The sequence below is a fragment of the Heterodontus francisci genome, chromosome 2 (genome assembly GCF_036365525.1).
Source record: "Heterodontus francisci isolate sHetFra1 chromosome 2, sHetFra1.hap1, whole genome shotgun sequence".
In the NCBI taxonomy this organism is placed as follows: domain Eukaryota; kingdom Metazoa; phylum Chordata; class Chondrichthyes; order Heterodontiformes; family Heterodontidae; genus Heterodontus; species Heterodontus francisci.
The window spans coordinates 130,137,197-130,259,092 of record NC_090372.1 but is presented as its reverse complement, the minus strand read 5'-3'; the positions used below and the strand labels follow the sequence as shown (position 1 = coordinate 130,259,092).

The 121,896-nt window shown below is 42.8% G+C and overlaps 1 protein-coding gene across 1 annotated transcript; it reads left to right on the top strand.

The window, feature by feature from the left end:
- The first annotated feature begins 1,008 nt into the window (after positions 1-1,008).
- On the top strand, positions 1,009-113,192 carry znf830 (zinc finger protein 830). The gene is made up of 10 exons (XM_068010730.1): positions 1,009-1,157; positions 8,724-8,819; positions 15,665-15,788; positions 26,197-26,230; positions 27,458-27,687; positions 62,987-63,071; positions 63,732-63,795; positions 64,008-64,088; positions 95,568-95,644; positions 112,799-113,192. Exons 1-10 carry the CDS (start codon positions 1,035-1,037, stop codon positions 112,974-112,976), a joined length of 1,092 nt encoding a protein of 363 aa, XP_067866831.1. The 5' UTR covers positions 1,009-1,034; the 3' UTR covers positions 112,977-113,192.
- Positions 113,193-121,896: the final 8,704 nt, after the last annotated feature.

Genomic DNA, 121,896 nt, shown 5'->3' with positions numbered 1-121,896 from the left:
TTTTTCCAAAAATATACTTTATTCATAAAACTTATAAAAATGCATTACATAACAGTTAAAATTTGACATTAGATAAAATGCAATACAGATCAGTTTCATTCAATACAGTACATGAGGTCCCTCAGTATACTTGCCATTACAGGTTATATTTACAATGTACACTTACATTTCAGGTCAAACATTCTCTGATGCATAAAGCCTGAGGTATTTTACATGGGTACCAGCCCCTCGGTATACTATAGCAGGAGGGTTTTACACAGTGGCCTTCCCCCATTCAGCCTTTGTGGCGGCTGCCCCAAGCTTTATTGGGTCTCTTAGCACATAGTCCTGGATCTTGAAATATGACAGTCTGCAACACTCGGTCATTGACAGCTCTTTGGGAGGCTCAAAACTGAGCACAGTACTCCAGATGGGTCTGAATGAAACTCTGTACAACTGATGTATCACTTCCTACCCTTTGTATTCCAGCCCCCAGTAAGATAAAGGCTAACATTCCATGATTAGCCTTTTTAACTTCATTTTTGACCAGTACCACTAGTTTTTATTGTATGCAAGAAGACCTAAATCCCTTTGTTGCTCCACTGTTGAAGGCATTGTTCACAAATGAGGGTGAGTTCAAAGTTCTGTTAGGATGTTTCCTATTGTTGGTAGGTCTGGAGACAGGAAGCTGCACACACTTTGCGGGAAAGGCAGAGGCACAAAATTGGGGAACAAGTTAGAAAGTATAGAAGAAGTATGCTGCGAAACAGACTCAGCGTCTTCAGGAAATGGGAATGTACCTCATGACACTTAATTTCATTTCAGGAACTTAAGCACTATTTTCAGAAAGTAAAACTTTCATATTTTCTTAGCTAAATTAATTTCTAATCTTTCACATAAATATACAAGATTTGACAATACTATACGTGTAATGGGAGGGAGGTGAGTGACACAATTTACCAGAGACTAAAATGTGCTTCTTGACAGATCCCTGAAAGGGATGTCAGAGAAAGCACTTCCTGGTCCACACCGGAAGTAATTTTGATTCTGTGAAGATGGCGGCTCCCGGGAAGGATAAGAAGAAAGTTGTCAACCAGCAGGAACTGCGGCGATTGATGAGAGAGAAGCAGCGGGCGGCCTCAGGCAGCAAGAAGATCGAGTCTCCTCTCGCTAAATATCTTTTTGGAGCGGCCTGAGGGTATTTTTTTTTTCCTGCTCCTGAACCCCTTGAGCAAGTAAACAAACAACAGCAACGGGCGAAACTGCCGCAACCTGTGAGGGCGACAGACAGGGGAAAAGATGATCCTTTAAACCCGTAATGAGCGACAGTTGTCAGATATGGGTTGAAGGTTAAGACGCGAAGCCTTGTGCCATATTCCCTGACCTGACCCCTCGGAGGGCTGACAATTCTAATCAAAATGAGTGACGCTGACCACAAGTTCCAATAATTAGTTTGCATTTATGTAGCACCTCATGCTTTGAATGTGGGGGAATTACCAGGTTAAATTGAAGGGAGAGGCAAGGGGTCCGAGCATGAACTGGGATGTTTAGGGGAGGGGAAGAGGGTGTCTCTGAAAAGTTGGTACGGCAACATCAAGAACCTATATTTATATAACGCCTGTAACATAATAAAATGCCCCAAGGCTCTTCACAGAGGCATTATAAAACAAAAATGACAACGAACCACATAAGGAGATATTTGGTCAGATGACCAAAAGTTTTGTCAAACAGATAGGTATTAAGGAGTGTCTTAAAGAGGAAAGTGAGGTAGGGAGGGATTTCCAAAGCTTGGGGCCTTGGCAACAGAAATTTCAGGGATGTTCAAGAGGCCAGAATTTGAGGAGCGCAGATATTGAGAGTTGTAGGGCTGGAGGAGTTTAGAAATAGGAAGGGAGAAGGCCATGGAAAGATTCAAAAACAAGGATGAGAACTTTTAAAATCAAAATGTTGCTTGACCGGCAGCCATTGTAGGTCAGCGGGCCCAGGGGTGATAGGTGAACAGGATTTGGTGCGAGTTGAGACACAGGTAGCAGATTTTTGGATAATCTCAACTTTACGAAGGGTAGAATGTGGAAGACCAGCCAGGAATGCATTGGAATAGTGAAGTCCAGAGGTAACAAGAGCATAAATGAGGGTCTCCGCAGCAGATGAGCTGAGACAAGGGCAAAGTCAGGCGGTTATGCAGGTGGAAATAGGCGGTGTCTGTGTTGCTGCAGATATGAGGTTGGAAGCTTATCTTGGGGTCAAATGTGACACCAAGGTTGCGAACGGTCTGGCTTAATCTTAGACTGTTGTTGGGGAGAGGGATGGAATCAGTAGCTAGGGAATGGAGTTTGGAGCAGGGACTGAAAACAATGGCTTCTGCCTTCTCTATTTAATTGCAGAAAATTTCTGCTCATCCAGTAGTGGATATCTGAGAAGCATTCTGATAGTTCAGCAACAATGGAGTGATTGAGGGAGGTGGTGGTGAGGTAAAGCTGAGCACTGTCACTGTACAATTGAAAACTAATGCTGTGCTGTTTGATGATGTCACCGAGGGGCAGCATGTAGATGAGATATAGGAGGGGACCAATGATAGATCCTTGGAGGACATCAGAGGTTTCAGTGCGGGAGCAGGAAGAGAAAAGACATTGCAAGTGATTCTCTGGCTCCGATTAGATAGATAGGAATGGAACCAGGTGAGAGCAGTCCCACCCAGCTGACTGACAGTGGAGAGGTGTTGGAGTAAGTTGGTGTGTTCAACCCTGTTAAAGGCTGCAGACAGGTCGAGAAGGACGAAGAAGGAAAGTTGACCTTTGTCGCAATCACGTAGGATGTCATTTGCAAATTTATAACAACTGTTTTGGTAATGTGGCAATTGGATTGGACGGATTCAAACATGGAGTTCTGGGAACGATTGGAACGAATATGGGAGGCGACAACACATTCAGGGACTTTGGAGAGGAAAGTGAGTTTGAAGATGGAATGATAGTTTGTAAAGGTGGTTGGTTCAACAGTTGTTTTTTTGAGGAGAGTGGATGACGGCAGATTTGAAGGAGAGAGGGACAACATCTGAAGAAAGAACTATTAACAATATTGGCTAACATGGGAATCAGGAGGGGATGCTGGGTGATCAGTTTAGTCCGAGTAGGATCGAGGGAGCAGGAGGTGGGTCTTGTGGACAAGATGAGCTCAAAGAGGGTATGAGGGGAGATAGAGAAGCTAGAGAAATGTGAGTTCAGGGTTCAGGCAGGAGGCAGCCTTAGAGGAAGTTTGGCCAGGTGGGCTAGTGGAAAGAAGGGATGTGGCAGAGGCAGCTGATTGGAGAGTCTCAATCTTCGTGACAAGTCCATGAGCACTTTGCACTTTTGTTGGAGGTGAGGGTGGAGGGGACGGGAGTTTAAGAAGACCATTTGCAGTAGAGAGAAGAAGCCAGGTTTATCTTTGCATTCCAGGGTGATCCTGGAATAGTGAGCAATTTTGCAGATGAGAGGAGGGCCCGATAGTGTTTTAAGTCGTCCAGCTTGTTCTGGGCAGTGGATGACTAAACCAGTTGTCCATATCTGCATCCCATGGACTTGATGGAGCAGAGATAAGGGCTGTACTGGGGGAATAATTAGGGTCAGAGAGAATAATGGTTTTGTTGGGGACTAGGACATCAAAGGTGGAAGTGAGGGTGCAATTGAGCAAATCAATAGCTGCAGAAATGTTGTGGCAAACGGAGGGCCAGAGGCAAGATGGTTGGGAGTTCAAAAGTGCAGTTGTAAGTGAATTGGGGGATAGTTTTTTATCCAGGGACGGATACAGAAGGATGTTGGGTTGGGGTGTGGAAGGGGGATGTGGGTAGAGAGTGAGTCAAGGAAGTGATCAAAGATGGTCTTATCTGTAATTGATATGATATGACTAGCAAGACCACGTGTGATGGCAAAGCCTGGGGGTGGCTGTGAATATGGATTGGGGAGTTTACATGGAGAGATTTAGGGAAGATAAGAGGGCAGTGAACTCTGAGGTGAGAGAACATGATGAGTTGACATGGAGGTTCAAATCACCAAGGATGAGAAATCGTTCAGTGCAGAGGCTGAGGGAGGAAGGAGGAAAGCAGTGAAGATATCTTGGTGAGAAAATTTTTATTGTACTTGGGAGGGCAGTAAAGAACGATGATTTTGAAAGAGAGGGGAGAGGGGTGGAACAAAGTGAGATGCTCAAAGGAGGAGGAAGTACCAGAGGAGTAGGGGGTCAGGCCAAGGTGTGACCTGATGACAAATGCCACACCACCAACATGATGGTCTTGGCAGGGCAAGTGGTGGCAGATGTAGCCAGGTGGGGAGGCTTCATTAAGTGGCAAGTGTCATCACCCCTCAGCCAGGTTTCCATTAAGGCCATGATGTCAAAGCAATCATCCACAATAAGCTAATGGATAGCAAGGGCCATGTTCACAAGTGAACAGACATTTATTTATTTATTTTATTTAGAGATACGGCATTGAAACAGGCCCTTCGGCCCACCAAGTCTGTGCCGACCAAGAACCACCCATTTATACTAACCCTACAGTAATCCCATATTCCCTACCACTACCTACACTAGGGGCAATTTACAATGGCCAATTTACCTATCACTTGCAAGTCTTTGGCGGTGGGAGGAAACCGGAGCATCCGGCAAAAACCCACGCGGTCACAGGGAGAACTTGCAAACTCCGCACAGGTAGTACCCAGAATTGAACCTGGGTCCCAGGAGCTGTGAGGTTGCGGTGCTAACCACTGCGCCACTGTGCCGCCCTGTTTCTAGAGGGCGATACATAGGGGGTGGTGAGAGCTGATCCACTGGCAGAGTCCACAGGGTCAGCATTGGGAGGAGTGAGTTGGACAGGAAGAACATTGGCATGATTAGCCCCCTGTGGGCGCACTGTGTGGGAAGGATGATGAGAGTGTGGGATGGGGCAGTTGAGATTGCTGCTCATAATTATCCAGTGCCGCGTGCCTCGATGAGCCTGTCGGAGGATGCTAAGAGAGGCATAGAGGGAAGCTGTAGGCTTATCTAACTGGGAGTCAAGCCTGGGACAGCAGCAAGCGAGCAGGAAGGTTGAGGAGTCCTGAAGGGTTGGAGTAGGGAATTATGAGGGCAGAGTATCTGGGCGTGGAGAAGTGAAAGGAGGCATGACAATAGAAGACAGGGGTCTGGGGCAGCGCAGTGGTTAGCACCGCAGCCTCACAGCTCCAGTGACCCGGGTTCAATTCTGGATACTGCCTGTGTGGAGTTTGCAAGTTCTCCCTGTGTCTGCGTGGGTTTCCTCCGGGTGCTCCGGTTTTCTCCCACATGCCAAAGACTTGCAGTTTGATAGGTTAATTGGCCATTATAAATTGCCCCTAGTATAGGTAGGTGGTAGGGAAATATAGGGACAGGTGGGGATGTGGTAGGGATATGGAATTAGTGTCGGATTAGTATAAATGGGTGGTTGATGGTCGGCACAGACTCGGTGGGCCGAAGGGCCTGTTTCAGTGCTGTATCTCTAAACTAAAAACTAAACTAAAAGTTAAGAAGAAAGGGCAAAAGTGGAAATAGATTGACGGGCTCGGGTTCTGAGTGGAGCCAAAATGCACACGTAAATGGATGCGGAGAGTTCGAGTTACATAGGTCTGGTTATATAAAAATTAGCATATATAAAGACCTGATAGTAAACGGAAAATAGGTAGGAGATAATAGGAAGGGTTCAGAGTTAAGTCAGAGGTCCCGTGGTGGGATAATGAAAATTTAGGTAGGGTGGAGTCAGCAAGCAGCATCGACGAGCTGTTGTTCAAGTTTGGAGACAGGTGAAGCGAGTGAAGTCCAGAAGCTATTTGAGGGTAAAGTATTAGAGGATGCACTGATGAAGGTACTTTCATAGGAAGGAAGATCCAGGAGGTGCATAGTCAGTTGAAGGATAGAAAGATGATGGCGAAGTTAGAGGACACCATAAAATCCTTAAGCAGCAGAGGTTTGTTCTTCAGATCAGGTGAGTGATTTTTCTGAAATAAAACCGGAAAGTGCTGGAAATACTCAGCAGGTCTGGCAACATCTGTGGAGAGAGAAGCAGAGTTAACGTTTTGGGTCAGTGACCTTTCATCAGAACTGGCAAACATTAGAAATCTAATAGGTCTTAAGCAAATAAAACAGGGGTGGGGGAAAAGAGAACAAAAGGGAAGGTGTGTGATAGGACAGAGGGCTAGAGAGATTAATTGGCAAGGAGGTCATGGGGCATAGGCAAAGCGGGTGTGCTAATGGTGTGGTGAAAGACAAAGCATTAGTGCAGAGGGTATGTTAATGACAATAATGAACAGCCCTAGCCAAAAGCACAAACATGAAAAAAATAGTAAGCGGTACATAGTTAAAAAACAAAAAGTGGAATAAAATTAAAAAGGGGCCAGTCATGCTCTAAAATTATTGAACTCAATGTTCAGTCCTGTAGGAGTGATTTTTCTGGCCAGGAACAGACTGAAACTGAAAAACCACACCAAGTGGCCGGTCACAGGCTTAGCAGGCAGTTGATGTGTCTCAGTCACAGCAGTGGTGGGGGGAAATGCTGTAAACAGATCAAAGCTACTTAAATATTGCAAAAAAGCAGCAAATCAGACAGAAGATGGATCTTATGGTATAATCAAAGTAGTCCAGAGCAGAAGCATCTTGGTGTTGAGAGAAATCCAGGAATTTGAAGCCAAGTTTGAGAAGATCTAGATTTTTCAGATCTTTTCCACAGCTCACTGATCAAAAAAGGCCTGCAGATTATAGACAAAAGCAGAGTCTTACAGTTTGTTCCAAAATAGTCCAGTGCAGAAACATCCTCTTGATGTCCAGAGAACTCCAGGAATTTGAAGCCAGATTTGAGAGAAAATCCACATCTAGGTCTTTTCCAGATCTTTACCAGAGCTCTCAAGGTAAGGTTGGCGAATGGAGTTTGAACTAACAGACAGGCTGTTTAAACTAGCAGTTAACTTGAAGTTTGGGCTAAAATGCCCCCACTGTGACAATCAGAGGAACTTAAACAGCCGAGAGAGGATTTAGGGAGAGAAAGAGCAACGGATGGCAGCAGATGTCCATGGATAGACGTGCATAGTGAGGAGCTCTCGGAAGCCGACAGCCCAGGAGGCATCTTGAGCAGAAAGAGTGATGATAAATAGAAGAATCCATGTTCATTTGGCATCAGATAATCCCAGACAGTCACTTTTCTACTGCTTGATAAATGCAAGCCATTCAGTTTCTGCCCAGGTCTGTGAGAAGTTTTTAAAACTTAGTGTTGGTACTAGTTTAGGTTACTATTTATAGTGTTGTAAGAATTTCTGGTGAATTATTTATAAGGAAAAAGCAGTTGTTTAAATTTTCAAATGGTTACTTCAAATTTGTGACCTTTTAGGAATTACAGTGTAGATTTTTTATGAATCTATATCTATCTATATTTTAAATATTAAAACTTGTGTGTACCTGATTTCTAAGTCTTATTTGGGTCACAATTTTGAGTCATATTTTTAAGTCTTTGTATAGGATTTTTCATCATAAACTCATAAATTCATAATTAGAAAACCTTATCCAATCATGTAACTATTTCATATGCAGTTGGCTGACTAGTTGGCAACAGTGTTGGTTTTTGAACTCTTTTGCCCCAATATGATCTGCTATTTTTTTTCTCCTTGTGGGTAGGGTTTTAACTGTTTATTTTATAAATGAGATTGTCAGTACTTTAAAATGATTTTTCAGGCTGCAATTTTTTTTCTTGGACTCATTACTTGCCTCTCATCTCTGCACCTGATTCTGGCCCTATCTCTCAGCAGTTTATTTCAGAGCATTGAGTTTGCATCAATAACATGAAGTATAGAAATAACATTGGATTAAGAGAGAGAAAAAAAAAACGGAAAAGTAAGAAAATTAAAACTTCTACATTTTTAAAATGTTCTAAAATAATTCACAACCTGAGACCATGAGACCCAACACTTGTATAATTATCATGTTAAAAGGATGCTTACACTATTTATTACTAGACTTGACTTTCTGTGCAACTTTAATGGGCAATTCATGTAATTGCTGCATTTGCACATGAAAATCATAGGGAGGTAAAGGGCATGGTGCCATTTTCACGAAATTAACAGTGAAGTGGTACAAATGGTCCTGCAACTTGTGGTGTTTTGCAACTCACAGGATCTCTCTTCCTCACTACAAGTTGCTGGCTGATTTGTGCATTAATAATGGAAAAACCTGTCCCATTATCATCTGTTCAAAGCGAATTATCACCTCACTAATTGTGTGTCACATTTTTGCTGGCAAAGAGGCATTCCAACTTATACTTTCCAACTATTAAGCCAAATTGGTTAACTTGGTAATTTTAAAATTAAAAGCAGTTTCCTTGTGGTACAAATAGATTTTTAAGCTTTAGTTTGTGAATGTAACCACTGTTAAGGGCAAAGTAATAAACTAAACATATAATTTTGAAAATTTTAACTTGTTTAGAATGCTTCTAAACAGTGGAATTCTTTGTATATTTGGAATAGAAATTTTTATTAAGCTGTTGATATATCTCTGGGTAGCATTCATTGCTTGGATAAGGGCTGTGTATCAAGTTTTAATGTTTCTTTTCCTTTATCTCTCTCAAATCTTTGAAGTTTTCACTCAACCTATCAGTTTCATTGCATTCATAGTTTAAATGCCTTTATATTAAATTGTACTTCATGTTAAGTTCATTTACTTTCTGCAAACATTTCATTTCTTTTCTAACTTGTTCACCTTAACCCAGTTGAACATATAACAGTTTAGGTCATCTCAGCTGTGTGCTTTGCAGTACTCCAATAAAAAATGAACTACTATGGCAGACACACATACTAGGAAAACAACATAAAGAGGTAAGAATATAGTTATTCAGTCTCGATTGTAAAAATCCTACTTTATAAACTTATGATATGCTTCCATTGTCACTTATTTTGTTCCTCTTTTGGCATAGTGACTAGTTTTCATAATGCAGCCTCTTACTTGTCTGGGGTTACTGGCAGCTATGATAAGACTTAGGTGACGAGAAACTAGGTTAGGTTATTGTGCCTGGTAGAGGGACAGTGTCAGCATAAATGAGAGTCCAGAAATAGCTTTCTACAGGCTTATACAGTGCACCTTGCATTTCCAATCATTGGTGTATTACGTATTGTAGTCCTGAATAACTGTTGGTTGAAGATGAAAACTCTGGACAGAGTTGACACCTGTGTACCATGACCAATTAGGCCATTCCTACAGTCGTCATAATCACAGGTTGCATTTCATATGTTGCTCATTACAGATTTGTAATCTTGGCAAGACTGTTCCTTTTAATTTTATTTTAAAAAACTTTTTTAGAGGCTAAGTTCATAAGTGCTCAATTTTTTCTATCCTTTCAAAGCCATTTCTAACTGGATACACTCAATGAAGAATACAGGAGGACATGCCAGGAGCAGCACCTGACATATCTAAAAATGTGATAGTCTGTTGAATCGACAGCACAGGACTACTTGCATGCCAGACAGCAGAAGCAGCATGCAATAGACAGGGTTAAGCAATCCCACAACCAACGGATCAGATCTAAGTTCTGCAGTCCTGCCACCTCCAGACGTGAATGGTGGTGGACAATTAAACAAATGATTGGAGGAGGAGGAGGCTCCACAAACATCCCCATCCTCAACAATGGGAGAGGAGCCCAGCCCATCAGTGCAAAAGACAAGGTTGAAGCATTTGCATCCATCTTTAGCCAGAAGTGCCAAGTGGAGGATCCATTTTGGTCTCCTCCTGAGGTCCCCAGCATCACAGATTCCAGTCTTCAGCAAATCCGATTCACTCCACGTAATATCAAGAAACGGCTGAAGGCACTGGGTACTGCAAAGGCTATGAGCCCTGACAAGATTGTGGCAATAGTACTGAAGACTTGTGCTCCAGAACAGGCCGTGCCTCGAGCCAAGCTGTTCCAGTACAGCTGCGACATTGGCATTTTTGTTTTATTCGTTCATGGGATGTGGGCATTGCTGGCCAGGCCAGCATTTATTGCCCATCCCTAGTTGCCTTTGAGAAGGTGGTGGCGAGCTGCCTTCTTGAACCGCTGCAGTCCATTTGGGGTAGGTATACCCACAGTGCTGTTAGGAAGGGAGTTCCAGGATTTTGACCCAGCGACAGTGAAGGAACGGCAATATAGTTCCAAGTCAGGATGGTGTGTGACTTGAAGGGGAACTTGCAGATGGTGGTGTTCCCATGCATTTGCTGCCCTTGTCCTTCTAGTTGGGAGAGGTCGTGGGTTTGGAAGGTGCTGTCTAAGGAGCCTTGGTGCATTGCTGCAGTGCATCTTGTAGATGGTACACACTGCTGCCACTGTGCGTTGGTGATGGAGGGAGCGAATGTTTGTAGATGGGGTGCCAATCAAGCGGGCTGCTTTGTCCTGGATGGTGTCGAACTTCTTGAGTGTTGTTGGAGCTGCACCCATCCAGGCAAGTGGAGAGTATTCCATCACACACCTGACTTGTGCCTTATAGATGGTGGACAGGCTTTGAAAAGTCAGGAAGTGAGTTACTCTCCTCAGGATTCCTAACCTCTGACCTGCTCTTGTAGCCACGGTATTTATATGGCTACTCCAGTTCAGTTACTGGTCAATGGTAACCCCTGGGATGTTGATAGTGGGGGATTCAGCGATGGTAACGCCGTTGAATGTCATGGGGAGATGGTTAGATTTTCTCTTGTTGGAGATGGTCATTGCCTGGCACTTGTGTGGCGCGAATGTTACTTGCCACTTATCAGCCCAAGCCTGGATATTGTCCAGGTCTTGCTGCATTTCTACACAGACTGCTTCAGTATCTGAGGAGTCACGAATGATGCTGAACATTGTGCAATCATCAGCGAACATCCCCACTTCTGACCTTATGATTGAAAGAAGGTCATTGATGAAGCAGCTGAAGATGGTTGGGCCGAGGATACTACCCTGAGGAACTCCTGCAGTGATGTCCTGGAGCTCAGATGATTGACCTCCAACAACCACAACTATCTTCCTTTGCACTAGGTATGACTCCAGCCACTGGAGGGTTTTCCCCCTGATTCCCATTGACCTCAGCTTTGCTAGGGCTGCTTGATGCCATACTCAGTCAAATGCTACCTTGATGTCAAGGGCAGTCACTCTCACCTCACCTCTTGAGTTCAGCTCATTTGTCCATGTTTGAACCAAGGCTGTAATGAGGTCAGGAGCTGAGTGGCCCTGGCGGAACCCAAACTGAGCATCACTGAGCAGGTTATTGCTAAGCAAGTGCCGCTTGATGACACTGTTGTTGACACATTTCATCACTTTACTGATGATTGAGAGTAGGCTGATCGTGCGGTAATTGGCCGGGTTGGACTTGTGCTACTTTTTGTGCACAGGACATATCTGGGCAATTTTCCACATTGCAAGGTAGATGCCAGTGTTGTAGCTGTACTGGAACAGCTTGGCTAGGGGCGCAGCAAGTTCTGGAGCACAGGTCTTCAGTACTATTGCCGGAATATTATCTGGGCCCATAGTTTTTGCAGTATCCAGTGCCTTCAGTCATTTCTTGATATCACGTGGAGTGAATCGAATTGGCTGAGGTCTGGCATCTGTGATGCTGGGGACTTCAGGAGGAGGCCAAGATGGATCATCAACTCGACACTTCTGGCTGAAGATTGTTGCAAATGCTTCAGCCTTATCTTTCGCACTGATGTGCTAGGCTCCCCCATCATTGAGGATGGGGATATTTGTGGAACCACCTCCTCCAGTTAGTTGTTTAATTGTCCACCACCATTCACGGCTGGATGTGGCAGGACTGCAGAGCTTAGATCTGATCCGTTGGTTATGGGATCGCTTAGATCTATCTATCGCATGCTGCTTACGCAGTTTGGCACGCAGATAGTCCTGTGTTGTAGCTTCACCAGTTTGACACCTCATTTTGAGGTATGCCTGGTGCTGCTCCTGGCATGCCCTCCTGCACTCTTCATTGAACCAGGGTTGGTCTCCTGGCTTGATGGTAATGGTAGAGTGGGGGATATGCCGGGCCATGAGGTTACAGATTGTGGTTGAGTACAATTCTGCTGCTGCTGATGGCCCACAGCGCCTCATGGATGACCAGTTTTGCATTGCTAGATCTGTTCGAAATCTATCCCATTTAGCACGGTGGTAGTGCCACACAACACGATGGCGGGTACCCTCAATGTGAAGGCGGGACTTCATCTCCACAAGGACTGTGTGGTGGTCACTCCTACTAATACTGTCATGGACAGATGCATCTGCGGCAGGCAAATTGGTGAGGGCGAGGTCAAGTTTCTTTTCCCCTCTTGTTGGTTCCCTCACCACCTGCCGCATACCCAGTCCAGCAGATATGTCCTTTAGGACTCAGCCAGCTCGGTCAGTCATGGTGCTACTGAGCCACTCTTGGTGATGGACATTGAAGTCCCCCACCCAGAGTACATTTTGTGCCCTCGCCACCCTCAGTGCTTCCTCCAAGTGCTGTTTAACATGGAGGAGTACTGACTCATCAGCTGAGGGAGGGCGGTAGGTGGTAATCAGCAGGAGGTTTCCTTGTCCATGTTTGATCTGATGCCATGAGACTTCATGGGGTCCAGAGTCCATGTAGAGGACGTCCAGGGCAACTCCCTCCCTACTGTATACCACTGTGCCACCACCTCTGGTGGGTCTGTCCTGCCGGTGGGACAGGACATACACGGAGATGGTGATGGCAGTGTCTGGGACATTGTCTGTAAGGTATGATTCCGTGAGAATGACTATGTTAGGCTGTTGCTTGACTAGTCTGTGGGACAGCTCTCCCAACTTTGGCACCTTCGTAAGGACAATTTTGCAGGGTCGACAGTCTGGGTTTGCCATTGTTGTTTCCGGTGCCTAGGTCGATGCCGGGTGGTTTGTCTGCTTTCATTCCTTTTTATTGACTTCGTAGCGGTTAGATACAACTGAGATAAAAAGCAAAATACTGCGGATGCTGGAAATCTGAAATAAAAACAAGAAATGCTGGAATCACTCAGCAGGTCTGGCAGCATCTGTGGAAAGAGAAGCAGAGTTAACGTTTCGGGTCAGTGACCCTTCATCAGAACTGATGCAGCTGAGTGGCTTGCTAGGCCATTTCAGAGGGCATGTAAGAGTCAACCACATTGCTGTGGGTCTGGAGTCATATATCGGCCAGATTTCCTTCCCTGAAGGACATTCGTGAACCAGATGGGTTTTTACAACAAACGACAATGGTTTCATGGCCATCGTTAGACTAACTTTTAATTCCAGATTTATTAATTGAATTCAAATTCCACCTTCTGTTTTGGTGGGATTTGAATCCATGTCCCCAGAGCAATACCCTGGGTTTTTGGTTTACTAGTCCAGTGACAATACCACTACGCCACCGCATCCACCTGGCAATGTGAAAAATTGCCCAGGTATGTCCTGCACACAAAAAGCATAACAAATCCAAGCCAGCCAATTACCACCCTATCAGTCTAATCTCGGTCATCAGCAAAGTGATGGAAGGGGCAGTCGACAGTCCTTTCAAGTGGCACTTTCTCAGCAATAACCTGCTTGCTGATGCTCAGTTTGGGCTCCACCAGAGCCACTCAGCTCCTGACCTCATTATAGCCTTGGTCCAAACATGGACAAAAGAGCTGAACTTGAGAGGCGAGGTGAGAGTGACTGCCCTTGATCTCAAGGAAGCATATGATAGGGTATGGCATCAAGGAGCCCGAACAAAACTGGAGTCAATGGGAATCGGGGTGGGGGGGTTGTGGATGGATCTCTCCGCTAGTTGGAGTCCTACCCAGCAAAAAAGAAAATGGTTGTGGTTGTTGGAGGTCAATCATCTCAGTCTCAGGACATCACGGCAGGAGTTCTTAAGGGTACGGTCCCCGGCCCAACCATCTACAGCTGTTTCCCCCCATCATAAGGTCAGATGTGGAGATGTTGAGCACCATTTGCGACCCCTCAGATAATGCAGCAACCCATGTCCATATGCAGCAAGACCTGCACAACACCTGGCTTGGGCTGATAAGTGGTAAGTAACAGTTGTGCCACACAAGTGCCAGGAAATGACAATCTCAAACATGAGAGAATCTAACCATCTCCCCATGACATTCATTGGCATTACCATTGCTGAATCCCCGACCAGCAACAGAAACTGAACTGGACCAGCCACATAAATACTGTGGCTACAAGAACAGGTCAGAGGCTGGGAATTCTGCAGCGAGTAACTCACCTCCTGACTCCCCAGTGCCTGTCCACCATGAACAAGGCGCAAGTCAGGAGTGTGATGGAATGCTCTTTATTTGCCTGGACGAGTGCAGCTCCCACAATACTTAAGAAGCTCGACACTATCCAGAACAAAGCAGCCCGCTTGATTGGCACCCCATCCACATCCTTCAACATTCGCGCTCTCCACCACTGACACACAGTGGCATAAGTGTGTACCATCTACAAGTTGCACTTCAGCAACTCACCAAGGCTCCTTCGACAGCACCTTGCAAACCTGTGACGTCTACTACTTAGGACAAGGGCAGCAGATGCATGGGAACACCATTGCCTGCAAGTTCCCCTCCAAGCTACACACCATCCTGACTTGGAACTTAGGTTCCTTCACTGTCGCTGGGTCAAAATTCTGGAACTCCCTTCCTAACAGCACTGTTGGTGTACCTACCCCACATGGACTGCAGCGGTTCAAGAAGGCAGCTCGCCACCACCTTCTCAAGGGCAATTAGGGATGGTCAATAAATGCTGGCCAAGCCAGTGATGCCCACATCCCCCAAATGAATAAATAATAAAAAACCTTTTTAAGTAGTTTTTTTTTCACAAGGGCAGTCACTCTCCCCTCACGCCTGGAGTTCAGCTCTTTTATCCATGTTTGGACCAAGGCTGTAATGAGGTCAGGAGCTGAGTGGCCCTGGCAGAACCCAAACTGAGCGTTAGCGAGCAGACTATTGCTGAGTAAGTGCCGCTTGATAGCACTGTTAACGACACCTTCCATCATTTTGCTGATGGGTCGGTAATTGGCTGGATTGGATTTGTCCTGCATTTTGTGTACAGGACATACCAGGGCAAATTTCCGCATTGTATATGCCAGTGTTGTAGCTGTACCAGACTAGCTTAGCTAAGAGTGCACTTGTTCTTGAACACAGGTCTTCAGCAGCGCAGCCAAAATATTCTGGGGCCCTAGTCATTGCTGTGTCTAGTACGCTGTGCTATTGTTTGATGTCACTTGAATTAAATTGCTGAAAACTGGCAGTTGGCATGATTGGGACCTTGCAGGATGCCAAGAACAATTGTCCACTCAGATGAAAATAGTCGAAAATGCTTACAATTTTGCCATTGCACTCGTCTGCTGCGTTGCACCCTTGTTGAGGATGGGGATGTCATTTGATTCTCCTTCTGTTTTAAATTTCCACCACCATTCATGACTGGATGTTGCAAGACTGCCAAGCTTTGTCTTGACTAGTTAGTTTGTGGAATTGCTTAGCCCGGTCAATAGCAAGCTGCTTCTGTTGTCATTCTGTCATGTAGCTTCACTGGTTGGCAGCTCATTTTCACATACACCTGGTGCCATTCCTGACACTTAACAGGAAATATCTGAATCTGGCAGAATTGCTGTGTTAATTGGCCATTGCTGCCTTATTCCCTGCTGTGAACCGTGCATTCTGAAAGGCAGTTCATTTCTATTTAGGTCAAGTGCATTAATTATATGATTTCTTGCAGAACCTTGAGAAAGTAAAAACTACAAACCAAACAACAGGACCATCACTTGTTCACACATCAACAATTCCTGTAATAAAGAGAAAAGCTACAGATGCAGAATCTCAAGCGACAAATAGAGTCAAAGGTATGACCATTTAGATGTTCTAAGAAATGAAAAGCCATGCCTGGGAGACTGTTCATCCAGTTATATACAATGCTATCAAATACTTGTTAGCTTCTTAATATTGAGCCAATAATTTTTTCCCCTTCTTTGCGGCTTTGGATTGAGCCGGGCAGCCTTTATAGAACATAGAACAGCACAGTACAGGCCCTTCGGCCCACGATGTTGTGCCGAACCTTTAACCTACTCTAAGATCAAACTAACTACCTACCCTTCATTCTACTATCATCCATGTACCTATGCAACAGTCATTTAAATGTCCCGAATGTATCTGCTTCTACCACCACCGCTGGCAGCGCATTCCACGCACCCACCACTCTCTGTGTAAAGAACCTACCTCTGACATCTCCCCGAAACCTTCCTCCAATCACCTTAAAATTATGCCCCCTGGTGATAGCCCTTTCCACCCTGGGAAAAAGTCGCTGGCTATCCACTCTATCTGTGCCTCTCATCATCTTGTACCCCTCTATCAAGTCACCTCTCATCCTTCTTCGCTCCAATGAGAAAAGCCCTAGCTCTCTCAATCTTTCTTCGAAAGACATGCCCTCCAGTCCAGGCAGCATCCTGGTAAATCTCCTCTGCACCCTCTCTAAAACTTCCACATCCTTCCTATAATGAGGCGACCAGAACTGAACACAATATTCCAAGTGTGGTCGAACCAGGGCCTTATAGAGCTGCAGCATAACCTCGCGGCTCTTAAACTCAATCCCCCTGTTAATGAAAGCCAACACACCATACGCCTTCTTAACAACCCTATCAACTTAGGTGGCAACTTTGAGCGATCTATGGACATGGACCCCAAGATCCCTCTGTTCCTCCACATTATCAAGAATCCTGTCTTTAAGCCTGTATTCTGCATTCAAATTTGACCTTCCAAAATGAATCACTTCACACTTTTCCAGGTTGAACTCCATCTGCCACTTCTCAGCCCAGCTCTGCATCCTGTCAATGTCCCGTTGCAACCTACAACAGCCTTCCACACCATCCACAACTCCAGCAACCTTCGTGTCAGAGGCAAACTTGCTAACCCAGCCTTCCACTTCCTCATCCAAGTCATTTATAAAAATCACAAAGAGCAGAGGTCCCAGAACGGATCCCTGCGGAACACCACTGGTCACCGAGCTCCAGGCTGAATACTTTCCATCTACTACTACCCTCTGTCTTCTATGGGCTAGCCAATTTTGTATCCAGACAGCCAACTTCCCCTGTATCCCATGCCTCCTCACTTTCTGAATGAGCCCACCATGGGGAACCTTATCAAAAGCCTTGCTAAAATCCATATACACCACATCCACTGCTCTTCCTTCATCAATGTGTTTTGTCACATCTTCAAAGAATTCAATAAGGCTTGTGAGGCATGACCTGCCCCTCTCAAAGCCATGCTGACTGTCTCTAATCAAACCATGCTTTTCCAAATAGTCATAAATTCTGTCTCTCAGAATCCTCTCCAATAATTTGCCCACTACTGACGTAAGACTGACTGGTCTATAATTCCCTATTCCCTTTCTTGAACAAGGGAACAACATTTGCCACCCTCCAATCATCCGGTACTACTCCAGTGGACAGTGAAGACGCAAAGATCATCGCCAAAGGCGCAGCAATCTCTTCCCTCGCTTCCCGTAATATCCTTGGGTATATCCCGTCTGGCCCCGGGGACTTATCTGTCCTCATATCATTCAAAATTTCCAGCACATCCTCCCTCTTAACCTCAACCTGTTCGAGCATATCAACCTGTTACACGCTGTCCTCACAAACGACCAGGTCCCTCTCACCAGTGAATACTGAAGCAAAGTATTCATTTAGGACCTCCGCTACCTCCTCCGACTCCAGGCACAAGTTCCCTCCACTATCCCTAATCGGCCCTACCCTCACTCTGGCCATCCTCTTGTTCCTCACATAAGTGTAGAACGCCTTGGGATTTTCCTTAATCCTACCCGCCAAGACTTTTTCATGTCTCCTTCTAGCTCTCCTAAGTCCATTCTTCAGTTCCTTCCTGGCTACCTTGTAACCCTCCAGAGCCATGTCTGATCCTTGCTTCCTGAACCTTAAGTAAGCTTCCTTCTTCCTCTTGACCAGCTGTTCCACATCTCTTGTCATCCAAGGTTCCTTCACCCTACCATCCCTTCCTTGCCTCATCGGGACAAACCTAACCAGCAGTCGCAGCAAGTGCTCCCTCAACAACCTCCACATTTCTGTCGTGCATTTCCCTGAGAACATCTGTTCCCAACTTATGCTCCTCAGTTCCTGCCTAATAGCATTGTAATTCCCCCTCCCCCAATTAAATATTTTCCCATCCCGTCTGCTCCTGTCCCTCTCCATGACTATAGTAAAGGTCAGGGAGTTGTGATCACTATCACCGAAATGCTCTCCCACCGAGAGATCTGCCACCTGGCCTGGTTCGTTGCCAAGCACCAAGTCCAACATAGCCTCCCCTCTCGTCGGCCTATCTACATATTGAGTCAGGAAACCTTCCTGGACACACCTGACAAAAACTGCTCCATCCAAACTATTTGCACTAAGGAGGTTGCAATCAATATTAGGGAAGTTGAATTCACCCATGACAACAACCCTGTTACTTCTGCACCTTTCCAAAATCTGCCTCCCAATCTGTTCCTCCGTGTCTCTGTTGCTATTGGGGGGGTCTATAGAAAACTCCCAACAAAATGACTGCTCCTTTCCTGTTTCTGACTTCCACCCATAATGACTCAGTAGACAAACCCTCCTCGATGACCTCCCTTTCTGCAGCTGTAATACTATCCCTGATTAGCAATGCCACTCCCCCACCTCTTTTACCTCCCTCCCTATTCCTTTTGAAACATCTAAATCCCGGAACATCCAACATCCATTCCTGCCCCTATGATATTAACGTCTCCGTAATGGCCACAACATCGTAGCTCCAAGTACTGATCCATGCTCTAAGTTCATCACCCTTATTTCTTACACTTGCGTTAAAATAGACACACTTCAACCCATCATACTGGCTGCAACTTTGTCGTGTCAATTGTCTAACCTTCCTCACAGACTTTCTGCACTCGGTATCTGCCTGTTCAACAGCTACCCCATCCACTGATCCGTAGCTCTGGTTCCCATCCCCCTGCCAAACTAGTTTAAACCCTCCCAAAGAGCTCTAGCAAACCTCCCGCCCAGGATATTGATGCCCCTCCAGTTCAGATGCAACCCGTCCTTCTTGTACAGGTCCCACCTTCCCCAGAAGGTATCCCAATGATCCACATATCTGAATCTCTCCCTCCTACACCAGTTCTGTAGCCACGTGTTCAGCTGCACTCGCTCCCTGTTTCTAGCCTCACTAGCACGTGGCACCGGTATCAATCCTGAGATTACTATCCTGCTCGTCCTGCCTTTCAGCTTCCAACCTAACTCCCTATATTCGCTTTTCAGGTCCTCATCCCTGTTCCTAGTTATGTCATTGGTACCGATATGTACCACGACCTCTGGCTGCTGTCCCTCCCCCTTAGGAATCCTGTGGACTCGATCCGAGACATCCCTGACCCTGGCACCCGGGAGGCAACATACCATCCGGGAGTCTCGTTCGCTACCACAGAATCTCCTGTCTGTTCCTCTAACCATTGAATCTCCTATCACTATCGCTCTCCTATTCTTCCCCCTTCCCTTCTGAGCCACTGAGCCAGGCTCAGTGCCAGAGACCTGGCCACTGTGGCTTTCCTCTGGTAGGTCCCCCCACCCCCCCAACCGTATCCAAAACGGTATGCGTATTATTGAGGGGAACGGCCACAGGGGATCCCTGCACTGTGCGCCTATTCCCTTTCCCTCCCCTGACGGTCACCCAGCTACCTTTATGCTGTAACTTAGGTGTCACTACTTCCCTATAACTGCTCGCTATCACCCCCTCAGCATCCTGAATGATCCGAAGTTCATCCAGCTCCACAAACCACTGCATTCAATAATGGAGATTTCATGGAATGTTACGAACTAATGCTGCGGAACTCCAGAACCTTCACCCTAGTTTTGCCAAAATCTCAGGCCTTTCCCTGGTGCTATTAAATTTTAAAGCTACCCCTAGTACTGCTAAAGACCAGAAACCATCCTCAAAGCCGAGGACTGTCCTCAGTACTGCTATTTCAGATATAAAAGCAAAATACTGTGGATACTGGAAATCTGAAATAAAAACAGATAATGCTGGAAATGCTCAGCAGGTCTGGCAGCATCTGTGGAGATGGAAGCAGAATTCATGTTTCAGGTCGGTGACCTTTCATCAGAATTGAGGTTCTGAGTAAAGGTCATTGACCTCAAATGTTAACTTTGTTTCTCTCTCCACAGATGTTGCCAGACCTGCTGAGTATTTCTAGCACTTTCTGTTTTTATTTCTACTACCTCAGATATCTAAGTTTAGCTGGTATATCTTGTATACCATTTTGCTGTATATTTGCAACTTTGATAATGGTAAAGGATAAAAATAAAATACATAAGGAATGTATACAAAATCAAGAGCACTCAATCATGGGTTTGCAGATAAGTGGGCAATGCCACTGATATCGTGCCCAAAAGCACCAATAGAAAATCCCAGAATATCATGCATAAAACTGAATGTTTACTTGTTCAGTTACTGTAAATCAGTAATGTTACACAGCACAAATACCGCAATTGTTGTGAAACCATGTACAATCCAACACGTGAGCAGTTCCACAGGAGGTGTGCAAGTAGTATAATAAAACGGGTAAATCTGTCAAATTTCACACACCTCACTTATTTGTGTCTCATTTCAAAATAAGTCATCAAGAAAAAAAGCCAGACAATTTTGAAATGTATATAGAAACTCACCAAGTATAGAAAATAACTGAGTCGTTATGTCTGCAATCTCTTAATAATTTAATAAAAAGACAACAAAATTAGGCTTGTGATCGGCACCCTGAAAAGTAATCAAACTCTGAATTAACTCAACGTAGAGGGTGGTAATTCACTCTGAGCCTCCTAACTCTGGCTCTCTTCCTCTTGGACTTCTTTCTCCACTGTAACATAAAGCAGGGTTTAGAGCCAGCAAAAGAGCCATTTTTATTTCTAAAATCAAGTGTAAAAAGGTTTTCTACCGAAACAGAAAGTGAAAATGGCTTCAGTGCTTTCTGGATCAGATACTATGGTGTCTGTGTGCTTGAAAATCTGGTTGCAATTTGAAGAGACCCTCCAAACAAATGCAATAGGAAACTTGCATTTGAAACCTTGGGGTTGGGGAGTGGGTGCGGTGTCAATATGGAGATGCCTTCGAGCGGAGTGATCAGTAGATGTGGAACTCTGGAATTCATCTTCCGAGGGGGATCCCACAGGTTATTCCTGATACAACAGACTTTTACAACGTGAACTCTGAACACCTCTTACCCTGTACTTTTGTATCTATCCTCTCTTGAGCGTGCGTGTGAAAGCAAATGCGTATGTGAGTGGTGGTGTGATCATTTCTGGATTTGTTTAAAATAAATCATTATCTTGTTTCAACTATGAGAAAATCTGTCATTTGTTTATTTATTTGTCAAATAAAACTCAAGGGATTAAAACACTAGTAACAAAAACACTTGATGTGGTCAGTTGGGAGGTGAACACTGGGAATAAGCCACACCATCACCCACTTGGCTATAACACAGATCATAAAACTGGTATTCTCCATAAGCAACATTGAGCTGGAAATTCACTAAGAGGATAGTTGGCTAGAGTTTTCAGTCAGCGGCGAAGCAAGACTATTAACCGCTGAACTTGAAGTCTCGCCTATTTCTCTGGCAAGAATTTCACCTCTGATTGCAGCGTTCTTTATTGCATGGAACTGAAGTGATATCGTCAGGGTGTCTAAGCAGCCAATCTCGTTAAGGGGTTTTCACAGACTCCCGAAACGGGAAACTAAAAGCCTTAGAATAAAATCACTTTAAAAACATTTTTACGTACAGCAAATCAAAGATTGGGACATGTACATGGGGTGAAGGTAGAAGTTAAAATGTTCTTTATTTTTCAAAAAAATATTATTACAAAAAGAATTAGCTTAAAATCTACATGGGACTCCATGATAAAATTATTTTTTCAGGGCCAGTTCTGTTCACCAAATTTTATTAATCACATCATTGTTAAAAATCCAGTTATGTCTGATTGCACAAGATGTAACTTTATATGAAGTTTCGAACAGCGATGTGGGGGCAAGAAAGTTGATCTCACTGATTTCATGATCGCTGGCTCTGTGGGGTTGGGGCAGTGGAGAGGTCCACAGTGCAGCCCATGGCAGAGCACTGAATGACACATTGGAACTTCAGGATTTCCACGCTACTCTGTGCATGCCTGACATGCTGAAGCTGTGATTAGTTTCAGAGGGGCAATGTCGGCTAATGCTGACAGTTGGGCATCGATGACTCTCTTGCCCCCCTTGCAAAATCTGGACCAAAATTTTTAAAACCTTGCATATTGTGCTACTTCCTGTTCTGTTTTTTTTTTAAAATACCAGTGGGGGAAATGATGGAACTTAAGATCACCTGGACCTGATAGTTTCTACCCCAGAGTATTAAAATAAATTGCAGATCTTTTAGCAACACTGATGAATGCTCTCCCATCTCTTCAATTATTGCTACGTATCTTCTACTTGTATCCAATCTGAAACATAGGAAATAGGAACAGTAGTCAGCCATTTGACCCATCGAGCCTGCTTCACCATTCAAACAGATCATGACTGATCATCTACCTCTACTCCATTTTTCCCCACTGTCCCCATATCCCTTGATGTCATTAGTATCCAGAAATCTATAGATTTGTGTCTTGAACATGCTCAATGATTGAGCTTCAACAGCCCTCTGGGGTAGAGAATGCCAAAGATTCACCACCCTCTGAGTGAAGAAATTTCTCTTCATCTTGGTCTTAAATGGCCTGTCCCTTATTCTGAGACACTGTTCCCTGGTTCTAGACACGCTGGCCAGAGGAAACATCCTATCCGCTTCTACCTGTCGAGCCCTTTAAGAATTTTGTAAGTTTCAATAAGCTCACCCCTCATTCTTTGAAACTCTAGAGAATACAGGCCCAGTTTCTGCAATCTCTCTTCATAAGACAATCCCGCCATCTCAGGAATTAGTCTGGTGAACCTCTGCTGCATTCCCTCTATGGCAAATATATCCTTCCCTACCATTTTTCAGTATAAAGACTTTAAAGAAAAGGTAAAGTGTAAATTTAATGCAGAAAATATCAATGGTCACTGATTTACAATTTTCTGAAGTATGGATACAATCATAATTTGAATCAAGAATACTGCTAACTCTTTCATAGTACTGGTACTTCATAATAAACAAACTTTCACTTGTTCAATCATCGTAAATGGGTGACCATGATAATCTGTTGCTTGCCAAATCACCAGTAATATGCAAAATATGTTAATCTTTGTGATTATTTTTCTTGTTGCTCTAAGAAATTTCTGATCTCAGTTTTTTTTTAAAAGGTGTGAAACTTTTAAATGTTGATGTTGAGAAACATGAGTGTATTTTTTTTAAGGAACACAGAGTTAGCATGCAGGTTCAGCAAGCAATTAGGAAGGCAAATGGCATGTTGACCTTTACTGCCAGGGGACGATTACAAGAATAAGGAAGCCTTGCTACAATTGTATAGGTCTTTGAGACTGTTTTGGTCTCCCTATCTAAGGAAGAATATACCTAAATTGGAGGCAGTACAGTGCAGGTTTACTAGATTGGTTCCTGGTATAAAAGGGTTATCCTATGATGAGAGGCTGAGTAAATTGGCCCTATACACTCAAGTTCAGAAGAATGGGAGGTGATCTCCAAGAACAAAGAACCAAGAACAGCACAGGAACAGGCCATTCGGCCCTCCAAGCCTGCACCGATCTTGATGCCTGCCTAAACTAAAACCTTCTGCATTTCCGGGGACCGTATCCCTCTATTCCCATCCTATTCATGTATTTGTCAAGATGCCTCTTAAACGTCATTATCGTACCTGCTTCCACCACCTCCCCTGGCAGCAAGTTCCAGGCACTCACCACCCTCTGTGTAAAGAACTTGACTCGCACATCCCCTCTAAACTTTGCCCCTCTCACCTTAACCTATGTCCCCTAGTAACTGACTCTTCCACCCTGGGAAAAAGCTTCTGACTATCCACTCTGTCCATGCCACTCATAACTTTGTCACCCCTCCACCTCCGTCGTTCCAGTGAAAACAATCCGAGTTTATCCAACCTCTCCTCATAGCTAATGCCCTCCAGACCAGGCAACATCCTGGTAAACCTCTTCTGTACCCTCTCCAAAGCCTCCACGTCCTTCTGGTAGTGTGGCGACCAGAATTGCACGCAATATTCTAAGTGTGGCCTAACTAAAGTTCTGTGCAACTGCAGCATGACTTGCCAATTTTTATACTCTGTGCCCCGACCGATGAAGGCAAGCATGCCGTATGCCTCCTTGACTACCTTATCCACCTGCGTTACCACTTTCAGTGACCTGTGGACCTGTACGCCCAGTTTTCTCTGCCTGTCAATACTCCTAAGGGTTCTGCCATTTACTGTATACTTCCCACCTGCATTAGATCTTCCAAAATGCATCTCATTGAAACATACAAGATCTGAAGGGGTTTGACAATGTAGACACAGAGGCTGTTCCCTCTGGCTAGGGAATCTAGAACATGGGGGCAGAGCCTCCGGATTTGGAATTCTCTACCCAGAGGATTGTGAATGTTCCATGGTTGAGTATATTCAAGGCTGGGATAGATAGATTTTTGATCTGTCAGGAAATCAAGGGATAGGGGAGCAGGTGGGAAAGTGGAGTTGAGGCAGAAGATCATTCATGATAGTATTGAACGGTGGAGCAGGCTCAAGGGGCCATATGGTCTACCCCTGCTATTTTTTATGTTAATGAGCTCTTTTTAAAATATATTGTATTAAAACAGCAATTTTCTGAATAACACCACTAAACTTTGTACAATTCATTTTTGCATTCTCCAGTGGTGTCCTTAATAGTTTTTTTCCAAGACTTTGTCTTCCACTAGAAGGTACAATTATAGTTTGCCACTGATGGGGACATTTTGAGCTTCTTGCCTTATTGTCTGAGCTTCTAAGCCCAATTGGTTCTCCTTCAGTTTATATGTAGTCAGCCATCAACTCCACACACCTGGCTGTGGCCTCCTAGTTCCCCACACCACCCCTGACCTGATTACATCAGTTGCAGCCTTAGCCTTCCTGCTGAATTCCCACGCATAAGTTTGGAGTCATTGTTAAGTTGTACACTTACTATTTGTGGTTCAGTCTTATGTGCACATTCTCCAGAACACATCCTTATGTGATTCAACAATATCTCCAAACATTAACAAATATTTGAGGTGCATCATAAGAGCCACCGGTCTGTCCCACTGCTCCATTTCACTTTGATAGCCAAGAATCTGATCATTCCTGTTGAGTGACTATCTATCTCTCCCATTCTCCAGCCTGTTTGACACCATTTTGTCATCCTATATTCCAGTCTGTCATTTCTGAATTAAACTGCTCTTTTTCCTCCTTATGCTAAGGTCAGAACCTCTCCCTTCTCCTCCTTTAGTTTTTAATTCTTAATTCTTAAGGCCTGCTAAAAGTAAATAAAGTTGTTCCTCACTTCAGAGTATGTAATATACATATTAATAATTTTTGTGCAGTTAAACTCTATAAAATTATCTTAAAATATTCTACCTACTCTATAAAATGCTCAGTATAATATTTTTGTGTGTCAACTAATCTACTTCACACTCATTTATTTACTTTTTACTGTCATTAACTATTGCCGTAGTTTAACCAATAATATAACAGCAAAATAACATTTTCTTGATATCATCTTGTTTTCTTCGCACCTCTCTCCTCTCTCCTGTCTCCCCCTCCCCCTCCCTCTCGGGTCTGCAAAAACAAATCCGGCCCAAGTCCTTCCATTTTTTTCCCATACCCGAACATCAGTTAACTTACCTTCGTTTTTCACTTTGTTGCTGATCTGCACAAGCTTAAAATAACTGTAACAAAACCACCTTTCTAGTCCAAAAATTAAATTAACAGTGAGGCCACTTACCTGTGATAGAGACGAGTCCAACCCGAGCCCAAATGCTGGACCCGGAAGTGCGACCCGAACCTGACACGCCGTTGGGGCTCGTCGGGTTCAGGTCGGGTCGCAGGCCTTTGCCTCCCCCACCAACCCTGTCTTGTGCAGATGTAGCAATATGTAATAAGGTTTCAGGCAGAGATCGTGGTGGGGTTGCTGGGGAAGTTGAGTAGAAAAATACTCTACCAAGGCGGTACTTGCTGTTTAAGATATTGTGTAGCTAAAATAAACAACTGAAGTCTTTACCAAGACCGATTTATTATTTCCTCTCACTGAGGAAAACATTCCTGTGTTAGTAACTGGTTGATTTATCTTTTTCAGCATTCTGTGAATCCAGAACACCTCCAGCTTCTGAGTGAGTAGTTTTGTCAGCAAAGATTACTTATGTCACTGTTTGACCTTTGGCATTTCATTTGGACAAAAGCTTTTTTTGAAAAAAAGTTTGTTCCCACTTGTTTCACACAAGTGGGTTGTTGTCTTAGCAATTGAGAGTGTCGAACCTGGCCAGTTTGAGATCAGCTAGCTCTACATGGATCCGGGCCTGAACCTAGGACTTTGCTGGTCTTTTTGACTCAGCTACTCACTGCCGTCGGGGAACTATAAAACTATTTGTACACAGAGATTGCCAGGGTTCTTTTCTGAAGTTTCCAACTTCTGAATTGTGATACTAAAACAGTAACATATTGGAATAAATCTCCAAGATCAGGATTGGAGCAGAATCAGAATTCTGAAAATTTAGATCACTTTGTTTGGCTCTTTGATATCATTCACTAAATTTTCAACATGCATGTTTTATTTTCTCTGTCCTATTTCTGTAAATTTCCCCTAATTACCATACATCTAAACAATATAACCAGGCCACTAATAAAGCCATTCACTGCCCCACTCAACCATTGACTTTTATTATAAATTTTCAGCTATGCAACATGATGTTTCTGTTAATCACTTATATAATACAGCTGTACATGCACAAATATTGACACCAGTATCTGTAAACAACTAGGCAGCAGAACAAAAATAACCATAATTGTTCTCCGTAGTTTAATAGGATGTTATGCCAAATTTGTATTTAAGTCTGTAATTAAAATTATATTTTCAATCCAGCTATTACTTTTAAGGAATGCAAATGATAAATTAGGTAATAAAATATAGGGGAGAAAATGAGGGCCGAATCATTAACCAGATAAAATTGTTTGCAGAGGTCTTTTTACAATAAAGTACCTGTAATATTTTGAATATCATAATGAAAATGCTCAAAGAAAATGACAGGTGATTTCAGTGATTTTGTTCTTGGGCGTATCTTTAAAGTGATTTGCAAAAGAACTGAAGGCAACATGTGTTTATGATCTGGAATGCACTGCCTGAAGAAGTGGTGAAGGCAGATTCAGTCATGGCATTCAAAAGTGAATTGGCTAAGTATCTGTTGGGTAAAAAAGGACTACAGGGGAAGGGCCAGGGAGTGGGACGAGCGAAATTGCTGTTGCAGAGAGCCGACATTGGTTCAAGAGGCTAAATGTCCTCCTCCTATGCTTTAACCATCCTTCTGTGCTGTAACCATTCTATGATTCTATGCTTCTCACAGGTTACTGGCTGAATTTGTTGATCCAGTGAACACAGTGTCTCAACAGCCAATATCTTCGCAGTGTTCTGGACTCGGGTCAATTGGTGGTTACGAAGAAGATGGCGATGACATGGAGGAAGTGGTAAAGAAACGTGCCTCGGCTGACTCACCTCTGGGAGTAGCTCCCACACACAAAAATGCTGCGCTTCCAGCACCAGTACAGACAGAGGCTGGAAATGGTCTTCCTGCAGGTAAGTATTAGATGACAAATGGGCAATATTCCTTCTTTAAAGACTGATCATTGTTGATGTAGCTATGTTTGGAATACCTGCATCAACAATTCATTAAATTGGAGGATAATTATTTGCCTAATTGGAAAGCTATTGCTCGTTTAGAAAGTAACGGTTCCATTTCTGATCTGATTTTCTTCCTATCCAAAAATAAAGTCATTCAACCTCCAGTTAATGTAAGAATTCGTGCCAAGCTGCCTTTTAATTATAATAGGGAGTTCTTATTGTTCTGTAGATTTTAGCATAAATTTTTAATGAAAACATGTAAGGGCTGTACTGTCTGCTGCATGGAAATTCCAGAAATAAGTTGCAGCCAAAACACCATAAATCTGAGTACTAAGCTCATTATGACTGCAAGATCTTCAATCATTTAAGGGACTGCTTTCTCATCAAAAAGTTTGCTAATCCTTGTTACCATGAAAATTTTTTGCTAAAGATTCTAGCCCTTGAGAAGAAACCAATGAATCCTCAACCAGGGGTGATGTAAAATTTTATGCGCGGGATGATGTTAACATTTTGTGCTCATTAAGTTGGAGGTAGTTCAGGAATGGAACACTTTCAAGCCTGTTCTGATCAGATGAGGAGGGAGTCGAATGGTTCGCCTCTTTTCCTTCTCCTTGTTTGACCACAACAGCTTTACTTTTTTGATAAGGATATACTTGACAATTCAGTGAGTTTTTAAATGTTTACGCGCTGTGATCATAAAAGAATCAATCGGACAGGTTTTCCTGAGATTAGCAAAGAAAGAGGTTAACTTTATTATTCTTAAACCGATCTAAGTAAAATAATAAAATATGCTATGACTTACTTTCGCACATGCAACACATACACTCAAAGTTCACACACGCACACAAATAGATTACAAAGTGAGGGGGAGGGTAGTTTGGTCAAATTAGAGTCTAGAGAAATAAAAGGGGTATACAGTCTGTGGAGGTTGGTGACTCTGCTGGCTTCAAGCTGAACTCGGTCGTGCGACTTTCCCTCGGTGGTCCCGATGCTTCCAATTTAAAAACGTAGATGGCTGATTTGGCCGTTCTCCTGGAGACAGTAGTGCGGTGGTGATTTTCTTCAAGGAGTCTCTGTCTGCAGCAGGGGCGTCCCTGGGTGGTCACAGTCAAAGAAATTGTTCGAAGCTTGCAAGGTGGGTTGGAGAGAGAGGGAGGAAGGAGTTGACCCTACTCTGGTCTACTCTCGTCAGTGTCTCAGCTGCTTGTCTCTTTACTGCAGAGAAAACAGAAGCTTAGGCCCACCCTCCTTGTGTTTGTCACATGACTGTCACCCAGTGATTCAAACATGGTTGTTACTAGTGTATTCCCACTTGCAACTTAATTAGTTCATGTCTGGGAATCCTCCTCTCACAGCTAGGGTCCCATTGTTCAAGTGATTGGGTTTAAGGCATTCCCATTATAGCTTAATGAACTCATGTCTGGGGACCCCCTCTTGTCTAGGGTCCCATTGTCCACACAGTTAGATTTAGTGGTTTGTCTCCACTGGTTGAATACCTCAGGTGATTGCCTTGACACCTTGCTGATGGGGACAAGATATGTGGTTCACTCAGATTGTTCAGGTCAAGATCCTTGATGGGTCTTTGCAGACATGGTGTCTCCCATCTCAGTGGATTGGAATATGGAAGGTACAGTGATGCAAATTGGGGTTGCCATCTTTAGCTGTGAGCTCAAATCACCTTTAGTCTCTTTTTTTCACAATTCCATTCAGGTTTCCAACCAGTGGATTAAAAATCATAATTTGACATAAAGCACGTTTTCGTGACAAGCCTCTGTTGTGAGTCATAGAGTTATACAGCACAGAAACAGGCCCTTCGGCCCATTGTGTCTGTGCCGGCCATCAAGCACCTAACTATTCTAATCCCATTTTCCAGCACTTGACCCATAGCCTTGTATGCTGTTGCATTTCAAGTGCTCATCTAAATACTTCTTAAATGTTGTGAGGGTTCCTGTCTCTACCACCTCTTCAGGCAGTGCATTCCAGATTCCAACAATTGAGAATTCTCAATGAGAATTGACTACTTTTAGTTCGGATGCTATATTGTGGATAGGTATTAGGGAAGGCAGTGGCATAGTGGTAATGTCACTGGACTAGTAACCTAGAGACCCAGGCTACTGCTCTGGGGACATGGGTTCAAATTTGAATGGTGAAATTTGAATTCAATTAATAAATCTGGAAATTAAAAAGCTAGTCTAATAGTGACCACGAAACCATTATCGATTGTTGTAAAAACCCATCTGGTTCACTAATGTCCTTTAGGGAAGGAAATCTGCTGTCCTTACCTAGTCTGGCCTACCTGTGACTCCAGACCATCAACAGTGTGATTGACTCTAAAATGCCCTCTGAAATGGCCTACCAGGCCACTCCGTTTAAGGGCAATTAGGGATGGGCAGTAAATGCTGGCCTACCCAGCGACGTCCACATCCCACAAATGAATTTAAAAAAAGGATAGAGAGTAAAGGCATAGAATATAAGAGCAGGGAGGCTATGCTGGAACTATATAAAACACTAGTTAAGCCACAGCTGGAGTACTGCATGCAGTTCTGTTCACTGCACTCTCGGAAAGATGTAATTACACTAGAGAGGGTACAGAGGAGATTTGAGGATGTTGCCTGGACTGAATTTTAGATATGTGGAAAGATTGGATAGGCCAGGGTCGTTTTCTTTAGAACAGAGGAGGCTGAGGGGAGACCTAACTGAAGTGCATAAAATTATGTGGGGTCTAGATAGAGTGGATAGGAAGGCCCTGTTCCCCTTGGTTGATGGGTTCATAACCAGGGGCACAAATTTAGGGTACAAGGTGGGAGTTTAGAGAGGATACGAGGGAAATCTTTTCACCCAGAGGGTGGTGGGGGTCTGAATCTCACTGCTTGAAAGGGTAGTAGGGTCAGAAACCCTTAACATTTAAAAAGTACCTGGATATGCACTTGAACTGCAGTAACCTACAAGGCTATGGACCAAGAGCTGGAAAGTGGGATTAGGCTGGATGGCTTCTTGTTGCCTGGTGCAGACATGATGGGCCGAATGGCCTACTTTCATGCTACAAATTTCTTTGAAAGCTCCGCTACTCCACCCACAATGCGGTTGAGCCCCAACCTCTCAAGAGCATGCGCTGCTGACCCACTGTGACATTTTTCGATTTGCTACAGTGTGTCTCTCAGTGCGAGTATCAATTTTGTGCCAAGTTTTGAGCAGTGAGCACTTGCTAACTAAGAACTGGAATATACCTAGCAGTCAGAAGAAATTTCTATCACATCACTGTGCTAGATTTGAAACTAAGCCCTGAGTGAAACGTCAGTGTCTAATACGGTGATCAACTTAGCCCCTTCAGAACTGTGGGTTTTATATTTTTAAAAAAAAGTGCCAAGCAATGACCATTTCCAACAAGAGAGAATCTGACCATCTCCCCTTGACGTTCAATGGCATTTACCATCATTGAAGCCCCTACCGTTGACCAGAAACTTTACTGAACCAGTTATATAAATAATAAAAACAGAAAATCCTGGAAATACTCAGCAAGTCAATCAGCATCTGGGGACAGAGAACCAGTTAACATTTCAGGTCGATGACCTTTCATCCGAACTGAGAAAAGCTAGGAATATAATAGGTTTTAAGGAACAATAGGGAATCTCTGACAGGGTAGAAGACAGGAGAGATTAAATGATAAGAGTTGGTGGTGCAAGGACAAGTGAAGAAACAAAAGATGTGTCTAGAGGAGGTGTGGATGGCAGAATGATGAACAGCTTCCATCCAAAAGCAAAAACAGGAGAAAAATTAGTTAAAACAATTACCTGCAAAGAGAAAGTAAACAAAATGGGGGCAGAGATTATAGTCTGAAATTATTGACTTGAGTCCAGAAGGCTGTAAAGTGCCTAATTAAAAATGTGCTGAATTTCCTCGAGCTTGCATTGAGCTTCACTGCAAAAATGCAGCAGGCTAAGGACAGAAAGGTCAGAGTGGAAACAAGGTTAATTAAAATTACAGGTGATTGGAAATTCGGTGTCACACTTGCAGAATAAACTGAGGTGTTCCGTAATGCGGTCACCCAAACTGCATTTGAACTACCCTGTGTAGAGCAAGCATGAAACATAAACTGTTGCTATACACAGCAAATACTCAAATTTCTTTAATTGCATCAAATCGCCAATTGTATTTACTGTGGAGGGCAGTGATTACCAGAATTATACAACAGAATCCCCACAGTGTCGTTGTGCAATACAATTCATTGGCAGAGTGGATTTTTAAAAATTAATTAATTAATTCAAGACCAGCAATTATTACCCATCCCTAATTGCCCTTGAGAAGTTGGCAGAGAGCTAACGTCTTGAAACACTGCAGTCCATGTGGTGTAAATAAACCCACGGTGCTGTAAGGGAGGGAGTTCCAGGATTTTGACCCAGTGACGATGAAGGAATGATATAGTTCCAAGTCAGGATGGTGTGTGATTAGGTCTCCCCAGTGTAGAGCAAGCCATATTGTGAGCAACAAATACAGTATACCAAATTGAAAGAATTACACGTATTTTGCTTCTTCACCTGGAAGGAGTATTTGGGGCCTTGGACGGTGAGAAGAGAGGAGGTGAAAGGGCAGGTGTTGCATCTCTTGCACTTGCATAGAAGGGTGCTGTGGGAAGGGGAGGGGTGTGGACATGATAGAGGAGCGGACCAAACGGAGGGAACAGTTCCTTCGGAATGCTGAAAAGGGAAAAGAGGAGAAAATGTAAAAACAGAAAGTGCTGAAATACTCAGGTCAGGCAGCATCAGTGGAGAGAGAAGCAGAGTTAACATTTCAGGTCTGTGACCATTCATCAGAAGTGGCAAAGGTTAGAAAAGAATTTAAGCAAGTGAAGGGGTGGGGTAGGATAGTGGGGAAGAGAACAAAATGGAAGGTGTCTGTGAGGGCAGAAGAGATTAAGTAACAAAGCTGTCAAGGGACAAAGGGAAAGAGTGTGTTCATGCTTGTGGTGAAAGACACCATCCAGGACAAAGCAGCCCACTTGATTGGCACTGCATCCCAAACATTCACTCCCTCCATCACCATCGCACAGTGGCAGCAGTGTGTACCATTTACAAGATGCACTGGAGCAACGCACCAAGGCTCCTTAGACAGCACCTTCCAAACCCGCGACCTCTACCACCTAGAAGGACGAGGGTAGCAAATTCATGGGAACGCCACCAGCTGCAAGTTCCCTTCCAAGCCACACACCATCCTGACTTGGAACTATATCGCTGTTTCTTCACTGTCGCTGGGTCAAAATCCTGGAACTCCCTTCCTAACAGCACTGTTGGTGTACCTACACCACATGGACTGCAGCGGTTCAAGAAGGCAGCTCACCACCACCTTCTCAAGGGCAGTTAGGGATAGGCAATATTGCTGGCCTGGCCAGCGACACCCACATCCCATGTAGGAGTTAAAAAAAAAACACTGGGGAACACCAACGCCTGCAAGTTCCCCTCCCAAGTCACACACCATCCTGACTTGGAACTATATCATCATTCCTTCATCGTTGCTGAGTCAAAATCCTGGAACTCCCTCCCTCACAGCACTGTGGGTTTATTTACACCACATGGACTGCAATGATTCAAGAAGTTGGCTCACCGCCAACTTCTCAAGGGCAGTTAGGGGTGGGCAATAATTGTTGGCCTTGAATTAATTAATTAATTAAAAAAATCCGCTCTGCCAATGAATTGTATTGCACAACGTACTGTGGGGATTCTGTTGTATAATTCAGGTTGTCACTGCCCTCCACAGTAAATACAATTGTCGATTTGATGCAATTAAATAAATTTGAGTATTTGCTGAGTACAGAATCTGTTCATGTTGCATTGTACAAAATAGTATAAGACTTTGACACTGTTTGGTAGTACAAAGCTGTACCTATTTAGCCTTTTGATATAACCCCCATTAATAAACAAGCCCGAGCTTGTGTCTGAACCTGATGTAGCCCAATAATACCATTGAGTTTGTTTGTATTGGACTGTTTGTGTTACGACCGAGGTGAGAGGAGTGCACTGTCTTTTCTAGTCCCGCTTCTCCGCAGGTCACAATGTATGTTTTAAAAATGTTTACCCTGTTACCGATTTGGTCAATCATATATTCTACTCTTTATCCCAGAATAAAATACACCAACGAGGTGTCTTTAATAAACAACAAAATTATCAGTTTATTATCAAACAAGACTTATCCAGTAATGAAGCAAAGCATTAACACACAGATTGAAATATGAAAGTTCCGTTTTTAAATTCCCCACACATACACACAATGATTAAAAAATACAGAAATTCTCTCTGCAGAGGTCTGTTACAAAAAAAGAATATTTTGGTCAAATACTTGCTAATTCTTGAAGTAAAAAGAGAAGATATGGAAGGAAGTCATTTGTCCCTTTCGGTCTGGCTCCCGGGTATATGGAGACAGGTCACTGGGATCTTTCCTAAAGCAGTTCTTTTCAAGCAGCATTGAAAATTAATCTGGCAGGTTTTTCCCAGCTTCTCAGGAGAGATGCAGCACCAGGGATTTTAGCTCTCCCACACTGGATCTTTGCAGGGTTTTTTCAAAGAGGTAGAGAAAGAGGTGAGCTGGGTGGTTTCTTTCTCCTTGGCAGGCAAAACATCAATTGTCCTCAAAACAGTTCACACTCCAACTGACTTGAAAACGATATACAAACCCCAAACAGAAAGTCAACCTCATGATCTCCATAACCCTTGACATGTGAATTCTCTGTAAACATCTTCCCCAGGTCACCAGGGTTTCTGTTTACTGAGCTTAAAGCACCTGATTTCCAGCAAAGGTTGTTTTCAAACAACATCTCATCCTTTCAGTGATCTGTCAATAACAGAACAAAGTCCAACATTTCTAAAATCTTCAGTCTTCCAATGAAGCCATCTCCACAATTTAAATGAGTCCTCAAAACAAAATTTACGAAAAATAGAAGCACTTTTGTAACATATGTAACCAACCTCTTTTTCTCATTGATTTGCAAAATACAAAATTATCAATTTTCTAGCCTGGTTATTCAAACATTTTATTGATTGTGTGTGTAAATGTAATATAAGGTAAGCAGGGTGAATATCTTTTGAATTGTTGAGTAGGGCGATCTTTTGAATTGTTGACTGGTTCTTTCTCATTCCGCTGTATGCGGATGTTCTAGATGACAACATCTGTACTTCATGGTCCTAGCCTCTAAATGGATGTACCAAGTCTTTCTTGTAGCCTTTCACAGATATTAACTGCCTTGGAGGTGAATGAGGTACAAAGGAAGGAGATGTGTCTATGGGACTATTGTAGTCTCTGCTAAGTTGAAGAGGTATTGCTTTGTGCTAGATAATCAGGAAGTATAGTGAATCTTTGGAAAGGCTACCAGACTCTCGGGTTGTGAAATAATTCCTGTTCTGGAATGTGGAACTTGACTAACTGTTAACATGTCATAATTTTTCCATAGCAGTTTTGCGTGCCCATTTCAGTAATGTTCTTTTGATGCAAGTCCTGAAACTGCTTACAATGAGTTTCTTAGAAAGATCACTCCACCAGAGTGGACAATGGTCTGACCTGCCATAGGCTATCCTTGCAGCCTTCCTCCAGGTTGTTAGTAATAATGCAGAATGTATTTATGCTCTTTAATCTTTTCTGGGGATCTGTGAAGATGAGGATGTCAGATGACATTCCACATCCAGAAATTCCAATGCTGGGGTTGGAATACTCAGACTTTGGACATCGATTGTTAGCATCAATTCAGATATACCCAGATTCAAGTGAAGCTCCCACTCCAGTTTGGTGAACACTGGGCAAGTTCATATTTCATTGTACATAGAGTAATCATTGTAGTTACATAAATCCCTGTTGGGTGACAACCATAAACACAATCACTGGCATTGTGGAAATGACACCAGATTTCCATTTACACGCTTTTCATTACGTCAAACTTTTCATTCACCTTGTACCTGTCATACAATTAGCACAATAACCACATAAAAGGATACTGCACAAGGTAAGAGCCCGTGGTGTTGGGGGTAATATATTAGCATGGAAAGAGGATTGGCTAACTGACAGGAAAAAGAGATTCGGAATAAATGGGGCCATTTGCAGGTTGGCAAACTGTAATTAATGGAGTGCTACAGGGATCAGTGCTGCGGCCTCAACTATTTACAGTTTATTTTAATGATTTGGATGGAAGGACTGAGTGTATTGTAGCCAAATTTGCTGCTGATACAAAGTTGGAAAACAAGTTGTGAGGCAGACGCAATGAGTCTGCAAAGGGATATAGGAACATAAGAGCAGGAGAGGCCATTCAGCCCATTGAGCCTGCTCTACCAGTCAATCATGGCTGTTTATCCACTTCAAAGCCTTTTCCCCACTCTATTCCCATATCCCTTTATGTCATTGATATTTAGAAATCTGTCAATTTCTGCTTTAAACATACTCAATGACTGAGCTTCCTCAGCCCTCTGGGGTAGAGAGTTCCAAAGATTCACAACCCTCTGAGTAAAGAAATTTCCCCTCCTCTCGGTCCTAAGTGGCTTCCCCCTTATTTTGAAATTGTGTCCCCTGGTTCTAGACTCTCCAACCAGGGGAAACATCTTACCTGCATCTACCCTGTCTATCCCTTTAAGTATTTTGTAGGTTTCAATGAGATCACCTCTCATTCTTCAAAATTCTAGAGAACACAGGCCCAGTTTCCCTAATCTCTCTTCATAGGACAATCCCACCATCCTGGGAAGAAGTCTGGTGAACCTTCATTTCACTCCCTCTATGGAAATAATATTCTTCCTATGGTAAGGGGACCAAAACTGCACACATTATATTCCATCTGCCATGTTCTTGATAGGATAAGTAAATGGGCAAAAATTTGGCAGATGGAGTATAATGTGAGAAAATGTGAGGTTATCCACTTCGGTAGGAAGAATAGCAAAGTAAAATATTAAGAGAGATTACAGAATGCTGTGGTACAGCGGGATCTGGATGTCCTTGTACATGAAACACAAGTTACCATGCAAGTACAGCAAGTAATTAGGAAGGGAAATGGAATGTTGGCTTTTATTGCAAGGGGGATGGACTGTAAAAGAGGGATGTCTTGCTACAACTGCACAGGGCGTTGGTGAGACCACGCCTAGAGTACTGCGTACAGTTTTGTCCCCTTATTTAAGGAGGGATATACTTGCATTGGAGGCAGTTCAGCGAAGGTTCACTTTTCTGATTCCTGGGATGAAGGGGTTGTCATCTGAGGAAAGTTTGAGCCGGTTACATGTGTACTCATTGGAGTTTAGAAGAATGGGAGGTGATCTTACTGAAACATATAAGAATCTGATGGGGCTTGTCAGGGTAGATGTTGAGAGGATGTTCCCCCTCAAGGGGGAATCTAAAACTGGGGGCATAGTTTCCAAATAAGAGATCACTCATTTAATACGGAGATGAGGAATTTCTTGTCTCCGGTGAATCTTTGAAATTCTCTACCCCAGAGAGCTGTGGAGGTTGAGTCATTGAATATATTTAAGGATGAAATAGACAGATTTTTGAACTATAGGGGAGTCTAGGGTTATGGGCAACAGGCAGGAAAGTAGACTTGAGGCCATGATCAGATCAGCCATGATTTTATTGAATGGCGGAGCAGGCTCGACAGACCGTATGGTCTACTCCTGCTCTTATAACGTTTCTTGTGTGTGTAATGGTATTGTGTCTTCAAGTACAGTTCGTAACCAACTTTGAAGAGAAAACATTAAACGGAAATGTGATTCTAACACAATTACCATGAAACCACTGAGCATTGTATTTCTTTTCCTGGCCCCATGCTAAGTAACATTACAAATGGTTCCCTTACCTGAGACACTGTCCCCTCATTTCAAAAACTTATATCCCCTTCCTTCCTCTGGAAACTAGCCTCAACCTTACTGTCTTTGCAAATTATTGCCCATCTCCAACCTGCTTTTCGTTTCAAATATTCAGAACGTGTTAGTATCTGTGCCTATCTGCCACAACTCTCTGCTTGAATCCTTCCAGTCAGGTTTCAGCCCAACCCACTGTACCAAAAGGGCCCAAACTAAAATCGCAAACAATAATTACTCTGTAACTGTGGTGCATTACCCCATCTGAACCTCTCTGCAGCCGTTGATTTGGTTAACCCCACTATTCTCTCTAACACCTCACCTCTGTTGTCCAGCTTAGTGGAACTGCCTTTTTTTATTCATTGAGGGGATGTGGCCATCACAGGCATGGCCAGCATATATTGTCTATCCCGAATTGTCCTTGAGAAGGTGGTGGTGAACAGCCTTCTTGAACTGCTGCAGTCCTTGTGGTGTCGGTACACCCACAGTGCTGTTAGGGTATGGAATGGTGGTAGAGTGCTTATGTTACTGGACTAGTGATCCAGAGACCTAGACAAATGATCCAGAGAGACATGAGTTCGAATCCCACCACAGCAGCTGCTTCAAGTAAATAAATCTGGAATTTAAAAAAAAACTAGCATCATTAATGGTGACTCTGAAACTGTCTTCACTTGTTTCCACTTTTCTCCAGAGAATCTCTAACAATGCCTTCTCTTGACACCCCCCCCACCCCCCCGCATGGTTACGTCGAAATCTATTCTCGGTCCCCTCCTCTTCCTCATCTACATGCTTCTTGGCAGTATCATGCACAGACATGAGGTCAGCTTCCTGATGCACTCCACCTCTTTCAACTCCTCTATGTTGCCTTCCCTGTGACTTCTGCTATGAGACAACTTCAATGTCATGGGAACACCATTACTTCCAATCTCCCCATTAAGCTGCACATCATCCTGCTTTGGGCATATATTACCATTCTTTCCCTGTCAGTATGGCAATATTCTGCAATTCTCAACCTAACAGCATTGTGGGTGTCGTCATCACCAGAGTGAGTGCAGCTTTTCAAGGTGAAAGCCAACTGCCATGTTTTTACGGCAGATAGAGATGAGCACCAAGTGTAGACTTGCTGGGTTTGCTGAGATTCCGCAGATTTTTTTTTTAAAAGCCCCCTTCCTTTGTCCCTCCTTAAAAACACCTTTTTTTCCAAAGCTTTTGGCCACCCAGAAGCTTGGGGACAATTCATATGTGACAGCTGTTGAGTGAGCAAACACTGTTAAAGCTTGGAGGTAGTAATACTGGAAACTTGCAAAAGGTGGACTAGAGCTTACAATCCTTTTCTACATCCTTTTAAACCGGGTTGGTCATGTGGTTTGCATGGAGGATTCTCACATATCAAAGGCTGTGTTATACAGCCAGCTGAGCATGATGTCCCAATATGATGTCCCAAACCTAGATGCAAAGACATTCTGAAAGCCAATCTTCAAGCCTGTAAGTTGGACCCACTACATGGGAGGAAACAACCATGGACAGATCCAAATGGAAAAGTCTCTATCTTCAAGCAGTTTCAACATTTGAGAAGATCAGAGTCAGGTCTCTACAGGACAAGCAAGCACACCGCAAAACCAGTGCTTTCACTCACCCGGCCAACAGTGATCTAGTATGTAATATTTGCAATCTGATCTGCAAATCAATATTTAGTTTAACATCACATCTGAGACGACACAAACCTGGACGGTGAACAACCAGTATCCTTGCTGAACACTCAGCCACCAAAGCAATGGGAGAATCCATCAATACCAGTCTTTTGAGCAAGCTGTTGGTCACCCATCCTACTATCTCCTTCTTTGGCTAAGCATCAATTTTGTGCCTTATGTTTTGATGAAAAGAGCAGGGGAGTGGGACTAATTGGGTGGTTCTTTCAAAGAGCGACCACATGGACTGATTGACCACCTTCTGTGTTGTATGTTTCTAAAATGCCTTGGGATGTTTCTCTACCTCAAAGAAAATATATAAATGCAAGTTGTATCTGAGTAACCAAATGGGGCCTCAGTTAATGTCTGTTCTAAAAGGCGGCAGCTTCACCTCTTTCATGCCGATGATTTACGATTGCATGCTCCATTTCTGGAATGGTGCTTGAATCCTTAATCTTCTGACTCAAATGATATCAATGTTCCAATGCTGCTGCAATCAAGGAAATGACCAGTGTGGAACAGTTACTTTTGGGGGTGAGAGATAGATATTACAGATTTCCCTCATTAAATAAATTGGCTAGGATCTATTTAAGGTAAACCTTAAATGCTTTGTAATTAGGCTTGATGGCTGAATGATTTCTTTGGATACATATCTTTTTCATTGTAATTTCACAGGAAGCCCATGTGACTAATACGAACAATGACAATTAAAGACCCTCTGGTTCATCCAGCCTCTCCCACACAGTATATACAATTTCCACCCCACTTGAAACCATGTGATCTTTTGGGAGAAACAGGAAAAAAAAGTTTTTAAAGCCCAATTTAGGGGAAGAAAATCTGGGAAGTTCCCCTCCAACCCATCTAGATGATCAAACCTAATCCAGGAAATCACTCTGGCCCTGAATTCCCTGAAGTACCTATTTTTTTTGTAAGAGGTGATTTCTGCCCCAACCAGAAACCAGAAGGAATTCAGCTAATCAGCATCCAACACACGAGATGACAACCTGTGCCAGAGGTCTACTATTCTCTAGGAAAAGAACCACCTCTTGGATATCTTACCTAGATCTCACCAAATGCAATTTAAAATTGTGATCCTGGTTCGCCCTAATGTATTTAATTGGAACAAACTGTCAACTGGTTCACAGTCTATTCCCTTGAGTTATCTTAAACCTTACATGCAAACATACGAATTAGGAGTATCAGTAGGCCATTCGGCCCCTCTAGCCTTTTCCACCATTCAATAAGATCATATCTGATCTGTTTGTGTCTCGAATTCCATACTCCCATCTACCCCGATAACATTTGATTCCCTTGCCTAACAAGAATCTATCTACCTCCGCCTTAAAAATATTCAGTGACCCCGCCTCCACCACCTTCTGAGGCAGATTTTTCCAGAGTGGCACAACCCTCAGAGAAAAAATTTCTCCTCATCTCTGTCCTAAAAGAATGAACCTCTAATGTTAAAACAGTGCCCCCTAGTTCTGGACTCACTCACAAGAGGAAACATCCTCTCCACGTCCACCCTGTCAAGACTGCTCAGGATCTTATAAACTTCAATCAAGTCTCTCCTCACTCTTCTAAACTCCAGTGAAAACAAGCCCAGTCTGCCCAACCTTTCCTCATAAGACAAACCAATCATCCCGGTTATCAATCTAGTAAACCTCCTCTGAACTGCCTCCAATGCATTTACATTATTCCTTAAATAAGGAGACCAAAGCTGCACACAATATTCGAGATGTGATCTCATCAATGCCCTGTATAACTGAAGCATAACATCCTTTTATTTTCAATTCCTGTCATAATAAAGGATGGCATTCCATTAGCCTTCTTTATCACTTGCTGTATCTGCATACTAAGCTTTCGTGACTCGTGCACGATAATACCTAGATCCCTCTGCACCTTGGAATTCTGCAGTCATTCCCTGTTTAAGTAGTAATCTGCTTTTTTATTCTTCCTGCCAAAGTGAACAATTTCACATTTTCCCACATTATACACCATCTGCCAGATCTTTGCCCACCCACTCAACCTGTTTATATCAGATTGCAACCTCCTTATGTCATCTTCACAACATACTTTCCTACCTATCTTTGTGTCATCTGCAAATATAGCTACCATGCAATCGCTCCCCTCATCGAAGTCATTGATCTAAATTGTAAAAAGTTGAAGCCCCAGCACAGACCACTGTGGGACTCCACTCATCACATCCTGCCAATCAGAAAAGGACTCCTTTATACATACTCGCTGTTTTTTGCCAGCCAGCCAATCTTCTATCCATGCTAATTTGTTACCCCCTACACCATGAGCTCCTACTTTGTGCAATAACCTTTTATGTGGCACCTTGTCAAATGCCTTCTGGAAATTCAAGTACAGTACGTCAATGGGCTCCCCTTTATCCACAATGCATGTTAGTCCTTCAAAGAACTCCAATAAATTGGTTAAACATGATTTCCCGTTCACAAAACCATGCAGACTATTCCCGATTATCTTGAGTTTTTCTAAGTACCCAGCTATAGCCTCCTTAATCGATTCTAACACCTTCCCCACGACAGACGTCAAGCTAACTGGCCTCTAGTTACTCGTTTTCTGCCTCCCCCGTTTCTTGGGGTTATATTTGCTACTTTCCAGTCTGATGGAACCTTTCCAGAATCCAGCGAATTTTGAATAATTAACACCAACGCATCTATTACAACAATAATAATCTATTACCTCATTAGCCACCTCTTTTAAGACCCTAGGATGAAGCCCATCAGACCCAGGGACTTGTCAGCCTACCGCTCTATCAGTTTGCTTAGTACCACTTCCCTGGTGATTGCAATTTCCCCAAGTTCCTCTCTTCTTTCCACCTCCCAATTGACAGCTATTACTGGAATTTTTTTTGTATCCTCCTATAGCAAAGACAGAAGCAAAGTATTTGTTGATTTCATCTGCCGTTTCCTTCTTATCTATTATTAACTCCCCTTTACTTTTTTCTTTTTAAATAGCTTTTTAAACTCTTGCTTTCTGTTTTTACATTTCTAGCTAGATTCCTCTCATACTCTAATTTCTTTCTCCTGATTAACTTTTTAGTTATTCTCTGCTGTTCTTTATATTCTAACCAATCATATGACCCGCCACTCATTTCTGTGCAATTATGTGCTTTTTCCTTAAGTTTGATGCTTTCCTTAACTTCTTTAGTTAACCATGGATGGTGGGTCCTCCCCTTAGAATTTTTCTTTAAAGTAGGAATATACTTATCCTGAGTATTCTGAAATATCCCCTTAAATGTCTGCCACTGCTTCTCTATTGATCTATCTCCTAGCCTAGTAACCCAGTTCACTTCAGCCTTGACCAGTTTATCCCTAAGTCTATGCTTCTCTAAAGTGTCGAATCCTAACTCTTTTAGCGTATCTTCATAACTAAAATGCTTTATCCTGGAATTAGTCTTGTGGGTCTCCTCTACACTCTTTGCAAAGCCTCAGTACCACCCACCATGCGAGGAGACCAGAACTCAGTATTCCATGTGAGGCCTGACCAAGGTCTTGTACATTGACAAAATAGTATGACCCATCTTATGATCAATTGTCCTATGAATGTGCCCCAACACCCTTTTTGCTCTAGCTATTGCTTCACGGCATTATTCATGTACCCTTAGAAATGTATGCATTAGAATGCACACATCACGTTCTTTCTCCACCTTTAATGCTTTTCCCTGAAGGGTGTATGATTGTTGAACATTCGCCTTGCCCATGTGCATAACATTGCACTTATCTAAGTTAGGCATAATTTGCCAGTCATGAACCTTATTTCCCAACACATTAAGGAACTCTGACGAGCATGCATTTACAGTACTAACACTAGCAGAGTTCTTGGTATCACGTGCACGTTTGCAGATCATGTCCCCAACACCTATATCCATATCATTAATAAAAAATAGTAAAGAAAAACAGTCCTGACACCACTGGTACATACAAACATACGAATTAGAAGCAGGAGTGGGCCACTCAGCCCCTCAAGCCTGCTCCGCCATTCAACAAGACCATGGCTGATCTGATTGTAACCTCAACCCCACATTTCCACCTACCCCTGATAACCTGTCACTCCCTGCTCCCCCCACCCCCCCCCCCCAACTTATCAAGAATCTATCTACCTTAAATATATTCAAAGGCTCTGCTTCCACTGCCTTTTGAGGAAGAGAGTTCCAAAGACACACAACCCTCTGAGAGAAAAATATTTCTGCTCAACTCTGTCTTGAATGGGCGACCCCTTATTTTTGAACAGTGACCGCTAGTTCTAGAATCTCCACAAAAGGAAACATCCTTTCCACATACACCCTGTCAAGACCTCTCAGGATCTTATATATTTCAATCAAGTCACCTCTTACTCTTCTAAACTCCAACGGATACTAACCTAGCCTGCAACTGGTCTCCAGTCAAATCTAAATCCATCTATAACTACCTTTTGCCCATGTCCTGCCAGCCAGTTCTCAATCAAACTCGATATATTACCACTAAAACCAGAGGCTGCATTCTTATAGAGAAGCCTCTTTTGTGGTACCATATCAAAAGCTTTTTGGAACCCTAATGCCCACATCCACCAACTTTGTAACTTTCAAAAATGCAATTAGATTTGTAAGGCATGACTCCTTTTTATGAAGCCATGTTGGGTGTCCTGAATATGCCCTTTTCTATCCAAGCAATCATATATTGTACCCCTGTAATAATTCCCTTAAGCATCCTTTCCCATTAATGATGCCAAACTAATGGGCCTACTGTTACCCCTGTCAGTCTTGTCACACTTTTTAAAGATGGGGATGACATTAACAAACCTCCAGTCTGCAGCATTCAGAGTGTAGTGAGCTATTAAAGATGTGGACTACGGGCTCTCACACTGTGTCCCATCTCCTTGAGGACCCTCAGGAGAATATCGTAGGGCTTGGTTGCTCTTATCTATTTTCAAATTCTTGATTCTTTCAAAAACAATGTGGTCATCTAATTTAATACTACTCGTTTTATTATTAAAATCATTCGATTCTAATAATCGAGCATCTTCAAGAGTTAAGCCAATACAAAGTAATCACTTAATATTTCTGCCAATCCAATAAATCCTTTGTAACCTGTCCTTGAACATACTTCTGTGGCCCAATAGGGTCTTTGGTAGTTCTGAGTCTTCACATGGCTGAAAAAGCTTTTCCCATTACTTCCACAAATGTTTAGAATCATCTTTTCCAATAGCCTTTTAGCTGATCTAATGGCAGCTTTTGTTTTCTTGAACTGTTATTTGTTTAGTAGAGTTTTAGATGCTTTTAACTTACAGAAACATTTCTGTTTACATCTGATGAAGGGTCACTGACCTGAAACGTTAACTTTGCTTCTCTCTCCATGGATGCTGCCAGACCTGCTGAGTATTTTCAGCATTTCTTGTTTTTATTTCAGATTTCCAGCATCTGCAGTATTATGCTTTTATTATATTTGTTTACATCTTATTTTTCTTTGCGCATTACCAGTCGGCCACCCTTACCACACTTCCTTCTTTTCTTTAATTTGTTTTCCACACTTTTGATCTTGTTCTTAATCTTTATATTCTACATCAAATCTCATCAGTACCCAGTAGGGTTAGCCAAATCGTCTGCCATTTTAGTGAAGTTCGCTGTTCTGAAATCTGGTAGAAATCGCAGATTCGCATACCTTTAGTTCCACTAGCCAATGTGCAGTTGCTGTGATTTTTCAGATGTGACTCTTATCTCCTGCATAATATCATTTTGGGCAGTAAGTGTCAGCTTTTCAAATCATTCTGTTATCAGTATGATGGTTCTTAGTCCATCTGTTGGCCATGCGAATTCTTTAATATTTAGTGCTCTGTTAATGTTCAATTTATAAACTCAGAAAACTTGAATAAGCAAACCTAATCCTTCTCACATTGGCTTGGGTGGAGAATGATCTTATTAGTGTTATTAATGGCTCTCTATAAATATCTGAGAGCATTCAGTTTTTTTGAACCCTATTTCTCTGTTTATTTTCCCTGTTAGTACAGCTGCCTATGTTAGGGCAAGGATATTGACCCTTTTGGAGCTGAGAGGGCAAATATATATGTGGCAGCCAGTTAATAAGTCATATGCTCTTAGCACAATGCTGCTTGGCCCCTTTCAGAGTGCAGAAGCAGCTGGCAGTGCGGAAAGGAGGCCAGCAGCAAGGGATTCACTTGGCCCTACGCTACAATCATGTAAATGAGTTGGGAGCACCAGGTTTGCATGCTGACCACCTCCAGTGCAACCAGCATGGACAGGTCTTGAATTATGACCCCTGTGCCTAGAAAAATGAGCAGGTGAATTTTTAACCCATTATCCTTTACCATGGCTGGAACAGTATCCTTGATCAATATTGCCACCTGTCCCTCCTTTTCTTCCTTCCCTATTCCTTCATTGAACTCATATTGTACCCACGAATGTTAAGTTCCCAGTCATGCCCTTACTTGAGCCCGGTCTCTGTAATTGTTATTATTATCATAATCCATGTGACAACTTATGCCTGCAGCTCACCAACCTTGTTAACACACTTGCACTGTAAACCCAAATATAATTACAGGAATTGAAATGCTTTGTGAACGGGATTTGATTGATTGTACCTGTGGAGGATTTGGAATTATATTTTTCTGGGATGCATTTAGCTTGGAAGGCTACAGATTGTAGGCATAGAATAAGTAGGCTATCTTGGCTCCACAGCAATTACTCATACCTTATACTTATATGTTGAAAGTTCAATTTAATGTTGAAGGAAAGCCCAGAAGAAGCTAACTATTGAAGAAAGTAAAGTTTGTAATGACTCTAACATAAGTGTTTTGCACTGAATTCTGTTCATTTGCCAGTTGTACATTAAATAAATTGTTGTGATATACAGCTTGTGTCTTGGTCTGATGGATTGTATAATCCGTCCGTCTATCGAAGCTCGTAATTTATTCACCGAGAATGACACTACTTGATCTTCCCCCACCTTCTAAAAACTATTAAATGGTTCTAAGGTATTTGCTTCCTCTACCCATGTAGAGTTCTTTTTTACTATTGGTCTATAATTGCATTTTGTTAATGTAGACCATGCCCATTTCTTTTAATCCTGTAATTTAAAGTATTAAAGTTATGTGATAGAATGTGATATATTCCTGGCCCTCGCTCTAGTTCACCTTGTTGTTGCGTGGATACTTCTAGATGATAGGGAATGTGACATCGACTTGTGGTTGTGGTCAGTGACACTGACTCCAAGTAAAATATCTAGCATAAAATCCAAAAACATAACACCTGTATAGCCTGTTCACAACTAAAGTTTATTGACTTGATTAGGATTCGCTGTGTGCTATATCAAAAAATATTTTAATAAATTAACTGTGAAATATAATATCTTTTGTTTCTGTTATCTTAAAGTTAGAAGTGTAAGAAACTCATCTAACTTACACCATCACTCACCTATTTCAGGAACCAATCTTTATCTTTTCCCTAAAGCAAATCCATCTCCATCTGTTCCATCCATTAACACCCTATCTGTACTGATGCTTTATTTATTTATTTTTATTTATTTAGAGATACAGCACTGAAACAGGCCCTTCGGCCCACCGAGTCTGTGCCGACCATCAACCACCCATTTATACTAATCCTACACTAATCCCACACTCCTACCACATCCCCACCTTCCCTATATTCCCCTACCACCTACCTATACTAGGGGCAATTTATAATGGCCAATTTACCTATCAACCTGCAAGTCTTTGGCTGTGGGAGGAAACCGGAGCACCTGGCGAAAACCCACACGGCTACAGGGAGAACTTGCAAACTCCACACAGGCAGTACCCAGAATTGAACCTGGGTTGCTGGAGCTGTGAGGCTGTGGTGCTAGCCACTGCGCCACTGTGCCGCCCTTTCAACACACCATTAACCTTTTGTTTGCCTTTGCTCCACGACCTTCTGGTCAGCTATTCTGTGACCTTGTCCTATCTACACCTTCTCCTTTGTTATCTCTTGCCCCACCCCCGCTTCACTTGCTTATAACCTTTTACATTTCTAATATTTGCCAGTTCTGAAGAAGGGTCATTGACCTGAAACGTTAACTCTGCTTCTCTCTCCACAGATGCTGCCAGATCTGCTGAGTATTTCCAGCATTTCTTGTTTTTATTTCAGATTTCCAGCATCCGCAGTATTTTGCTTTTATCCATCTGTTCCTTCCTGTGTTAGCAATTAATCCAACTGTCTTCTGAATTCTTATTGTAAGAATGTGTTGGATTAGTTAGAATCCTATTACCCAAGGGACTGTATGCACAAACAAGTTATTCCTTTTGCTAACTTTTTAGCTTCTGACTCGTGTAACTAAGAATCATGTTGAATCATTCTCCTATTCTAGGTTAACAGGAAATACTGTTTACACCTGTCTGACAGATATTTATTGAAAAACTTGTTCCCTCCCTATTAAATCCTCTGTTCAATTTCAATACTTATCTTTCTTATTGACTCTTCAAAGCTCAGTTGATCCATAATCTCAAATCTTTGTTGCTGTTCTCTGAATCCATACAGTCCATCCCATTTTTACCAAGCCACCGACTTTATGTTGGCAGCAAGATTTTCTCCCTGTGCCCTACTTCAAATCACCTATAGATGCCGAAAACAAAAGTGGATCCAACACTGATCCTTGGGGTAGTCCACTTCCAACACTTCTCAAATCCAAGCAACACCCTTTTAACCTAGAAATACTCAGCAGGTCTGGCAGCATCTATGGATAGAGAAATCGTTAACATTTCAGGTCTGTGACCTTTCTTCAGGACTGTTTCTCTGTTCACAGATGCTGCCAGACCTGCTGAGTATTTCCAGCACTGTGTTTTTGTTTCAGATTTCCAGCAACCACAGTATTTTGCTTTTATTACTCTTATAACCTAACACTGTTTCCTGACCATCAACAGACTTTCTTTCAAGGCTATTTCATTTCCTCTTCTAGTGGGCATATGCCTGAATTTTTCCAACAAACAACTTCAGAAAATCCATTACATTTCTCAAACAGGAGTTGTCTTTAAATAATCCAAACGTGTTCTTTATTAAGCCATATGTTTTCTGTTACGACCAGGTGAGAAAGGGTGTCTGGGGTTCTCTCTCAGCCTTTGCCTGGTTTAACTGTAACAGGGTTTAATTTTTAAAAACAGTGTTTTTTCTTCCCTCTCAGTGAATCCTTGTTTACTGCTTTCTAATTGTAAGGCACAGCAATCAATCAGACAGGTTTTCTTAGATTTAAACAAGAAAGGTGGAAGGTTAACGACTACGAATATGCAACGTGACCACGCTAGCATGCATACACGATAAACACACACGCAGATAGAGACAGAAAAAGTAGAAAGAATAAAGGAGAAAAGTTTGAGGCAATAGCTGTGTTGTAATTATAGTACTTTTGAGTTCAATGTGGAGTCTTTGGTTGCCGGTAAGTCTTGCCATTCGTTGGGGCCCAGTGCACGCTTTAACTTGTTTCGATGCAGGAGTCTTTTTTCTCTCTTGAGGTTTAAGCAATTTAAGTGGGTCCGGAGGTTTGTGAGAAAGCGAGAGAGGACCAGCAGGAGAGAAGCTCTCTTGTTCCAGGTTCAGTTGCAATCTGCAGTCTGTCTTCAAACTGTCCTGTGTCTAGTTCAAGAAGCTTGGGCCAGCAGGTTAATCATGTGACCAGCTGGTTTAACCACTCCTGCATTTGTGGATTCTTCATCTTAGCAGACACTGGAATGCGAGTTTCCTTACACCTTCAATGTCTGGTGATCAAAATCCATTTGGGTTAATTGGATCGGGGAGTAGTTGCTTTGTCTCCAAGCACCGTCTCTTAGTATGCAAATGTCCTCCAGCCAAATCTCTTTAAACAAGCCATTTCTTCACTCCTGCAACAGGTTAAAATTAATGTTCATATGACAAAATTAATATGCCTCATTCTTGGTAAGTTTGGGTCTTCATGATATTTCCAAATGTTCATTAATTTTATTTTGAATCATAGTATCATGCAAACTCTTAGAATCCAACATTAGACAAACTGGCGTTGCAGTAACCATGTTGGAATCCCTCTAGTCAGGTTTTTGTCCTTGCCACAGTACTGTAACGGTTCTGATCTTGGTCACAAGTGACATCTCGTGTGACTGTGGTAAACTAGCCTTCCTCATCCTTCTTGACTTGTCTGCAGCCTTTTTCATGGTTGACCATACCATCCTTCTCCAACGCCTCTCCCTTGTCGCTCGGTTGGGTGGGACTGCTTTTGCCTGGTTCCATTCTTATCTATCTAATCGTAGTCAGAGTATCACTTTCAATGGCTTCTCTTCCCGTTCTCTCACTATTACCTCTGTGTTCCCCAAGGATCTGTCCTTGGCTCTCATCTATTTCTCATCTACATGCTGCCCCTTGGCGGTATCATCTGAAAGCCCAGCATTAGTTTTTGCATGTACACTGACTATACCCAGTTGCACCTCACCACCACCTCTCTCGACTCCTCCGCTGTTGCTAAATTATCAGATTGCTTATCCTATATCCATATTGGATGAGCAGAAATTTCCTGCAATTAATTATTGAGAATACTGAAGCCATTGTCTTTGGTGCCCACTGCAAACTCCATTCCCTAGCTACTGACTCGATCCCTCTAGGTGACACCTGTCTGAGACTAAACCAGGCAGTTGCAACATTGGTGTCATATTTGACCTTGAGATAAGCTTCCGACCACATATCCACTCCCTTACTAACACTGCCTATTTCCACTTCCGGAACAGCACTGGACTCTGCCTCTGCCTTACTGTTAGGTGAGGAGGGGGGTCTCAGGCTCCCCTCTTGCCTCTTCCTGTTATTTGATCGCAACAGGTTTTATTCCTTTTAAACAGTGGTTATGTTTACCATTGATCTCACCAAAGCCTTTGACCTCGTCAGCAGACGTGGTCTCTTCAGACTACTAGAAAAGATCGGATGTCCACCAAAGCTACTAAGTATCATCACCTCATTCCATGACAATATGAAAGGCACAATTCAACATGGTGGCTCCTCATCAGAGCCCTTTCCTATCCTGAGTGGTGTGAAACAGGGCTGTGTTCTCGCACCCACACTTTTTGGGATTTTCTTCTCCCTGCTGCTTTCACATGCGTTCAAATCCTCTGAAGAAGGAATTTTCCTCCACACAAGATCAGGGGGCAGGTTGTTCAACCTTGCCCGTCTAAGAGCGAAGTCCAAAGTACGGAAAGTCCTCATCAGAGAACTCCTCTTTGCTGACGATGCTGCTTTAACATCTCACACTGAAGAATGCCTGCAGAGTCTCATCGACAGGTTTGCGTCTGCCTGCAATGAATTTGGCCTAACCATCAGCCTCAAGAAAACGAACATCATGGGGCAGGATGTCAGAAATGCTCCATCCATCAATATTGGCGACCACGCTCTGGAAGTGGTTCAAGAGTTCACCTACCTAGGTTCAACTATCACCAGTAACCTGTCTCTAGATGCAGAAATCAACAAGCGCATGGGTAAGGCTTCCACTGCTATGTTCAGACTGGCCAAGAGAGTGTGGGAAAATGGCGCACTGACACGGAACACAAAAGTCCGAGTGTATCAGGCCTGTGTCCTCAGTACCTTGCTCTACGGCAGCGAGGCCTGGACAACGTATGCCAGCCAAGAGCGACGTCTCAATTCATTCCATCTTCGCTGCCTTCGGAGAATACTTGGCATCAGGTGGCAGGACTATATCTCCAACACAGAAGTCCTTGAAGCGGCCAACATCCCCAGCTTATACACACTACTGAGTCAGCGGCGCTTGAGATGGCTTGGCCATGTGAGCCGCATGGAAGATGGCAGGATCCCCAAAGACACATTGTACAGCGAGCTCGCCACTGGTATCAGACCCACCGGCCGTCCATGTCTCCGTTATAAAGACGTCTGCAAACGCGACATGAAATCGTGTGACATTGATCACAAGTCGTGGGAGTCAGTTGCCAGCATTCGCCAGAGCTGGCGGGCAGCCATAAAGACAGGGCTAAATTGTGGCGAGTCGAAGAGACTTAGTAGTTGGCAGGAAAAAAGACAGAGGCGCAAGGGGAGAGCCAACTGTGCAACAGCCCCAACAAACAAATTTCTCTGCAGCACCTGTGGAAGAGCCTGTCACTCCAGAATTGGCCTTTATAGCCACTCCAGGCGCTGCTTCACAAACCACTGACCACCTCCAGGCGCGTATCCATTGTCTCTCGAGATAAGGAGGCCCAAAAAGAAAAAAAAAAGAAAAAAAAGAATGTTTACCACCTCTGTGCGATCGTGAAAGAACCAATCGGACAGGTTTTCTTGAGTTTAAACAAGAAGAAGGTCATTTAACACTCTACCTGATTTATAAACATAGAAAATAGGAGCAGGAGTAGGCCATTCGGCCCTTCGGGCCTGCTCCGCCATTCAGAAAAGATCATGGCTGATCGTCTAATTCAGTACCCTGTTCCCGCTTTCTCCCCATATCCCTTGATCCCTTTGGCATTGAGGAATATATCTGTCTCCTTCTTGAATATATTTAATGACTTGGCCTCCACTGCCTTCTGCAATAGAGAATTCCATAGGTTCACCACCCTCTGAGTGAAGAAATTTCTCCTCATCTCGGTTCTAAATGTCATACCCCGTATCCTGAGACTGTGACCCCTGGTTCTGGACTCCCCAGCCATCGGGAACATCCTCCCTGCATCTTGCCTTTCTAGTCCTGTTAGAATTTTATAGGTTTCTATGAGATCCCCCCTCGATCTTCTAAACTGTAGTGAATATAGGCCTAGTCGACCCATTCTCTCCCCGTACGTCAATCCTGCCATCCCAGGATTCAGCCTAGTAAATCTTCTTTCCACTCCCTCCATGGCAAGAACATCCTTCCTCAGTTAAGGAGACCAAAACTGCATACAGTACTCCAGATGTGGTCTCACCAAGGCCCTGTATAACTACAGTAAGACATCCTTGCTCCTATACTCAAATCCTCTTGCAATGAAGACCAACATACCACTCGCCTTCCTAACTGCTTGCTGCACCTGAATGCTTGCTTTCAGCGACTGGTATACAAGGATACCCAGGTCTCGATGCACCTCCCCCTTTCCCAATCTATCACCATTCAGATAATCTGCCTTTCTGTTTTTACGACCAAAGTGGATAACCTCACATTTATCCACGTTATACTGCATCTGCCATGCATTTACCCACTCACCCAACTTGTTCAAATCATATTGGAGCCTCTTTGCATCCTCCCTCAAAGCTCACCGCCCCTCCCAGCTTTGTGTCATCTGCAAACTTGGAAATGTTACACTTAGTTCCCTCACTCAAGTCATTAATATATATTGTGAATAGCTGGGGCTCAACCACTGATCCCTGCAGTTCCCCACTACTCACTGCCTGCCACCTGGAAAAAGACCAGTTTATTCCTACTCTCTGTTTCCTGTCTGTCAACCAGTCCTCAGTCCATGCCAGTATATTGCCCCCAATCCATGTGCTTTAATTTTGCACACTAACCTCTTATGTGGGACCTCATCAAAAGCCTTTTGAAAATCCAAATACACCACATCCACTGGTTCTCCCTTATCTACTCTACTAGTTAAATCCTCAGAAAATTCCAGTAGATCTGTAGATTCCAGTGGTTTCCCTTTCATAAGCTCATGCTGACTTTGTCCAATCCCGTTTATGCTTTCCAGGTGTTCTGCTATCAAATCCTTTATAATAGACTCTAGCATTTTCCCCACTACTAATGTAAGGCTAACTGGTCTGTAATTCCCTGTTTTTTCTCTCCCTCCTTTTTTAAATAGTGGGGTTACATTTGCCACCCTCCAATCTGTAGGAACTGCTCCAGAGTCTATAGAGTTTTGGAAGATGACCAGCAAGGCATCCACTATTTCCAGGGCCACTTCCTTTAGTACTCTGGGATGTAGATTATCAGGTCCTGGGGATTTGTTAGCCTTTAACCCCATTAATTTCCCTAGCACTTTTTTTTTTACTAATACTGATTTCCTTCAGTTCCTTCCTCCCATTAGACCCTTGGTTCCCTAATATTTCTGGGAAGTTATTTGTGTCCTCCTTTGTGAAGACTGAACCAAAGTATGTGTTTAATTGTTCTGCCATTTATTTGTTCCCCATTATAATTTTCTCCCATTTCTGACTGTAAGGGACCTACATTTGTCTTCACTAATCTTTTTCTCTTCACATATTTGTAGAAGCTTTTACGGTCAGTTTTTATGTTCCCCGCAAGTTTACTCTCATACTCTATTTTCCCCTGCTTAATCAACCTCTTTGTCTTCCTTTGCTGAATTCTAAACTGCTCCCAATCCTTAGACTTGCTGCTTTTTCTGCCAATTTTATATGCCTCCTGTTTGGATCTAATACTTTCCCTAATTTTGTTTGTAAGCCATAGTTGAGCCACCTTTCTGGTTTATTTTTGCGCCAGACAGGAATGAATAATTGTTGTAATTCATGCACACGTTCTTTAAATATTATCCATTGCCTATCCACCGTCAACCCTTTTAATAAAGTTCCCCAATCCATCATAGCCAACTTGCGCCTCATACCTTCGTAGTTTCCTTTATTTAGATTCAGGACCCTAGTTTTGGATTCAATTACTTCACTCTCCATCTTAATGAAGAATTCTATCATGTTATGGTCGTTCCTCCCCAAGGGACCCCGTACAACAAGATTGTTAATTAATCCTTTCTCATTGCACAATACCCAGTCTTGGGTAGCCTGTTCTCTAGTTGGTTCCTCAACATACTGGTCTAAAAAACCTTACACACTCCTGGAAATCCTCCTCCACAGTATTATTGCTAATTTGATTTGAATCATACTAAATAATAAAAAGAAAGACACTACACCTTCATGCACGCATTCACATGAGAATCGCACAGACACAATAGATTAATTGAGGGAAAAATAGATTTGGTTGGATTAAGTTCTGAATAAATGGAATTTAAAAACAATCTGTAAAGTGAAGGATTCGGTAGTTCTCAGCTGAAGTTGTATTTTTGAAGTTCTTGGTTGATCAAAGTGTATTTTGGCTGGCTTCCTGTGCTCAGGGTATTCCTGAAGGCAGAATTTGTAGTTGGTTCTTTTCCCTTGGTTGCTGGCTGCAGCGGTCTGTAGGCTTGGAGGGTCCTCCAGTCACAGACGGTTTTCTGGTGAGAGAGAGAGACGCAGAGCAGCAGCCTTCTGTACTGCTGTGCACTCAGTTACTGCTTATCTGCTTTGTTATGACGGAGGAGTGCACTGTTTATTCTAGTTCCACTTCTCCACAGGTCACAACATATATTTAAATTTTCCCACTTAGTGATACGGTCAATCATATACTCTATTTTTCCTAGAATAAAACTCACTAACCAGTTTTCTTTAATGAATAACAAAATTATCAGTTTATTATAAAACAAGTCTTAATCAGTAATGAAGTTTTGAAATTTTAAAGTTCACTTTTTACCTTTGTCACTCACTCACTCACTCAGACTCACTCACTCTCACTCACTCACTCACTCACATACACACACGCACCCCAGTTAACTGGAAAAATAAAAGCGATTTTTGTTCAGAGCTTTGTTACAGACAAAAAAAACACGAGCTGAATGCTTGCTCATTCTTGAAACAAACAGTAGATGAGATATAAAAGCAAGAAATGTTGGAACCACTCAGCAGGTCTGGCAACATCTGTGGAAAGAGAAGCAGAGTTAACGTTTCGGGTCAGTGAGCCTTCATCATTACTGCCAGACCTGCTGAGTGGTTCCAACACTTATTGCTTTTATTTCAGATTTCCAGCATCCGCAGTATTTTGCTTTTATTATAGTAGATGAGATATGTTGTGTTCCAAAACTGGCATACAGTCTGGCCTCCGAGTACATGGAGATGGGTCACTGGGATCTTTTCAGGCAGCATTGAGAATTAATTTAGAAGGCATTCGAAGACACTTGGCGAGATGAGTTGACACAGTGGACTTCTCAGGGTCTTTTAGAGAAGTGCTAGAAAGCTGAGCTGGGTTGTGGTCTTCTCTCCTTCCTTGTAAATTCTCTTCTCTCCTTGGAAGTTTAATTTTAGTTTAGAGATACAGCACTGAAACAGGCCCTTCGGCCCACCGAGTCTGTGCCGACCATCAACCACCCATTTATACTAATCCTACACTAATCCCATATTCCTACCACATCCCCACCTGTCCCTATATTTCCCTACCACCTACCTATACTAGGGGCAATTTATAATGGCCAATTAACCTACCAACCTGCAAGTCTTTTTGGCTGTGGGAGGAAACCGGAGCACCTGGAGAAAACCCACGCAGACACAGGGAGAACTTGCAAACTCCACACAGGCAATACCCAGAATTGAACCTGGGTCGCTGGAGCTGTGAGGCTGCAGTGCTAACCACTCCGCCGCCCACAAAGTCCTCTTCCTTTTTCTGCAGGCTGTTGGAGGCCAATCATCTAAACCTCAGGATATCACTGCAGGAGTTCGTCAGCCTAACCATATTCAGCTGCTTCATCAGTGACCTTCCCTGAATCAGAAGGTCAGATGTGGAAATTTTTGCTGATGATTGTACAATATTCAGTGCTAATCGCGACTCCTCAGATACAGAAGCAGTGTGTGTCCATATGTTGCATGAGCTAGACAACATTCAGGTTTGGGCTGATAGCAAGTAACGTTAGCACCACACAGGTGCCAGGCAATGACCATCTCCAACAAGAGAGAATCCAACCATCTTCCCTTGACATTTAATGGCATTATCGTTGCTGAATTCCCCCACCATCAACATCCCAGGGGTGGCCATTGACCAGAAACTGAACTGAAGCAGCATTATAAATACTGTGGCTACAAGAGCAGGTCCGAGGCTGGTAATTCTGTGGCGAGTAGCTCACCTCCTGACTCCCCAAAGCCTGTCAACCATCTCCAAGACACAAGGCAGGAGTGCGATGGAATACTCTCCATTTGCCTGGATGAGTGTAGCTTCAGCATCACCCAGAAGCTCGGCACCATCCAGGATAAAGCAGCCTGCTTGATCAACACCCCACTCTCGCCACTACTGGCACACATTAGCAGCAATGTGTACCACCTACAAGATGCACTCTAGCAACAGTGGCGGCGCAGTGGTTAGCTCCGCAGCCTCACAGCTCCAGGGACCCGGGTTCAATTCTGGGTACTGCCTGTGCGGAGTTTGCAAGTGACCACGTGGGTTTTCCCTGAGTGCTCCGGTTTCCTCCCACTGCCAAAGACTTACAGGTGATAGGTAAATTGGCCATTGTAAATTGCCCCTAGTGTAGGTAGGTGGTAGGGAATATGGGATTACTGTAGGGTTAGTATAAATGGGTGGTTGTTGGTCAGCACAGACTCGGTGGGCCGAAGGGCCTGTCTCAGTGCTGTATCTCTAAATAAAAATAAATAAATAAAAATAAAAGAATCTTGCTATGGCTCCTTTGACAGCACCTTCCAAACCTGCAGTCTCTACCACAGAGAAGGACGAAGGCAGCAAACACATGGGAACATCACTACCTGCAAGTTCCCCTCCAAGTGTCTCTCAATCCTCACTTGGAACTATATTGCTGTTCCTTCACTGTTGCTAGGTCAAAATCCTGGAACTCTGTCCCAGAAAGCACCACATGGACTGCAATGTTTCAAGAAGGCAGCCCCACCACCACTACCTTCTCAAGGGCAATTATGGATGGGCATTAAATGCTGGCCTTGCCAGTGCCATTCACACCTGATGAAAGAAAAAAAAACTGAGGGCTCTTTTGATGCAACACTCGGTCAAAAGCTGTCTTGATGTCAAGAGCAGTTACCCTCACCTCACCTCTGGAATTCAGTTCTTTTGCCCTTGTTTGTACCAAGGCTGTGAGGAGGTCGGGAAGTGAGTGGTTCACGCTGAACCCAACTGAGCATCAATGAGCAGGTTATTGGTGAGTAAGTGGTGCTTGATAGTGCCATCGATGACACTTCCTATCACTTTGCTGATGGTTGAGTGTAGACTGATGGGGCGGTAATTGGCCGAATTGGATTTGTCCTGCTTTTTGTGGACAGGACACACCTAGACAATTTTCCACATTGGCGGGTAGTGTTGTAGCTGTACTGGAACAGCGTGGCTAGGGGCACGGCTAGTTCAGGAGCACAAGTCTTCAGGAGAATCCGGATGTTGTCATGGCCCATAGCCTTTGATGCATCCAGTGCGCTCAGCCGTTTCTTGATATCATGTGGAATGAATCCTTTGGCTGAAGACTGTCATCTGTGATGCTGGGAGCCTCAAGAGGAGGCCATGAATCATCCACTTGTCACTTCTGACTGAAGATGGTTGCAAATACTTCAGCCTTGTCCTTTGAACTCACATACTGGGCTCTGCTGTCATTGTGGATGGTAATGTTCGTTGAGTCCCCCTCCTCTCGTTTGTTGTTTAATTGTCCACCACTATTCACAACTAGATGTGGTAGACTGCAGAGCTTTGATCTGGTCCAGTGGTTGTGGAATCGCTTAACTCTGTCTCTAGCATGCTGCTTCTACTGTTTAGCATGCATGTAGTCATGTGTTGTAGCTTTACCAGGTTGATACTTCATTTTTAGGTATGCCTGGTGCTGCTTCTGGTATTGTCTTCCGTGAAGACAGATGCAAAGAATCTCTGTCATTTCCTTATTCCCCATTATAATTTCACCTGTCTCTGTCTCTAATGGGCCAGCGCTTACTTTTACTAATCTCTTCCCATTTACATACCTATCTGTCTCTTGCTTGTCTACTCTCGTACTCTCTTTTCTGTTTCCTTACTACTTTCTTGATCTGCCTGTGCTGGCCTTCAAAGTCCTCCCAATCCTCAGGCATACTATTTTTTTGGCAACATTATAAGCCCCTTCCTTTGATCTAATACTATCTTTAACTCCCTGTTAGCCACAGTTGGATCATTTTTTCTGTGGGTTTTTTGAGCCTTAAAGGAATGCATATTTGTCGCAAATTATCCATTAACTATTTAAATGCTAGCTGCTGCTTATTTACTGTCATATCTTTTAATGTAGTTTCCCAATCTGCCTTGGCAAATTTGCTCCTTATTTCCTCTTGATTTAAGATCTAGTTTCAGACTTAACTATGGCACTTTCAACTACGTCAGCGTTGTTATGTTGGAAACATGGCAGCCAATTTCTGCACACCAAACTCCCACAAACAGCAATGTGATAACCAGATAATCTGTTTTTATGTTGTTTGGGGGATAAATATTAGCCAGGATACTTTGAAATAGTGCCATGGGATCTTTTATGTTCTGAGTGTGCAGATGGGGCCATGGTTAACATCTTATCTGAAAGATGGCACCTCTGACAGTGCAGCACTACCTCAGTACATGTCAGACTTCTTTTTATGCTCATCATGTTGTGGGACTATAATCCATAGGTTTCTGACTCAGAGGCGAGAGTGCTACCAACTGAGCCATGACTGACATTACATCCTTGCTATCTGCTAGCTTTTGTTTGTATTCCTTTTCAGTCCTCCATTTTCTCCTCCCCTACTGCACTATCTGTATGTCGTGAGGAATGTAAAGGTTATCCGAGCTCAACAACATTTTCTTTTTGTCTTCTGAATGCTTGTTCACTGTGATGTGACTGACCACTGTTAAATATTTAAATCATGAAGAAATCATGATTTGGAATTGAGTTTTTTATCATTTCAATTTGTAATCATCAGAGCTCTAATTGCTTCCTTTACTTACAGTTCCCCTTTAGTCATAGAAGCAGATAATGGTCATTCATTAACACATTAGGGGCGGCGCAATAGCGCAGTAGTTAGCACCGCAGCCTCACATCTCCAGCAACCTGGGTTCGATTCTGGATACTGCCTGTGCGGAGTTTGCAAGTTCTCCCTGTGACCACGTGGGTTTTCGCCGGGTGCTCCGGTTTCCTCCCACAGCCAAAGACTTGCAGGTTGTTAGGTAAATTGGGCATTATAAATATAGGTAGGTGGTAGGGGAATTGTGGGGATGTGGTAGGAATATGGGATTAATGTACGATTAGTATAAATGGGTGGTTGATGGTCGGCACAGACTCGTGGGCCAAAGGGCCTGTTTCAGTGCTGTATCTCTAAATAAATAAAAATAAATAAATTTATTTTAGTAGTTCAACTGGTTTATAAATTCTTCTCGCCCCCAGAGTTTTGCAAAAATGTCAGGAGCAGGAGTGGTGATTCTTAATGACAGAGCTAGTCAAACCTGCAAAACCACATAGTTTTCTGTGACCTGAGGAGGGTTTAGCTTGAAGCTGTATATTAAGCACATCTTAAAATGATCTTGTAGGAAGTAAAGGCCTGCAAAGGAAACCAGACCGGCGCCCGAATGCCGGACCCGGAAGTGCGACCCGACCCGAACCCGCCACATTTCAGGTCCCGTTGGGTTCGGGTTGGATAGCAGGCCTTTAGTAGAAAAAACACAGAAGAGCAAGAGGAGGTAGTTGAGAAATATCCGTCTCCACCCTTCTGATCCAGTTTCTGATCGCCTTTATCACCCCATCCTCCAACCCAGCAGATCCAGTTTCTCACAGCTCACCCACTTCTAATTTTCATGCATGGATCCTTCCCAACCACTGGATCCTCCTGCACCTGCACTTACCCCGTCTCAATCTCTCCTAAAAGTTCCCCTTCCACCTTGCTTCCTTTCACCAACCTTGCCCTTTCCTTCACCTTATCCTTTTTGTCCCATTTCTGGCTGCCTCCATCCCCTCTCCCCCTTCCCTCCTCCAGTTAACCCCTTTGAACCTGCTTGAACTAAAAAAAATTTTGGTTGTGGGAGGGGAGGGGGGGCGGGGGGGTCGTTCCTGACCCCCTCCCGCCCCCGCTGCAATTTTACATGGGGCAGTGGTGGCGAGAAACGGCCTGCGTCCCTAGGTTTAACTGGCACTTAAGGGCCTCTGCCGTGGGTATTTTACCCTTGGGTGGCTGAGGCCTCAAAAATTCTTGCAGGGGGCGGGGAAAGGCCCTCGTAATCGAGCACCCATTGCCCCATGGAGGGCCACCCCGAAACCCTAACTGCCCCCATGCACAACACTCCCCCTGCCCTCTCTAACCAACCACCTTTGTCTTGCCGGTTCCCGACCAATTGTCCCCCCCCCGGTGAGGCCCTAAAAACTTACCTTCATTCCGGGGCCGTCCTTCCTCTTCCTTGCGATGGCTGGGTGTTGTTCCAGCAGTGGCGCTGCTGGGATTAAGAGCTGTCGGGACACTGATTGGCGGAGGTGGAAGTCCGCCCAAGACCAGTTAAGGGCCTAGGGAGAGTAAAATCCTGTCTGGTTTCCCAGGCCTGGCGGAGGCAGGCTGTCCAGCGACTTTTCAGTCGGTGGATGGGGATTCCCACCCAACGAATAGTTGTGGCCCTAAATTATTTTTGTCTCCATATGATCCTGCGATCATACGAATTAGGAGCAGAAGTAGGCCATTCAGCCCCTCAAGCCTGCTCTGACATTCAGTATGATCATGGCTTATTTGTTTGTGATTTTGCTTCTCTTTGTACAACACCACAAGAGTTCAACTATTAAATTGAAAGTCCTGTGTGTAATGGCACTTTTCCATCATACTTTATCAACACCTTCATTGTTATAACACAACTATTGTTATCCTCCAAAATACTAAGAACAACGACGCCAAAGATCTGCTAGTAATATTTTAACATTCTTGTACATGGTGGGCACTTCCTGTAAATATTATCGCCAGTTCGCATGTGAACTTTTGATTGAAGCTTAGGATGTTAATATTTTTAATAAAGCTTCCGATTTATAATGATGCACCATCGCAATTGTTTGGCTCAAGATTAAATCAGAATCGAAGAGTAATAGAATATATGAAAAATTTAAAATTATGAAGTGTTTTATCAAAACCACTAATCTAGAGTGGCCAGTCAGGGGAACCTACCAATAAAAAAGTAAACCAATTGAATCACTCAAGTGTTTTATTGAAAAATATTTTATCCAAGTCAATTTGGTTGGTATCCAAAATTCAAAATAAGGTTTTAAACAAGATTAGGTCAAAAAATTACATATTACACAATAACATGATTACATTTACAAATTATATTGTCTTTTGTGCCTTTTATTGCCTCTGTTAAAGTTTTCACTTAGCCAGTCTCAAAGGCCCGGTTTCAACTGGGTGTTTTTCCCAGAGCAGTTGGAGTTTCTGTATATGTGCAATTTGCAGCATTTCGTAATATTAGCTTCTGGGTTGAAGTAAAGGGTGTAACCTCTAATCCTATGTGTATTAAATTTTTTGGTTTGGCAGAAAGCCATCAACACAAACTGCTTCCAGAGATGCTCCTCAATGCTCCCTCTAGTGTTTCCTGGTTCCTCCTTCCTAAAATTTTCTCAAAGTCCTTCATCAAAGTACAGTCAGAACTTGAGACCCATCCCAGTGCTGCCATTGTCTGAGCCTCTTAGCTGTGCTACCAGTTCCCTGGGTGCCCCCAGTGCTGAAAAGTTTTTCATGACAATACTGCTTGACATAATACCCTGCTTTTTTTATAAACCTCCACCTTTCCTAATATAAATATTTTCATATATACTTGTAAATGTTTTGCGCCTAGTAAGCGTTCATAGGAAAGTGAACATTCGACTTGAAAGTGTCTGTCAAACTAGCTTGTTTGTTTTTGCCTTCTTTTTGTCAGCAGATGCCTGACCCACATAGACAACCCAATGTTATGTTTAATAATGACTAAACTGAGCTACTGAAGAATCCATGTAGGTGGAGGTTCTGTTTGCTCTAATGTAATGTAATTGTTTCTTTATCAGGACACATCTGGTGTAGAGAACTTAGGTGCAGGTTGGCAGGGTCAAACATAGGGACCCCCATACGTGCTTGGTAATACTGACAGAGTTTAGCAAGTTAAAACCAAGCAGCCTACCAGCACTGGTATGTTTCTTGCAGCTTGGACAGCCAAGAAAACTCAAACTGTTAAGACATCTGAAGCAGAGTTTTTTTCTTTCTTTTCCTGCTTCAATCGGTGAGTCAGGCTGGCTGGCAATCTTCAGTAATGCCCTGAAATACTAATGGGCCTATTTGGCCTAGGTATTGATTGGATTGTTCCATCTGCCATAATGGGTTGACTTGATTCCAAGTTATCATTGCCGAGCACATGATCTTAGAACCACCTCAACAACAAAGAGATTCTGCCTACTTCTTGACAAAGGCGGAAAGTTTTTGGTGGATCTGTGGTGGATGAATTTGGAAATGTGCCTGGGATTACTCTTCACCACATCCTGCCTCTTTCTCACATCTTCCCCTTCTCTAGGAACCCAATCTCAACAGTATGAGATTGGTCCAGCTATTTTCAAATCATGGGCTAATGAGGTTAAATTAGCTTCTACCTTGTTCCCCCTCCCCCATTTGCCAAGTTTGAATGTTGGAGTCTGTCCTGGCATCTAGCTTTCAAAGGTCAGCAGAGGTAGACTTGAAAAGAAGATGGACCTGTACAGACACTCCCAAGCATGGCCATACACAAGGCCATCAGCAAAATTAAAAGTTATGAGGCAAAAGAGATTTTTTTTGTTACAGGCAGCTTGGGGATTTTCTCTTCATACTACAACAGCCCTCCGATGCATGCTCAAGTTTGAGGTATTTCCAATGGGCAACAATAAAGCTCCTATGTGTTGTTGTATAGCGATGCTGATGGAGGCTTAAACAGGTGGTCCATCCACGCTCTCAGTGAAAAGGGGTATTGATGTGAGGGTGGAGAGAAAGATAAAACACTTAGAAAAAGAAATTTAGTGTTCCTTGATTTTAAGTTCACTAGTTGTGATTTTTGACCCATTCCTTTCTTTCTCCCTTTTCAGACTTCTTCGATAGCAGTCTAGCACCTTCTGTGCCTCATTCTGGATCCATCCAGAAACCAGAGCAATCAGACAAGACAATGGAAAGGTGAAAATTCTGATTGTGGTAATTATGATCTAATTACAACCAAGTTTAGTAATTGCAGCACATGTTAATGATGATTATGTCTTAAAATGCTACTCCATGAAAAAATAGAAACCGTGCTTTTCAACTATTTTAATTAATTGTCTAGAATCAATATTTAAAGCGCAAGAAAATAGTTTTGTCCTATAGCGTTGTATTTACTTGCCAGCCTTATTCTATCTATCTCAAACATTTTCTGATTATTATTCATGTTATACTATAAAGTGCCAAAAGTATTAAAAACAAGATAAAAGCAGTATTGTAATGAGCTGCATTTTTTGTTTATTAAAAGTTAGTTCTTGCTGTCGGTGTTGATAAGTTTGCATTTATTGCCCATCTTTAGTTGTAGAGAAGGTGGGAGGAGGCCTTCTTGAATCAATACAATTCTTGTGGTGTAGTTTAGAAAGAGCAAAAATATGGGATAAAGCTCACTAATTTTTAAAGTGAGAGAATTCATATTCATTTGAGAAACACAATATTAATATCCAAAATACTATGGGATCTTTACAAAATGAAAAATTGTATCACATTTAGGTGACTGAAGAGCTGAGCCCACAGTTGGACTGTGTGTTCTGGATTGGTGATAATCAGCAGCCTTTGATCAGATCTATTTTGCTGTTTCAGGAAAGAGAATACAGCAGAGGCCTTGCCAGAAGGATTTTTTGACGATCCAGTAAAAGATGCAAAAGCAAGTACCACATAGCATTTACATTATCTTGTTCTCTGAAGCTGGTGCTGATATTTCAGCCAAGCTTGTTGTGCAAGATGTTGATTTTTCTTCGAAGATTTCAGTTTGGTAAACTGTAGAGGGCAATGAAGAGCTAGCATTTGTGGCATTTTTGATACCTGACCATTTCAGGGCCTGCATGTATTTATCATCATTCTTATCACCCGATATAGGTGCGGAAAGTAGACCCACCAAAAGACCAAATGGACAAAGAATGGGAAGAGTTTCAGAAAGAAATCAGACAGGTTAATACGGTGAGTCATTTTAAAGACTATGAAGAAGAGTAAAGAGTGATTGGTCTATATTCGAAGTTTGAAAACTGTACAAATAATTTACTGTCCATTAATGTACATATTGTTTACAAAAAGACTGAATTAACGCTCTCAAGCATCTAAACTGGGCTCTCAGTTAATACAATGTTGATTAAACTTAGTTAAAAAGAGCTAATGAGTGTTTATATACAAATGGATTATGGGTTATAAAGTTAAGAATGAATGGACAACCAGTCAGAGAAGACTAAAGAAGATTGATATCCTGGAGACTGATTATTTTGAGATAGTGGGAAAAATTTCAGACTTTTGTGTTGTTGAAGGTTTTTGCCTGTGGAGATTTAGTGATAAGTTACACAAATGATACAGTCTCTTGGAAAGAGTTGAATTGATGTCATATGGTCATTTTTCATTCCCTGGTTTCATATCCTATACTTTGTTCATAAATAACAAGTTGTATATTTCCTATATTTTAGATCTAAAGTATTTTGTTGTTTTTAATTCTCTCAACTATGTAAGATAGTAAATTGTACAGTAAATGGAAATCCAGTGTGCTACTTCAAGTTAGCCATGACAACAAGGTTCAGACTGTTAAAAAGCTAATTTAGGACTCTTGCCTGGAAGAATCTCTTCACACAAAGAGTAACTAACATTTGCAACAAACTCTCAGGTAGGATAGTGCAAGTGAAAAATCTTTGAATTAGTTGAGGACCAGTTGCATTGCACAATTGATGGGGGGAGGGGGGAATGGTTTCTGGATGGATAAGACAAGATTGAGAGGCCTTCCTCATTTGTATCATCTTGAAATCTTTGAGATTTTTAAAAGTTAGTGTTGCCAAAGCTCACTATTTAGACAAATTGAATTGGGGATGGAAAGTTCATTTTCAGTAACAAAATGTAATTGAAAAGCAGTGAAAATGCATCCATATATTTAAGTTGTAATTCCCTTTTTAAGTAAACTCTTCCACAGCACTCCAAGGATTAAGTTACTTAGGTTTAAACCTCCACGTTGTCTAAACGGAGCTTAATGTATTTCTGTAGTTATGTTCAACAATTCTGTGAGTCCACAAATAGGACATAGGACTGGATTTTGTGCTGGGGCGGGGCTCCTGGTGCTGGGCCGAAAAGGCGGGGGGAACCCCACCTCTGCCTTTTCATGTCGCCACCCCTGGATCGTTCCTCTGGTCTTTTTAAATCAAAGCTTCAGGAGACGGGATGCCCGTCCCTTTAAAGACCATGTTTTATAAGACATCTTCCCTGCACGGGGGAGGTATGCCCTGCTGTTGGCAAGATTCCAGCGGTGGCAGGAAGAGGTCCTTAATAGGCCACCTAAGGGCTTCAGTTGGCCTCTGGGTGGGAAGGCCATTGTTGGCCTAATCCATCCTCGGAAGATCGCTTGGCGACGGGTCCTCCGCCAACCCCCCCCCCCCCATCGCGATACTCCATGGCCCCCCACCTTGGGGCCACACAAAAACCCGGTCATAATTTGCATTTAGTCACTGTCTCCTCTCTCCAGTCTCCACAAGGTAGGCTCGTTATGGTGGAAGCCCTGTCTTTCTGATCAGGCTAGCATTTCCTACACTCGTCTACAGTCTTCTTTTTTAGGTCAGTTTTCATTTTAGAAATTTATGTCTGTCAGAGTTATTGACCTTATATTGTGAATGCAGAACTAAAGGGCAACCTGTACAAATCAAAGTTTGTAAGTTAGGCAGTTATTCTATTCCCACAGTAGAAGATGCACAAAACATATCGGGAATAGCAAAAAATCGAGAGGCAAAAGGGAGGGAGGAACTTAAAACAATCACTAGAGAAAAAGTACTAGGAAAACTAATGGGACTAAAGGCTGACAAGTTCCCTGAACCTGCATTCAAGGGTCTTAAAGAAGTGGCTGCAGATATAGTGGATGCATTGCTTGTAATCTTTCAAAATTCCCTAGATTCTGGAAAGGTCCAGCAGATTGGAAAACCACAAATGTACCACCTCTATTCAAGACAGCGGGGCGACAGAAAGCAGAAAGCTAAGGGCCAGTTAGCCTAACATCTGTCATTGAGAAAATGCTAGAATCCATTATTAAGAAAGTAGTAGAAGGACATTTAGAAAATCATAATGCAATCAGGCAGAGGCAACATGGTTTTATGAAAGGGAAATTGTGTTTGACAAATTTATTAGAGCTTTTTGAGGATGTAACAAGTAGGGTAGATAAAGGAGAACCAGTAGACGTAGTGTATTTAGATTTCCAAAAGGCATTTGATAAGGTATCACATAAAAAATTACTACACAAGTTAAGAGCTCATAGTGTTGGGAGTAATATATTAGCATAGGTTCAAAGACAGGTAGGAAAGCAAGTTGTGAGGAGGGCGCAAAGTATCTTCAAAGAGATATAGATAGGTTAAGTGAATGGGCAAAAGTTTGGCAGATGGAGTGTAATATAGGAAAATGTGAGGTTGTCCACTTTGGCAGGAAAAATAGAAAAGCAAAATATTTAAATGGAGAGAGACTACAGAATGCTGTGGTACAGAGAGATCTGAGTGTCCTCATAGATAAAATACAAAAGTTAGAATGCAGGTACAGCAAGTTATTACAAGGGTGATGGAGTATTAATGTAGGCAAGTCTTGCTACAACTGTACAGGGCTTTGGTGAGACTGTATCTAGAGTACTGTGTACAGTTGTGGTCTCTTTACTTAAGGAGGGATAAACTTGGTTTGGAGGCAATTCAGAGAAGGTTCCCAAGGGTGTTTCCTGGGATGAAGTGGTTGTCTTATGAGGAAAGGTTGAGCAGGTTGGGCCTATATGCATTGGAGTTTAGAAGAATGATAATGAGATGACTGAGACTATCTACACTCCCTTCCCTAGGCTCATCATCCACCAATTCCTTCTCTTTGGTGAATACTGATGCAAAGTACTCATTTAGTACCTCGCCCATTTCCTCTGGCTCCACACATAGATTCCCTTCTCTGTCCTTGAGTGGGCCAACCCTTTCCCTAGTTACCCTCTTGCTCTTTATATACGTATAAAAAGCCTTGGGATTTTCCTTAATCCTGTTTGCCAATGACTTTTCATGACCCCTTTTAGCCCTCCTGACTCCTTGCTTAAGTTTCTTCCTACTGTCTTTATATTCCTCAAGGGCTTCATCTGTTCCTAGCCTTCCAGCCCTTACGAATGCTTCCTTTTTCTTTTTGACTAGGCTCACAATATCCCGCGTTATCCAAGGTTCCCGAAACTTGCCAAACTTATCCTTCTTCCTCACAGGAACATGCTGGTCCTGGATTCTAATCAACTGACATTTGAAAGACTCCCACATGTCAGATGTTGATTTACCCTCAAACAGCCACCCCCAATAGATTCTTCAGTTCCTGTCTAATATTGTTATAATTAGCCTTCCCCCAATTTAGCACCTTCACCCGAGGACTATTATCCTTATCCACAAGTACCTTAAAACCTATGGAATTATGGTCACTTTTCCCGAAATGCTCCCCTACTGAAACTTCGACCACCTGGCCGGGCTCATTCCCCAATACCAGGTCCAGTACGGCCCCATCCCTGGTTGGACGATCTACATATTGTTTCAAGAAGCCCTCCTGGATGTTCCTTACAAATTCTGCCCCATCCAAGCCCCTAGCACTAAGTGAGTCCCAGTCAATATAGGGGAAGTTAAAATCACCCACCACTACAACCCTGTTACCTTTACATCTTTCGAAAATGTTAGACTGTGTAGAAACTCTAGAGGGTACAGACTGATGGCTGCTTCTTCGTCATTAGAATCAGCACTGATGTATTTTTATAATTCACCTGATAGATTTTCTAGAACTTTTTCATTCAAATCCGGTGAATCTTCATATTTAGTGCAAAGAATAGCTTTTGAATAATTTGTACCAAATAATTGTTCCTGCCATTTTTCCACACTTAATCAATTCTATCATTTTTTTTTTAATTTCCAAAATATACTTTATTCATAAACATCTGTAAAATTTACATTGCCAGACAGTTTCCAAACAGCACCAAAAAATACAAACATTGCAAGGGAGATCAGTTTCCTTCAATACTGTCATGAGTTCCTTCCCAACCCTTCCTTTTCACAATTGTCATGTCAATTACAGTTTTACATTTACAGCAATTGAGAATATTAACGATACAGTTCGAGGGGTTTCCCATGGATCCAGCCCCTCCGTTCAGCTTGGTGGGGGGACCTTACACTGTGGTCTTTCCCCATTGAGCCTTTGCTGCGGCTGCCCCAAGCTTTAGTGCGTCCCTCAGCACGTAGTCCTGGACCTTGGAATGTGCCAGTCTGCAACATTCGTTGGTGGACAACTCTTTGCGCTGGAAGACCAGCAAGTTTCGGGCAGACCAAAGGGCGTCTTTCACCGAATTGATCGTCCTCCAGCAGTAGTTGATGTTTGTCTCGGTGTGCGTCCCTGGGAACAGCCCGTAGAGCACAGACTCCTGTGTTACAGAGCTGCTTGGGATGAACCTTGACAAAAACCACTGCATCTCTTTCCACACCTGCTTTGCAAAGGCACATTCCAGGAGGAGGTGGGCGACCGTCTCTTCCCCACCACAGCCAACGCGGGGGCACTGTGCGAAGGGGGCGAGACTTCGGGTGTGCATGAAGGATCTGACGGGGAGGGCCCTTCTCACCACCAGCCAAACTACGTCTTGGTGCTTGTTTGAAAGTTCTGGTGATGAGACATTCCGCCAAATGACTTTGACGGTCTGCTCGGGGAACAATCCGACAGGATCCACCGTTTCCTTTTCCCGTAGGGCCTTGAGGACATTCCGTGCAGACCACTGCCTGATGGACCGGTGGTCAAAGGTGTTTTCCCGCAGAAACTGCTCCACGAAGGATAGGTGGTACGGCACCGCCCAACTGCACGGAGCGTTCCGCGGCAATGTGACCAGGCCCATCCTTCGCAACACCGGGGACAGATAGAACCTCAGCACGTAGTGACACTTGGAGTTTGCGTACTGGGGATCTACACACAGCTTGATGCAGCCGCACAGGAAGGTGGTCATCAGGATGAGGGCCGCGTTGGGTACATTTATCCCGCCCTTGTCCAGAGATTTGAACATCGTGTCCCTCCTGACCCGGTCCATTTTAGATCCCCAGACGAAGCGGAAAATGGCTCGGGTGACTGCCACGGCGCAGGAGTGGGGTATGAGCCAGACCTGCGCCACGTAGAGCAACAACGTGAGCACCTCGCACCTGATGACCAGGTTCTTACCCACAATGGAGAGAGATCGCTGCCCCCACATGCCCAACTTTTGTCGTACCTTGGCTACTCGCTCCTCCCATGTTTTGGTGCACGCCCCGGCCCTTCCGAACCATATCCCCAGCACCTTCAGGTAATCTGACCTGACGGTGAAGGGGACAAAGGATCGGTCAGCCCAGTTGCCAAAGAACATGGCCTCGCTCTTGCCGTGGTTAACTTTGGCTCCCGAGGCCAGTTCGAACTGGTCGCAGATGCTCATCAGTCTGCGCACGGACAGCGGATCCGAGCAGAAAACGGCGACGTCATCCATGTACAGGGAGGTTTTGACCTGAGTGCCTCCGCTGCCTGGGATTGTCACCCCTCTTATGCTCGCATCCTTCCTAATAGACTCAGCAAAGGGTTCAATGCAGCAAACAAACAAGACCGGGGACAGAGGACAGCCCTGTCTGACTCCAGATTTGATCGGGAAACTTTCCGATTCCCACCCGTTGATTGAGACTGCGCTACTGATGTTTGTGTAGAGCAGTTGGATCCAATTGCAGATTCCCTCCCCAAACCCCATTTTGGAAAGCACGTCCATCATGTAGGTGTGCGATATCCTGTCAAAAGCCTTCTCCTGGTCCAGGCTGATGAGATCATCTCATCCACCCCTCTCATGCCGTTCCATTCCTCCCATGCCATTCGTCCCATGCCATCCCCATCCCTCCCATCAATCTCATCCCACCTCTCATGGATACAGTCTGTCCAGCCAGGGTATCTTTGTTATTGGGCTCCCCTTACCTTCCACTATTTTTGTTTTCAACTTCCCCCCGCACCCCCCCAGTCCCTGTGGCCACTAATGATTGGCAGTTGCACGTGTGTCAAGTGCCCTGTGTGCCTCCCTGTGTACCAGGCACTACTTGCCAATAACCCACCTACAGATGTGCCCCTTAAACTAACCAATCAAAACAGCCCAGGCAGAAAATAAAAATGAGTATTATTACAGGTTAAATGGAAATGGGCTGGAAACCTGTTCTAAATTTGCATTTTATGTCCAAATTTTTCTCTGTAAAATGCAAATCTGCAACATGATGAGGGGGGTCTTCTAATCAAAGTGACTGCATCTAAATTCTGGTACTTGGGATGTAGCTGGCTTAGTTCGTTCTTCTTAGCTGCAGGTCACATCAGTCATGGGAAGCCCCTTCCCATTTCGTCCCACATCATTTTGAACATGTTGTGGCTGTGTGCTTTGTTACTAATGCTCAGCACATTCTGTTCCATGCTCTATGTGACGAGAGTGTAGAGGGAAGAGAAGAGGGGAGACATGAAGAAAAGAAAGTCTACAAAATAGAAAAGCCACAAAATGGAAGGGTGTCATGGAGTTATACAGCACAGATTCAAATAAGAAAATGAATCACATTTTTCCACATTATATTCCATCTGCCATGTTCTTGCCCATTCACTTAGCCTGTCCAAATCCCCTTGAAGCTGCTTTGCATCTTCCTCACATCACACCTTTCCACCTAGCTTTGTCATCCGTGAACTTGGAAATGTTACATTTGGTCCCCACATCCAAACATTGATATACGTTGTGAACAGCTGGGGCCCAAGTACTGATCCTTGCAGTATCCCACTAGTAACAGCCTGCCAACTCGAGAATGACCCATTTATTCCTACTCTCTGTTTTCTGTCCGGTAACCAATCCTTAATCCATGCCATGGGACCTCTGATACTTTATGCTTTAATTTTGCTAACCAACCTCCTGTGGGGGGACTTTATCAAAAGCCTTCTGAAAATCCAACATACCACATCCACTGACTCCGCTTTATCAATTCTGTCAGTAACATCCTCAAAAAACTCCAAAGGTTCGTCAAACATGATTTTCCATTCATAAATCCATGTTGACTGTGCCCAAACAGATCATTATTATCATTATTAGAGGGTTGTTCCCAGTGGCATTCTGCAGTGCTCTGTACTGGGCCCCTGCTTTTTGTGGTATATATTAACGATTTGGACGTAAATGTAGGGGGCACAATCAAGACGTTTACGGATGACACAAAGATTGGCTACGTGGTAAATAACGAGAAGAATAGCTGTATGCTGCAGGAAGATATTGATGGTCTGGTCAGATGGGCAGAAAGTGGCAAATGGAATGGTGCATTTGGGGAGGTCAAACAAGGCAAAGGAATACAGGATTAATGGGAAAATACTGAAGTGTAGAGGAAGTGAGAAACATTGGAGTGAATCTCCACAGATTCCTGAAGGTAGCAGGACAGGTCGATAAGGTGGTTAAGAAGGCATATGGAATGCTTTCCTTTATTAGCCGAGGTATAGAATATAAGAGCAGGGAGGTTATGCTGGAACTGTATAACTCATTGGTTAGGCCACAACTTGAGTACTGTGTGCAGTTCTGGTCACCTCATTACAGAAAGGATGTAATTGTACTAGAGAGGATGTTTACGAGGATGTTGCCGGGACTGGAAAAATGCAGCCCTGAGGAAAGATTGAATTGGCTGGAGTTGTTCTCCTTGGAACAGAAAAGACTGAGGGGAGATCTGATTGGAATGTAAAACATTTTGAGCGGCCTGGATAGAGTGGAGGTGAAAGGTCTTTTCACCTTAGCAGAGAGGTCAGTGACGAGGGGGCATAGACTTAAAGTGATTGGCTGAAATATTAGAGGGGAGATGAGGAAAATCTTTTTCACCCAGAGGGTGGTGGGGTCTGGTACTCACTGCCTGAAAGGGTAGTTGAGGCAGAAACCCTCAACTCATTCAAAAGGAGTCTGGGTATGCACCTCAAGTACCGTAATCTGCAGGGCTACGGACCAGATGCTGGAAGGTGGGATTAAAATAGGTGGATCGTTTTTCAGCTGGCACAGATATGATGGGCCAAGTAGCCTCTTTCTGTGCCTTTAACTTTCTATGATTCTATTTTGTTATTATCAAAGTGTCCATTTATCACATCCTTTAGAATAGATTCTAGCATTTTGCCTAATACTGATGTAAGGCTAACAGGTCTCTAGTTCCCTGTTATTTTCTCCCTCCCTCTTTAAATAGTTGGGTGACATTTGCTACCTTCCAATATGCAGGAACTGTTCCAGAATCTATAGAATTTTGGAAGATGATCACCAATGCATCCACTATCTCCATAGCTACCTCTTTCAACACTCCAGGATGTAGACTATCAGGTCCTGGGGACTTATCAACCTTTAGCCCCATTAATTTCTCCAATACAACCTTTTTACTAATACTGATTTCCTTCAATTCCTCATTATCCCTCGTCCCTTGGATCTCTAATTCTGTAAGATTTCTTGTATCTTCCTCAGTGAAGACAGACACAAAGTAATCAGTTAGTTTCTCTGCCATTTCTGTATTCTCCATTATAAATTCACCTGACTGCCTGTAATGGACCCACATTTGTCTTCGCCAAAGGTTTCCTTTTTACGTATCTAGAGGAGCTTTTATAGTCTATTTTATGTTTTTTGCTAGTTTACATTCATATTCTATTCTCCCTTTATCAGTTTCTTGGTTCTCCTTTGCTCTATTCTAAAATCCTCCCAATTCAGGTTTACTACTATTTCTGGCAACTTTATAGCCTTTTCTTTTAGTCTTATACAATCCTTGGCTTCCTTTGGTAGCCACAGTTGACTGCCTTTTCTTTTGGGGTTTTTGTGCCTTGAAGGAATGTATAGTTGCTGTAAACTGTGTAATATTTCTTGAAAGACTACCCATTGCCTATGTACTATCATCCCTTTTAATGTATTTTCCCAATCCACCTCAGCCAATTTGCCCCTCATACCTTCATAATTTCCTTTGTTCAAATTCAACAACCTGGCTTCAGATTGAACTACCTCACTTTCAAACGTAATGTAAAATTCTTTCATATTATGGTCACTCATCTCTCAAGGTTCTTTTACAACAAGATTATTAATTAGCTCTTTCTCATTACATATTGCTAGATCTAAAATAGCCTGTTCTCTAGTCGATTCCTCAACATACTGCTCTAGAGAACCATCCTAACACACTCCAGAAACTCCTTCTCCACTGCATTAACGCTCATTTGGTTTACCCAGCCTATATGCAGATTGATGTCACCGATGATTACTGTATTAACCATGCTACATGCTTCTCTAATCTCCTGATTAATACCATGTGCCACACTACCAATACGGTCTGGTGGCCTATAAACAGCTCCCACCAATGTTTGCTGCGCCTTGTTGTTTAACTCCACTCAAACAGATTCCACATTTTGTTTTTACAATCTGAGATCCTCCCTTACTAATGTACTGATCCCATCAGTGCAACTTCACCTCCTTTTACTTTTTGGCTGTCCTTCCTAAATGTTGAATATCCTTGAATATTCACTTCCCAGTCTTGATCACCCTGTAGCCATGTTTCTGTAATGGTAATTCGATCATAACCGTTTACTTCTATTTGTGACTTTGAATCATCTCCCTTGTTGCGAATGCTGCATGCATTCAGGTAGAATGCCCTTAACCTTGTCGTCTTGACATTATTCTGCACTCGAAGCCGAGTTGCTGCTCGCCTTTGTTACGCCTGCCTTCTAATGTTGCTTGCTACTTTTCTACCTCCTGTTACCAGCTTTACTTCCTTCTAATTTGAGCTACCCCTCAGGTTCCCATCCTCCTGACAAGCTAGTTTAAACCCTCCCCAACAGCACTAGTTTTTAGTTTTAGAGATACAGCACTGAAACAGGCCCTTCGGCCCACCGAGTCTGTGCCGACCATCAACCACCCATTTATACTAATCCTACACTAATCCCATATTCCTACCACATCCCCACCTGTCCCTATAGCAAATCTCCCTGCAAGGATATTAGTTCTGGTTCTGTTAAGGTGTAGCCTGCCCATCTTGTACAGGTCCCAACTGCCCCAGAACCAGGTGCAATGCCTCAGAAGTCTGATGTCGTCCCTTCTACACCAATTCTCCAGCCACGTGTTCAATCGATCAGTCCTCCTATTCCTGTGCTCACTAGCACATGGCATTGGGAGTAATCCTGAGATTACTGCTCTTGAGGTCCTGCTTTTTAATTTCCTTCCTAACCCCCTAAAATCTGCTTTCATGATCTCATCCCTCTTCCTACTGATGCCATTGGTACTAATGTGAACCACAATTTCTCGCTGTTCATCCTCTCCCGGAAGGATGTCCTGCAGCTGCTCCATGACATCCTTGACCCTGGCACCAGGAAGGCAATACACCATCCTGGAGTCACATTTACTGCCACAGAAACACCTGTCTGATCCCCTGACTATTGAATTCCCTATCACTATTGCTCTTCCACTCTTCGTCCTCCCCTCATGTGCAGCTGAGCCACCTGTGGTGCCACAGACTTTGCTCTGGCTGCACTCCCCTGAGGAACCATCACCCTCGCCAGTATCCAAAGTGGAAAACCAATTAAAAAGCAAGATAGTGGGTGGCACAGTGGTTAGCACCGCAGCCTCACAGCTCCAAGGACCCGGGTTCGATTCTGGGTACTGCCTGTGCGGAGTTTGCAAGTTCTCCCTGTGACCGCGTGGGTTTTCGCCGGGTGCTCCGGTTTCCTCCCACCGCCAAAGACTTGCAGGTGATAGGTAAATTGCCCCTAGTGTAGGTAGGTGGTAGGGAATATGGGATTACTGTAGGGTTAGTATAAATGGTTCGTTGTTGGTTGGCACAGACTCGGTGGGCCGAAGGGCCTGTCTCAGTGCTGTATCTCTAAATAAAAATAAATAAATAAAAATAAAAAACACTTGCTATGGCTCCTTTGACAGCACCTTCCAAACCTGCAGTCTCCACCACAGAGAAGGACGAAGGCAGCAAACACATGGGAACAACACTACCTGCAAGTTACCCTCCAAGTGTGTCTCAATCCTCACTTAGAACTATATTGCTGTTAATAGTCATTACCTTTGAGATTATCGTGCATATTGTTAGTGGCCCTAACCTTTCTTTTGTTGTTTGTGTTTCTAGAATATTTCACTACCTTTTATGTTTTTTGATATTTTAATTTTGTATTTTCTCCCTGCCTTCCTAATTTTTATTTTGACTTCTTCCCTGTCCTTTGTATTCCCTTTTGTCATTCTCTTTTGTTGCCAATATATTTAGGTGATGTTTGCTGAATAATCCAATGGCAATGTTGGCGGGTAGGATTAAGGAAAATCCCCAGGCGTTCTACATTTATGTGAGGAACAAGAGGATGGCCAGAGTGAGGGTAGGGCCGATCAGGGATAGTGGAGGGAACTTGTGCCTGGAGTCGGAGGAGGTAGGGGAGGTCCTTAATGAATACTTTGCTTCAGTATTCAGTAGTGAGAGGGACCATGTCGTTTGTGAGGACAGCGTGAAACAGGCTGATATGCTCGAACAGGTTGATGTTAAGAAGGAGGATGTGCTGGAAATTTTGAAAGACATGAGGATAGATAAGTCCCCGGGGCCAGACGGGATATACCCAAGGTTATTACGGGAAGCGAGGGAAGAGATTGCTGCGCCTTTGCCGATGATCTTTGCGTCCTCACTGTCCACTGGAGTAGTACCAGATGATTGGAGGGTGGAAAATGTTATTCTCTTGTTCAAGAAAGGGAATAGGGATAACCCTGGAAATTACAGACCAGTCAGTCTTACGTCGGTGGTGGCCAAATTATTGGAGAGGATTCTGAGAGACAGAATTTATGATTATTTGGAAAAGCATGGTTTGATTAGAGATAGTCAGCATGGCTTTGTGAGGGGCAGGTCATGCCTCACAAGCCTTATTGAATTCTTTGAGGATGTGACAAAACCCATTGATGAAGGAAGAGCAGTGGATGTGGTGTATGTGGATTTTAGCAAGGCGTTTGATAAGGTTCCCCATGGTAGGCTCATTCAGAAAGTAAGGAGGCATGGGATACAGGGAAATTTGGCTGTCTGCATACAGAATTGGCTGGCCCATAGAAGACAGAGGGTGGTAGTAGATGGAAAGTATTCAGCCTGGAGCTCAGTGACCGGTGGTGTTCCGCAGGGATCTGTTCTGGGACCTCTGCTCTTTGTGATTTTTATAAATGACTTGGATGAGGAAGTGGAAGGCTGGGTAAGTAAGTTTACCGATGACACAAAGGTTGCTGGAGTTGTGGATAGTGTGGAGTGCTGTTGTAGGTTGCAACGGGACATTGACAGGATGCAGAGCTGGGCTGAGAAGTGGCAGATGGAGTTCAACCTGGAAAAGTGTGAAGTGATTCATTTTGGAAGGTCGAATTTGAATGCAGAATTCAGGCTTAAAGACAGGATTCTTGGCAGTGTGGAGGAACAGAGGGATCTTGGGGTCCACGTCCATAGATCCCTCAAAGTTGCCACCCAAGTTGATAGGGTTGTTAAGAAGGCGTATGGGGTGTTGGCTTTCATTAACAGGGGGATTGAGTTTAACAGCTGCAAGGTTATGCTGCAGCTCTATAAAGCCCTGGTTAGACCACACTTGGAATATTGTGTTCAGTTCTGGTCGCCTCATTATAGGAAGGATGTGGAAGCTTTAGAGAGGGTGCAGAGGAGATTTACCAGGGTGCTGCCTGGACTGGAGGGCATGTATTATGAAGAAAGGTTGAGGGAGCTAGGGCTTTTCTCATTGGAGCGTAGAAGGATGAGAGGCGACTTAATAGAGGTGTACAAGATGATGAGAGGCATAGATAGAGTGGATAGCCAGTGACTTTTTCCCAGGGTGGAAAGGGCTATCACCAGGGGGCATAATTTTAAGGTGATTGGAGGAAGGTTTAGGGGAGATGTCAGAGGTAGGTTCTTTACACAGAGAGTGGTGGGTGCGTGGAATGCACTGCCAGCGGTGGTAGTAGAAGCAGATACATTAGGGACATTTAAGCGACTCTCGGATAGGTACATGGATGATAGTAGAATGAAGGGCATGTAAGTAGTTTGATCTTAGAGTAGGTTAAAGGGTCGGCACAACATCGTGGGCCGAAGGGCCTGTACTGTGCTGTACTGTTCTATGTTTCTATGTCTATGTTAATGTGGCAGAGAATTTATATTGGCCCACAATTCATTGCAATGGCAATATTTGCAATGAACGCTATAAAAGAAAGACGCACTTAAAGGGCTGAATTTAGTCATGCCGATGGGGCTCCTGGGGCAGAGCTGAAAAGGCGGGCGGAATCCCACGTCGGCCATTTGGAGCCACCTCCTGCCCCCCCCCCCCCCCGCTTCTTTCAATGGCGCCCGGACAATTAACAAGCCACCCCGCCCATTTAAAGATGGGGCGCCCGCCTCCAAGAGCTGCCGACCAATCAGAGGGCCAGCAGCTTAGTATTGGCAGTGCCACCAGGGACAGTGGCCACTCCGGTACTGCACCAGGCCTTGGTCCCAGACCTTGTGCTGGAGACCAGGACAACACATAAGTGAGGCAGGATCACCGGGGCCAGTCTGATGGGCCCTGGCAAATTTGGGGTGCTGGTTGGTGGTTAGGGTGGGTATTGAGTATGGGGGCGGTGGGTTGTTTGCTGGTGGGGGCGACTTCCATGGGCCACAAATTGCCCACAGAAGAGGGCTTCACATCCCCCCCCACCCCCAAAGCCAGCTATGTGGCGGAAGCTCCCCACCCACCACTGGCTTAATGCCAGTGGCGGGGGAAGAGGCCTTTAGGTGGCAGTTACTAGGCCTCGATTGGACTCTGTGTGGGAAGGCCATCTTCAGTCTATTCCACCCCTGACAAAATTGTGGTGCGACAGGAAGGCACTAGGGCTCCCCGCCTTCCCTAGCAATTCTATGGGATCGCTGCCTCCTAACCCGTCTCCAGGGAGCCCATAAAATTCTGCCCATCAAGTGCCTTTTACAACTTTAGGATATTCCAAGGTATTTTACAGTCAAATAAGTACTTTTGAAGTATATTCACTGCTCTAATATAGGGAACACAGCAGACAATTTTGCACACAGCAAGGTCCTACAAACAGCAATGTGATAATGGCCAGATAAATCTATTTTAGTGATGGTGGCTGTGATGATCACAGTGGAGTTAATTCAGCAAACTGGAACTCACCATTGATTTTAATGGTGGGTGCGGCTATGATAGTCAGCTCTTCAACTTTTTTCCTTTTCGGGTTCCTGTGGTGTATTGATAAAGGCCCAGCAAAATTGCAATGTGATATATGTAATGGCATAAGTCACGACTGCCATAATTTCCTAGAATTTCTGCAGCATCATAATGGTCTGCACTATGGCTACTTCATTACTTGTGGTTAGCAAATTCATACCCAAGAATTGTCATTGCCTGTTGTTATGACCAGGTGAAAAAGAAGTCTAGGGTTCCCTTTCAGCCTTCACCTGATCTTACTGTAACAGGGTTTTATTTTTAAATACACTGTTTTTAGCTCCCCTTTGGTGAATCCTTGTTCACCACTTTCCAATTATAAGGCAAAGAAACCAGCACAAGTAGGCTTTCTTAGGTTTAAAGAAGAAAAGTTGAAATTTATTAAATTTAAACTCCTAATTCGGTTGGCGCCTACAGATGTATGGCGCTAGCATACATATGCGATACGCACATGCAGATAGGGACAGAAAGAGCAGAAGAAAAATAAAGTGGAAAGTTTGGGACAATATCTGAAGAGTTGTTGTTATGGTTCTTCGAGCTCACTGTAGAGCCCTTGATTGTAGTTAGATCTTGCTTTTCGTTGGGGCCCAGTATTCTTCTTAAACCTTGTTTGCTGTAGGAGACTTTCTGTCTTGGGGTTCATGTGTCCTCAGTGGATCTTTGGAGTTCCGTGAGAAAGAGATGGGAGCAGACAGACATGAGAGGAGGTCTGCTTCAGTGCAGGAGCATTCTGCTTTCTGCGGGCTCTCAGTTCAAACAGTACAATTCAGAAAAAACCCAGACTGCCAAGCAGGTTAGTCGTGTAACTAACTGGTTTGACCACGTCTGTTTGTGGATAGTATTGGAGCAGGGGATAGCTCCTTTGTTCCCAAACACTGTCTGTTAATATGCAAAAAATGTCTTTCCAGCCAGGGGCCTGGCAATCCCTTGTCACAGACCTTCTCTTCTTGCTAGCAATAATTTGAAATTTAATGTCCATGTGGCAAAATTAATGTACCTCATTCTTGGCAGGAGGGAGCCTGCATGACACTGTCATAACAGTACAGCTTTCTGCATCTGCCACATAATTGTACATGTATGTTTTCCTTTTATCTATGCTTGCCATTACCGAGACATGGTTACAAGGAGATCAAGGTTGGGAAATAAATATTCCAGGGTGCACTATATTACAGACTGACAGAATGCCAAAGGAGGAGGGGTAGCCCTGATAGTAAGGATGAGCATAATGACATTAATAAGGAGGGATCTGGCCTTGAGATCATGAAGTTGAATCAGTTTGGGTGGAAATTAGGAATAGGAGTCAAAAAACACTCGCAGGAATAATTTACAGGTCCCCTAACAGTAGTTATATTATTGGACAGAGCATTAAATGGGAAATTATTGGAGCATGTAAAAAAGATAATGTATTAATTGTGGGGGATTTTAATCTGCATATAGACTGGGACATCAAATTGGCAACAGTGGTCTAGAAGATGAATCTGTAGAATGCTGTTGTGATAGTTTCTTGGAGCAATATGTTGTAGAACCAACTAGGGATAAAGCTATCTTAGATTTTTTGTTGTGTCGTGAAGCAGGGTTAATAAGCAAGGTCATAGTAAAAGATCCAGTGGAAAATAGTGATCATAATACCATTGAATTTCATGTTAAGTTTGAAAGTGACACATTTCAATCACAAACAAGAATTTTAAACTTAAACAAAGCCAATTATGAAGGTATGAGGGGAGAACTGGCTAAGATTAATTGGGTAAATTAGAAGGTATGGCGGTAAATGAACAGTGGGAAACATTTAAAGAAACAATTCAAAGAGTTCAACAAAAGTGCATTCCGTTCAAAAACAAAAACTCGTCCAGAAAGACCCATCCGTTTCTCACTCAGGAAATTAAGGAGAGTATTGGATTAAAAGAAGAGGCTTACAATGTTGCAAAAAATAGTAGCAAGTCTGAAGATTTGGAGTGTTTAGAAACAAGTAAAAGGCCACCAGAAAGTTAATAAGGGAAAAAATAGAATGAGAGTAAACTAGCCAGCAATGTAAAAACAGATTGTAAGAGCTTTTATAAGTACAAAAAAGGAAGAGAGTAGCTCAAGTAGACGTTGGTCCCTTACAGGCAGAGACAGGAGAAATCATCATAGGGAATGAGGAAATGGCAGAGGCATTGAACAAATATTTTGTGGTCCTCTTCACAGTAGAAGGCACAAGTTCCATACCAGAAATAGGCAGTAACCTTGGGGCTAAAAGAGTGAAGAAATTAAGGATATTGATATCTGTCGAGAAAAAGTATTAGAGAAACTTGAGGGACAGGTCCTCAGGACCAGATGGCCTACATCCTAGGGTTCTAAAAGAGATAGTTGCAGCGATAGTGGATGCGCTGGCTATGATTTTCCAGAATTCCTTAGATTCAGGAATGGTCCTGTCAGCTTGGAAGTTAGCAAATGTTACACCACTTTTCAAGAAAGGAGGTACAGAGAAAACAGGGAACTACAGGCCAGTTAGCCTAACATCAGTCATTGGGCAGATGCTGAAAACTATTATGAAAGAAGTTTTAACATTGCACTTGGAAAAGCATAGTATGATTAGAACAAGTCAGCATGGTTTTACTAAAGGGAAATCTTGTTTGACAAATTTATTAGAATTTATTGAGGATGTAACTAGTAGGGTAGATAAAGGGGAACCAGTAGATGTAGTATACCTGGATTTTCAAAAGGTAGTCGATAAGGTGCCACATAAAAGATTAATAGGCAAGATAAGGGCTCATGGTGTTGGGGGTAATATATTAGCGTGGATAGAGGATTAGTTAACAGACTGGAAGCAAAGAGTGAGCATAAATGGGGCATTTTCAAGTTGGCAGGCGGTGAATAGTGGGGTGCCGCAAGGATCAGTGCTGGGGCCTCAGCTATTTACACTCCTATATTAATAACTTGGATGAAGAGACAGAGTAATGTATCTAAGTTTGCTGATACAAAGCTCAGTGGAACGGTAAGCTGCGGGGAGGATGTAGAGAGGCTGCAAAGAGATATAGATAGGTTAAGTGAGTGGGCAACAAGATGACAAATGGAGTATAATGTAGGGAAGTGTGAAATTGTTCACTTTGGTCGTAAAAATGGAAAAGCAGAATATTTTTTAAAAGGTGTGAAACTGGTAAGGGTTGATGTTCAGAGAGTCTCTGAGGTACTGGTACAAGGAACGCACAAAGTTAACATGCAGGTGCAGCAGGCGATTAGGAAGGCGAATGGCATGTTGGCCTTTATTGCAAGGAGATTGTAGTACAGGAATAAAGAAGTCCTCCTAAAATTGTACTGGGCTTTGGTGAGACCGCACCTGTAATATTGTGTGCAGTTTTGGTCACCACATTTAAGAAAGGATATACTTGCACTGGAGGCAGCGCAGTGAAGATTTACTAAATTGGTCCCTGGAATGAGGGGGTTCTCCTATAATGAGAGGCTGTGTAAATTGGGCCTATATTCTCTGGAGTTTAGAAGAATGAGAGGCGATCTACTTGAGACACACAAGATTCTGAAAAGGCTTGATAGGGTAGAAGCTGAGAGATTGTTCCCACTGGTCAAGGAAATAGAACACGAGAACAGTCTCAGGATAAGGGGCCTATCATTCAGGCCTGAAATGAGGAGAAATTACTTCACTTAAAGGGTTGTGAATCTTTGGAATTCGCTACCCCAGAGGGTTGTGGATGCTCCATCATTGAATACATTTAAGGCTGGGATAATTAGATTTTTGATCTCGCAGGGAATCAAGGGATATGGGGAGCAGGCAGGAAAATGGAATCGAAGCCCAAGATCAGCCATGATCGTATTGAATGGCAGAGCAGGCTCGCTGGGCCATATGATCTACTTTTGCTCCTATTTCTTGTGTTCTTGAGCACATAAATCTAGGCTGGCACTCCAGTGCAGTAGCGAGGGAGTGCTGCACTGTTGGGAGGTGTCCTCTTTCGGATGTGATGTTAATCCAAGGCTCTGTTTACACTCTCAGGTGTCATAAAAGATCCCATAACACTTTTGGAAGAAGAGCAGGAGAGTCCCAGTGACTTGGCCAATATTTATCCCTCCATCAATGTCATTAAAACATATTATCTGGTCGTTATCACATTGCTGTTTGTGTGATCTTGCTGTGTGCAAATTGGCTGCTGCATCTTCAACATTACAACTGTGATTATACTTCAAAACTACTTCAGTGGCTGTAAAGCGCTTTGGGACTTCCTGAGGTTGTAAAAGAAGCTATATAAACGCAAGTCTTCTTTATAGTACTATATTAGTAAGTAGATATGTCTGATACTTAGTTTCTAATTTAGATTCAAACTATGAAGTCATGTGTGCAACTAAGCAAAATGTTTATACTGTTAATCACCAAATACTGATATCAGTAAGTGCAATGTCATACACCTTTGGTTTTAACTGATTCCAGTAAACGTACAAATGAGACTCATTTGTATTTCTTCTGCCTCTGATTGATGAGAGGACAGGGAGGATAGGCAGGTTTGTAAACTGTTATTTCTGCTTACTCTCCCCTATGAATTGATCATTTTCAGTTTGTCGGTTGACTCAGGTTGGATGCAGCAAGAAATACAAACAGCTAACTAGGAAAAATACAAACTGACAAGTTGCTTTCAAGGGAAGATAATTTCTTTTAGCAAATTAATCCTCCTCATTTTTATGATTTTTGCATTAGGGCTGTATTTAACACCCTGAAAGCCTATTCATATTAAACAATAAAGCACCTAAGGACTTTGTGGGTGCAACCATGACTAGGTTTTCATGTGATAACCAGCCAATGGAAAATGAAAATTCAATTCTTTGCTAACTAGATTCTAAAACAGTTCAGGCATGAAATTGGTTGGCGTTGTGCTGCTGGCTGGTTTCTGAGCTGCCCACCTGGTGTCCTACCAGGATATCCGCACAGTTACATTCCCTATGTGCATTGGAAAGCTCTGATTCAGCGCTATCCTGATGTCACAGAACCCAACCAACTGATATGATGCCAGTTTCCCAAATTTAGGTCACAAATATGCAGTCAGCGTATGTGTTCTTTACTGTAAGAAAAAACAAGCGTGAAACTGTAAGGTGGCCCTGCAATGACATTATTTAAAAGTCCAGGCACCTTGATTGCAGCTAAGTTTAAAATTTTGGAGCTTATTCTGTTGCTGAAGTACTCTGTTCTGGTGAGTTCCTGGATTTGCCAGAGGGTCTTGCTGCATCGTCATGGGGGGTGGGGGCGTGGGTTGGAGGCCAGAGGTGTAGGTGACCTGTCAGAACAAAAGTATAGGGGCTGCACTGCCAGTACCTCTGGGTCTGCAGCACACCAGGGAGATGGAGCAGAGGCTGTGGATAGGGCAAACTCTAATAACCCTGCGGACTTCTCCAGGCTCCTTGACAGTCCAAATCAAATTGGAGCCTCTTTGTATCCTCCTCACAGCTCACATTCCCCCCCCCCCCCCCCCCCCCCCCAGCTTTGTGTCATCTGCAAACTTGGAAATGTTACATTAAGTTCCCTCACCCAGGTCATTAATATATATTGTGAAAAGCTGGGGCCCAAGCACTGATCCCTGCGGTACTCCACTAGGCACTGCCTGCCACCCGGAAAAAGACCCGTTTATTCCTACTCTCTGTTTCCTGTCTGACAACCAATTCTCAATCCTTGCCAGTATATTACCCCCAATCCCATGTGCTTTAATTTTGCACACTAATCGCTTATGTGGGACCTTATCAAAAGCCTTCTGAAAATCCAAATACACCACATCCACTGGTTCTCCCTTATTTATTCTACAAATAGATTTGTTAAGTATGATTTTCCTTTTGGAAACCCATGCTGACTTTGTCCAATCCCGTTTATGCTTTCCAGGTGTTCTGCTATCACATTCTTTATAATAGACTCCAGCATTTTCCCCACTACTGATGTAAGGCTAACTGGTCTATATTCCCTGTTTGGTGTGAGGGTATCAGGGGGTAGAGTGGGAAGTAAGAGGTCCATGGTCACGCCATCTGCAGTTCGTTCATCATATCAGACAGCAAGATGAGCATGTGCTGGGAGTTGAGAAGGGGCATAAGGCAGGAACAACCTAAGTGTTCTCAGCGATACCATGAGTCCCATCGTTACTGACCCCATGATGTGGAGAACCATCTCCTCCGTAGAGCTCAAGCGATGCAGGCATCCTTGTCCCCTGCTGTTCCTGCTCTGTCCCCTTTTATTGTGCACTACCTTGTCCTGTAAGAGAGAGGGCAGAATATCAGTGTTTGTGTAGCACTGTGTTTGGGTGATGTGGCTGCCATAGCTGAATAGCTGATAGTATGTTGTTACGACCGACCACTCCTGTCAAAGCCCCCAATCAAAATATACGATTCGGATTGTGGTGGGAGAAACACACTGTTAATTCAATCCCGTCGCTCCACAGATCGCCTAACATATCGTTTAAAACTTTCTAAATTAAAGAAAGACCCAGCCAAATTGTACCATTTATTAACCCCCAGAATGAGGCTAACCAAACCAGGTGTCTTTAAATCAACAAATTAACTCTTTAATTAGCAGAACTAAATTCTTAAACACTATGAAGATATAAACAACATTTAAAATAGCAAAAATTAGAATCCTTGCAAATTTACAGACCAGTGTTACTTGAAGTCTTCACAGAATGTTGTTTGAAGCCCTTACAGTTATCCGATGCAGACAAAAGTTTTTTGTTTTTTAGAATTAGAACATTACAGCACAGTACAGGCCCTTCGGCCCTCGATGTTGCGCGACCTGTGAAACCATCTGACCTACACTATTCCATTTTCGTCCATATGTCTATCCAATGACCACGTAAATGCCCTTAAAGTTGGCGAGTCTACTACTGTTGCAGGCAGGGTGTTCCACGTCCCTACTACTCTCTGAGTAAAAAAACTACCTCTCACATCTGTCCTATATCTATCACCCCTCAACTTACAGCTATGTCCCCTCGTGTTTGCCATCACCATCCGAGGAAAAAGACTCTCACTATCCACCCTATCTAACCCTCTGATTATCTTATATGTCTCTATTAAGTCACCTCTCCTCCTCCTTCTCTCCAACGAAAACAACCTCAAGTCCCTCAGCCTTTCCTCGTAAGACCTTCCCTCCATACCAGGCAACATCCTAGTAAATCTCCTCTGCACCCTTTCCAAAGCTTCAACATCCTTCCTATAATGCGGTGACCAGAACTGCAGGCAATACTCCAGGTGCGGTCTCACCAGAGTTTTGTACAGCTGCAGCATGACCTCGTGGCTCCGAAACTCGATCCCCCTACTAATAAAAGCTAACACACCATATGCCTTCTTAACAGCCCTATTAACCTGGGTAGCAACTTTCAGGGATTTATGTACCTGGACACCAAGATCTCTCTGTTCATCTACACTACCAAGAATCTTCCCATTAGCCCAGTACTCTGCATTCCTGTTACTCCTTCCAAAGTGAATCACCTCACACTTTTCCACATTAAACTCCATTTGCCATCTCTCAGCCCAGCTCTGCAGCCTATCTATGTCCCTCTGTACCCTACAACATCCTTCGGCACTATCCACAACTCCACCGACCTTCGTGTCATCCGCAAATTTACTAACCCACCCTTCTACACCCTCTTCCAGGTCATTTATAAAAATGACAAACAGCAGTGGCCCCAAAACAGATCCTTGCGGTACACCACTAGTAACTAAACTCCAGGATGAACATTTGCCATCAACCACCACCCTCTGTCTTCTTTCAGCTAGCCAATTTCTGATCCAAAGCTCTAAATCACCTTCAGCCCCATACTTCCGTATTTTCTGCAATAGCCTACCGTGGGGAACCTTATCAAACGCCTTACTGAAATCCATATACACCACATCCACTGCTTTACCCGCATCCACCTGTTTGGTCACCTTCTCGAAAAACTCAATAAGGTTTGTGAGGCACGACCTACCCTTCACAAAACCGTGCTGACTATCGCTAATGAACTTATTCTTTTCAAGATGATTATAAATCCTGTCTCTTATAACCTTTTCCAACATTTTACCCACAACCGAAGTAAGGCTCACAGGTCTATAATTACCAGGGCTGTCTCTACTCCCCTTCTTGAACAAGGGACAACATTTGCTATCCTCCAGTCTTCCGGCACTATTCCTGTCGACAGTGACGACATAAAGATCAAGGACAAAGGCTCTGCAATCTCCTCCCTGGCTTCCCAGAGAATCCTAGGATAAATCCCATCTGGCCCAGGGGACTTATCTATTTTCACACTTTCTAAAATTGCTAACACCTCCTCCTTGTGAATCTCAATCCCATCTAGCCTAGCAGTCTGAATCTCAGTATTCTCCTCGACAACATTTTCTTTCTCTACTGTAAATACTGACGAAAAATATTCATTTAACGCTTCCCCTATCTCCTCCGATTCCACACACAACTTCCCACTACTATCCTTGATTGGCCCTAATCTAACTCTAGTCATTCTTTTATTCCTGATATACCTATAGAAAGCCTTAGGGTTTTCCTTGATCCTATCCGCCAATGACTTCTCGTGTCCTCTCCTTGCTCTTCTTAGCTCTCCCTTTAGATCCTTCCTGGCTAGCTTGTAACTCTCAAGCGCCCTAACTGAGCCTTCACGTTTCATCCTAACATAAGCCGCCTTCTTCCTTTTGACAAGCGCTTCAACTTCTTTAGTAAACCACGGCTCCCTCGCTCGACAACTTCCTCCCTGCCTGACAGGTACATACTTATCAAGGACACACAGTAGCTGCTCCTTGAATACGCTCCACATTTCGATTGTGCCCATCCCCTGCAGTTTCCTTCCCCATCCTATGCATCCTAAATCTTGCCTAATCGCATCATAATTTCCTTTCCCCCAGCTATAATTCTTGCCTTGCGGTATATACCTGTCCCTACCCATCGCTAAGGTAAACCTAACCGAATTGTGATCACTATCACCAAAGTGCTCACCTACATCTAAATCTAACACCTGGCCGGGTTCATTACCCAGTACCAAATCCAATGTGGCATCGCCCCTGGTTGGCATGTCTACATACTGTGTCAGAAAACCCTCCTGCACACACTTGACAAAAACTGACCCATCTAAAGTACTCGAACTATAGTATTTCCAGTCAATATTTGGAAAGTTGAAGTCCCCCATAACAACTACCCTGTTACTCTCGCCCCTGTCGAGAATCATCTTCGCTATCCTTTCCTCTACATCTCTGCAACTATTCGGAGGTCTATAGAAGACTCCCAACAGGGTGACCTCTCCTCTCCTGTTTCTAACCTCGGCCCATACTACCTCAGTAGACGAGTCCTCAAACGTCCTTTCTGCCGCTGTAATACTCTCCTTGATTAACAATGCCACACCCCCTCCTCTTTTACCATCTTCTCTGTTCTTACTGAAACATCTAAATCCCGGAACCTGCAACATCCATTCCTGCCCCTGCTCTACCCATGTCTCCGAAATGGCCACTACATCGAGATCCCAGGTCCCAACCCATGCTGCAAGCTCACCCACCTTATTCCGGATGCTCCTGGCGTTGAAGTAGACACACTTTAAACCAAGTTCTTGCTTGCCAGTGCCCTCTTGCGTCGTTGTAACCTTATCCCTGACCTCACTACTCTCAACATCCTGTACACTGGGACTACAATTTAGGTTCCCATTCCACATTAGAACAGTCCATAGTCTAACTCCAACAGTAGGTGATGCTTTCCTTCTCCAGTGAATTTCAACAATTAACGACTTGCAAACACTTCCAATAGAATCAATCTGACTTTAGAGTTTTTGAGGGATAAAAGATTGGCACAGTCTAACTTCCTTTCTTTCAGTTCAAATTATCAGAGCCACCTGTTTTTGGCTTGATTTTTTTAAAATTTTGAGAGAGAATAATTAAACAGACTTGAATTCTATTCCTTTAGTTTAAATGGTTGAGAGCTCTTTTTTCAGGTGCTAAACACCACAGCTGTCTGCTGTGTCCTTTGTGTCTGTGTTCTGTTCGAACAAACTGTCTTCAACTAAAAAGCCAGTTCAAAATTGAATTATAACAAATGTAGCGCTTGAATCTCACTCCCAGTTGCTGTATCTATGGTAACGAGAATGCACCCTTTGAATCGGAGTCTCCAAATGGCTGTTTCTAAGGCAACAAAAATGCACCTTCCTATAACTCCTGAGGCGTGCTGGTTCTTAAAGCAATACTGATCCTGTGCAAGCCTTAAAGGCAAAGAAAAAAAAAACTACAGGACCATGACAATGTGGAGACAGTGAGAAGTCGGTGTGATACTGGCTCATTAGTAGATGTGTGAGGATGAGCTGAGGTATTTGGAAGTTTGGTGTGAGTCCTGAGTGCCAGGGAGTGCTGCTGAGTGAATGATGGCAGTGTGGTGCATTGAGTAGCTTGAGGAACTGTGATGGGTTGGAGATGTCACGTGAAGATGACGTTGACCACTTGCTTGAGGTCATTCAAATTCTTACGGCACTGTTGCTACGTCCTTGGGTCATGACTCTGGGAGTTAGCCCTGCTGGCCATCTGCTCCCTGTCCATTCTGAGTGTTTGAAGGTTTCCGGGCCCATGGTCTTTAGTCCTCCTGCCCACCTCAGCCACTAATGTCTCCAGTGCCACATCTGTCACTGTGGATCCCTCTGTCTGCCCTCGTATTCACTTTGCAATATTTTATATTGCAGCAATATTTTTGTTCAGCTTCCCTTTAAGATACACTCTGCCTTAAAGTTGAGAGTGCTGGCTGTATCACGTGGCCTGCAGACAACGTCGCCAGGACCCCTGCTGTGCGAAGGGGCCACAGGCATCATTCAGGAGTAGAAAGTAGCATGGGAGCCCTTTGGGCAAACCCTACAATTGTTCGGAAGAGTTGGGTACACGAAGTTTGCATGTTGCCCACCTTGATCTGAACAGGCGAGGGCACGCCACGAATTGTGACCCCCTCGTTTCAATTTCAAGTGAGAGACTGTCAATGAATATTCATTATAAGCCCACTGACTCCTCAGCTCTCTCAACTACACTTCCTCACACCCTACTTCCTATATAGACTCCATTCCATTCTATGAGATTCTCTGTCTCTGTTGCATCTGTTCTGATGATGCAATCTTTCATACCAGCACATCTAATATGTCGTCCTTTCTTTTCAAGTGAGGATTCCCCCTCACCGTGGTAGACACGGCTCTCGAGCCTGTCCATCCCATTTCCCACACTTTTGTTCTCACCTCTTTCCCATCCCTCCCAGAACCATGATTGAGTTCCTCTTGTCATCACCTTCTGCCACCTCCAGTGTGATGCTGCCACCAAACATATAGTTCTATCCCTTCCCTTTTCAGCATTCCGAAGGGACTGTTTCCTTCACGATACCTTGGTCTACTGCTCAATCACCCCCTCCCCTTCCCACCACACCTTCCCATGCAAGTGCAGGAGTTACAAGAACTGCCCTAAAACCTCCATTTTCCTCACTGTCCATGGCCTCAAACATGTCCAGGTGAAACAACAATTTATGTCCACTTCTTTCAATTTAGTATACTGTGCTCACAATGCAGTCTACATTGAGGAAACCAAACACAGATTGGGTGGCCGCTTTTTGGGACACTTCTGTTCAGTCCACAGGCATGACCCTGAGCTTCCAGTTGCCTGTCATTTTAATTCTTCACCTTGCTGTCACGCTGACCTCTCTGCCCTCGGCCTCCTGCAGTGTTCTAACAAAGCTCAATGTAAGCTTGAGGAACAGCACCTCATGCTTTGATTTGGCACTTTACAGCCTTCCATTGAGTTCAACAATTTCAGAGTGTAATCTTTGCCCCAATTTTGTTTCCTTCATCTTTGCAGGTATCGGTTTAACTCTAGTTTTTGGTTTTGGATGGCAGCTGTTCATGATTCTGCCTTGCGCACCTCCTCTCGACGCATTTTTTGTTTCTTTACTTGTCCCATTCCCACTCTCTTTGGCCCTGCATTATCAACACTTGTCATTTAATCTCTCCTGTCTTCCAACCTATCACAGACTTTTCCTTTTGTTCTTTTTTGTTTTATCCCACCCTCCCTCCTTTCACTTGCTTAAAACTTTTTACATTCCTAACTTTTCCCAGTTCTGAAGGTCATTGACCTAAAACATGAACTCTGTTTCTGTCTCCACATATGCTGAATACTTGCAGCATTTTCTGTTTTTATTTCAAATTTCCAGCATCCACGATATTTTGCTTTTATATTATTCTCCTTCCCTGGAAATAGTGCATTCCCACATGCTGTCATTCAACTATGTGGACATAAAGTCTGGTGATGGTTCTGGGTTGTTCTCTGCACGGCTGACGGGTGTTGTTTGGGGAGAGAGGCGAAAGTATCAAGATGATGTCAGTAACTCCATTACTCTTTAAAAAGTAACAACCTTCTGAGAACTGGTTGCTTTGCTATTTGAGTGCCAAACTCCATATTTGTTACGTTTATTTGCAGATTGCATCAGATGCAGATTAAGAAACTGATTACCAAAAAATAAAACTGCAAGTGTTAGTAATGCACAGCAGTAATATCTGAAAGAGAAAGATATTTGGATAGTCTCACTCAGAATTCTGTTATCTCTTTCAAATGCTGACAGGACTGCCATGCATTTGTATCTTTTTCTATCCTTTTCTATCCTTTTTTCATAATTGTAGCATTCACTGGTTTTCTTCGCACCTCAATTTGATTATTAGATTATTTTTTCTTTCTTCCTACACGTAGAACATAAGAAATAGGAGCAGGAGTAGACCATACGGCCCCTTGAGCCTGCTTCGCCACTCAGTACGATCCTGGCTGATCCTCTGCCTCACTTCCACTTTCCCACCCACTCCCCATATCCCTTGATTCCCTGAGACCAAAAATCTATCTATCTCAGCCTTAAAAACACTCAATGGTGGAGCATTCACAACCCTTTGCGGAAGAGAATTTCAAAGATTTACAACCCTCTGAGTGAAGAAGTTTCACCTCATCTCAGTCCTAAATGATTGATCCTTACCCTGAGACTGTGCTTCCGTGTTCTAGATTCCCCAGTCAGGGGAAACAACCTCTCAGTGTCCACCCTGTCAAGCCCCTTCAGAATCTTGCATGTTTCAATGAGATCACCTTTGCTTCCCTTATGAAAGTTGGGGTGTGTTTCGCAGGTCTGATAACTTTTCAGTGCCTTACCTAGGTGGTCATTGGCATTTCTGAAGACAAAATCACAGAAAGTTTAAGGCACAGAAAGAGGCCACTTGGCCCATCGTGTCTGTTCCAGCCGAGAAACGATCCACCTATTCTAGTCCCACCTTCCAGCATTTGGTCTCTAGCCCTGCAGATTACGGCACTTGAGGTGCATGTACAGACTCCTTTTGGATGAGTTGAGGGTTTCTGCCTCAACTATCCCTTCAGGCAGTGAGTTCCAGACCCCCAACACCCTCTGGGTTAAAAAGGTTTTCCTCATCTCCCCTCTACTTTTTCTACCAATTACTTTAAATCTATGGCCCCTCTTCACTGACCTCTCTGCTAAGGTGAAGAGGCCCTTCACCTCCACTATATCCTGGCCTCTCAAAATTTTGTACATTTCAATTAGATCTCCCCTCAGCCTTCTCTGTTCCAAGGCGAACATCCCCGGCCTATCCATTCTTTCCTCAGAGCTGCATTTTTCCAGTCCTGGCAACATCCTCGTAAATCTCCTATGTACCCGCTCTAGAGCAATTACATCCTTTCTGTAATGAGGTGACCAGAACTACTCACAGTACTCAAGTTGTGGCCTAACCAATGATTTATACAGTTCCAGCATAACCTCCCTGCTCTTATATTCTATACCTCAGCTAATAAAGGAAAGGATTCCATATGCCTTCTTAACCACCTTATCGACCTGTCCTACACTTCTCAGTATTTTCCCATTAATCATGTATTCCTTTGCCTAGTTTGACCTCCCCAAATGCATCACCTCACACTTCTCCAGATTGTATTCCATTTGCCACTTTTCTGCCCATCTGACCAGACCATCAATATCTTCCTGCAGCCTACAGCTATCCTCCTTGCAATCTACCACATGGGCAATCTTTGTGTCGTCTGCAAACCTCTTGATCATGCCCCCTACGTTTACGTCCAAATCGTTAATATATACCACAAAAAGCAGGGACCCAGTACTGAGCCCTGCGGCATACCACTGGAAACAGCCCTCCAGTCGCAAAAACACCCGTCAACAGTTATCCTTTGTTTCCTGCCACTGAGCCAATTTTGTATCCACCTTGCTGCATTTCCCTGGATCCCATGGGATTTTATTTTTTTAACCAGTCTGCCATGTGGTACCTTGTCAAAAGCCTTTACTAAAATCCATGTAGACCCCATCAACTGCACTACCCTCATCTATCTTCCTTGTTGCTTTTTCAAAAAATTCGATCAAGTTGGTCAAACAAGATTTTCCCTTAACAGAGCCATGTTGACAATCCTTGATTAACCTGTGCCTTTTTAAGTGACAGTTTATCGTGTCGCTCAGAATAGATTCCAATAACTTGAGGTTAGACTGACTGGCCTGTAATTATTTGGTCTAACCCTCGCTTCCTTTTTAAACAGAGATACAACATTAGCAGTTTTCCAATCGTCCAGCACCAGACCTGAATCCAGTGAGGACTGGAAAATGATGGTCAGACCTTCTGCTATTTCCTCTCTCTCTTCTTTTAACAGCCTAGGGTACATTTCATCTGGCCCTGGTGATTTATCAACTTTCAAGGATGCTAACCCCATTAATACTTCCTCTCTCTCTCTCTCTCTCTCGCTCTCTCTCTCTATGTTTATAACATCCAATACTTCAAACCCCTCCTCAACTACAATATCTGCATCGTCCCCTGCTTTTGTGAAGACAGACGCAAAGTATTCATTAAGAACCATGTCAACATCTTCCGCCCCTACACATAGGTTACCTTTTTGCTCTTTAAAGGGCCCTGCTCTCTCCGTAGTTATCCTGTTACTCTTAATATATTGATAAAACATCTTTGGGTTCACCTTGATTTTGCTTGCCAATATTCTTTCATGCCCTCTCTTTGCTTTCCTAATTTCCTTTTTGATTTCACCCCTCCACTTTCTATACTCCTCTCGGCTTTCTGTACTTTTGTGTTCTCGGTGTCGGACATAAGCATTCCTTTTCTGCCTTATCTTGCCCTGTAAGCTCCTTGATATCCAGGGGGCTCTAGATTTAGCCATCTCACCCTTTTTCTTTGTGGAACATGTTTACTCTGAATCCCTTGAATGCCTGCCACTGCTCTGACACTGATTTAACTTCAATTAGCTGTTTCTGTCCACTTTCGCTAAATCACTCCTCAGTTTAGTAAAATTGGCCTTGCCCCAATTAAGAACTCTAACTCCTGTCCATCTGTCATTTTCCATAATTATGTTAAAACTGACTGAATTATGATCACTACCACCAAAATGCTCTCCCACTGCCACTCCTTCCGCCTGCCCATCATCTTTTCCTGAAACTAAGTCTAAAACTGCACCCTCTCTTGTTGAACTTGCTACATACTGGGCAAAAAAGTTCTTCTGAATGCACCACAAGAATTCTGCTCCCTCAATTCCTTTCACACTAAAGCCATCCCGGTTAATATTGGGGTAGTTAAAATCCTCTACTATTACTGCCCTATTGTTCTTGCACTTCTCAGAGATTTGCCTGCATATTTGCTCTTTTATCTCCCTCTGACTGGGGGTCTATAGTACACTCCCAGCAGTGTGATTGCCCCTTTTTTGTTCCTTAGCTCAATCCATTTGGCCTCATTTGATGAACCTTCCAACATATCATCCCTCCTCACAGCTGTAATAGTTTCCTAGAACAAAATTGCCACTCCCCCTCCTTTCTTATTCCCCCTCCCTATCGTGTCTGAAAACCCTGTAACCAAGAACGTTGAGCTGCCATTCCTGTCCCTCCTTAAGCCATGTTTCTGTAATAGCTATGATATCATACTGCCACTTGCGATCCTATCCACATGTTCATATTCCAGGAGAGGATATTGCTTTACAATCAGCAATCAGAATGTCTGCCTGACATCCTTGCCAGTCCAGGCACACTGTGACCAATTATAGAGCCACTCCTAACTCAGATCAACTAATTCAGCACAATCTTGGAGTCAAATATAGGGAAATCCTCATATCAGCTCAGTTCAGTGTTTTGTTGGACTATCTTTGACTAAGTCGAGTTTTGATTTTATCTGCTGAAATTCTGTAGATAAGTACCAGTCACATACTTGGCCTTTGACCATCGAACTTGTAATGTGCCTTTTGAAATAAACTGATTTCTGTGTGATATGAATTACAGCTACACAATTGTTATCAGGAACATAGGAATTGCTAGACAATAAAAGACCAAAGTCCATTTCATTTGCTTTCCACCATTCTGGTCGTTGCATGATACAGCAGAAATGGAATTGTTGACTAATCATAGCTGTCTGCGGTTCTACAATCAATCTCTATCAACCAGTCCATAACAGTCCCAGGCATGAGGCGAGGAAAGCCCCAATGGGGGAAATCTTTGGGAACCATAGGTCCAAAGTCACAATTACTCCTGTACTGTTAACCAAAATGCTATTTTCTGAAAGAATCTATCTAATTTGCATTTGAATGAATTAATATCATTTTACCTAGGGAGCTGGTTCCAATTAGTTGCCACTTGCTCATTGAAATAGTGTTTCCAAATGTTAGTTATGTATTTTGCCTACTTCAAGCACAGGCTGTGTCCATTGGTTCTATTATTCTGGACAAGGTGAAACAGCTTGTCATATTATTGTATTTTCTAGTCCCTTTAAAATCCTAAAGACAGCAATCACATCACCTTTTTCAGCGAGAACATGTCTAATATACATGATCGCTCATCATAATCCAGTCCTTCCATCCTCTCAATCATTCTGATTGCTCTCTCTCCTGTATCCTTTCAATAGCTGCAATATCCTTTTTGTACTGTGGCGACCAGAACTGTACATAATATTCTAATTCTGGTCGCCCCATTGATATTATAAAGTGCCAGGATTACCTTGCTATTTTGACTCAATATTAGCCTATTAATACATCCCAATATCTGACTTACTTTGCTCACTGCCACCAAGCATTATTGTGATAACTTCAATTTATTTCCACCCCTTTATGTTAGAATTAAATGCTACAGATTCACTTGAAGTGCTGCTTTCCTGAGGTTTTAAATTTTTTATATGTTGATTTAAAACTGCTGCTTTGATCAATAGTGGATACTTGTGCATCTTTACTTATTGGTGTTTTCTTTGCTGCCTAAAGGTTTCAGAAGCTATCGTAGCAGAAGATGATGAAGAAGTTCGTTTGGATAGACAGATAGAAGAAATAGATGAACAAATGTAAGTGAATTCCAATGAATTTTACATTAGGAAGTTTACAATAGTATTATGATTAAATGGCTAATTTGCAGGAACTCCAGGACGCTTCTTGTGTCCTGGACAACCGGTGTTGCAGGAAGTGTCATCAGTTGGAGGAGCTTGAGCTGCAGGTTTTGGAGCTTGAGCAACAGCTGGTGTCAATGCAGTGTATTCACAAGATTTAGAACTACGTGGATGGCACATTTCGGCAGGTGGTGAAGAGTGTTCAGGCATACAGAGAATGGGTGACCCCCAGATAGACGAGGAAGTCCAGAGAGGTAGTGCAGAAGTCCCTTTCTGTCTGTCTAATATTCAGCCTGAATACTGTTGAGGACAATGATTCCTCTGAGGAGTACAACCAGAGCCAAGTCCAGTATGGGTGGCTCAGCTGTACAAGGGGGAGCAGGAAGGTGAGAAAAGCAATAGTGATAAAGGGATTCTACAGATAGGGGAACAGACAGGTGTTTCTTTGGCAGCAGATATGATTCCAGGATGCTATGTTGCTTCCCTGATTCCAAGGTCCAGGATGTCACTTAGTGGCTGCAGAATATGGAGAGAGTGAGGGTTAATAACCAGAGGTTATGGTCTGTATTGGTATCAATGACATAGGTAGAAGGAGGGATGAGGTCCTGCAGGTAGATTTTGGGGAGCTAAGGAAAGAAATTAATAAGGATGACCTCAAAGGTAGTAATCTCCGGGTTACTCCCAGCACCACATGCTAGTAAGTACAGAAATAGGAGGATAATGCGGATGAATATGTAACTGGAAAGATGATACAGAAGATTCCTGGGACGTTGGAACCGATTCTGTGGGAGTTGGGATCTATACAAGCCAGATGAGGGTTGAACAACAGGACCGGGATCAAAAACATCACAAGAAGGTTTGCTAGTGCTGTTGGGGGGGGGTTTAACTAGTTTGGCAGGGGGATGGGGACCTGATTCAGAAGAGAGAGCAACAAAGCTGGAAATGGAAAACTGAAAATTAGTAAGCAAGTGTGGAAAGCTGAGGAAACAAAGGCTAGAAAGCAGACAACAAAGGAGTTTGGCAGTGCTTAATGGTATATACTTCAGTGCAAGGAGTATAGTGAATAAGGCAGGTGAGCTGAGGCCAAAGGTAGACACTTGGAAGTATGATGATATAACCATTACTGAAATATGGCTTAAAAAGGGGTAGGAACAGCAGCTCAACATTCCTGGTTTTCAGATGAGATAGATAAAAAAGGAGGGGGTTGCAATATTGGTTAAAGAAACAATTACAGCTATGAGGAGGAATGATATGGTGGAAGGATCATCAAATGAGGCCATATGGGTTGAACTGAAAAACAAAAAAGGGCAATCACACCCAGCTTACTACAGGCCCCAAACAGCCAGGAAGATAGAAGAGCAAATATGTAGACAAATTGCTGAGAAGAGCAAAAGGAATAGGGTAGTAACAGTTGGGAATTTCAACTACCCCAATATTAACTGGGGATAGAATCAGTTTAAAAGGTATAGAGGGCACAAAATTCTTAAAATGCATTCAGGAGAACTTTTTTAGCCAGCATATAGCAAGCCCAACCAAAAAAGGGGCAGTTCTGGACTGAGTTTGGGGAATGAAGCTGGGCAGGGTGGAAGGGGTATCAGCAGGAGAGCATTTTGATGGTAGAGATCATAATTATGTTAGATTTAGCATAGTTATGGAAAAGGACAAAATTAGACCAGGAGTAAATGTTTTCAATTGAAGAAAGGCCAATTTTACTAAACTAAGATACGATTTGGCAAACGTGGACTGGAAACCGCTACTTGAAGGTAAATCAGTGTCGCAGTAGTGGGAGGCATCAAGGAGAAGATAAAGAGGGTTCAGAACAAAAATGTTGCCTTGAAGGAAAAGGATGGGACTTCCAATTCTTAGCAAGCCTTGGATGTCAAGGAGCATACTGAGCAGAATAAGACTAAAAAGGGAAGGAGACCTCAATACTGCAGAAAGCCTAGAGAAGTATAGAAAGTGCAGGGGTGAAATTAAAAAGGCAATTAGAAAAGAAAAAATAGGGCATGAAAAAATAGTGGCAGGAAGATCAAGAAAAACCCAAAAATGTTTTATAAATACAGAAAGCAGAAAGGATAACTAAGTGAAGAGTAGGGCGTATTAGTAGACCTGTGTGGAGGCAGAAGACACGGGCATGGTTCTTAATGAATAATTTGCAATGTCTTCACATAACGGGGACAATGCAGACATTGTAGTTAAGGAGGAGGAGTGTGAAATATTGGATAGGTAAACATTGTGAGAGAGGAAATATTACGGGGTTTAGCATCTTTGAAAGTAGATAAATAACCAGACCTAGATGAAATGTATCCCAGGCTGTTAAGAGAACTAAGGGAAGAAATAACAGAGGCTCTGACCATCATTTTCCAATCCTCTCTGGCTACAGGTGTGGTGCCAGAGGACTGGAGGAAGACTAATGATGTACCATTGTTTAAAAAGGGAGAAAGGAGTAGACTAAGTAATTACAGGCCAGTTTGTCTAACCTTGGTGGTGAGCAAATTATTGAGAAAATTCTCAAGGACAGATAAATCTCAATTTGGAAAGGCACAGATTAATCAAGGACAGTCAGCATGGGCTTGTTAAGGGAAGGTCATGTCTGACTAACTTGATTGAATTTTTTGAGGAGTTAACAAGGAGGGTTGATGAGGGCAACGCGTTTGATGTAGTCTACATGGATTTTAGCACGATTTTTGACAACATTCCATATGACTGAATGATCAAAAAGTAAATCCCAGTTGCATCCAAAATTGGCTCAGTGGCAGGAAACAAAGGGTAATTGTCGATTGGTGTTTTTGTGACTAGAAGACTGTGTTTCCAGCGGGATTCCACAGTGCTCGGTGCTAGGTCCCTTGCTTTTCATAGTGTATATCAATGATTTAGATTTAAATATAGCGGCGTGATTTGCTGATCATGCTGACACAATAATTGGCTGTGTGGCTGATAGTGAGGAGAAAGCTGTAGATTGCTGGAGAATATCAGTGGACTGGTCAGGTAGGTCGAAAAGCAGCAAATAAAATTCAAACCAGAGAAATGTGAGGTAATACATTTGAGGAGGGCAAACAAGGCAAGAGAGTACACAATAAATGGTAGGATTTTGAGAAGTGTAGAGAAACAGAAGGACCTGTACATGTCCACAGATCCCTGAAGGTGGCTGGACAGGTAGATAAGGTGGTTAAGAAGGCACATGGGATACTTCCCTTTATGAGCTTAAGCATAGAATATAAGAGCAGTGAGGTTATGCTTGAACCACAGGTTTAGGCCACAGCTAGAGTACTGCGTACAGTTCTGGCCACCATAATACAGGAAGGATGTGATCACACTAGAGAGGGTGCAGAGGAGATTTACGTGGATGTTTCCACACCTGGAAAATTTTAGCTATGAGGGAAGATTGGATAGGCTGGGTGGTTTTCTTTGGAACACAGGACACTGAGGGATGATTTAATCAAGGTGTCTGAAATTATGAGGGGCCTAAATAGAGTGGATAGGAAGGACCTATTTCCCTTAGCAGAGAGGTCATTAAGCAAGGGGGCATAGATTTAAACTAATTGGTAGAAAGATTAGAGATGGGTTGAGAAGGTTTTCACCAGCGGGTGGGGTCTGGAACTCATTGCCTGATAGGGTTGTAGAGGCACAAATGGTTATCACATTGAAAAAGCATTTGAATATCCACTGGAAGTGCCACATCCTACAAGGTTGCGGACCAAGAGCTGAAAAGTGGGGTTAGGTGGAATAGCTTTGTCAGCTGACATCGGCATGGTGGGTTGGTCTCCTGCTTTGCCATAAATTTCTATGAAATTGTATAACCTGACTACGAAAGATGGAAATTTAGAAGTAAAAGTGCTGCACTTTAAAAGTAGCAACTGCAGTAACAAGGTTGTGTTTCCCTTTCAACTCCCAAGATCAAAACATTGATCTATCTAGTCATGCAGTCTGATTTTAAGTGAGATAAAAACAGAAAATACTGAAAATACTCAGCTGGTCTGGCATCTGTGGAGAGAGAAACAGAGTTAATGTTACAGATCAATGACCTTTCATCAGAACTTTCATGCTATTAGTTATTCTGTATAGTTCCATTACCCCTTCTTTTGTTTTCAGTTTTTCCTGGGCCCTGATTTCCCTTCGACTTATCCCCTCAACCAGCCATGCCACCTTTAAAGTCCCACTTTCCAAAGACAATATTTTGCTGGATCCCTCTTCCCACTTAGTTCTGCTCCACAACCTCCCTTCTCACTTAATGTCATCCCAGGCTTCAGTCCCACTTGAATGGCCCTGCAGCTTTTTTGTCCCTTCGCTGGTACTTTTCACCAGGCACACTGGTGAGAACAACCCTCAAAATTGCCCTCAGCTCCTGCTATACAGCCACATGCTGGATGCTCCTCAAGGATTAATCTCCAACTTTGGCTTAATGACTCAAATTCCTAATTTCCCTTGCTCTGCAGCCTTCCACGTCTGTTGACCTCTTTAACCATCCCCTCACCTCTGATTTAATACCCTTGTTCCCAACAAATCAATCACAGTCTCCCAACCATTGCTCTGTGTTGTAGCTCCATCTTCACTCCCTTGCATCAAAAGGGTGCAAACCTTAGTACATTTGCCACACAACAGACATTGTCATCAATCACCAGATGTGACTTGACCATATCGATCCTTAACGTGATTGTCTCATCTGAAAATCTCTCCATAGCCTTGCCTGACCCTATTTGATGCTCCTCCAGCCTGATGCTTCATTACCCTAAATAAGCTTTCCTTGTCCCCACTACTGATGTCACAGCCTTCAGCTGGCACAATCCTACTCTTTAAAATTCCCTCCCTAAACCTCTCCTACTTTAAAAGTCTACTTGAAACATGTCTCTCTGACCTAGATTCAGTTTCCCTTCCTAATCCCAACTGCTGTTTCATTAATTTTGCCATTTTATTAAGTGCCTTGGTGCATTTCTTAAAGGTCTTCTATCAATACAGGTAGTTGCAAAGGCTTGCCACACAGGCATTCCACAAAGTTTGAATTCTGCTGAAGTTATGCTTGATTTATTAAATGCCCTGAATGCTGATCTCCTGAATTACTACCTTTACAAATTCCAACTCCTTCTCAACCCTTCTGCCAATGGCAATAGTTTCTATCTACTCTGTCTGGACCCCTCATGATTTTGAACACCTCTATCAAATCTCCTCTCAACTGTCTGAGCGGAACAACCCCAGCTTCTCCAATCTCTCCATGTAATTAAAGTCCCTCATTCCTGAAGCCAGTCTCAAATCTTTTCTGCACTGTCTCTAAAGCCTTTACATCCTTTCTAAAGTGACGTACCCAGAATTGACACAATACTCCAGTTAAGGCAGAACCACTGTTTTATAAAGGTTCATCCTTGCTTTTGTACTCTTTGCCTCTGTTTATGTAGCCCAGGATCCTGTATGCCTTTTTAATCACTTCCCAACCTGCCTTGCCACCTTCAATGATTTGTGTCCATATATTCTCCGGTGTCTCTGTTCCTGCACCCTCTTTAGAATTGTACCCTTTGTTTTATATTGTCTCTTCTCGTTCTTCCTACCAAATTGTATCACTTCACACTTCTCTGCATTAAATTTCATCTGCTGTGTGTCCACCCATTTCACCAGCTTGTCTGTGTCCTCTACCACCATCCTCCCCACAGTTCACAATACTTACAAGTTTTGTGTCGTCTGAAAATTTTGAAGTTGTGTCCTGTACATCCAAGTCTAGGTTATTAATATGTATCTAGAAAAGCAGGGGTCCTAGTACCGATCCCTGGGGAACCCCACTATATATTTTCCTCCAGTTCAAAAAGCAACCATTCACCACTACTCTTTGTTTCTTATCACTGAACCAACTTCATATTCATGCTGCTGCTGTCCCTTTAGTTCAACGTTGCTGGCAAGCCTATTATGTGGCACTTTGTCAAACACATTTTGGAAGTCCATGTACACTACATCAATCCTCTTTTACCCCATCAAAAACCTCAAGCAAGTTAGTTAAACATGATTTGCCTTTAACAAATCTGTGCTGGCTTTCCTTAATTAATCCACACTTGTCCAAGTGGCTGTTAAGTTTGTCCTGGAATATCTTCTCTAAAAACTTTCCCACCACCGAGGTTTAACTGACTGGCTTGTAGTTGCTTGGCTTATCCTTACACCCTTTGTTGAGCAAGGGTGTAACATTTGCAATTCTCCAATCCTCTGTCACAATCCCCATATCTAAGGAGGATTGGAAGATTATGGCCAGTGCCTCCACAATTTCCACTCTTACCTCACTCAGCATCTTTGGATGCATTCCATCTGGTCCTGATGACTTATCAGCTTGGTGAGTACAGCTAGCCTTTCTATATCAAATCAATATTTAGCCCATCCAGTATCTCAACTACATCCTCTTTCACGATGACTTAGGCAGCATCATCTTCCTTGGTAAAGACAGATGGAAAGTACTCATGACCACTGCCTCTATGTATAGACCCCCTTCTTGGTCCCTAATTGGCCCTACCCCTCCTCTTACTACTATTATACTATTTATGTGCATATTTTTTTAAGCCCAGTTTTAAGCTGCTAGATCTGAATCTATCCCATTTAACACAGTGGTGGTACCATACAACATGATGGTGGGTGTCCTAAGTGTGAAGATGGGACTTTGTTTCCACAAGGACTGTGCAGTGGTCACTCTTACCAACACTGTCATGGACAGATGCATCTGTGGCAGGTAGGTGGGTGAGGACGAGGTCAAGTGGGTTTTTCTTTCTTATTAGTTCTGTCACTGTCTGCCACAAGCCCAGTCTGGCAACTATGTCCTTCAGGACTTGGCCAGCTCGATCAGTAGTGGTGCTGTGAAGTGATTCTTGGTAATGGACATTGAAGTCCCCCACTCAGAGTACATTCTATGCTTCTTAGAAGTTGTATTTAATATGGAGACATACTGACTCATCAGCTGAAGAAGGAAGGTGTCAGGTGGTAATCACGTTTGGTCTGATGTCATGCAACTTCATAGGGTCTGGAGTCAATGTTGAGGATTCCCAGAGCCATCCTTGCCAACTGTATACCACTGTGCTGCCGATGGGACAAGGGGTGACTGTGATGGAGTTGTTTGGGACATTGGCTGAAAGATATGATTCTGTATGACCATGCCAGGCTGTTGCTGGACTAGTCCGGGAACTGCTTCAGACAAGTCTCCGAATGTTAGAGAGGAGAACTTTGCAGGGTTGACTGTATCTAGTGTTGAGGTTGATGCCGATCCTATTTTATTATATTTTCTTGTAGAAGTTTGTTACATGGCTTGCTGGGCTAGTTCAGAGGGCAATTAAGAGTTAACCACATTGCTATGGGTTTGGAGTCACAAAGAGGCCAGACTGGGTGTTGATGGAAGGACGTCAGTGAACCAGATGGATTTTTAATGACAATCCGGTAGTTTCATGAACATCATTACAGAGATTAAGTTTTTAATTTCAGGTTTTCTTGAGTAATTGAATTTAAGGTTCCCAGCTGCCGTGTTGGGATTTAAACTCGTGTCCCTGTATTAGTCCAGTCCTCTGGATTACTCGTCCAGCAATATAACGACAGTGCTACCGTTCCTGTGTGGTTCTAGACTTGCAGCTTTATATGTTTTTCATAATCTTTATTTGTATGCAAATTTGCATAAAATAACCACATTATACTTGCTATCAACTTGCATAAAATGTTTTAACTTTTTTGCCCTCATGTTTCTGGTAAATTGCTGTAAATACAAGTTTCATGTAATGATTATCCTGGTCTTAATGAGAGATACAAGTGATGTCGCTATACTACAGTTGTTAAATTAATGTTTTGAGGCTTAAAGTAAGAGGTTTGTGCAATTTTAAAAATAAAGACACGGCTCCAGCTTCCTTCCGTGGCATGGTGGCCAATGGTCTCTGCTACATTAGCCTGCCTGAGGCATGGCGGCAGTTCTGGGCTACTATTTGCCTCAGCCCTTGGAGAGGAGAATAAATAAGTCCATTTTCCCTTGCTGATTACTATCTAATTATTTCTGCTGTAAAGTGATTATGTGAAAATCGATTGAGTGTAGGATCGGACTCCGCTGTCATGTCCTGTCGACACTTGGTATCTGGGCTTACACTTGAAGAGTGCTCGTTTAGATATAGTATTGATGGCTTAGTGCTGTGGAGTTGAATTGGCAAAAAATAATCAATCACAGAATTGTTACAGCACAGGAGGCCATTCAGCCCGTTGTGTCTGTGCTGGCTCTCTAAGAACAGTTTATCTATTGCCATTCCCTCACTTTCTCCCTGTAGCCCTGCATGTTCTTCCGATTTAGATAACAATCCAATTCCCTCTTGAATGCCTCGATTGAACCTACCACCACCAGACTCTCAGGCAGTGCATTTCAGATCCAAATCACTCACTGCGTGAAAATGTTTTTCCTCATGTCGCCATTGCTTCTTTCACCAATTACCTTGAATCTGTGTCCTCTTGTTCTCGATGCTTCCATCAATGAGAACAGTTTTTCCCTCTCTTTGTCCAGACTCCTCATGATGTTCCAGGGGAGGACAAAGCAAACGCTTCAAAGACTTTGAAGCACGGCAGCATTGACATTGATGACGGAGAAACTTGCTGGCAATCGTTCAAAATGGCGGCAACTTGTCCCTCAAGCTGCATCATGCTAAATGCCTTAATGATGAGGCAGAGCGGCGGTAGAGAAGGAAAGAAAAGGAAGCAAATCCTGCACTCCGGATCCCACTACCTCATTAGACGTCCTGCCCCATGTGTCCAAAGACCTGTGGTTGAGAGTAGACCTATTCAGCCACCTGAAGGCGCATGGCAGAAACTAGTGACCTTGAGTAGACGTCAACCTCGAATCGAGGGGCAGCTGACAACGGCAAACGAGCGATTTTGAATATCTATCAGACCTCTTCTCAACCTTCTCTTCTCCAAGGAAAATAAGCACAACATCTCCAATCTATCTATGTAACTGAAGTTCCTAATCCCTGGAATCATTCTTGTGAACCTTTCCTGCAGTCTCTCTCATGCCTTCACATCTTTCCTAAAGTGTGGCGCCCAGAACTGCTCCACTTCAGGCTGAACCAGTGTTGGAGCATAAGAACTAAGAGCAGGAGCAGGGCATTCTTTAGACAGCACCTTCCAAACCCGCGACCTCTACCACCGCGAAGGGCAAGAGCAGCAGATGCATGGGAACATCACCACCTGCAAGTTCCCGTCCAAGTCACACACTATCCTGACTTGGAACTATATTGCCGTTCCTTCACTGTCGCTGGGTCAAAATCCTGGAACTCCCGAACAGCACTGTGGGTGTACCAACCTCACATGGACTGCAGCGTTTCAAGAAGGCAGCTTACCACGACCTTCTCAAGGGCAATTAGGGATGGGCAATAAATGCTGGCATAGCCAATGACGCCCACGTCCCATGAATGAATTTTTAAAAAAGCCCCTCAAGCCTGCCCCGCAATTCAATAAGATCATGGCTAATCTGTCCCAGTCCTCAACTTCTCTTTCGGGCCTGCTCTGCCTAACCCTCGACTCCCGAGATTTCAAAAATCTATCTACCTCCTCCTTAAATACATTTAGTGACCTAGCCTCCACAAGTCTCTGAGGCAGAGAATTTCAGAGATTCACCACCCTTTGAGAGAAGAAGTTCCTTCGCACCTCAGTTTTAAATGTGTGTCCCCTTATTCTGTAATTATGTCCCCTAGTTCAAATTCCACTAGTGGAAACATCTTCTCAACATCTACCCTGTCGAGCCCCTTTAAAATCTTACAGGTTTCGATAAGATCACCTCTCATTCTTCTAAGCACCAATGAATAAAGGCCGAACCTGTTTAGCTGTTCTTGATAAGACAGCCCCTGCATCCCAGGAATCAGCCTAGTGAACCTTTTCTGAACTGCCTTCAATGCTAGTATATCCTTCTTTAAATACAGGGACCAAAACTGTACACAATACTCCAGGTGTGGCCTCACCAACACCCTGTACATTTGTAACAGGACTTCCTTATTTTTAAACTCTAACTCCCTAACAATAAAGGCCAAAATTCAATTTGCCTTCCTAATTACTTGCTGCACTTGCATGCTAACCTTTTGTGTTTCATGAACAAGAACACCCAGATCCCTCTGTACTGTAGTATTTTGTAGTCTTTCTCCATCTAAATAATAATCTGCCTTTTTATTCTTCCTACCAAAGTGGATTACCTCACACTTTCCCAAATTGAACATCATCTGCCAAATTTTTGCCCACTCACTTAACCTATCTATACCCTTTGCAAATTCTTTATGTCCTCATCACAACATGCCTTCCCACCTATTTTTGTATCATCACATTTAGATACATTACACTCTGTCCCTTCCTCTAAGTCATTAATGTAGATAGTAAACAGCTGAGGCCCGAGAACCGATCCTTGTGGCACCTCACTAGTTACGGCTTTCCAACCTGAAAAAGACCCATTTATCCTGACACTCTGCCTTCTGTGTGTTAGCCAATCCTCAATCCATGCCAACACATTACCCCAATACCCTGAGCTCCTATTTTGTGCAATAACCTTTTACGTGGCACCTTTTCAAACGCCTTCTGAAAATCCTAATACACAACATCTACTGGTTCACCTTTATCCACTCTGCTTGTTATATCTTCAAAGAACTCTAACAAATTTGTCAAACATGATTTCCCTTTCATGAAACCATGTTGACTCTGTTTGATTGCATTATGTTTTTCTAAATAATCGACTCAAGAATTTTCCCAATTTCTCTACAATTTTAACACAATTTCCTTGCTTTTGTACTCTATGCCCCCATTAATAAAGTCTAGGATGCTGTATGCTTTATTAACCACGCTGTCAACCTGTCCTGCCACCTTCAATCATTTATGCACCTATACACCCAGATTCCTCAGCTCCTGCACCCTATAATGGCCCATCAGAAGTTGCATTTATGTAGTTTATCGTTTGAAAGTCAGAGGTATGCAAATCTTTACAATTTCTCAGTTTTATTATGTTAATCACTTGCAACCATTCCATTCAACACTTCTTTAGGATTGCAGATAAATGTGTGCTCTTTTATTTTTAAATTCAGATCTGCATAAGTGCCTTTCCTTGTCCTGACATTGAATATTAAAATACCACTACATTATGCAGCTCTAGGGTTTCTGCAGAAGGAGACAAAGTTAAGTAAAGCTGAGTGCCTTCAAGGCTAAGGTTATGACTGATATCATCAGTGTGACAGTGCTGGAGGACTTCAATTAAGTGTAGTGCTAGCAAATGTGTTTCCATACTGACGTTGTGAAATTATTGCTTTGTTATCTGCCCGGTATCCATTGCAGATAATTTCATTATTTCAGGAACCTGAAGCATTTTCTACAACTCCAAACTGATAGGACAACATAAGAGTTGTGGCTAATTTCAATGAGTCTTATTATGCACCTACAGTTTCAAGACAGAAAAAATACCTGAAAATAGATATTGTCAAATTGTGTTGTGTAGCTAATGAAAGCACACTCTGTTGAAAATTTATGTGATGGATCTTTTTAACTTTGTTTTTTTTTTGTATCATTCATCCAAATGCTAAATAAAGCAAAATGATAGAATATTTAGATTGGAGAGGAGATTTGTGCTTTTGATTTATTATTTTACTGTCACTTTCTCTGATTTGGCTGCCATCTTGTCATGAAGCCCTGTTTCAGCCAGGGAGACAGGACTCTACCTGTGCTACAAACTGTATCATAGACAATGACTTTTTGTGTGTTCTACTGCAGGGAGCAGCTTATATCGTTTAAAGTAATATATGAAGAAGTACTTCTGTAGCATACTGAAGAGAGCACATTACAATGTACCTTGGCACTATTTTAGACTAGAAGCGGAGATTCTGCGCTTAGTATTCAGAAAACCTGCTTAGAAAGCTCAAGATTCAGTGAGTTTAAGTATATCGACAAAGTATACTGTTGATGGACTGCAGTATTGCAAGTTATATAAATCACGTTGAACATAACTGCTGTCTACAGACTTAATTTACTTATGCAATCAACTCAATAATGTTTATAACTATCATTTATTTAAATTAATATAGCATGTAACAAATTAATATGAGTGCATTGGAAGGCTGTGACAACAAGCAGTTAATTGACCCTGACTCTTAAATCTTCCTCTAGATGAATAGGCCAAAATTCTGTTGATTAAACATATAGACTCTGATCTGTGACTAGCTTGTTGCAGGTGTTATTATTACTGTAACTTGGACAATATAGAGGTATCATATTCCCACATATACATTAGCAAGAAAGTCATTTCCAGAAATCAAATATCAAAATATGCAGATAATGCAGAATTATGACAGGGAGACAAATTACACTGTTAACAGATGCCTTGAACTTGGTCGAGTACTTAGCCAGAATTTTGCAGTGATGAGAATGCTCAGCTGTTTGAATTTCCGTGCCCTGCTCTGATACTGGTTTTAAATGGGGTAATACTTGCAGTCGTGGCACATTGCCACTAGATGCCATCTTTGGAGTTATTTTCAAAACAGATGAGGTATCTAATGGTAAGGCAGAGCCCTGGGTACCTTAGCAGTGACCAAGCTTTAATCAGTTTTTCCTTTCTTTTTGCAGCTGCTCACTTTCATCCTGGGATTCTCATGTGCTTTAATTGTTTTAACAAAAAGTACGATTTTACATATTGAATTTGTTAATATTAGTTGTAAAAAGGCAAGAGGGGATCCTCAGCATTTTCGCTCTTGAAGGAACCTTTTTGCTAGAAGGACATAGCAGAAGGCACATAAAGGGAATGAAGGCAGTTCAGTTTCTAAAATGCATATAAAGTACTCCCCCTTTAGATTTCCCACATAAGCCTTTTAAATTAATAAATTGCTGCATTTCTGTTAGAGACCCGTAACTATTTTAAAAACAAAATTCACACTCCTAGTTATTATCTGAAAGAATTACACTGCAAGGTTTTACATTTTAAACAAGAACCTTTACTGAACAAGAGTTAAACATAGCAAGCTCTACTAAATTAACACTATAATTTGTAATCACGTATACTTTAAATGCAAAATCTCAACAGAACACTCCCAGTTTGACTTTTACATCCATCCAAGAGTACCCTATACTTTACAGGACCCTTGAGGGTTCATTCACTTCTCCTGGGACCAATCAAGGCATGCCACAGCACTCAGGAATTGACTCTGATTGTTCTTCGTTTCCCAGCTTTCTTCCATGGTGATTCTCCCTTTAACATCCATCTAGGTGAACCCTCCAGCCCTACTTCAACACCTCACAAATTTGGATTTCCCTACCACCGCATATACATCATATTGAAACAGTGGGGCCAGGAATCTTCAGCACCTGTCTGGCACGAGTGAAACGGGCAGTAAGTCGGCTAGAATTTCAGTATGTCAGGTCACAAAGCTCCCCATCATCCCACATAGCAGGTGAAGTTGGGTAGCCAGGCTTTAGTTTAGTTTAGTTTAGAGATACAGCACTGAAACAGGCCCTTCAGTTCCAGGTTTGTGATCCAGTGGCTGCAGAATCAGATTGAGGGAGCTTATCCTTGAAGCAAAAATGGTCATGAGGGAAGGCTGTTAAAGGGTTTAAATGCCATAAATATTAATAGCACTGTTTGATTTTTTTTTTCTGGGAAGAAGGGGATTTGTATTAAAGTACGGAATCAACAGTTGCTATAGCAGGGATAACTTTAGTAGAATGTGGGATGGGCTTGAATGGCCAAATAGTCTCTCTTTTTTCCACTCTAATCTATGCATTCTTAAATGCTACAATGTCCAAAATTTAAAAAAAAAACAAGGAATAGTGGAGAATTTTTTATTCTGTGCCAGCTTTGGAAGTAATGTTGCTATTAGTTGGGTGACTGAGGAAGGGGGCGGGGGGATGTTGGATACAGGATGGAAGAAGGAAATGTTCCTTTATTGTGATTAATGGCACCTCTGTTAATTCCTTGAGTATATAATGAGTCAAGCATTTGCTGCAGTTTAGGGCCTGTATCCTTGATATGGTAGGTAAGGTAATTTACAAATTGGCCTTATGACTGGCATTACATTACACTGTTGTAAATGACATTGGCAGTGGCCTGGATAATGGGATGGGAGACTGGATGGACTCGGTTGTTTCTGTGTGACTAATGTCTTTAAATAATATAGAAATCAAGTGCACAGCTATTTAGTGTCCTAGAAAAGTTGAAAGTATGTTAAATCGCTGATCGGAAGTATTAATGGTCTAATTTAAGACCAAGGAGCATTCTTAATTTTATAAAATAGTATATTAACTTTGGGTGTTCAGTCCCTCATATATTTGAAGCACTCGATTCTCAACTCGCTTGTTTTATTATATTAGTATTGCTACAAAATTTAATATTTTACAATTGTTTATAGAGTTTATTATCAGTTTTAATTGGAATATTAATTCAGATTAAATTTCTAGGTAGTTGTTACCTGTGGCTCAGTAGTAGTACTCTTCTCTCTGAGTCAGAAAATTATTGATTCAAACCCCAGAGACTTGATCATTTAATCTAGGCACCTCAGTGCTGTGCTGAGAGAGTGCTGTACTCTTGGAGATGCTGTACTTCAGATGAACAATTAAACCAAGATCTCATCTGCTTCCTCAGATGAATGTAAAAGATCCCATGGCATTATTCAAAGGAGAGCAGGGGAGTTCTCTTTGCATCCTGACCAGCATTTATCCCTTAACCAACATAACTAAAACAATGTATTTGGTTATTTATCTCATTGCTTTTTTGTGAGACTTTATATGCAAATTGGCTGCTTGACAACAGTAACTGCACTTCAAAAGTACTTCATTGGTTATAAAGGGCTTTTGGATATTCTGTATGAAAAGTGCAATGTAATTGCAAAATCTATCTTCTAATTGAAAATGTCAACACTTATTTTGGGATAGTTCACTTTTACTTCAGAAAATAGGAATAGGAGCAGGCTATTCAGCCCCTCGAGCCTTTTCTGCCATTTGATTTGGTCGTGGCTGATCTTAACCTTAACTCCATCTACTGACCTTGGTTCTGTATCCCTTAATATCCTTGTCTAACAAAAGATCGATCAATCACAGCTTTGAAATTTTCAACTGACCTAGCCGCCATGGTTTTTTGGGGTAGGAGAGGTCCAGATTTTCACTATCCTTTGTATGAGGAAGTGCTTTCTGTCTTCATGCCTGAGCAGCCTTGTACTTTTGCTCTAATTTTAAGGTTATGCCCCCTTATTCTGGACACTCCCATTAGGATAAAATAGTTTCTGTATATCTACCCTTTCAAATCCTTTTAATCATAAGCAATTCAGTTTGATCACCCCTTAATCTTGTACATTTTGATTGGCACCCCATCTACCACCTTCAACATTCACTCCCTCCACCACCAATGCATAGTGGTAGCAGTATGTGCCATCTACAAGATGCACTGCAGCAACTCACCAAGGCTCCTTTGACAGTACCGTCCAAACCCATGACCTCTACCACCTACAATGACAAGGGCAGCAGATGCATGGGAACACCACCACTTGCAAGTTCCCCTCCAAGTCACACACCCTCCCGACTTGGATCTATATTGCCGTTCCTTCACTGTCACTAGATCCAAACCCTGGAACTCCCTTCCTAACAGCACTGTCGGTGTACCAACACCCCAAGGACTGCAGCTGTTCAAGATTGTAGCTCACCACCACCACCTCAAGGGCAATTAGGGATGGGCAATAAATGCTGGCCTAGCCAGCGATGCCTATATCCCATGAACGAATAAATAAAAAAAGAATACAAGCCTAGACTATGCAATCTGTCCTCAATTTAACCCTTTCAGCCCCAGTATTCATTCTGGTGAATCTGCACTGCACTCTGTCCAAGGCCAATAAATCCTTCCTGAGGTACGGTACCAAGAACTGAATGCAGCACTCCAGATGAGGTCTAACCAGAGCTCTGTACAGCTCTAACATAACTTTTATTGCAGCTGTTTGAATTAGCATCACTTCTTTAATCTTTTGCCATAAGGATATGGTGAGAGCACTTTTAATTGGAAATCCCTGTTGTGCATTACACTGACCACATATGATATGCTACACAAAGGTCTTTGAACTGTGATTGAAATCTTAGAAGTGTCAGAATAGAAGGAGACCATTCAGGCCATTGTGCTTATGCAAGTGCTAGATCTACATCAGAAATATCTATTCTAATCCCATTTACCTAATCTTTCCCTGTATAAGGTTTTTCTTCTGGTTAATTGTTTCTTGAATGAATATTCAGTACCAATGCCAAAAAAGCATGTTTCAGTTTAAGATTATTTGAATCAGCATGAAACTGTCAGAGTGCAGTATACAATTTATAGCACTAATGCCAGGCTTCAGAACTCAAATTTAAAAACAATTTCTTTCCTGTATATTATTACAAAATACCCTTATATTTGTGTGATGGAGTAGGGAATGGCTATGGTAAAAATTGTTTTTTTTTAAAGCAGCCCCTGTTGCTTGGCATAATAATGAAAGCCAGCTGAAACACAGCAATGTGAGGACAGCAGATTCCTTCTGCTTGTTATATTTGTGCACTGTCAGTATGTGTTTATCACTCCTCTCAGATCATCACCCCCTCGCCCTGACCAGAAATCAGGTGTTCAAAGAATTCGATTTTGTTTGACATCCAGTTTTTATTTTTTCTGTAGTTATTTAAAAAAAAATTATATATTTTTTTGAACAGCTCGATGAACTGTGGACTAGTGTGAGAAGAAATATTGAGCTCAATAATGTGAGCAGAGATTATCTTTAACCCAACCAGGATTGGCAATGTAGGCAAATCAGCTGTGTATTTGGCTTCCTCAGACTAGGGTCTAATGGCTCCTTGGTGGTTGCCCTTAAATGGGCAGTTGATAAAACAAACAGATGTTAAAATGATTTTTTTTTTATTTCTCCTTTTTTCTACCCACTACTTACTCTCTTTTCTTGAAGGAATTGTTTTACATTGGAATGTGGATCTATTATAGTGCATTTCCTGACAATTACCTGATTTATTTTGGTAATACAATAGTCAATTTAGTGCTGGCTTTATTTCTGTATGCACAAGAACACTTTGTAAATAGATTGCTGTGTTTTCAGTAGTTGCCCTTTCCATACTAGATTTTATTTCTAATAATGATTTCCTATTTTCCTACAGCATGTGCTACAGACGTATAGAGCACTTGCGAGATCGCCAAGAGACTGTAAAACAACGACTGATTACAGCATTGAAAGGCAGACAATCCCAAGGTGGTGATGAAGTTGACACTGATGAAGAGGAGGAATTTCAGGAATTCCTTTCAGGCGATTGGCGCGCCAAGGGAGCCTGGCTTTAGTACCCTGTGCTGTTCTAACTCTGACTCAAAGAAAACTTTCAGCAAAGCATAATGAGCATTCATCTAAAACTGGCTTCTGATATAACTGTCACGAGAACTGGGTAAACCTGAGAGAATATCAGCAACTTGAAAGCCTTGGAGAAATTATTTCTTTTTTTAAAATGGTAGAGCTTTTTCAAAATGTGGTTGTTGCATTAAAAATAACTCATTAAAATATATCCAAGTGTATTTTTTTTTATTATTTCAAATAGAGAGATTTCTGGTCATTATTAAATTGTAGATTGTAATGATACTTTATATATGGTTATAAATAGCCATATCAGTGGAAACACTTTTTTAAAAATGAGATGAAACATGTAATGGTAGAACTTAATTTTAGAACTTATCACTTCAGTTTCAGAAGTACAATTTTGTCTAAGTTTGATAGAGTTGTGCTGGTTTATATGGGCTGAATTTCCCATTTAACCATCAAAATGTAATATATTTTGATAGGCAGAGGTAAACGCAAGGATGAGATTATAGCAACCTCTTTTAAAGGGCAGTGAGATTTTAAAAAATAGGTTCCACTAATATCCTAAAGAATTACTTTGTTTTCTGCTTGCAAGGATCTTGCACTTCTTGCCAGAAGCAGTCACTTTTGATACTATTTTCAGCAGGATATATGACTCCGTAAGACACCATGACCTTTTTCTATCAGCTCCTCTGTGGCTTTGCTTCGATGCATCGTTCCACCTAGTTGCTAATTTGAATAATGGCAAAAGTTTGTCCAGCTGAAACTAAGCAATTCTGTTCCCAGGCAGGCATGTTCTGATTAATGATGAGAGAACATTTTGGTTATTGGTTTGACATTCCTAACTTCATTTTAAATAACACATTGAGCCTTTTATCACCGTCAATAAATTTTAAACAAAATATGCAAATCCTAGTATTGCAGAGGGATAACTCTGATCTAATAGATTATTTTTACTCTTTGGATGTCCAACACAATATCTTGTGACACAAAAACAAGAAATGCTGGAATCACTCAGCAGGTCTGGCAGCATCTGTGGAAAGAGAAGCAGAGTTAACGTTTCGGGTCAGTGACCCTTCTTCGGAACTGACAAATATTAGAAAAGTCACAGATTATAAACAAGTGAGGTGGGGGTGGGGCAAGAGATAACAAAGGAGAAGGTGTAGATTGGACAAGACCACATAGCTGACCAAAAGGTCACGGAGCAAAGGCAAACAATATGTTAATGGTGTGTTACAATATCTTGTGCCTTTTATCATTATACATGAAGTAGATAGAATTTATTTTCCACTGTAAGTGCTTTACTTGTGGGTAGAAAATTCAGAACATTTAAGTGTGGACTAAATGTTTTATTTCATACCTAGGTTTGTTGAAGAAATCTGTAATTGTTATGCATGCAATGGCTTTCACATCCAAGTATGGAGCCAATATTGATTGGTGTGCCTTGGTAAAACCATTAATCTCTACTCTCATTAGACCAAATGAAATGCTTATTACTGCAAATATAATTTTAAAATTGTAGTTAATCTACCGTTGCTCCACATGAGAGCTGAAGGGAAGTTATTCTTTTAGCTACTTTATTTCTAGTATTGATACTATGTCTAAACATATCAGTAGAGCTCTCAATGTTGCAGCAAGATCAAGTAGAGAAGTGCCTTAAAGCACGACAGCACACACTTGAATTGTTCCTATATTGAACTTTTCAAGGCCCCTTTACATGATGAAATTGCTCAACCATGTCTTTCCACACAGTTGGTTTGAAATGCTATTTCATTTGTTAGTGTTACAAATGTTTACTCGATGCAAGACTGAACTTCAGGATTAAATACTTTAGGATTTGTAGAAGAATTTTTTAAAGCTGCACTATTTGATAAATGACATTGCAGCTTGTACGTAAAGATACAGGACATCAGACCGGCTTTCAAACATTTGTCACTGGAGTCTCGCAGGGATGCACCCTATTACATGTTGACCCCAAACTATTCATACGCACCATTCTAAAGCTTCATTAGACCATTAGTTTAGATCTTATGAAGCTTATGAAATGATTGAGAAACAAATCTCCAGGGACTGGTGCATTGTGTCAGGATCTTAAATTTGTGGATCCTGGGTTCAAATTCAGGCCAAATTGAAAGGGGAGTGCCAAATTATTTTCCCTGAACGCTTACAGCTTCAAAGCTTTCAGGGTGTAGGGACTGGCATGTGTCAAGGTTGGAGCCATATTGGTTTAGCAAGATGTGTGTCAAATCTTACTTTGTCTGCTGGTCAGGAGCCACCCAAGGATCAAGACATAGAGGAAGGACATTTGAGGTTTGTGAACTGCATATGTTCCATGGGCTGCATGTTTAAAAGCTGGTTTGTGACTGTTGGATGGCAAAAGGAAATAAGAGAGGGAGAATTCTTGTGCAGCACAAAATGCAAACTTAAAGAAAGATTTGGAATAATTGGGTTTTATTAGAACAATGTGGATTACGGAACAATATGATAGTGTTTCAAATTAGTAAAAGATGAGGCCAGGTAAATAGAAACAGAATGCTTCCAGTATTTGGATCTAGAGTGAAAGGCCATGGGTACAGTTTAAATGTAAGAGATTAGAACAGAGAGCAAGAGAAACTTTATTGCACAGTTTGAGGAGATTTTTAAGGGAGAAAGATTCAGAGCCAGAAAGATTTAGGGAGACAACTACAAAAAACAGAACAAAGATGACTGAAAATTCTGGTGGGGTAATGAGGAAAAAGGGTGCAGAGAAAGCCACTATCAATGGGAACTAGTATTTGGGAGAGGATGTGGTGCTGTAAGTAGGAAATTGCAGAGACAGAGTAGAGCAAAACCATGGTGATATTTATAGACAATTTTGTAATTAATGTGCTGGGAGACCAGGAGCCAGAGTGGATTGTGAGGGCAGGTCTGAAATGTCAATTTGCATTCTGTGCTCAAGTTCTAGAGTGAGGCTTGAAACACACAGCCTTCAGACTTGAGGGAAGAGTGTTACCAACCAAAGAATGGAGTTGACAAAAAGTCAAACTGAAATTTGATTAAAGGCTTTGCAGGTTTCTGTACATTGCCAAACACAGGCATCAAGGTATGAAATTCAAAGTTTCTATTTAGAAGGGAAAAATGGTAAGTTTTTTTTAAATTCATAGGTACGGGTATTGTTGGCAAGGCAGGTATTTATTGCCCATCCCTATCTGCTGTTGAGAAGATGGTGGTGGGTTACCTTCTTAAATCGCTGCAGTCCATGTGCTGAAGATGCTCCAAAATGAACCTCATTGCAGAGTAGTGTTATGATTCACAGGTGAGTATAATTCATGAGTTTGCCACTTGTAAAACTAAATTCTGTGGGAACTAAAGTCTAATTTAAAACCAAAAGCCACTTCAGTACAATAAACTGTTCCTTATTAGGAGGATGTGGCTGGAAAATGGATATGTGCTAGTTAACCATGCTAGTTAAAATTCTTGAGGCACTTAATTGTGCTGTAATTATTTAGGTATCAGCTATGGCTTTGCAGTAGCACATTCACTTCTGAGCCAGAAGTTTGTAGGTTCAAGTCACACTCCAGAAATTGAGCGCATAATTCAAGTTAACTTTAGTGCAATATTGAGGAAATGCTACATTGTCAAAGATGCTGTCTTTTGGTTGGGGTGTTAAACTGAGGCCTGGTCTGCTCTCGTAGAAGTAAAAGATTCCATTGCACAATTTTGCTGAGCAGAATGGACCCATAGCTCAGAGGTCAATGGATCAAAGCCATTGCTGCAGCAATGTTAACTTTGAGCGTACTGTAGTCCCCCAAACAGTCAGAGCAGATAGAAGAGAAAATATACAGGCAAATCTTGGAGAAGTGCAAAAACAATAGTGCAGTAATAGTGGGGGGGTTTCAACTACACTAATATTAACTGATAGAATTCGTACGAAAGGCTTAGAGGGAGCAGAATTCTTAAAATGCACTCAGGAGAATTATTTTAGCCAGTACGTAGCAAGCCCAACAAGAGAGGGGATGGTTTTGGACCTAATTTTAGGGAATGAAGCTGGGCAGGTGGAAGGGGTATAATTTGGGGAGCACTTTGGTGGAAGTAATCATAATTCAGTTAGATTTAGCATAGTTATGGAAAAGGACAAAGAAAGACCAGGAATAAAATATCTCAACTGGGGAAAAGTCAACTTTACTAAGCTGCCATGTAATTTAGTTAAAGTGGACTGGAAACAGTTCCGTGAAGGTATATCAGTGTCAAATCAGTGGGAGGCATTCAAGGAAGAGATAGTAAGAGATCAGAGCAAGTCTGCTCTCTTAAAGAAAGAGGGTGAGACTAACAAATCCAGAGCCCCCTGCATGTCAAGGGGCTTAAAGGAGAGGATAAAGAAAAAAAATGGGAGCTTATGACAGATACCGAGGGCAGAAAATCTAGAGGAGCAGAAAAAGTTTAGGGGTGAAATTAAGAAAGCAAAGCGAGGACATGAAAAAATATTGGCAAGTAAAATCAAGGATTTTTTTGTATAAATACATAGAGCAAGAGGATAACTAAAGAAAGTAGTAAGGCTTATTAGGTAACTAGTATGTTGAGGAGGAGCATGTTGGTATCGTTCTCAATGAATATTTTGCATCTGTTTTCACGAAAGAGGGATGATACAGACATTGCAATCATGGAGGAGGAGTGTGAAATAGTAGATTAACATTGTGGGAGAGGGGTGTAGCACCTTTAAAAGTGGATGAATCCCTAGGCCCGGACAAAATGTATCATAGGCTGTTAAGGGAATCAAGAGAAGAAATAGCAGAGGATCTAACCATCATTTTCTAATCCTCTCTAGGTGTGGTACTGGAGGACAGCTAATGTTGTACCATTGTTTAAAAAGGCAGAAAGAGATGGACCGAGTAATTACAGGCTAGTCAGCCTAACCTCACTGATGGGAAAATTGTTGGAAAAAATTATGAGGGACTGGACAACTCTTCATTTATAAAGGCACGGATTAATCAAAGATAGTCAGCACGGATTAGTTAAGTGAAGCTCCTGTCTGACTAACATGATTTAACTTTTTGAGAAGGTAACAAGGAAATTGATGAAGGTAATGCATTTGACATAGTCTATATAGATCTTAGCAAGGCTTTTGATAAAGTCCCACATGGCAGACTGGTCACAAAAGTGAAAGTAAAGATTCAAAATTGGCTCAGAGGCAGGAAGCAAAGGTTAATGATCGATGGGTGTTTTTGTGACTGGTAGGCTGTTTCCACAGGGCTCAGTACTAGGTCACCTTTTGTGGTATATATCAATGATTTGAATGTAGGGGGTATGATTAAGAAGTTTGCAGACGATACAAAAATTGGCTGTGTGGTTGATGATGAAGAAGAAAACTGTAGATTGCAGAAAGATATCAATGGATTAGTTAGGTGGGTGAAACAGTGGCAAATAGACTTCTATCTGGAGAGGTGTGAGGTACTGCATTTGGGGAAGGCTAACAAGCCAAGGGAATACACAATAAATGGTGGGGTACTAAGAAGTGTAGAGGAACAAAGGTACCTTGGAGTGCATGTCCACAGATCCCTGAAAGTGGCCAGGCAGGTAGATAAGGTGGTTAAGAAGGCAAACAGGATACTTCCCTTTTTTAGCCAAGGCATGGAATATAAGAGCTGGGAGGTTATGCTGCAGCTGTGTACAACACAGGTTAGGCCACAGCTGGAATACTGCATGCAGTTCTGGGGCACCATGCTATTGGAAAGATGTGATTTCAATCGAGAGGGTACAGAGAAGATTTACAAGGATGTTGCCTGGACTGGAGAATTTTAGTTATGAGGAAAGATTGGATATGCTGGAGTTGTTTTCTTCAGAGGGGTCTAGACAGAGTTTTATTTTTTGTTCTTTGATGGAATGTGAGCATCGCTGACAAAGCCAGCATTTGTTGCCCATCTCTAATTACCCTTGAGAAGGCAATTGGAAGGCTATATTCCCCTTGGTTGAGGGGTCCATAATCATGGGACATAGATTTAGGGTAAGAGGTTGGAGGTTTAGAAGGGATTCAAGGGCAATTTCTTTCACCCCGATGGTGGTGAGGATCTGGAATTCACTACCTGAAAGGGTAGTAGAACATTTCAGAAGTACTTGGATATGCACGTGAGGTGCCATAACCTACAAGGCTACAGACCAAGAGCTGGAAAGTGGGATTAGGCTGGATGGCTCCTTGTTAACCAGCGTGTGCACAATGAGCTAAATGGTCTCTTTCCATGCTGTCGATTTCTATGAAGATGAGCAGGGGAGATCTCCCTGATGGCCTTGCTAATATTTACTCCTCAACCAGTATCTCTAAAACAGATTATCTGGTCATTATCACATTGCTGTTCGTGGGACCTTGCTGGGTGTAATCTGACTGCCAGATTTTCTACATGACAACAGTGACTACACTTCGAAAGTACTTAATTGACTGTAAAGTGCTTTGGGATGTCCTCATGTTTTGAAAGGTGCCATATAAATGCAAGTCTTCCTTTAAAAACATTACTGATGCAATCTGGGACATAGCTGTCTTTTTCACTTTGCTAATTTTTTAGAATTAGAATTAGAACATTACAGCGCAGTACAGGCCCTTCGGCCCTCGATGTTGCGCCGACCTGTGAAACCATCTGACCTACACTATTCCATTTTCATCCATATGTCTATCCAATGACCACTTAAATGCCCTTAAAGTTGGCGAGTCTACTACTGTTGCAGGCAGGGCGTTCCACGCCCCTACTACTCTCTGAATAAAGAAACTACCTCTAACATCTGTCCTATATCTATCACCCCTCAACTTACAGCTATGTCCCCTCGTGTTTGCCATCACCATCCAAGGAAAAAGACTCTCACTATCCACCCCATCTAACCCTCTGATTATCTTATATGTCTCTATTAAGTCACCTCTCCTCCTCCTTCTCTCCAACGAAAACAACCTCAAGTCCCTCAGCCTTTCCTCGTAAGACCTTCCCTCCATACCAGGCAACATCCTAGTAAATCTCCTCTGCACCCTTTCCAAAGCTTCCACATCCTTCCTATAATGCGGTGACCAGAACTGCACGCAATACTCCAGGTGCGGTCTCACCAGAGTTTTGTACAGCTGCAGCATGACCTCGTGGCTCCGAAACTCGATCCCCCTACTAATAAAAGCTAACACACCATATGCCTTCTTAACAGCCCTATTAACCTGGGTAGCAACATTCAGGGATTTATGCACCTGGACACCAAGATCTCTCTGTTCATCTACACTACCAAGAATCTTCCCATTAGCCCAGTACTCTGCATTCCTGTTACTTCTTCCAAAGTGTGAATCACCTCACACTTTTCCGCATTAAACTCCATTTGCCATCTCTCAGCCCAGCTCTGCAGCCTATCTATGTCCCTCTGTACCCTACAACATCCTTCGGCACTATCCACAACTCCACCGACCTTCGTGTCATCTGCAAATTTACTAACCCACCCTTCTACACCCTCTTCCAGGTCATTTATAAAAATGACAAACAGCAGTGGCCCCAAAACAGATCCTTGCGGTACACCACTAGTAACTAAACTCCAGGATGAACATTTGCCATCAACCACCACCCTCTGTCTTCTTTCAGCTAGCCAATTTCTGATCCAAAGCTCCAAATCACCTTCAACCCCATACTTGCGTATTTTCTGCAATAGCCTACCGTGGGGAACCTTATCAAACGCCTTACTGAAATCCATATACACCACATCCACTGCTTTACCCTCATCCACCTGTTTGGTCACCTTCTCGAAAAACTCAATAAGGTTTGTGAGGCACGACCTACCCTTCACAAAACCGTGCTGACTATCGCTAATGAACTTATTCTTTTCAAGATGATTATAAATCCTGTCTCTTGTAACCTTTTCCAACATTTTACCCACAACCGAAGTAAGGCTCACAGGTCTATAATTACCAGGGCTGTCTCTACTCCCCTTCTTGAATAAGGGGACAACATTTGCCATCCTCCAGTCTTCCGGCACTATTCCTGTCGACAATGACGACATAAAGATCAAGGACAAAGGCTCTGCAATCTCCTCCCTGGCTTCCCAGAGAATCCTAGGATAAATCCCATCTGGCCCAGGGGACTTATCTATTTTCACACTTTCCAAAATTGCTAACACCTCCTCCTTGTGAACCTCAATCCCATCTAGCCTAGTAGTCTGAATCTCAGTATTCTCCTCGACAACATTTTCTTTCTCTCCTGTAAATACTGACGAAAAATATTCATTTAACGCTTCCCCTATCTCCTCCGATTCCACACACAACTTCCCACTACTATCCTTGATCGGCCCTAATCTAACTCTAGTTATTCTTTTATTCCTGATATACCTATAGAAAGCCTTAGGGTTTTCCTTGATCCTATCCGCCAATGACTTCTCGTGTCCTCTCCTTGCTCTTCTTAGCTCTCCCTTTAGATCCTTCCTGGCTAGCTTGTAACTCTCAAGCGCCCTAACTGAGCCTTCTTCTTCCTCTTGACAAGCGCTTCAACTTCTTTAGTAAACCACGGCTCCCTCGCTCAACAACTTCCTCCCTGCCTCACAGGTACATACTTATCAAGGACACGCAGTAGCTGCTCCTTGAATAAGCTCCACATTTCGATTGTGCCCATCCCCTGCAGTTTCCTTCCCCATCCTACGCATCCCAAATCTTGCCTAATCGCATCATAATTTCCTTTCCCCCAGCTATAATTCTTGCCCTACGGTATATACCTGTCCCTGCCCATCGCTAAGGTGAACCGAATTGTGATCACTATCACCAAAGTGCTCACCTACATCTAAATCTAACACCTGGCCGGGTTCATTACCCAGTACCAAATCCAATGTGGCATCGCCCCTGGTTGGCCTGTCTACATACTGTGTCAGAAAACCCTCCTGCACACACTGGACAAAAACTGACCCATCTAAAGTACTCGAACTATAGTATTT

What these genes read in the sequence shown, in the direction of transcription:
- znf830 (XM_068010730.1), top strand. Translation starts at nt 1,035, where the DNA reads ATGGCGGCTCCCGGGAAGGATAAGAAGAAAGTTGTCAACCAGCAGGAA. An exon ending in TAGGAAAACAACATAAAGAG is followed by an intron (nt 8,820 to 15,664) that starts GTAAGAATATAG and finishes GATTTCTTGCAG; the next exon opens with AACCTTGAGAAAGTAAAAAC. An exon ending in GAAGAAATAGATGAACAAAT is followed by an intron (nt 95,645 to 112,798) that starts GTAAGTGAATTC and finishes ATTTTCCTACAG; the next exon opens with CATGTGCTACAGACGTATAG.